General features: G+C 43.4%; 5 protein-coding genes and 1 long non-coding RNA gene across 18 annotated transcripts; 3 read left to right on the forward strand and 3 right to left on the reverse strand.

The window, feature by feature from the left end:
• Window positions 1-19,686: 19,686 nt before the first annotated feature.
• On the reverse strand, window positions 19,687-48,781 carry LOC113242607 (C4b-binding protein alpha chain). 3 transcript variants are annotated; one of them, XM_044377698.3, is made up of 13 exons: window positions 48,510-48,738; window positions 46,444-46,596; window positions 40,283-40,446; window positions 39,154-39,336; window positions 38,228-38,327; window positions 34,928-35,013; window positions 34,565-34,759; window positions 32,874-33,056; window positions 31,991-32,191; window positions 26,505-26,690; window positions 21,946-22,119; window positions 20,636-20,811; window positions 19,687-20,098 (listed from the first exon to the last, which is right to left on the reverse strand). In XM_044377698.3, exons 3-13 carry the CDS (start codon window positions 40,440-40,442, stop codon window positions 19,925-19,927), a joined length of 1,818 nt encoding a protein of 605 aa, XP_044233633.2. In that variant the 5' UTR covers window positions 40,443-40,446; window positions 46,444-46,596; window positions 48,510-48,738; the 3' UTR covers window positions 19,687-19,924. The 3 variants fall into 3 exon arrangements, with proteins under 3 accessions (XP_044233633.2, XP_044233632.2, XP_026336529.3); XM_044377697.3 differs by having other exon boundaries at window positions 46,429-46,596; XM_026480744.4 differs by lacking the exon at window positions 46,444-46,596 and having other exon boundaries at window positions 48,510-48,781.
• LOC130544211 (uncharacterized) lies at window positions 31,578-63,958 on the forward strand. 2 transcript variants are annotated; one of them, XR_008960321.1, is made up of 4 exons: window positions 31,578-31,661; window positions 59,915-59,969; window positions 62,434-62,601; window positions 63,883-63,958. It is a non-coding gene; the product is annotated as an uncharacterized LOC130544211 (long non-coding RNA). The 2 variants fall into 2 exon arrangements; XR_008960320.1 differs by lacking the exon at window positions 63,883-63,958 and having other exon boundaries at window positions 62,434-62,680.
• C4BPB (complement component 4 binding protein beta) lies at window positions 53,128-62,156 on the reverse strand. Its single transcript, XM_026480743.4, has 6 exons — window positions 61,755-62,156; window positions 60,852-61,022; window positions 59,324-59,500; window positions 55,837-55,930; window positions 53,896-54,022; window positions 53,128-53,329 (listed from the first exon to the last, which is right to left on the reverse strand). Exons 1-6 carry the CDS (start codon window positions 61,810-61,812, stop codon window positions 53,186-53,188), a joined length of 771 nt encoding a protein of 256 aa, XP_026336528.1. The 5' UTR covers window positions 61,813-62,156; the 3' UTR covers window positions 53,128-53,185.
• A 3,322-nt stretch (window positions 63,959-67,280) lies between the features above and the next one.
• Window positions 67,281-94,683, reverse strand: PFKFB2 (6-phosphofructo-2-kinase/fructose-2,6-biphosphatase 2). Of its 10 annotated transcripts, none has more exons than XR_008960351.1 (17): window positions 91,894-93,664; window positions 90,624-90,731; window positions 85,043-85,168; window positions 84,444-84,540; window positions 83,954-84,020; window positions 83,750-83,824; window positions 83,324-83,380; window positions 82,070-82,194; window positions 80,012-80,219; window positions 79,414-79,560; window positions 78,557-78,661; window positions 77,670-77,799; window positions 76,855-76,917; window positions 76,331-76,395; window positions 75,516-75,707; window positions 70,227-70,334; window positions 67,281-69,292 (listed from the first exon to the last, which is right to left on the reverse strand). XR_008960351.1 is itself a non-coding variant. In XM_057315043.1 (17 exons), exons 3-17 carry the CDS (start codon window positions 90,712-90,714, stop codon window positions 69,234-69,236), a joined length of 1,611 nt encoding a protein of 536 aa, XP_057171026.1. In that variant the 5' UTR covers window positions 90,715-90,731; window positions 91,894-91,988; window positions 94,348-94,683; the 3' UTR covers window positions 67,281-69,233. The 10 variants fall into 10 exon arrangements, 9 of the variants coding, with proteins under 9 accessions (XP_057171026.1, XP_048081124.1, XP_044233708.1 ...); XM_057315043.1 differs by lacking the exon at window positions 70,227-70,334 and adding an exon at window positions 94,348-94,683 and having other exon boundaries at window positions 67,281-69,296; window positions 91,894-91,988; XM_048225167.2 differs by lacking the exon at window positions 70,227-70,334 and having other exon boundaries at window positions 67,281-69,296; window positions 75,528-75,707.
• Window positions 93,559-100,893, forward strand: YOD1 (YOD1 deubiquitinase). Its single transcript, XM_026480742.4, has 2 exons — window positions 93,559-94,069; window positions 95,106-100,893. The coding sequence occupies exons 1-2, from the start codon at window positions 93,727-93,729 to the stop codon at window positions 95,807-95,809; spliced, it is 1,047 nt and encodes a 348-aa protein (XP_026336527.1). The 5' UTR covers window positions 93,559-93,726; the 3' UTR covers window positions 95,810-100,893.
• Window positions 100,894-112,651: 11,758 nt separating this feature from the next.
• Window positions 112,652-124,996, forward strand: CUNH1orf116 (chromosome unknown C1orf116 homolog). Its single transcript, XM_026480736.3, has 4 exons — window positions 112,652-112,801; window positions 118,050-118,236; window positions 120,635-120,812; window positions 122,272-124,996. The coding sequence occupies exons 2-4, from the start codon at window positions 118,132-118,134 to the stop codon at window positions 123,774-123,776; spliced, it is 1,788 nt and encodes a 595-aa protein (XP_026336521.1). The 5' UTR covers window positions 112,652-112,801; window positions 118,050-118,131; the 3' UTR covers window positions 123,777-124,996.
• The last annotated feature ends 18,001 nt before the right edge of the window (window positions 124,997-142,997 follow it).

Genomic DNA, 142,997 nt, shown 5'->3' on the forward strand with positions numbered 1-142,997 from the left:
TGCGTGAGGTAACCAAACAGACCGAAGGTTGACAACTGAGAGTCAAGTAACAAGCCCCAAACAGACATGATCAATTGATTTATGACAAACTGACATGCTACAGAGCAACGGGGGAAAGGAAGCTCCTTTCAATAAAAACGCCGGGTCAGGTGGCTATCAGCGTGGAAGAAAATGAATCTTGCTTCTCTACTTCACATCATGACACAATTTTGGGTGGTCACGGATATAATTGTGAAAGTAAAACCATAGTCTCCTAAAAGAAAATATGGGCAGATATATTTGTGACCTTGGGGTAGGCATAGATTTCTTTTTTTCCTTTTTTCCCCTTTATTTATTTATATATTTCTGGCGCAACAGGTTTAATCTTTAAAAGCTATATAGGTAATAAGCAAAGCAAATGTTTACTCGGATCTTAACTTCTGCCAAGTATTATCCGTTCTAAAATTGTTCCATGAAGTTCTGGTCTCTAAACACTGTAAATTCCATAATCGTCATCCTCATCAGAGTCTCTTTTCTTCTGTTGAATTTAACTATTGTTTTTCAAGCATTTCTACTAAACTTTGTTCTGATCCCTGCCCACCTAGTTGTCCATCTCTTGCCATCTGTATAAGGTCATTCTCTCTTGCTTTCCATTTTGGGGGCTTTGCAAGTGCTAAGTGTTGGGGCTGGCTGATCCAACACTTGGTTTGCTTCGGGTTCTGCTACCTCACCAGGACTGAAATAATGAAAAGCTGGGTCTCACGGAAGTCAGTGGCATAGTTTCCACTTATTACCATGTTTTGATAAGCTTCTAAAGTCATAATCTGATAGAACATTTTCAAATACAAGTAGACATGAGGGAGGAGAATCTCTGTACTATGAAACCGCATTTTACGTGGTAAGGATAATCTCTGGAAAATAAAATGTTTTCGGTATTGGGGACACTGATGATTCCAGTGGCCTTCCTTCCAGGCCATTCCACTCTATCCTTAACACGGGACTCTTCCTTTCTTTACAATAGAGTCATTATTTGAGTATTTTATCTATAGGATTAATATTTAGGCAGGGCTCCTGCCCTGGACTACCAACTTTTTTCGAGTTTGTGTCTATTCCCTGCGGTAACCTCAGCACCTGGCATATAGCAGACCCTCAAAGAATGTTGACAACTGGGGTCAGAACAACTAAATTCTAGAAAATGATTTGGCTGGAATCAATCCAGCTGGCTAGGTTGAGAAGCTAAGGATACAGTGAGACCCAAGGGGCTGAGCATTCGGCTTTGGACACCCACCTGAGCAAGGCCAGCCTCAGGGACAAGCCCACACATTGCCTAGGATGAGCCCTGTGCCTGACCATGTGGGGACCCCACTCGGTGGGCTTGGCCACATGAGCTCCAAAGCAATAGAGAGAGAGGCCGAGGCCACCAGGCAAGGGGTAAAGAGAGGAACCAAGGCCCCAGGCTAGATTTCTTAAACAGGACACAAACAAACCAAAAAACCCCCAAAACAAAACATGACACAACAACAACAACAACAACAACAACAAAAACACAAAGCAAATTTAAAAACCACTAATCAAAATGACAGAGATTTTTTTAAAATACCCAAACCAAGAACCAAAATGAAAAAACTTGCTAAATTGTACTCCCTTAAAATTAGGAATTTATGTTTACCAAAGACATCTTATGAAAGCAAAAAAAACAAACAAATAAATAAAACAAAACAAAACAAAAACCAAGCTACTGAGCAAGAAAAAGCGTTTTGCAATACATAACTCACAAAGAACGTTTTTTCCAGATTATGTTAAAAACTCTTACAAATAATTAGAACTAGCTAGACCATCCAATAGGAAAATAGACAAAAGACTTAAACCAGCACTTCACATTAAAAAATATCCACATAGTCAACAAATATACGACAAGTTATTTAACCTCACTAATCATGAGGGAAGTGCAAATTAAAAGCATGATGTGATACCACTGCATACTCAACAGAATTTCTCAGGTAAATAAATAATAGCAAGTATTGTAAAGAACTTGCATGTTCTGCTTGGATAGGGTGGGAGGATATCATCCAGCACAACCACTGTGGAAAACTGCTGAACAGTTTTCTCTTATGAGCCAGCAATTCTGTTAGGTTTTGGTTCATCAAAAAGAGATGCGCTCAAGGGAACCTGGCTGGCTCAGTCTGTAGAGCATGCAACTCCTGATCTCAGGGTTGTGAGTTCAAGCCCCACGTTGGGTGTAGAGATTACTCAAAAATAAAATCTTCAACAACAACAACAAAAAAGATGTGCTCAGCAAAACATGTGCAAAAATGTTCATGGCCAAAAACAAATTGAAAATAACACAATGTTCTTTAACAGTAGAGTGGGTAAGAGAATTGTGGTAGATTCAGACAATGGTGGAATACTTAGAAATTAAAATGAATGAATGTCGACTGTACACAACATGGATGAATCGCACAAATATAATGGTTAGCAAAAAAATTAAAAGACATGGAAGAAAGAATGCATAATGTATGATTCCATTTCTATAAAGTCAAATAACTTAAAACCATCTGTGCTGTTGAAAGTGAGGATAGTGGAATTCTTTACAGGCCGAGAGTGGTAGGTTAGTAACTAACTGGAAGGGGACACCCAAGGGCTTTTGCAATTTTGTAATGTTCTTTCCCCACCTCCCTCTGGTTTCTAGGTGCAGAGTATGATTGCTTGAAGAATTTGATGACTTTTGTGCCCCCTTCTATACATAAAAGGTAGTAGGTTTTAGATATGTTGGAATGTGGAGTAAAATCATCCAGGCAAAGATAACAGTACAAACACATTTTTAATTTCCTGCCCTACATTCTTTCTGAGGTACAAAAAAACAGAACAAGGAAGTTAATTGCAGGCATTTGTATACCTTTTTACACATTTTTATTTTTGAAACACATGAATGCATCGATCTACTCATAAAAATTGAAAATAAAAGTATTCTTTTGGGTTGCCTTATACTTATCCCTCTGAACACCTAAATTCTATAGTTGAACCAGAAAGAACATCTGCCTTCACTTCCAATTTCCCATTGGTTATGTCTCCTGGATTTCTGTATTTCTCTAGGAGGAAAATGAAAATGATGACTAGTCATTAAAATTACTTACAAAATATAGCATTGGAAGGAAAATCTGGTGGATAGTTTGAACCACTGCTTCTAGGTAAACCCAGAGATTTTTTTTTCAGTGTTTATTTCTGATCCTGACTTTGTGAATTTTACTTTGAGGAAAAATAAATGTGAACATTTATCCCATTTTTCTGATACATTTTAAGAAGAGAGAAAAAAAATGTGCTTAGATTTGTTTGCTCAATTAGATCACGGTGACAATAAAGGGTGGACCAGGTATTCTTACCAATGTATGTTCTCAAAAATGTATGCCCTTGGTCACAGGGCAACAAGAAAAGGGGAACTATATTCAATATCCTTACTGTTAGAAAATTATCTCAGTGTGAATTCCTAACTGCCTTCTTACAAACAGTATAGCTGATAATAATTTTGAACACTATTTTGATCAAAGATTTTCATTTTAAGTGAAGGATTCATTAAGTTCCTAAGAGAACTTCCCCAAATACAATGAAAGTACAGGTGAGAAAAATAAATGTTGATCCTGACACAAAAACCCTCTATAATCTGATAAGTCTCTAGCATTACAAGTCATCAACTTGAACTGATTCTACAATAGCCAGGATGGCTGGCAGGGCGGTTCCAGTTTTGAAGTCTGTCTGATACAGCTTGTTTATTGGAGAAGCAAATGGTAAATCAGGTGGAGGACCATGATTGCTTGGACACCAAAATGACAAGGAACATCAAGTTGTAGCTTGGAACACAATCATCACAATGCTTCAGCAGTAAAGTTTCTAGAACAGAGACAGACCATGATTTTCTCTTTCATCAGAACTCCTTTGTTCCACTGTTCAATGAACCCAGTGAGGGATCCGTAGCACATGTTTATTGATTGATGACAATGACAACAAAAATGAAAACAAGCCAGAAAAAATTCATCTGTTCTTTCCTGTTTATGTGATAATTAGGAATCCCGGTAATCAGTGAATGGGTTATCTATATACCCATTACACCTGCAGGCACCATACACAGCCACTCAGAGGGCTTCTCAGAACGGGGGCACCTGAGAAGGTAACAATCTCCTTATGTCTGGCTTCCTCTTTCTTGGCCCTTCCCTCTGTATCTTCATTCATCTGTGTCAAACGACACACGTAAGTAGTTGGGAAGTGTTAAACCCTGACAGTAAAGCACAATCAGAGTTAAAGGAAAATGTTGAACCGGTCATGTTCAAACAAGCTAGTGATTAAAGAACTTTAGGTTCAAAGGGCCAAATATTCTGCATTCCAGAGAAATCTCCATCAGTTTCTCCTTCTGGTGAGTATTTGCACATTGCACTTTGCTGCCACAAACTAAGTGGGTGTACATTTTTGAGTGTGGATTTACCACTTAGAGCTCTGAATTAGGACACTGAAAGGAAACATGTTGTATCTATGTATTTTTTTAAAAGCCGTCCATGAAGAAGGAGCCAGGTGTTAGCTTCCCCTGGGGGACCATGCCCATGGCGGTATCAGAAGGCTAAGTCTGTCCAGTTCGTTTCTTGTTCTTTAACAGGTTCTGTGGGGCCTCCATCATCCTGTTCAGGTTCAGGAAGCTCATTCAGTGATATTGCAACAGCCTCCGTCGGCAGGCAGCTTGTCTTCTCACCGAGCATTGTCCCTCAACTCCAAGATGCTTGCACCTCTCCGAGCCTCACTGTCGGTTCTCCTGCAGCTTTGATCTCGTCCGATCCGCCCGGGACCCAGCGCTGCACCTGCTTCTGCCTTTCATATCATATATTTTAATAAAAGCAAATGAGGTCTTTTTTCAGAATTATGTTTCTTTTCTCAACCAATAACAAATATAGAATCATCATATTTTCCATTTTTTCTTTGACTGAAAATAAACTCAAAGAAAATTACTATCTCAATCTTAATGTTAATACATTGCCTGCCACTGTCTGGCATTTTCTCTCCTATGGGTCTAACTCTGAGCAATCCTTGAGTGGTTTTGACTTTGCATTTTTAGTTTAGCAACTTTAAGTTATCATGCTGTGCCGGTTATCGATGCATGGCGTTTTAGCTCCAAATTCACCATTTATTACAGCTCTGACGTCCTGGAAATCAGAGGAATGCCCTTAAGCATTTCTCCTTTACAGTAAGCATGATTTTTTTTTTTAATCATAGAACTCTTTTATTTCCACAGGGAGATTTCCAGTAGTGGGGCCACTGGATCAAAGATATTTCTTTTTTTTATTATTTTTTATAATAATTTTTTATTATATTATGTTAGTCACCATACAGTACATCCCTGGTTTTTGATGTAAAGTTCCATGATTCATTAGTTGCGTATAACACACAGTGCACCATGCAATACATGCCCTCCTTACTACCCACCACCAGCCTATCCCATTCCCCCACCCCCCTCTCCTCTGAAGCCCTCAGTTTGTTTCTCAGAGTCCATAGTCTCTCATGCTTCATTCCCCCTTCTGATTAACCCCCCTTTCTTTATCCTTTTCTTCTCCTACCGATCTTCCTAGTTCTTATGTTCCATAGATGAGAGAAACCATATGATAATTCTTTCTCTGCTTGACTTATTTCGCTTAGCATTATCTCGTCCAGTGCTGCCCATGTTGCAGCGAATGTTGAGAAATCATTCTTTTTGATGGCTAATACTCCATTGTATATATGGACCACATCTTCTTAATCCAGTCATCTGTTGAAGGGCATCTCGGCTCCTTCCACGATTTAGCTATTGTGGACAATGCTGCTATGAACATTGGGGTGCATATGGCCCTTCTTTTCACTACGTCTGTATCTTTGGGGTAAATACCCAGTAGTGCAATTGCTGGATCATAGGGCAGCTCAATTTTTAACTTTTTAAGGGACCTCCACACTGCAGTAAGCATGATCTTAAGCTTTCTCAACAGAGGGTGCTAGAGGGACACTGCAAGAAGAAAGAACGCTCCTACCTTTTCCTGCTGCGGCAAGTAGGTTAGCCTGGTGAGGACGAGGTTATCCAGTGGCACTCTGCCCCAGTCATACGCCCATGATGCGCAGATCTATGGCAAACTTGCAGCCCTTACGTGGTCTGGCCATGCCCTTCCTGCGGTTCTCCTGACAGGGGCACTATTTCAGGCCTCTTACCACACCAGCACTCCATCTGCATGCCTGTACTCCCAGTCACCAGCTGCCACCTGCCTATGTCCCAGCTCTGCCTCGCAGGATGGCTAGTGGGCTCCCCACTGCTCAGCACACCTGTGCCCCTGGCCATCATCTGCAGTTCGTGTCACAGACAACCAGTGCCCTGCTGTCCCTTTACCAGCTGCAGGTCCATATGTGTGGACGGCAGCAGCTCATTCACGCTGGACCTGAATTCTGGAGGGTTGATTTCCGCAGACCAGCTCCGCTCCATGCTACTCATGAACTTCTCTGGCATCTAGTGGGTTGCAAGTAGAGCCTTGGGAAGTTTAATCTTCCTTAAGTACCCTCCCACAGCCCTAGGATACCAATACAGGAGTTTATATGTGTATATATGTGTATATATACATATATATATATATATGTATATATACATATATGTATATATATACACATATAAATATATATATAACTATAAATATATATATATAGTTAATCTGTTATTAAAGTTTAGTAGTTTTTTATTTCAAAAAATCGTTGTGTGGTTTCTAGCTCCCGATTGGACCCATTGATACATGGGCATTTTGATGTACCTTAAAAATAAATATAATTTAAACCTTGCAACAGTCAAACTTCTACTATGTATTGAGCTCCATAACATCTAGAGTTTCAAATGAAAAATTACATTTTAGAAATAAAACTTTCAAAATTACATAAATCCATTCAGAGTACTTAAATTTTCAAAAGATTTTTAATAGAGAGAATTCATCCTATCTTGCAAATGGCTTCTTCATCAGTGTCACAGGACTAGGAACAGTAGCTCCTGGATTCAGAGGAATTTTAGAAAATACTATGCCCCTTTTTTAGCTCCCGTTATTGTAAAATGGCAAGATGATCGATACTGTCTCTCGTTAAGATTTTTTTGTGGCAGAGCATCTGGCTTACCAATTTCTTTCTCCCTGTGGTTATTAAACCTAGGATAAAAATAAATCACTTAATTTTAATTTATATTCCTGGAGTCAGAGAATATGTGGCAGCAGGGGTTTTGTAGCTGACTTTTCTGAGGCTAAATTAAACTTCAGCACCAAATGAACATTTCACATAACTTCATACCATTTTTACGCATGTAGAATTATTCAGCACCACTGTGGGCAAACCTCTGAGGGAAGACAAATCAGTCATAATGGAAGGTAAAAATTTCACCTAAAACAAGGAGACAAATGCAAGTGATCTACCTTCTTGAGTTGGGAGTAATTATTTCAGGAAGGAATCGGTCTCTCGATGTTCATGGGGCACAAGTAACGTGGTCGTGGAAATAGGTTACGAGCGGAGGGAGAAATCAGAATTCACAGAGAATGTAGAAGGAATCATTTCCTCAGCTGACACAGTAGAAATTCAAGTTGTAAATAAGTGAGCAGAAGACCAGAGGATCTTTCTCTAGAGAAACTAGACAGCAACAGAGAGGTCACTGATAAACACTAGGAGCTGGAGGTTTCCCACCCCACACTTGTCAAGAGACAGGACGCTCAAAACCTTAGTGACTCAAACCAGGTAGAACTTGATTTGTCTTTCATGAAAGAAGAGGCATAAGAGCATTTAGGACGGTCAGCAGTTCTGCCCAATACGGTTCACCAGGGACCAGGTCCCTTCCTGCTTATTGTTTCTACATCCCTTGGGGTGCTGTCCTCCTCAACATGGCGGAAGTTGGCTCACCAGCACCCTGTCAGCATTTCAACCCTTAGCATGAGGAAACAAGAGGCAGAGAGGAAGCAGGAAAGTGACTAGGAAGTTACACCCATTAGGATGCTGCTCCAAGGGAGGCTCTGGCTGAGGAGCTACGTGTCCTGCTGATATTTAAAATGGTAGAAGTGATTCTTTCCTTAAAATAAAAAGGGGGTTATATAACAGCTGCTGTTGTAACCACGATTTAAATGCCTCACTGTACCATCACACTGCAAGTAAGCCACCGTCAGCAAAATTTATTCATATATATAGAACTTTAAATTAGAGAATTTGGGCTTTGATCTGAAAAAAAAAGAACAACTGATCAATGATCATTAACAAAGCTACAAATAACACTTTTCTATTACAAATAGCTCTTGGAGACAAGAATGAATCTAGGTAGAAAGAATTGTATGCATTTTTTTAAAAAAAAGAAAAGAATAAAAATCTTTTAGAAAGTGTCATAAAATGGTTTTTCAAGAAATTGAGAAATTCAACAAAAGGGTTGGAATATAAAGCCAAAGAAATTTTCCAAGAAATGTATGTAGGGTTGGGAGTAGGAACGAAGACAAAATGCATAACAAAGGTACATGATCAACAAGGAGATACAGTATCAGGTTAATTTGATTTCCTTTAAGAAACATTACTAACGAAACTACATAAGAAAATTTCTCAGAAGAACATGAGTTTATAGATGGAAAGGGCTCATCAAGAACTGACAAAGTAAATGAAAAGATAGAAGATAGCAAAGTGCACTGACATATTTTAAAACATCATGGGTAACAAGTGCATCCTAAAAGTTTCCAGAGAAGGGGGCAAATCAGAAGTTCGGATGTCCTCTGACTTCTCAGTAGTGGTACTGGAATTAATAATACAATGGAGAAATGCTTTTAAAATGGGAGGGAAAATTATTTTTACCCAATTTTCTATACCCAGCTGAATTCTCAATCCAGTGTGAAAATAAAGACAGTTTCAAATATGTCAGGACTCAAATTTTTATTTCTTATGTTTCATTTCTCGAGTAGTGCCTAAAGAATGTACTTCAAACCTAGAGAGAGGAAGGCATGGATCCAAGAACCAGAGAAAGTAACAAAAGTGAGCCTGCAGAAGGGAGAGCACCCCACAGTGAAGCAGACACTGTCAGACATCCTGTCCATATCACTAGGACCGTAGCACTTCCGCACAGTCTGGACAACTTCCAACTGCCTGCTCTACCTCCCTTTGCCCAGACAGTCTTCCAGAACCATTTAAAGCTACTCTGCTTTTTACCTATAAGGATAAAAGGGAGGTAATCAATACCTTCCAGAAGCAGATCTCAATTAACAACTGATGGAAACTAGTGTATCAATACCCCAACTCCCTCATCTCAGGGTGATTACTTACTCTGGGTGAGGTGTGAGTTCATCATCTTTACCAGTTTCCCTGGGATTAGGCTCTGGTCATCCTAACTGGCTTGATCACATACCCCTTACTGGTTACCTTCCCTTCCGTACCTCACAGCCCCACTCATCTCCTGGTGTTTCCTGCAACTCCCGAACAAACCACTTAACTTTAGTTCTTATTTCAGGCTGTGCATCTGGTGGAACCCAAACTAAAACCAAGTGAGAGAATGAAGTTTGGGAGAACGGTCCATGGGAACAAAAAAGGGAGCCTACAAGGCTCCATTGTCTCTGAACATTTGGACAATTTTGGTGGACTGAAAAGTCTCTCAGGGCATTTAGGAGGAATTGGAAATAGAAACAGGGTTAACTAAGCAGGCAAACAACATCACTAAAAAGAGCGCCATCAATACCAGAGTAGAATAAAAGACGGTTATAAAGTAAAGAAACATGTTCACAGAACACTGCTTGGTCCAGTGCAGTGATAATTACATGCAAACATTATATTAATGATTTAACTAAAATTGGGCAATAACCATATTGGAAAAAAGAGTGAGAAAAATCAGATGATTGAAACTTTGGTTGTAACCAACAGATTAATGGATAATTTATTTAAAAAGTAGAAAAAAATATATTCTCTAAAAACATGGTGATAAATACCAGGAAAAAGAAATGCTACAAGAGGTAACAGTGGTTCTCTGGGACTAGGGAAAAGGAATTGTGTGGGCCTGGTTAGTACCCTATTTTGTTAAATGTATATATATTTTAAATTAATTTTAAAGGTAAGCAGAGTCGATTGGTCAAGAAACAGCTGCACTTCTTGGGGTGCCTGGGTGTCGCAGTCGTTAAGCGTCTGCCTTCGGCTCAGGGCGTGATCCCGGCGTTCCAGAATCGAGTCCCACATCAGGCTCCTCCGCTGGGAGCCTACTTCTTCCTCTCCCACTCCCCTGCTGTGTTCCCTCTCTCGCTGGCTGTCTCTCTGTCACATAAATAAATAAAATCTTAAAAAAAAAAAAAGAAAAAGAAACAGCTGCACTTCTAATTCAGTTTATAATTTATAGAATTATACACAAAAATTAAAATTTTAAACATTTAATTTAAATATAAAATGGGGAGGAGGAGGAGTTAAGATGGCAGAGGAGTAGGGGACACCTTTTTCAGCCGGTCCCCCGAGTCGAGCTGGATAGGTACCAGACCAGCCTAAACAACCACGGAACCAGCCTGAGACGCAGGAAGATGCATCTGGATCTCTACAAATGAACATCTCCAGCGCTGAGTATTGAGGTACAAAGTGGGGAGCCATGAAACTGTGCACAGATATCGGAAGATAAACGGAAGGGGGAGGGAGCCGCCGCGTTCGGGCGCCAGGAAGCGGCAGCCACTTGCACGGGAGAGCGGGCGGGGCTCGCGGACGGCACCCGCAAAACAGCAGACTGAGACCGTGAGCCGGGTGCGCGCCACCAGGCATCTCGCGGAACACCGGAATCCCGGTGCGCTCACTGGATCCAGACTGAGACCGGGAGATCCGGGAGCGCGTGCGCCGGGCGGCTGGCGGCTGGCGGCATTAGAAACACAAAGGACAGAGACGCGCCGGCCCTGGAAGTGAGGGCTGGGACGCCGGGTGTGGGGCGCACATCCCGGGACGCTGCAGGGTTGAGCAGCACCAACAGTAACAGAGTTAAAGTGGCCAGAACATTAGTAGAGAACGGGCCGCAATCCCTATGTTCTGTGACAGAGGCTGAGATTCGGCCGCTGCTGCTCTGACTCTCAGAAGAGGCACAGCAAACCGCCAGGGAAAGCCGCCAGAGAACAAAAGCCTGGAAACACCGGCTCACAGTGTGCCCATCCCCATCCCCCCTCGCAGGGGACACGGAGACTCTACCCAAACAGGGTTGCCTGAGTGTCGGCGCGGTAGGCCCCTCCCCCAGAACACAGAAGGCAGGCTGAAAAATCAAGAAGCCCGCAACCCAGGCGCCTCGGTGGCGCAGTCATTGAGCGCCTGTCTTCGGCTTAGGGCGTGATCCCGGCATTCCGGAAAGGAGTCCCTCATCGGGCTCCTCCGCTGGGAGCCTGCTTCTTCCTCTCCCACTCCCCTGCTTCTGTTCCCTCTCTCGCTGGTTGGCTGCCACATAAATAAATAAATAAAATCTTTAAAGAAGAAGCCCACATCCCTAAGATCCCTATAAAACAAGGGGCACGGCCTGGGACCCAGTCAATAATTTGGGCTCTGGACAACCCCGCAACCTCTCCTCATCAGAATGACAAGAAAGAGAAGCCCCCCCCCCCAGCAAAGAAAAGACAGTGAGTCTGTGGCCTCTGCCACAGAAATAATGGATATAGATGTAACCAAAGTATCAGAAATGGAATTCAGAGTAACAATGGTCAAAATGATGAGTAGAATTGAAAAAACTATTAACGAAAAGGTTACTGAGAATATAGAATCCCTAAGGACAGAAATGAGAGCGAATCTGACAGAAATTAAAAATTCTATGAGCCAAATGCAGGCAAAACTAGAGGCTCTGACGGCCAGGGTCACAGAAGCAGAGGAACGGGTTAGTGAATTGGAGGATGGGTTAATAGAGGAAAAAATGAAAATAGAAGATGGTCTTAAAAAAATCCACACCCACGAATGTAGGTTACGGGAGATTACTGACTCAATGAAACTATCCAATGTTAGAATCATCGGCATCCCCGAGGGGATGGAGAAAAACAGAGGTCTAGAAGAGATATTTGAACAAATTGTAGCTGAAAACTTCCCTAATCTAGCAAGGGAAACAAACATTCGTGTCCAAGAGGCAGAGAGGACCCCTCCCAAGCTCAACCACGACAAACCTACGCCACGTCACGTCATAGTGCATTTCGCAAATATTAGATCCAAGGATACAGTATTGAAAGCGGCCAGGGCAAAGAAATTTCTCACGTACCAAGGCAAAGGCATCAGAATTACGTCAGACCTGTCTACACAGACCTGGAATGAGAGAAAGGGTTGGGGGAGCATATTTAAAGCTCTTTCAGAGAAAAACATGCAGCCAAGGATCCTTTATCTAGCAAGGCTGTCATTCAGAATTGATGGAGAAATAAAGACATTTCAGAATCGCCAGTCACAAACCAATTTCGTAACCATGAAACCAGCCCTACAGGAGATATTACGAGGGGTTCTATAAAAGTAAAAAGGCCCCAAGAGTGATACAGAACAGGAAGTCACAGCCAATACAAACAAAGACTTTACTGGCAACATGGCATCATTAAAATCATATCTCTCAGTACTCAGTCTTAATGTGAATGGCTTAAATGGTCCCATAAAACGCCACAGGGTTGCAGATTGGATAAAAAGAAATGACCCATCCATTTGCTGTCTACAAGAGACTCATTTCGAACCCAAAGATACATTCAGACTGAGAGTAAGGGGATGGAGTACCATCTTTCACGCAAATGGACCTCAAAAGAAAGCTGGGGTAGCAATTCTCATATCAGATAAATTGGATTTTAAACTACAGACTATAGTTAGAGACTATATTATTCTTAAGGGAAGTATTCAACAAGTGGATATGACAATTATAAATATATATGCCCCCAACAGGGGAGCAGCAAGATACACAAGCCAACTCTTAACCAGAATAAAGAGACATATAAATAAAAATACATTAATAGTAGGGGACCTCAACACTCCACTATCAGAAATAGACAGAACACCCTGGCAAAAACTAAGCAAAGAATCAAAGGCTTTGAATGCCATACTCGATGAGTTGGACCTCATAGAACCAAAGAATACTCATTCTATTCTAATGCCCATGGAACATTCTCAAGAATAGACCATGTTCTGGGACACAAAACAGGTCTCAACCGATACCAAAAGATTGAAATTATCCCCTGCATATTCTCAGACCACAACGCTCTGCAATTGGAACTCAACCACAAGGAAAAATTTGGAAGAAACTCAAACACTTGGAGAGTAAGAACCATACTGCTCAGGAATGACTCGATAAACCAGGAAATCAAAAATCAAATTAAACAATTTATGGAGACCAATGAGAATGAAAACACAACGGTCCAAAACCTATGGGATACTGCAAAGGCAGTCCTAAGGGGGAAATACAAAGCCATCCAAGCCTCACTCAAAAGAATAGAAAAATCTAAAATGCAGTTTTTATATTCTCACCTCAAGAAGCTGGAACAGCAACAGAAGGACAGGCCTAATCCACACACGAGGAAGCAGTTGACCAAAATTAGAGCTGAAATCAATCAAGCAGAAACCAGAAGTATAGTAGAGCAGATCAACAGGACTAGAAGATGGTTCTTTGAGAGAATCAATAAAATTGACAGACCACTGGCAAGACTTATCCAAAAGAAAAGAGAAAGGACCCAGATTATTAAAATTATGAATGAAAAAGGAGAGGTCACAACGAACACCATTGAAATTGGAAGGATTATTAGAAATTTTTATCAACAGCTATATGCCAATAAACTAAGCAATCTGGAAGAGATGGAATCCTTCCTGGAAACCTATAAACTACCAAGACTGAAACCGGAAGAAATTGATTCCTTAAACAGGCCAATTAATTATGAAGAAATTGAGTCAGTGATAAACAACCTTCCAAATAACAAAACTCCAGGCCCGGACGGTTTTCCTGGGGAATTCTACCAAACATTCAAAGAAGAAATAATACCTATTCTCCTAAAGCTATTTCAAAAAATAGAAACAGAAGGAAAGCTACCAAACTCATTCTATGAGGCCAATATTACCTTGATCCCCAAACCAGGCAAAGACCCCATCAAAAAGGAGAATTACAGACCGATCTCCCTAATGAATATGGATGCCAAAATCCTCAACAAGATACTTGCTAATAGAATCCAACAGTACATTAAAAGGATTATCCATCACGATCAAGTGGGATTCATACCTGGGATGCAAGCGTGGTTCAATATTCGCAAATCAATCAGTGTGATACATCATATCAACAAGAAAAGACTCAGGAACCATATGATCCTCTCAATCGATGCCAAAAAAGCATTTGACAAAATACAGCATCCTTTCCTGATTAAAAACCTTCAGAGTGTAGGAATAGAAGGTACATTTCTCAATCTCATAAAAGCCATCTATGAAAAGCCTACTGCAAATATTATTCTCAATGGGGAAAAGCTGGAAGCCTTTCCCTTAAGATCAGGAACTCGACAAGGATGCCCACTCTCGCCACTATTATTCAACATAGTACTAGAAGTCCTTGCAACAGCAATCAGACGACAAAAAGGGATCAAAGGTATTCAAATCGGCAAAGAAGAAGTCAAAATGTCTCTCTTCGCAGATGACATTATACTCTATATGGAAAACCCAAAAGAAGCCACTCCCAAACTATTAGAAGTTATAGAGCAATTCAGTAACGTGGCAGGATACAAAATCAATGCTCAGAAATCAGTTGCTTTTCTATACGTGAATAACGAGACCGAAGAAAGAGAAATTAGGGAATCCATCCCATTTACAATAGCACCAAAACCCATATGTTACCTTGGAATTAACTTAACCAGAGACTTAAAGGACATATTCTAGAAACTATAAATCACTCTTGAAAGACATTGAGGAAGACATAAAAAGATGGAAAGATATTCCATGCTCATGGATCGGAAGAATTAACATAGTTAAAATGTCCATGCTACCCAGAGCAATCTACACTTTCAATGCTATCCCGATAAAAATACCGAGGACATTTTTCAAAGAACTGGAACAAACAGTCCTTAAATTTGTATGGAAACAGAAAAGGCCCCGAATCTCCAAGGAACTGTTGAAAAGGAAAAACAAAGCTGGGGGCATCACAATGCCGGATTTCGAGCTGTACTACAAAGCTGTGATCACAAAGACAGCATGGTACTTGCACAAAAACAGACACAGAGACCAATGGAACAGAATAGAGAGCCCAGAAATGGACCCTCAGCTCTTTGGGCAACTAATATTTGATAAAGCAGGAAAAAACATCCGGTGGGAAAAAGACAGTCTCTTCAATAAATGGTGCTGGGAAAATTGGACAGCTACATGCAAAAGAATGAAACTTGACCACTATCTCACACCATACACAAAAATAAACTCCAAATGGATGAAAGACCTCGATGTGAGACAGGAATCCCTCAAAATTCTAGAGGAGAACATAGGCAACAACCTCTACGACATCGGCCAAAGCAACCTTTTTCATGACACATCCCCAAAGGCAAGAGAAACAAAAGATAAAATGAATTTATGGGACTTCATCAAGATTAAAAGTTTCTGCACAGCCAAGGAAACAGTCAGAAAAACTAAGAGGCAGCCCACGGAATGGGAGAAGATATTTGCAAATGACACTACAGATAAAGGACTGGTATCCAAGATCTACAAAGAACTTCTCAAACTCAATACACGAGAAACAAATAAACAAATCAAAAAATGGGCAGAAGATATGAACAGACACTTTTCCAATGAAGACATACAAATGGCTAACAGACACATGAAAAAATGTTCAAAATCATTAGCCATCAAGGAAATTCAAATCAAAACCACACTGAGATACCACCTTATGCCAGTTAGAATGGCAAAAATAGACAAGGCAAGAGACAACAATTGTTGGAGAGGATGTGGAGAAAGGGGATCCCTCCTACATTGTTGGTGGGAATGCAAGTTGGTACAGCCACTCTGGAAAACAGTGTGGAGGTCCCTTAAAAAGTTAAAAATTGAGCTACCCTATGATCCAGCCATTGCACTACTGGGTGTTTACCCCAAAGATACAGACGTAGTGAAGAGAAGGGCCATATGCACCCCAATGTTCATAGCAGCAATGTCCACAATAGCTAAATCGTGGAAGGAGCCGAGATGCCCTTCAACAGATGACTGGATTAAGAAGTTGTGGTCCATATATACAATGGAATATTACTCAGCTATCAGAAAGAATGAGTTCTCAACATTTGCTACAACATGGACGGCACTGGAGGAGATAATGCTAAGTGAAATAAGTCAAGCAGAGAAAGACAATTATCATATGATTTCTCTCATCTATGGAACATAAGAACTAGGATGATCAGTAGGGGAAGAAAGGGATAAAGAAAGGGGGGGTAATCAGAAGGGGGAATGAAGCATGAGAGACTATAGACTCTGAGAAACAAACTGAGGGCTACAGAGGGGAGGGGGGTGGGGGAATGGGATAGACCGGTGATGGGTAGTAAGGAGGGCACGTATTGCATGGTGCACTGGGTGTTATACACAACTAATGAATCATCGAACTTTACATGGGAAACCGGGGATGTACTGTATGGTGACTAACATAATATAATAAAAAATCATTTTAAAAAAATAAATAAATAAATATAAAATGGGAAGAGAAAAAAGGAAAAAAATGTCATGCAGTTATTTATGCTCATCTTTACTGTTTCAATATTTGTTTGCATATGCATGCATTTATTTTCAATCATTTTTAAAAGCATTTACATAAAACAATATATTAAAGAATGAAGGAATAATTCATATCTGTGTGAAAATAAGTCTCTGTGCTGCTCTGATGTGCTCACAGAATATGTCAAGGAAGGAACCATGAAGACTTGACATTTAAAAGCCTCCACTATGTCTTCTGTACAGATAAAGAATGAAGACTGAGGTAGATAATTCTTTATCTGAACACATCAATCATATGAAAATATAAGCATACTTTGTTAGCTATTCAATTATAATCCACTGATAAAATGATGTCAAACGTGACTGTTCAGATAACAGAAATATTAATTTCCCTTTTGAAATTGGGAAAAATTATTCTTTCCCAGCCCACCTGAATATCCAAACCAAGCTTTTTGTATCGGTAAAACATTCTTAAACACAGCTTCAAAAATATACCAAGGATTTCAATATATATAATGCATTTAAAGGAGCAACTACCTAATTATCTAAGCTTCAGTGGACTCGTTTGCGAGGATAAAGCACGCGGTGTGTGGGGATCCTGTACAACACCAGATACAAATTCGGTTTGACTGTATGCTGGAGAAAAGAGCTACTACGGTAAAAATAAATAAATAAATAAAAATAAAGTAAAATAATGTGATATAAATAATAATGAAATAGAAAATTAATTCAAACAGCTTGTAACAAAATAAAATAACCAAGCAAAGACATGTTTTTAAAATTATTACTTAACGAAGGAAAATTTTTCCTGAGTGAGGCTGGTGGCAAGGGACAGGGCTGGAGGCAGACACCCTTGCTGGTGAAGAAAGGGGAGCGAGAATCAGTGAGAGCTGGTGTGTGAAAACAGCCCTTGTCGGATATTTATCTGCACCTCACCCCTGGGAACCGGTCAACATCCTCTCCTCCAGTCCTGTTGCTGTTAGAGAAGTCCAGAAGCAGAGGCGCAGCAGAAAGGCGGGGACGTGAACTGGACATCTGTTCGGGTTTTCTCTGCTTGCAGTGATACTCTCCTGCTAACGCGAGACCATGCTGGCAACTCCGTTTTTTGGAAATGACACATCTGCTCCTGTCTCAGAAGGCAACGCAATTGTGTTTCCATATGTTCTAAATTTCATTTTAGATTTTTGGTATAAACTATCCAGTCTCCCTTCCTTCCTCTCTTCAAACCCCTAATGAGCAACAGACTGAGCAAATACCTCTGCTGTAAAATCTTTTGATAAGGTCGTCTTAAAGCCATCTCGGCTCGTGCATATCTCTAACAATATTTTCCACTTTCCTACATCATATTTTGGTGAATACTGTGGAAATAATAGCTATAATACACAGACATTTAAACAGCACCAGCAGATCACATTGCAATTCTATCCACAGAATGTCTGTGGGACCCCTGAGGCTCATGCCACATCTTCACGTCCCAAACCCAAAGCCGGGAAGCAATATTTGTGATACTCGATTGTTGACTTCTTGGTGAATTACACTCACTTTGAAGGCAGGGTAGGTAAATATTCGATTTGTGAGAGTTCAGATAAAAGAGAAATCTCAATGGGAGATAGAGAAATGAACAGCTCTTGTTAGAAAATCAATCAATCAATCTGTTCGGGATGATGGAAGCAAATGTTAGAGGTGTCTGATAAGGAGAAATGAGAGTTTTGCGTAGAGAGACAGAGATAGGTCAGAACAGATGTCCGAAGAGAACCACAGAGAAAAGGCAACAACAGAAGAGGCCAGCCTTGCTCTGCCCATATCCCTGTTCTGGAGACTGCTGCAGGGGCCCCCATGGTGCCCTCGGCTACCAGCTTCTCTGCGCCTGATGCTGACCCCGTCCTCGGGAGTCTGTTCAGTGGGCCCACGGTGTTGGCCGTCAAAGCTATTGGAGCAAATCATCGCCGGGGAGGGAATTAGGGGATAAATGCCACAGGTCCTCACCCCTGCAAAGACTACTCAGAATTGTGTCCCACACGCTCTCAGAGCACAGTTGGCATAACTGAGCACCTGTTAGCGACCACACTATCACCCCAATAAACTCCTTCCTTCAGCTGTCCTCCCTTTCTCATCTGATCGTTCTCACTACCCACTCGCTAAACACTGCTTTCTGGGGCCACCATCCAAGGAAACCAGTAACCCACAAATCCTTGTCTAAAGGGAAACCCAAGATAAAAATCTAACGATTTCCTATAAGCAGGAGCAGGCAAATGGTTTTAAGGACCCACCATAGTTACCTTCCATGTTAGGTCGGTTTCTCTTACAGTTCCAGCCCCTCTGTGACCTCTGAAGTTCAGCGAAAACCTATGAGACACCAGTGCCTCTGCAGAGTGTATTTGGTGAAATGAAAACAAAAGAGGCCAGCGTTCCCCCATAGAGGTATGTGAACAAAGAGAGAAGAGACAAACAAAGGGGCTGCGACATGAATGAGAGATTTCAGAGGATGTAAGCCTTGAAGGGGGTGGTGAGTAGAAGGAACAACAGTGTCCAGGATACCCTAAGATATACAGGAGATTGATGGGGGTTTCTCTTCATGTGTGGGATACTTGCTCAGGCCATTTCACTTTTCTGTTGAGGAAAATGGAGGACTTGGGAACACACAGCTGGCCGCCACGTGAACCTCATTCATCAGTCTATCAGAGTTTGTTCTCTCAAAATGGAAGAAGGAGGTCCAGACACAAACACGATCCCCTTTCCTGTCAGGCAGAAATCGGGAGGTGGCATTAGTGAGGCAGAGGGCAAGTGCATGGGGATTGGTAAAGGGCAGGACTCCCTTCAAATGGGGAGAAAGGACCAGGATTTTGGGGTGTGTTGACATTTAATCTAAATACTGCGGACCTGAGGGATTTGCACACGTGGAAGTGTGCAGTGAGGCAACCCGGGGAAATGTTTTGCTGTGAGTGACGTCCATGTCCAAGGCCCTCACAGTAAAGGAAATGAATTAACTTCAATGGGTGTGTTAAGGATCTCATGAAGGACAGAGTCCTAATGACCACAAAGACAAAATCGTTTTTGATACATACATTTTTACTTGAAAAAATGTGTGCTTTGGGTCCAGAAAAGGAAAACCATCAGCTACAAGACAATCAATAAATCTACAGTCACAAAGCCCTAATTGTGAACAAATTATCCTTTCCAGACATTTATTCCCGTGAATGATGGTGCGAAGGGGACAGTAGAGTTGGTAAGCTGAAGTGATCTGTATTGTATTGAAGGCAGCACATGTTTCTCCCTCTTTTGGGGGAAATTATCGTGGTGACTCTGCAGTATATTTCTTCGCCTTTTCTATCTGTCGTTCCAGTAGTTCAATCTCCAAAGAATATTTATACAGCTCCAGGGCTGTTTTCACATCCGCTGGGTTGGGGAGACACTGCATGATCTTTCTGCCTTTGCCGACATGTTCACAGCTTTCAGGGACCACCTGAAAGAGATGTAGATGCTGGGTGTGGTTGAGTGGCTTCTCTCCAAATCAAGAAAGAGCAGGGTTGAGGGAGGATCTCTTGACAATGACAGGATTTCAGGCTCAGAGCCAAGACCAAGCATAGGATTGCTGGTGAGCAGGAAAACCAGAAAATATCTTGGGTCCCACCACAGACCTTCCCAGAGGGATAAGGACCTGTTCTGAGACAGCTTCTCAGGGGGCCTCTGTGAGGACAGAGGCTGTTTCTGAGACCATCCAGAAATGGAACACAATGTATTATATAGTCTAGAAAAAGACCAGGTATCTGAGACCCACCTCTCCCTAAAGGGCATGGTTTTTTCTTGTTCTCCAGTGAGAAAGGAAAGCTTGTCCTACCTGGGCAGAGAGCTTCAAGAAAGAAGAGAATACCTTCAAAGGACTCCGAAATGACTCCTGACAAGTCAGATCTCACCACAGCAGGCTGGGACAGTGCTTGGGCTTGAGGCCCCATTTTTAGGGTGGCTAGCACAGGAGCTTATCTTGAATCGTGCCACTTACCCACTCGCACTTGGGCACCCCGGGGTACCAGGTTCTGTCCTCTAAGCAGGTGATACTTTGAGGACCATCCAATTCATAGCCAGAGTCACACTGGATGGTGACATTTGCAGCCTGAAGATATTGATCCTTATTCACAGACAGCTTTGCATGGGCTATTTCTGGTTTTGGACACAGAGCTACAAAGGAAACAGTTTTAAGCAATATGTAAATCTAAGGAAAAAGACATGACAACAGATCTAGGATGATAAGAATTAACTATCATGGGTGCTACCAAGTGTTCTATCTTTTCTTTTGTGTTGGTAACAATAATATTTGTTAACATTTAGGTTGACCATTGACCACAGTTATAGCTCTGACTCAGGCTAAGCATTTTATGTGATTCAGCTCTGTGAGGTAAGGACTGTTACCTCTCCCATTTTTCTAGGAGACAGTTGAGATACAGACAGGTTAAGAAACTTGTCCGAGGGGCGCCTGGGTAACACAGCGGTTGGGCGTCTGCCTTCGGCTCAGGGCGTGATCTCAGCGTTATGGGATCAAGCCCCACATCAGGCTCCTCCGCTAGGAGCCTGCTTCTTCCTCTCCCACTCCCCCTGCTTGTGTTCCCTCTCTCGCTGGCTGTCTCTATTTCTGCCGAATAAATAAATAAAATCTTTAAGAAAAAAAAAAGAAAAAGAAACTTGCCCGAGGCCTTTATAATTCTGAAGAACATGACAGGATATAAAATAGCCATGTGACCCCAGGTTCTCAGCTAACAAAGCAAGTATCCCTCATCTCTTGATCCCATCAAGACACTGGGAATGAAATGTTCCCTCCTACCAATTGGCTCCTGTGTATAATGGAGACCGTGGTGGCAAATAATCCCCAGACTTGCGGATGGTAAAATGCTATTAACCTGTTTGCCTGTAAAGGTCAGACCTAAACTTGACTTGTGCTGTCCCCACACACAGCCTGCAGCATGGGTAGGTGGTGCCTTGTGCTAGGCTGTGAGGGAAGTATTTGCCACTTAGTGATGTTTGGAATTAGCCCATGAGCGCTCACATTCATGCTAGAGCACGATTGCATGAATTGCTACAGGCCATAGATGAAATGGGCCACCTGCAGAATTTTTCTGGAACTATACAGGAAAGTGGGTATAGGGGCTGAATTTTATGACTGGGAGAAAGAGGAAGGAAGGTTGATGTTCATGTATTCCTTTTGTACTGTTTGCATCCTGAACAGAATCATGATTTCAAAGAAATCAAATTGAATCAAATGCTTCCATGCTTTTGTGACAGTTCCAGCCACCCGGCTGCAAAGGGAGCTGGAGTTACCTTTACACTGAGGTGCTGCAGGCGTCCAGTGTGAGGAACTGCAAGAGAGTTTGGCCACTCCGACCAGAGTGTATCCTTCATCGCATTTATATATCACTTCATTTTGTATGAATACACGGAACCCTGTGACTTCTTCATGACGTCCATGGGCAACCTCAGGAGGAAAATCGCAATCTTGATGGTGTGAGATAAAAGTGAGAGAGCATGAGCTTGTAGAATGTAAAAAACAACTCATCCCAGAATCCGTGTGTTTTGTAGGAGGCTCCATTCTGTCCTGTCATCTTCTCTGCCCATAGGATCCCTTAGCCAAACCCAAGACCTGGGCTGCCCTCCTGTAAGCCGCAGGCTGAGGAACCATCATGGCCCCATCATTAGACCACTTGGTGGTCATCTCTAATATCTTCCGAAGTATAATAGGAATGGATAAAATTAATACTTTGTTCAACCCCAAGTTGACTTCTCGGCCTATGGGGTGAGACCTGTCACATTCAAGAAGTCAAGTAGAAGCCACGGATCCTGCCCATTCCCATCCCCTTGAAGAAAAGACAGCATTTTAAAAAATATATCATATACCAAGGTGGCAGGGGAAATGGGGAAATTGGTGCCACTCTTAAAGGACTAAACCTCCCTCCCCATTCTATTGTCATTTACACCCTCAGTCTGTCTACAAGAAAAGTTAGGATTATGGGTAATTCCAGTCGACTCTTGAAAACTCAGCAACATTTTCGTTGTCATTTCAGATGTGTTATCTTTGCTAGAATAGATGTTTGTATCTTTGGGTAAGTGGGGGCCACTGGTTTAACACATGTCTTCTTTTCATCCTTATCAGAAAAGAGGGTCAGAAACAGTTTGCATACACACAGAAGGATCAAATCACACATTTTGTCGTTTTAGCCCTGGGGTATGATAACTCACTTGCCCCTGTCATAATAGAGTCTGATGATACTATGATTATGTGGATATCCACATTGACCCAGTATATTAATGGCATCATGCTAATTCTACTGAATGAGCAAGAAGAAACTAGCATGTTGAGATGATAGGGATAGATGATAGATAGATAGATGATAGATAGATAGATAGATAGATAGATAGATAGATAGATAATCCATGTGGGTTTCTGGCACAGACCTTCTATACCCTTGTAAATTCCTAAGTGCCTAGAACACTAAGAACATCTTTTGTTCTATTGAGGCAATATCAGTGGCTCCTGGATTAGAGCTGGCCACCAGAAAGACCAAGCCACGATGCACAGCTTAGAAGCTTAGAAATTTTCAGGCCTGCTCTCCTCTCCAAAGAGAGGAGACAAGTTGGAAACAGTGTTAATAATTGAGCATGCCTATAGTGAGCAAACCTTCATAAAATCTCAGGAGTATATTGTTCAGAGAGCTGCCAGGTGGGCAAACACATCCATGTACTAGAGGGTGATGCACCCCAACTCCACAGGGACAGAGGCTCCCGTGCTTGGGACCCTCCCAGACTTCACCTTATGTATCTCTTCATTTGTGTCCCTCATCATATCCTTTAATAAACTGGTAATTATAAGTTAGTGTTCCCCTGAGTTCTGTGAGCCACTCTAGCAAATTAATGGAACTGGACAAGGGGATCGTGGGAACCTACAATCTGCAGCCAAGTGGAACAGACTTTGGTAGTAGCCCAGGGACCTACTACCCACAATTGGCATCTAATGTGGGAGGCAGTTTCAGGAGACTGAGCATTTACCCTGTGGGATCTGCTACTCTCTGCGGTTAGATAGTGCTGGAATTGTGTTAAATTATAGGATTCCCAGCTGGTGTTGTGCAGAATTCTTTGTTGAAAAGAAAAAACAAAACAAAACAAAACTCAGACATTTGGTCACGTGACTTGTTGTGAGTGTTCTGTGTGAGTCGTAAAAGAGACACACAAGAGAATCACAGGAAGTGAAGGGGAAGACTGGGTTTTTCCAACTTCCACGCTGATGCTCCAGATTATACAAGGTAAAGATTCAAGGGTTTGCCATATCAATATAATCTTTAGAGGTCCAGGGTTCAGGGCTTGTTAGGCGATCCCATCTAAACTAATGGGATATGCGCACCACACCACAAAAAAGGTTGCGTAACACCAAGTAGAACGTTTTAGACTCTAGAGGCAGTACATTCCATACTTGGGAAAACTATTCCAGTCCATATGCTAGATGACGTAACAGATAGTTGGGTTTAGTGGGGCCCATGTTGGGAAAAGGCTCGACAGCAAGTCCAGTTGCAGTGAAATTGTCCTGTGGCTTGAAACTTATGACCCAGCAAAGCCTAGTTTATCGAAGGTGGCTATAGTCAGAAAGCATGCAAATATCAATGGGACTATCACAGGGTATACCCTTGAGATCCTGAAGCAAGGCCATGCACCGCTGCAGAGAATTATGTGCTGTTTGAGACATAACTCTTGACATGATTTTGGTCCTGATAGAAATTGTGCCTCATACTGGGTCATGAAGTGAGCATGTGCCAAAATCATGATCTTGGTCAATCAGAACCAAGGTATAAGGCCAGGCAGGCAACAAACAATTCGTTATAAAATGGATGTTGTCATCTGGGATTGAGCATGAGCAGGACCAGACGGCACAAGCAGCCTGCACAAATAGGGAGCCTAGAACCTACTGGTGCCCATCCACTGCTGCACAAGTGCCTCTTTAGCTCATGCTTATGGCCATGTGGAGTATCCATTACAACCAACTGACAGGACAGAGGGATGCCAAGCCTCATTCACAGATGTGTATTTTGGGTATGCGTGTGTAAGCTAAAATGGATGGAAGCTTCATGACAGCCTGATCAGGGAAAGAGAGTAGTAAGGAAAAATCTTAGGGGATCTAGTCATTCACTTTGTTGGACAAAGAAATGCGCTAAGGATAGATTAAAGTAGCCTGGAAAGGCCCAGAATGAATGGGTTGTTTGTCAGCGCCCTTAAGGACAAAGATTGGAAGATGATTAGGCCCAAGGAGATCTGGGGTAGGTAGAAGCAGGTGACTGGACATACGGGAACGACAGGGAGTGCAAGGTTTTGAGTTTGCATGTTAACACCCACAGAGCATCCCCAGCAGAGTAGGCATTAAAACATCAAACAGGAAACAATGTGTCAGCCAGCTGAAGTCAGCCATCTTCTGTCATTGGCCTCACCAGTGCCGTCCCAAGAGGAAGAGGAGCAGAGTGGTGGTGTGGAGGAAGAACAAGCATGGGCACGACAACATGGACTCCCACTTACCAAGGCTGTCACTGGATCTCCAAACTGCCAGCCACAAGGCTAAGTCCCTAATATGACCCCAGCCCTTGAGATAACCACAAAGCCACTTGATAGCAAGTTGACCATATTGCATCCCTTCTGTCTGGAAGGGACAAATATGTATTTTGACAGAAATACACAAGTACTCCACGTATGGGTTTGCCTTTCCTGCCTGTGGGACTTCGGTCAGCACTGTTATCTGAAGGTTATAGAGTGTTTCAATAATTGGCATAGAAGTACAGTATGTGCCACTAGAAAACCCGCTCACAGCAAAAGAGGTGTGGTACTGAGACCATGGCCATGGAATGTACTACTCCCATTAAAGACTTCATCACCCAGAACCCATAGACCTGTTTGGATATGGGTATGGCCTGATAAGACACAGTAGAAGTGTCAGTTGAGACGCAATACTGTACAGTGATGAGACTTCACAATATTACTTTACAGTATCTTCTGGAACCCAGCACTCTGAACTGCTTTAGGGCTCCTTTGGGCTCCTTCTTACACACAAGGCAAGAAGAAGCATCACTATCCGGCAGGGGTAATTGTTCTTGATATCAGTAGATGGGGCCATGGAAAAACAATGGGAGAGGTAGGATTGTGCTTAGCACTTAAGTGCTCTTGGTGAGGGAGAGGTAGGCGTTTCCCACTGAGGGAGAGTCTGGAGGAGAACTTAGAGACAGCAGAAGGAAGGAAGGGAAGGAACCTTGAGGAAGAAAGGAAGCAAGTTTCAAAAGATGGGTTCAAACAGATTTGGGTGGGTCTTGAACTGCAGATTAAGGCATATGGACAGAAAGAAGAAAAGCCAAGACAATAAATACCAAGAAACAGAAGGCAATAATTGGAAGGTTCAGCTGATGTATTAGACGTGGCCTATTTTTACTGATTCAGAAAAGTAAAACAAAGCAGGAAGGTCAAGAGAATGGGAATAAACAATGAGGAGGGAAAAGAAAGTTGGAGTAGGGGGTGGGCAATGCTTTTTAACAAATTTATCCACTCCAAAAGTCATGCAGGGTATACAAATTCTTCCTGACTTGAAACCTTCCCTTAATAATCTCCAGCACCTTGATATGAAGAAACATCGAACAAACCGAGGGTTGCTGGAGGGGAGGTTTGTGGGGGGTCGGGTAATTGGGTGATGGGCTCTAAGGAGGGGCACTTGATATTATGAGCACTGGGTGTTATATGCAACTGATGAATCATGAAATTCTACCCCAGAACTAATAATACACTATATGTTAACTAACCTGAATATAAATTTAAAAAAAGAAAAGAAAAAAAAAACATAAAATTCCATAAGCTCTTACGCTCATCACATGTTGGTGTTTTGGGATACCAAGTGCCATCTTCGCGGCATCTAGCTTCAAACTGATATTTCTTATAACACATATAATGAACCGTGTCTCTGTAGAAATAAGCACAGCTATTCACAGAGCTAGTGCTTTTTGAAATGATTTCGCCATTCTCCAGCTCTGGTATTGGGCAGCACAGCTCTAAAAAATAAAAAGTGAGGCTAATGGTTAATAAAATCACTGCAATGAACCTCCTATGGATACTAAACTCATTTCTGCTTTTCAAAGATTTCACCACTGAAGAGAGATTGGGGAAACAGAAAAGGGTACCTGAGACATTTTGGGTCTGCTCTCCCTCTCCCTGATTGCTAACGTACCCCAACCTAGTCATTTCCTTTCAACTAAATAATTTCATTAGGAGCCTGCAAAATGAGACACTGGATGAAACCTGTATGAAAATGTAAATTTTCAGAAATATTCAAAAGCAATGAGAAATAATATCCATGGCTTATGGTTTCATTAGGGTTACATCATTATTAACCTCTCTAATACCTTACACTTCCTCTGTCATAGGAGGAAAAATGTCTTAAGAGTTTATATCCAGGGGCATCTGGGTGGCTCAGTTGTTAAGCGTCTGCCTTCAGCTCTGGGCATAATCCCAAAATCCTGGGATCGAGCCCCATATTGGGCTCCTCCGCTGGGAGCCTGCTTCTTCCTCTCCCACTCCCCCTGCTTGTGTTCCCTCTCTTGCTGGCTGTCTCCTCTCTGTCAAATAAATAAAATCTTAAAAAAAAAAAAGTTTATATCTACCTGACTATTAATGCACAGAAATAAATTTAAATTACTGCATATGGCCAGGATTTTTCTTTTTGATGCCAAATTTAAGAGAAATAGTTACTCAAGTTCTTTCATTTTTAATGCAGTAAGACCTGATAAAAAGATATTTTTTATTCACTAGTAGAAATACTATTAGGTAGAACCTGATATTGCTTGGTGTAAGAGAAAATATCAGAGCAGAATAAAATGCCCTATTCTTCACATCAGGAGCTTGACTGGCACTACAACGGTCTTCTGGGCATAGTCAAACACTCTCACCACTCATTTATTTATGAATTATAATAAAAATCCCCAACATTCACGTTTTCTAAATTATAATATTAATATTTGTGTAATACTGTAGAAAATACTTTTAAATATTTAAGTCATAAGTCCAAATCCACACTGAATCAGATTTTCTGATAACTAGGATAAATATCATTTCACTCTTGCTTTTTAAATGGTTAAATATATCCTTTATTAAATAATTAAATAAATAAAACTATAGTAGGTAACATAAATATAATATTAAAGTAGGTTTTTAAATTCCCAACAAACAAAAGTCCAGGGCCAAATGGGTTCACTAATCACAGGTGAATTCTACCAAACATTTAAAGGAGAGTTAATACCTATTCCTCTCAAACTGTTCCAAAAGTAGAAGAGGAAGGAAAACTTCCAAATTCGTTCTACAAGGTCAGTACTACCTTGATACCAAAATCGGACAAAGACACCACACAAAACTGCAGATAATATTCCTGATGAACAAAGATGCAAAAATCCTCACCCAAATATTAGCTAATTGAATGCAACAATACATTAAAAGGACCATTCAATATGATCAATTGGGGTACATACCAGGGATGGAAGTATGGTTCAATATTTGCAAATCAGTGAATGTAATACATCAAATTAATAAGAGGAAAGGTTTTTAAAAACATGATAATTTCAAAAGAGTGGGAAAAGTATTTGACAAAATACAATATCCGTTCATGACAAAATCTCTCAACAAAGTGGATGTGGAGGAAATATACCTTAACATGATAAAGACCACACATGAAAAACACATAGCTAACATCACACTCAGTGGTGAAAAACTGAAATCTTTTCCTCTAAGATCAGAAACAAGACAAAGATGCCCACTCTTGCCACTTTTATTCAACATAGTACTGGAAGTCCTAGCTGTAGCAATCAGATAAAAAAAAAGAAATAGGGGCGCCTGGGTGGCACAGCGGTTAAGCGTCTGCCTTCGGCTCAGGGCATGATCCCGGCGTTATGGGATCGAGCCCCACACCAGGCTCCTCCGCTGTGAGCCTGCTTCTCCCTCTCCCACTCCCCCTGCTTGTGTTCCCTCTCTCGCTGGCTGTCTCTCTCTCTGTCAAATAAATAAAATCTTAAAAAATAAAAAAGAAAAAGAAATAAAAGGGATTCAAACTGGTAACGAATAAGTAAAACTGTCACAATTTGCAGATGACATGATACCATTTATAGAAAACCCTAAAGACTGCACCAAAAAACTATTAGAAGTAATAAATTCAAAACTGCTTCAGGATATAAAATTAGTATATAGAAATCTATTGTGTTTCTATATACTAACAATGAGGTAGCAGAAAGAGAAATTAAGAAAAGAACCCATTTACAATTGTACCAAGAAGAATAAAATACCTAGGGGGGCACCTGGGTGGTGCAGTCGTTAAGCATCTGCCTTCAGCTCAGGGCGTGATCCCGGCGTTACAGGATCGAGCCCCACATCAGGCTCTTCCGCTATGAGCCTGCTTCTTCCTCTCCCACTCCCCCTTCTTGTGTTCCCTATCTCGCTGTCTCTATCTCTGTCAAATAAATAAATAAATAAATAAATCTTTTAAAAAAAAAGAAAAGAAAAGAAAAATTATTAAAAAAATAAAAAATATACCTAGGAATAAATTTAACTAAGGAAGTGAAAGACCTCTACTCTGAAAACTATAAGATATTGATGAAAGAAATTGAAGAAGACACACACAAAAAAGGAGACATATACCATGCTCATAGATTGGAAGAATTAGTATTATTTAAATGTCTATATTACCCAAAACAATCTACACATTTAATTCAATCCCTATCAAAATACCAATAACATTTTTCACAGAACTAGAACAAATAATCCTAAAATTTATATGGAACCACAAAGACCTCTAATAGCCAAAGCAATCCTTAGAAAGAACAAAGCTGGAAGTATCACAATCCCAGATTTTAAGACATACTACAAAGCTATAGTAATTAAAACAATATGGTACTAGCACAAAAATAGACACATAGATCAATCGAACAGAATAGTGAGCCCCAAAATAAAGCCATGCTTATACAGTCAAGTAATCAATGACAAAGGAGGCAAGAATATACAATGGGGAAAACACAGTCTTTTTAATAAATGCTATTGGGAAAACTAGACAGCTATGTGCAAAAGAACGAAACCGGACCACTTTCTTACACCATCCACAAAAATAAACTCAAAACGGACTAAAAACCTGAATGTGAGACCCGAAACTATAAAACTCCTAAAAGAAAACACAGGCAGTAATCTCTCGGACATTAGCATCAGCAACATTTTTACGGATCTGTTCCCTCAGGCAAGGGAAGCAAAAGCAAAAATAAACTATTGGGATTACACCAAAATAAAACACTTTTGCACAGTGAAGAAAACCACCAACAAAACATAAAAGCAACTTACTGAATGGGAGAAGATATCTGTAAGCAATATATTCAATAAGGGGTGAATATCCAAAATATATAAAGGACATATCAAACTCAACATTGAAAAATCAAATAAGTCGATTAAAGAATGGGCAGAGAACCTGAAGAGACTTTTTTCTACAGAAAACATACCGGTGGCCAGAGACACATGAAAGGTGCTCAACATCACTCACCATCAGGGAACTGCAAATCAAAACCACAATGAGATCTCACCTCACACCTGTCAGAATGGCTAGTATCATAAAGAAGAGCAATGGCGCGTGTTGGCGAGGATGCAGTACAGAGGGAATCCTTGTGCTCTACCACTGGAAATGTAAATTGGTGCAACCAAGATATGTGGTAACCCAAGTGTCCGTCGATAGATAAATGGATAAAGAAGATGTGGTGCATGTATGTACCTATATATCGAATTGAATATTAGTCATAAAAAATTATGATCTTGCCATTTGCGACACGTGGATGGGCCAAGAAGGCCCATGATTGCTAAGTCAGAGAAAGACAAATACTATATGATTTCACTTATATGTGGAATCTAAAAACCAAACCAAACCAAACAAATAAACAAATAGACTTTTAAATGCAGAGAACAAACAGGTGGTTGCCAGAGGGGAGCAAACTGGAGGGGTAGGTGAAATAGGTGACGGGGATGAAGAGGTACAAACTCCCAGTTATAAAATAAATAAGTCATGGAGATGAAAAGTACAGCATAGGGAATAGAGTCATAATATTGCAAGAACATATGGTGGCAGATGGTGACTACACTTCTTGTGCTGAGCACTGAGTAATGCACGGAATTGTTGAATTATGTTGTATACCTGAAACTAATACAACATTGTATGTCAACTATACTTCAATAATAAGATAAAGAAGAAAAGAAAAAGATGGAGAAAAATAGAAGTAGGTTTTTAAACATGTATAAACATTTATATAGAAAAAATCAGTATGTTAATTACAAGTCACTATTTTGTATTCATTTAGGAAAATCCTCAAAGGCTTGTATTTATTAATACTTTGTTATTTAAGTGGTGGCAATCGCTGTTAAATATATCTTAATTCAGAGATTTTGTTAAAACTTTTCATTTTATTGTCCCCAAATGAGTCCAAATAACTGCAGTTGAAGTCCTAATGCGAAATGAACAATCTTCCAATGGGTTGATCTAAACTACCATTTTTCATTACTTGTTCATTTTACACAGTTTTCAAATTCCAATCTGTAGAATAAAGTTCCCTATGTCCCAGGCCTAAGTGTCTTCACTTCTAAAATGGCAAGACTCTGATGTGCAGAAGGAAGCATTTTCTCCCTCTGTTGTCAATCCCGCTGAAGCCCATAAAATTGCGTCCGCCTGTCTCTCAGCGCCTCACGTTCTCTCAAAAGACATACTGAGATTGCAGCAAGTCTCCTTTTTATCCCTCTGAGGCCAGAGTCCTGGGTCAGGGGTCAGGGTCTGTCTCCTAGAGGCAGGTCACGAAATCCAGCTCCTGCAGCCCGCAGCCCCTTGGCTCAAAGATCCGAGACACAAGTCACTTTGCAGCTGGTTGAGTTCATGACTGTTTCGCAGACCTTCCTTCCACCAGGCACGGCGAAGTCGACCGTGGGGAGGAAAGGGCTGTGACGGAGGTCTGACTCTGGTAAGTGCTGCGCCGTATTCTCCGTGCTACTTTCACCAGCGATCAAGCTAATCCTGTACCTGCCTAATGCTTCGCTTCTGTGTCCCTGCCCTGTCCGCATCTCGTTTGATTTTGAAATGGGGTAAGGAAAGTTATAGTTTCTCAGCTCCCCCGAGGCTTTCATGATCCCTTCTGACAATAATACTTCACTCTTCTGTTGAATTATTATAATCCTACATTTATCTTGAAAGATAAAATTGCATTTATTTAAAGAAGAAGAAGAAGGAAAAAAAAGCCCAGCACATGCTGGGCATCTGATATACAAAAAGATTTAAAAAGCAGAGACTCACCCTTACATCCTATGTGTGGGGTCCAAGTCAAATTTCTCTGACAAGTCACAGTCGTAGGCGCATCCGAAGCAGGTTCATAGCCGCGATGGCACTTGTACCTCAACACGGTGCCGATATTATATATTTGGTCTTTGGTTGGCACGTGGTTGTTGTATCTTTCCCAGTAGGCATTTGGGATGTTTGGTAAGTCAGTACAACTATCTGCTCATAAAGAAAGAACAAGGGGAAGAGACACTGCTACGAGGCATGCAGCAGTGATCATCAGCAAACCTGTCCTATCAAAGGATGCCCTGTGTTCACTCAGCCAGCAACTGTCTCGCCCTGGCTAATGCATCAGCCACATCAGAAAACAAGCTAGCACCAAGTTATCGTTATTACTATGAACATAATTTTTCATGATCCACATGAGTTTATAGTTTCAGAGTGTCAGAATCACAGTTAGTCTATATAATATTTTTGTGGATCTTGGAAAAAGGCATTGCCCCCCTGCCAACAGGACACTTCACTATTTATCTTTCAAACCAATTATCATAATGGGATGATTTTGTTAGAACAAAGCAAGTTTCTTACTAACTGCAAGAAAATTGTTGAAACAAATACACTAATCCACCATGTCTACAATGTTAATGTCTCCCTTTAGGGTTGAAGTGGCCACAACCTGCACAACTGTATATGGCAGTCTTTTGTGATTATATAAGACCTTGCCCAGTGTACTGTAATCTTTCTTTTTTCCAACAACTAGAAAAAAATAAAGACAATTATTGACCCAAATTTAAATTTTTACTGCGGTTCAAGGGGGTTTAGGCATACAAATATGCCCCCACCAATATTTCTGGGTAATTTAGATGCCAAACTTTGAAATCCCTCCATGGTCCATACTTACTGAGCTCACAAATGGGAGGAGGAGGATCCCAGTCATTATCTTCTCCACAGTGGATTAAACTGCTTCCTTTGAGAATAAAACCTTCCTCGCAGTCAAATATCATGGAGTTTTGGTAAGTATAGATGGTTCTAAATCCAGAGATTGCTTTTCCATTTTTAACCTCTGGCTTAGGACAGATGACTTCTAAAGAATCGCAAGAAACGATGAGTGGGTTGTAAAAGAGAAATTGCAATAAGGCTATTACTTGCTGTTGCTAATACAGTTTCAACCATGACACAAAAGCCTACTATGGTGTACGTCAAGTAGATACAAGGAAAACATTTTAAAGTGAATATAATTCTAGCTTTCAAAAGCCTCAGTAAAATGAGGTCCCATCGTATCGGTTCTGTTATGATATGATTGTGAATATCTCCCAGCTTACTCAAGAAAAACCAGCCATTTATAACGTGAAGAAACATATTCCTCAAAGTCCTCATAACCCTCCCCTTACGGTGGCCTACTTTCCTGCATGATTTCAGTGTGGGTCAGTGGCCAATGGTAATGATATGGTGGTCATGAGGAAGAGGCAGCCAGGCATCCAAGATCTGTGGTCTCACAACAAAGAACAAACCAGCCCCACCACCCAAACCCACAGCAGTCAGTCATCCTGACCCCATGTCAGTCCCGCCACCTTGATGACTCATGGCTATGGCGGAAGCGACCTTCGCCACTTGGCTGGATGGTTGCAACAGGTGCCTATGGGTTGAGTTTTGTCCCACTTCCTTTATTGTCCCTTCTGTAGACAATCTTATCTTTCTGAAATGCAACACATTCTACTTCTCTTTGAAAAGCCTTTCAAATGTTTCCCTTTCACCTTCGCTCTGAACTCCTCAGAGGGACACGTGAGGCTCTTTGTAACCTGGCTCTGCTCACGTTCCGTCCTCAGTCTCTGCCATTTCCACCTCTTGCTGTCTGGACCCTGACATTTTGAATTGCTTGCAGTATCATGCTTTTTCATCCCCTGATTTGACTGTGTTCTGTGGTGAGTCAGAATATTAAGTGATACCGTGTAGGCACTTAGTTGCAAAGGAAGGTGCCTCAGATTAACCAACTAACAACACACAGATCTTCTGATTTTTTTTTCTTTGTCCTGTAGGCACTTGTGGTGAACATTATAAGGGCTAACCAATATTTCCACTTCCTCTCCCTGAACAGACAAAAGGCAATAGTCCTCAGTTCCTTCCAGGTAGGGTCTACACATTACTAGTTTGGGACAAAAGACTGTAAAGTGACATGTGGTCACTTCAGACCAACACTCTTTTAAAGAGCCAGGGCATCCTTTACTTTTCTCTCTTCACCTACTGAACGGATTCTGAAAGCGCATTTTGATGTGGAAGTACCACAAGATCAAAGCAACCTGGATTGCTAGGCGTGTTGCTAAATTTACACCTAGACTACACCTAGCTTAGAGAGTCCCCAGGACGTGCAGCAGGCTCGGTATGAATGAAAATCAACTTTTACTTTGCAAAGCCAATGAGATATTGGTGCTGTTTGTTACTGCACACTGAGACATCGTACATAAATATCAGTTGAACCAATAAACGACTGCATCCTTGCAATGATTAGTCTTGGAATCATTCTCTTTCCCCCACCAAATTCACCTTCTTCTTTTCAACAAACCATTCAAACCAAAGTTCATCACTGTGACTTACTTTTGCAAGTAGGAGGACTTGGCCTCCAGACACCTATTGTGTTATTTTCCACTGTGCAAGAAATGGAGGCTTTGCCTATCATTGAGAAGTTGGGGTCACATCTGTAGGTGACAGAAGAGCCATATGTGTAGAAATCTTCATCTTCACCATTGTGCTTCCCATTGCTGATGTCTGGAGGAGGCTCGCATTTAGCAACTGGGGGTGAGTGAGGAAGAAGAAATAATCAGGAAATGTATCTTTGCAAACCTAGCATTCATGATGCAAATTCTAATGGACGGTACAAGAAGCAGCAAAGATGCACAAGAGTTTTCTTTTCTAACATGGCTTAGGTTTGTAGTCAAGCCAGAAAAAGTCTTTACTTACTTACACATAGTGGGAGAGGTTCACTCCAATCAACTCCTTTATCTTGGATCTCACAATAACTAGTGGCTGCGCCAATTAAAATATATCTGAATGAGATAGGATCAAAGAGTTCAATGAAATTCTTCTTACCTTAAATTAAGTCGGATAAAGGGGTCTGAACAAACAAACTGGGTACTCAATAGTAAAAATGAAGAAATAATGTTTTCCAGATAACACTTCCCATTGAGCCTTCCATTCAGTAAAACTTCATCACTGCAATGACATGTGTGTGTTTGTTCATTCGTTCTTTGATTCTGGAATCTATTATTGGGCATCAACTGTATCGGGCATGGCATTCATCCAGAGCTCAACCAGGACAATGTAGGGTAAAAGACCCTTTTGAATCTGTTCTGCAATTTTGTCTAGATGACAGTATCAGCCAGGTTACTGGCCTCAAACTCTCAGGCCCTTCTGACTTCCGGGTGCTTACCCTCTCCAATACACCATTAACTGTCCCACTCACGATCCCCATTTTTTATGGCTCTTGACAAGTTCTAAGCTTTCTTCAGTTTGTCTTGCTACCCTCTGTGTATTATGGTAACAGAAAGAAAAAGCATTGTCAGTATGTCTTAAAATGGTACTATTATCAAGGAATAAACGTACACTGTGGTTGAACACTAATGGAAATGTGACCTTTTGCAAACTAGAGCCCCTGGGACTTATTTAATTCTAACTCAAAGAAAAATTAATCTTTTAATAAGATAAAAGACAGTGAGAATTAAGCATTTCTTTCTTTTGGAATTTCTTGGAAATATAAGTTTTCTAAGCTACCCAGGAAACCAAGGGAAAAGTATGGTTTCGAGTTATTCCAGTAGGAACACTTCAGCATTCCAACAGCACTTTCCTTCTGAATCTTCTCACTTTCCCTCTCAGGAGCCATACAGGATAAGGAATAAATAAGGATACGCATGCAAAAATCAAACAAAAGGAAACAACAACATTAGAGGAAAATGTTAAACACAGGGGACAAGCAAAGGAGAATCAACACATACTTAGTTGGAGAACGTGAAGGAGGAACACAAAACAGAACAAAATAGCTATTTTAAAAATATATTTCAAGTAAGTATTGCAGAAATAAAATAATACTTAATCTACATTTTAAAAGAGCAGCACATAGCAACAAAATGTTGAAGTATATGGTCCATATCAAAATAACTAAAGATTGTTCTGAGTTAAAGTCACTTGAAATAGACAAAGGAAGGCACTCTGACTTCTCCTTTTCTTCCAGAAAGCAGGAGATAAAACTCTCGTGTGAAAAATGCTTTCCCCATAACAGGAGGGAAAGAATGATCTTGCCACGAGAGATGGGGAGGTGAAGCCAGGAGAGATCTGTACAAATTGACCTTGTCAAAAAATAACCCTTATCTTCCTACAGCTTTTCATGGATTTGTGTTGCTTTTCCACAATTGCCACTTTTTGTTCTGCCTAGTATATACAACTGAGGCCTCACCACTTTTTGAGTCTTCATTTTCCTGTGAAGTCTCCCAAGGACGTCGAAAAAATAAAATTTGTATGCTCTTCTCCTGCTAATCTGTCTTATGCCAACTTAATTCGCTAGCCCAGTCAGAGACCCTCACAGGGTAGAGGAAAAGTTTGGGGAAGAGTTTCTTCAAAAATTAAGTTAAATACTAATCCAGTACTGATTTAAAAATATGCCTAACTTTAAATTTTATATAGAAAAATGAAAAAGTATTGTCAGGAAATTTTTTTAAAAAAGCAATAAGGCAGGACTACTCAGATAGGCTATTAAAATATATTATAAAGCCTTGAGAATACATCATTGTGAAATGTGGATATGAATATGTAGGCAAAACAATGGCATTGAGCAGAAACATATGCAGATACATACAAGATACATGCGAGAATTTAATATAGTGTTAAAAAGCACTCTCAAATCAGTAAACTAAAGAGGGACTTTTGGGATAACAGGAAAGTCATATGGGAAAATATAACCTAGGATATGTATCTTGCACTGTGTATCGTATATTGTCTCCAAATGGATCAAAGCTTAAGCATTAAAAAATATGAAAACATAAAAGTAGCAGAGGAAATCTAGGCAAAGAGTTTAAAATCTTGTGTTGGAGAGGGTTTTTAATGAAGACCTAAGATCCAGAAGCCATTTTAAAAAGAAAGTTTGATAAATTTGAAGCATTAAGACAATTTTTCCTTAAGAGGAAAAAAATTGTATCAATAGCCAAGTCAAAAGGAAAATAATATACCGGGCGGGGGGGGGGAGTTGCAGCTCCTATCAGAAACAAGGTCTAAATCCTAATATGCGTAGGTTCATGTGTATATATCATGTGTGTGTGTATGTGTGTGTATGTGTGTGTATACACACACATATACATATATATATATATATGTTCATGTATGTAGGTATCCGTCCTAGAAAATAAGAATAAAAATTTCAAAAAATTAATTTAAAAAAATAGGCAAAGGATATGCCAAATAGTTCACAAATCAATACAAATCTCTCTTGAACACGTAAAAATATGCTCAATCTCACTCATAATAAGAGAAATATACATTGAAACTGTAGTAAGATTTCATTTTTACCTCTTAAATTGGAATATTTTCAAAAATTTCACAAGTTTTCAAAAGATTGACAACACAGTTGGAAAGCCTATGAAGAGACAGACATTTACATACTCTGCAAAACATTGTAACCTCTAAGGACAGCAATTAGGCAACATCTTTCAAATTTTCAAATATGTTTACTCTGACCCAGAAATCCCACTCTGGAAATTTACCCTACAGTTATGATTACATCTGTACAAAATTATGTATGTACAAAGTGATATATCAGAGCACTGTTCAGAATAGCAAAACAGTGAAAATATCCACGGATCTATCAAAGGATTGTTACTCTATGATACATCACACAATAACATTCTATGAAGTTGTAAAGGCAAATCCATGAGGAGCTTCTATGCACAAACATGGAACTATGTTCTATACATACTGATGAGTAAAAAAATAAAGCAGGATTCAAAGCTCCCTTTGCTATTGGAAAGGTGTAAAATAAAAATATATACTAATTTTCAGCTTGTATTTGTAAAAGTAAACATGAGAAAGATACATAAGAAACCAATACAAATGTGGATCCCTGTTTAAGGACACAAAAAAATAGGGTGGATGGCAAGAGGGTAGAAGTGAGAATTCTCAGTGTATGTGATTTTACATCATTTTTACTTTTGAAATAGATCAGCTATTTATTAAAATTAATGTAAAAGAACTGTTTCTAGATTGTTTCACACTCACCCTTCTGAACAAACAAATTCTATGTGTGATCCAAAGAAGTGATCTGTCTTAGCTATGACTTTCCCATTTTGTAATTCTCCTGGGTTTCTGCATCGTTTCTCTGACAGAAAAATTAAAATGATGATTAGTGATTCCGAGCACTCACAGATAAGGCATTAGAAGACTGATTGATTAGCTTTGACCTGTGCTTCCAGAAAGATCCAGAGGTTGAGATCCAAACTTATTTCTTATCCCAATTCACTAAATTTTTACTTTGGAGGATAAATGACAAAATTTGATCTCCTATTTTTCTGGTACATTTCACCAATAGAGAAAAATACTCAGGTAAATCACTATGGTTGATAGAGTCCGTGGTCCAGGATAGTTGCTGATCAGGGAGCTAGCTCCTTTCTAGATCTGTGGCACGTACTTTGTATGTAGGCCACTCAAAATGCATGTGCTTGCAATAGAGAGTGTAGATACCCTCAGTGTTGGAAGAATATTACAGAATTTATTCCCAGCTATAAGTGAATCACAGAATCTTCTTCCAAACACAGCAGGTATTTGGTTGAGGTTTCTTTGGAAACCGCATTACCTCTCTCTAGTTACATAACTTTTTATGACTTTGTAAAGAAGGAATCTGGTTTTCAAAATATTAAAATTGAATTTGTAGTTCACTTCAGAAAGAAGTGTTGACTGAATTACAGTGTAAAGGATAAGCTTATTTTTCACTGCGACTAGGCAGTTCGTAATTCCTGTTTTATTTGGTTTTTTGTTTATGCTTTTCAAAAAGTAGCAAACGCATGTACCTTGAAATCAGTGACTTGACAACTGGATGGTTTCTTAGGGACCGAAGATTCTCATTTGCACTCAGAAAACTTAATTCCTGAGACAAACTTGCAAAGAAGGGAAAAGCACAAATAAGAAAAATAAGTGTTCATACTTACTGGTACAGAATTCGTTGTATCTCCATGTGTTACGTTGACAGGTAACAAAGGTATTTAAAAAATTAACCTTACTGAAGCCAGGACGGCAGGCGTATTTCAGGACAGTTCCAGTGTTGAAGTATGTCTCATTCAACACAGTTGTTAGAGAAGCAAAGTATAAATTTGGTGGGGGACCACAACCTCCTGGACACCAAAATGACAAAGTTATAGCTTGAAACCAGCATCTTAATATTTCATTAGTCTGATTTTTGGAACAAGGACCATTCTTTTCTCTTCTAATCAAGAAAAATAATAACTCTTTTGTCCCCATTGTTCAACAAATCCAGTGAGTGATGAGTAATACACACTTGCTGATAAATGAAAATGATAGAAGGCAGAATCCTTTTCCCCTTTTCATCCCCTTTCTACTGTTTATGAGATAGTTTATCTAAAGGATGGCAGATATGATTCCATCCCCCCACCAGATTCCTCATATCTGCTGACTCAGTGATATCTGAGCAAAGCCAGCAGTTCCTACAATTTTCCTCAACAGAAACATAGTATTGCAACACTAATACCCTTATGCAAGATGGCTTTTCTCAGGAAAGGGAAGCCAGGTGGCTGGGAGATGGATAAGAACCACACTCTTAATTTGCACCTTTCTGTACCTGTCAGATTTTGAATGATGCAAAGGAAGAAGCATGGAGTCCTTGAAACATAAAAATATTAATCCTGCTTTCCTTGCAAGAATGAAATAGGGGACCAATTTACCTTTCAGGAGCCCTAGGAGAAGTCTATACCTATTTCTCCTCTCTATTCTGGATAGACCCAGAGGCAGTGAAAATTTTTCAGTCGGGCTGATAGATCACACAGACTTGTTTCAAGTCATGGTTGGGAGACAAATTGTTTTGGAAAATTCCTGGAGGAGAAATGCTAGGGGGAGGTGTCTAGAAAACAGCCTCTTCTATGGATAAAACAAATTCCCCGTAAATCCCAAATAATTCCAAATTCCAAATTCCTGGTCAAATCAACCCTTGTTGCTGAAGGTGGCTTTCTGCTAAAAGCTGAATCATCTGTTAGTGTTAAGAGCAAATGAGCGGATGATCTTGAATGTTTGTTGCCAACCTGAACTTATCTCTTTAGTACTCACCAAGAACAGTAGCCATTAGAGCAGCAACCAAGGTCATTTGGAACAGAGCTGGATGAGAGACTCCCCACAGACTAGAGAAGGGCTGGGCTGCCATTTTCTCTTTTCTATGAAGGATCCCGTTTGGAGCTCTGGGGTGCATGACCTGATGATTCTCCCACATTTTTCTGCCAAAAAAACTCAACTTAATAAGCAGTCATTGAATTCCTAGTTGTCATTAAGCACTAGGTTAAATACTATGGGGAAATTATGGCCTTCAGTAGAAGAAAACACATGCACACAAATGTTACGATATGACACAGGGAGGGTTAGCCTCCACTCAGAGGAGAGATGGGGAGGTGGTTGCTAAGAAGGGGCAGCTTATAGAAATGTCCAAGTGGGATATGAGGGTCAGGTTTAGGGATTTATAGATGCTACTCTTTAGGGAATAAAGAACCACTGTTTTTCATTTTGGATTTTGTTTCCCCTTTGTTTACTTTTAACTAAAGAGTGATTCATTCTTGTGCTTATTTATTTATTTATGTTATTTTTATGTTCTATTAGCCAACATATAGTACATCATTAGTTTTGGTATAGTGTTCAACGATTCATTAGTTGCATGTAACACCCAGTGCTTGTGCTTTTAAAAGATCACTGTGGCAGATGCGTACATGATAGACCGAAGTAAACAAAGAGAAGAAGCAGGAAGGTTGAGGAAGAAGACTATTGCAACTGGCCAGGTGAGCCACAGAAATGGTCTGACCAAGGAAATGGCAGACGAGTTGGAGAAAAGGGAACAAATGTAAGACAAAATAATACCGAAAGGCAGGAAAATGATGAGATAGAGAAAAGGAGTCAGATCTGTGTAATATTGAGAGTTCCACACGACAACTATCAACAGAGATAATAAAACATCAAGCAATTTACAATTTTAAAAGAGTGGTTTATGGGGAGATATGTTTATCTGTATATTTGGATATACATATAGCTATATAAAGAAAAATACATGGGACGAATTGTACTTTCATATTTGATCAGACTATTTGAAGACTTCTTTAAAGCAAAATCATGAAGGACACTTTTCTCTTCACCACCACTCCTGTTCCCTTTGGGAAAAACAAGATATCTTAAATCTTAAATTTATATTAGAAATAGTCCTTGTCCTCAAAGGAATATATGAAGTTAAGTCCCAAAGAAATACTGCATTTCATCTTTTATTCTGATACTTGTTAGATCCAGATGATTCTATATGCCCCAGCTGTTCATAATTCATACTATGCACTTATCTGTTGTGTGCCCTCAATATTTCCCTCAAAGATGTTTCTGTCCCACATTACAAGAGACAAGTTTATAATGACCCTTCACACTACGTGGAGAGGCCTAACTTCCTAATTGAGTAATGACTCTTTTGATCTTATCTTTCCAAAATTCAGTTATGATGAAGCCATTCTTCCAACTGGCATCAGTTGTGGTCCCCCACCTACAGACCTCCTGGCCCCTGAGCTCCAGACATGGTCACTAGGACAATTCTGCCAAAAAGTAAATTCAACGTGATGATGCACTTACCAAACATATTGGTTTACTAAAATATGTTTACAGAATTTGTACTGAATACATTGAGGTGGTCTAAAGAGGTGTGAAGGAGCCAGGACCAGCATTTGGGGCCCTTACACACCCCTTTTCTGTTTTGTTTGCCCCTCTCTCCGCTCCAGATCTCTAGACTCTCCCTCTTGCCCTAACAATTCGGATGAGACAGGAGACAGGTGGGGGTAAGGTGAGTTCCATGTAGTGAAAAGCAGTCCACTACATCATCCATGAAATTTGCAAAATATGATAAATTTCTCCCATCCAATGAAAACTGTTATGAACAGTAAAAACTATAGAAATGAGTTTCTTTAATTTTTGATGAGTTCATAGATTTGGTTGAATTTCAGTGAAATTGAAGAAAGAGGTTTGAAAATACCAATATGTATTTAAAAAAATTTTTTTTAAATAAGCTGTGAATTGTTTTCAATTTTTAAAAAATGAAGTAAAATAGGGGCGCCTGGGTCGTTAGGCGGCTGCCTTCGGCTCAGGGCGTGATCCTGGCGTTCCAGGATCAAGTCCCACATCGGGCTCCTCCGCTGGGAGCCTGCTTCTTCCTCTCCCACTCCCCCTGCCTGTGTTCCCTCTCTCACTGGCTATCTCTCTCTCTGTCAAATAAATAAATAAAATCTTTTTAAAAAATGAAGTAAAATAAAATAAAAATACAGATATATTGGCAAAATAAAATTTGACTATAAAAACTCAAGAGGATGATAGTATAAAGTGCAAATTCCCCACATGAATTGTTGAAGTTATTACGGTCACAATAAAATATATACATTGGATACACTCTGGAAAATATTCATGAATATATTTATATAAACAGAGCCTAAGATTAAATTCTTACTTTTAAGAAATTGAACAGAAATACATAAAATGCTGCTACAAAGAACGTATTCATTAGCTGTGTTCGAAAAGAGGGTATTTATAATCATTGAGTATATTCAAAATGAGTACTTAAAACGCTGTTCCATAAATCGATCATTCGACAAACTTAGCAAATTGATTTCAGCGAATTTATCCTTCAGGAATTGGCATTCACTCACTGGCTTCCGTCATTTGGTCTGAGCCCCCGAGCTTTGGTTGACTTGGACAATCTGGATCCCTGATAATCCCAAACATTTTCCTATAAGGCACCCCTGCCCATATCACTTGCCCTCTTGTCCTTCTTCCCTCTTTGATTCCTACTCATTCTGCCAGTCTTTTCTCCAATGTCCCCTCCTTCCCTCCAGGCCAGTCTCCATATTCTAATTACAACTTGTATTTATAATTTTGATTCAGATGTGGCTTGTACCTGACATCTGAAGTCTGTCTTCAACCCTAGACCACAAGGACCTTGTAGTCAGAGGTGGGTTCTTACTTGCCTCTGCCCCACCTGGTACCTAGCACTGGTACCTATGCCTCACATAGTTAAAGCACTCAATAAATGTGTGTTGAAGTCACTTTCAAAAGCACCTAGTGATAAAATGTTTTAAAGAGGAATAATACTGCTCTGCATCCTAAGAGTGTCTGTTTTGTCAAGGTCAGAGTTTAACTGATTTTAAAGTTCTTAATGAGAACAGAGCCTAGTGACTTTCTAGGCTCTTCCCCATCCTTAACATGAAGTCATCATATCCTCAGCCATTCAACAGAAGACAGTGAGGAGGGAAGGAATGAACAAAACTGGTTCTCCCTCCACGGGTTAGGACAGGAGATAAAACGCAGCCATATATACAGACCCCACACTGGGCTGAGGAATTCCTATCAGTCAGCTTCACGCTGAGGCACAGACACCGTGCTGGGGGACACAGGAGGACAGCATGTAGCCAGACCCTGGGGCATGGGCTCTGGAGTCAGATCCAGGCTATGTGGATTGAATCCTGGCTCCACCAGATGGGAACTGTGTGTCCCTGGGCAGGATACTCCACTCCTCTAAGCTTCAATTTCCTCTTTTATAAAGTAGGAATGATAACTATACACGTCCCTCAGAATTGCTGAGAGGTAGCTTGGCTTGGTGCACAGCCAGCACACAGAAAATATTTGAAAGAAATGTCAGAGAAGTGATGGGATTGGGGTTGGCATGTGACCTTGACAGGACCAGAACTCCTGGAGTCAAAACATCATCATCATAATAATGTACAATTGGGGCACCTCGGTGGCTCAGTCAGTTAAGCGACTGACTCTTGATTTTGGCTCAGGTCATGATCTTGGGGTCCTGGGATCCAGCCTCGAATTGGGCTCCGCGCTCAGTGGAGAGGCTGCTTGTCCCTCTCCTTCTGCTCCTTCCCCTGCTCTCCCCTCCTCTCTCTCATAAACAAAAATAAAATTAAAATAGTGGTGTACAAGCACAATGACATTTGGTTGCATCACCAAGGTACTTCAATTAAACCCCGGTGCAGAGGAGAACCCACTGGACTTGGTCCAGAAACCATTGGTTGGGTCTTCACTGTGGCCTTTGGTGATGGTGAGACCCAGTGCCACACCCAGAACAGACACACTGGAGCCCACAGGGGCCTGTCCTGGGTTTCACTGTCAATCAGAGGGAAACTCACCTACTCCCGTGAATTTGACCATCACCCATGAATCATTTGCAGACCTTTGGGCCCAACTGTCTCTTTGTAAAGCATGTAAAAACTTACATACTTCATAAACTCAGTTGTTAATAAAAATCTTATTCTTTCCTATTCAGTCCCATATATAAATTTTGAGTCTTTGAGCCTACCTCCTTTGCTCTTGTCACTAACTAGTGGAATTCCAGTGCTTAACCTTAAAACTGTGAACATTTCTAAAATTCAGTGAAAGAAATTTCAGCAAAATAAGGAGAAACTATTTTGTCTTCCCCTGTAGCTGCACAAAGGAAGATCTCTGCATCCTAAAGATGACCTTGCAAATGTTATTTCTGGACTTTAGAGATCATTGCTCTGCTACTTGAACAAAACCTTTGACTCTGGAAAACTCTATAAATCTAACTGGTTATGTTCACAAATTATTTTTTGTCTGGGATGATATATAAATTACATTTCTGTTTTTGAGTGTGATAAATACCTGTGAGTTTTCTTTGCAAATCCAGAAATAAATTATTACACTTTTCATTTGTAATCCTGAAAGTAAACTCAAACTTTTCACTCTGTTGGATTTCTTTCTCTCTCTTTTTTTTTAAAGATTTATTTATTTATTTATTTATTTATTTATTTATTTATTTATTTGGAGAGCGTGACCTGCCGAGCAGGAGGAGGGGCAGAGGGAGAGGGAGAAAGAGAATCTCAAACAGACTTGACTTGGGGATCGATCCCACGATGGTGAGATCATGACCTGAGCTGAAATCAAGAGTCGGATGCTTAACCAGCTAAGCCACCCAAGCACCCCTGTTAGATTTCTTTTTTTAAAATATTGGCTTTATTGAGGTGTAAGTGACTAAGTTGCAAGATATTTAAAGTGTATATCATGGTGATTTGACACAGGTACAGTTTGTGAAAGGACTGCCCCCCCCTTCCCCACTGCTGGCCACCCATCTTGTTAATGAACACATCCATCCGCTCACATATTTATCCTTTTCTTTTTGGTGAGAACATTTAAGTTTTACTCTCTTAGCAAATTTTAATTATACGAAATGGTGTTATCAAACGTAGTCACTGTGCTTTACATTAGCTCCTCGGAACTTCTTCACCTTACAGATGAAAATTCATGTCCTTCTACCAAGTGCTATTTCGGCACCCCCCTTTAGCCCCTGGCAACCGAGTGTTAGATTTCTTATTTAAGCAAAAATCCTTTTTTTTTTCAAGTTTAAGGTATAATTCCCAAGGTTCAGATAAGTTTTCCAACTGATTCCTTTTTATCTCCCAACATATGCATCCAACATATCCCAAATGAAAACCGCTATCTTCTCTCCAACACACTTGACCTCTGTGTTTTCTGTCTCAGCTAAGGCAATAATCTCCACCCAGCCTCCCAGACTAGAAACCTGAGTCTTCCTAGCCTCTTCTCTCTTGCGCCTTCCCATATTCAGTCTCCAAGCCCTGTCACGTTGGCCATAACAGCTTTATAATCTGTCACTCTCTCCTACACCCCACTTCCATAGTCCAGGTTTACGTTCTCATAATTCCCTTCACCCACCCTAGATCACCACCGCAAACGCCTCCAAACATTTGTAAGCCAGCTTCTAGGCTGACACTCTTATATTCCTAAAAAGCAATTTACTTAAAAATGTCAATGGTTCCAAATTTACTAGGTTTCCATACCTCTCCCAACCCTCCCTCTGCTTCTTCTACTCACTGAAAACATTGTGCTTCAACTTCATGAAGGTCCTTACCTTTCCCAAAATACATTCTGGATTTTTTAAAAGATTTTATTTATTTCTTTGAGAGAGAGAGAGAGAAAGAAAGAGAGAGAGCATGCACAAGTGGGAGGGAGGGGCAGAAGGAGAGGAATAAGCATACTCCCCGTAGAGCCGGAAGCCTGACATGGGGCTCGATCCCAAGACCCTGGGATCATGGCCTGAGCTGAAGGCAGACACTTAATCAACTGAGCAACCCAGGTGCCCCATCCTGGATATTTTTAAACACTTGCAAGCATTTGCGTATAATATTTCTTGTAACAGATGCTCTTACCTTCAACCTGCTCACCTCCTTAATGAAGAATTGTCCAACGCCACTGAGAATTATCAGCCTCTTCTATGCTCCCTTAGTATTTTGCTGATACCTTAATCGTAATACCACATTGCAATGTTTCTCTTCACTGTCTATTCATTTTTGCCTCCTAAAATAGGTTGTGGGTCCCTTGAAGACAAAGATGTTTATTCAACTTCCTAGTGCTGACCTGATATTGTAACTGACATGTAATAGTTATCTAATAAATGTGAAATAAATAAAACTCAATATAGTTTTATCTTCAGAGTGAGAATGACTAACTGCCTTACTGAGGACCAAATGGAATAATGTCTGTGAAATGCTTTGTAAATTTTGAAGAGATAAATGATACAGTGATCCCACTTCCCTCTCTAGTTCTCAGGGTGTGTGGTGGCTCAGTGGGCCAGGGGGGCATCTGGAGTTCACCGTCACTATGCTTTGTGGTCCCTCAGAACATGCACAGGATTCAGCAGACTACAGAGGATGGAGATGGAGGCTAAGACTTGTGCATTAAAGAGACCCAAATTTGAGCCCCATTCATATTACAGTCTCATTCTATGATCTTGAAGAAGCCATGTCAGCTCCTTGGGTATCAGTTTCTCATCTCTCAAATGATGACAGTAAACTTAGATCATCTTTCTATTCCATACAAAGTCTAGAATGCTATTAGCCGCCCACTGAAAAGCTAAGACTTCCCTAGTAAATGCCCTCATATTTCTATGATACTATCACCTTTTAAATTCCTATAGAGGTGAAACCAATTTAAGAGCTGTAGTCAACATGGCAGGTCTCTGGTGAAAAATACTGTTGGCATGCGTGGTGCATTACAATACAACCCAAGGCGCTGGGAAAATTCTCCGCCCCTAAATTTCTCCTTCCATTAGAGATTACTTTTTTTTTTAATTTTATTCATTTTTTTGAGGGAGGGTGAGCAAGAGAGAACAGGAGTGAGGAGAGTGGGGAAGAGGGAGAGGGAGAAGCAGACTCCCTGCTGAGCAAGAAGCCCAGTGCAGAGCTCAGTCCCAGGACCCTGGGATCATTACCTGAGCCGAAGGCAGACACTTAACCAACTGAACCACCAAGGTGCCCCTAGAGATTGTTTTTTAAATCCATGTACTTGTCTAAATTCTGCCCATTTAAAGCTTGCATACCTCTGGTCTAGTCTCAGCTCCTTTCTTGGGCTGCACACTCACATTGCTTTCAGATTCCAGACAGAACTTACTTCCACACTTTAACCTCCTTCCTAAAGTCTCTTTATCTATCAGCTTCTTCCTTGTGTGCTCATATTATATTCAAGTGTATCTCTACACTTAATTCAAACCTTCTCTGATGCTTCTGCCAATTCTGGATACTCTATTTTTCATTCCCTTTGTACTACTGTATTTAGGGACAGAACAGGAGTCATCAAAGAGTGGTTGAGGAGTTGAAATAAGAACAAGAATAGCACTGTGTCCCGCCCCACCAAAGGAGAAGGAAATTTCCAGAAGGAAGGGTAATCAACATTGCCAGATTCGGAAAAGTGAGGAAGAGAAAGGAGGTGAGAACAGTCAAGGCTTCTAGCTTCAGAAAGTAGCTGGAGGCTGACCAACATCCTTCTTATTATCAAATCAAGAGATCTTTGCTGTTGATGGTGGAGAAGATGTGGAGGGGTTAATAAAATCTCCAAAGGGCACTGCATCAATTTTTAGAATGTAGACTATGAAAACCAGGTCTTCTGTGAACCCCTTTGGAAAGTCTGGTTTACCTCCTGCCTCAACTCTCCTGTGTGGAGAGATGGTAAAGAATGAACTAACACCCTCGACTTTAAGATACAATAACAAGACTGACATTTTCCTTCCTTTCTGCTTCAGTTCTCTATTTGTATGCAGTATTATTTCCATTTATAATTTTAAAAATTGAGGCTCAGGGGATTAAAAGTACTTTTTCAAGTCATACAACCCCCTAATGCAGGACTCCTGAAAAGATTTCTCCTGAAAATACCCCCAAGTTTTTGTCTATCTTGCCCTCCTTAAAGGACCAAACCACCAGCCTTTTCCTCAAGGTACCCCAAATAATCCACTGACCTGCAGGTAGCTGAGGAAGCAGTAGAAGACTCTGTCGTGGTGCCTTAGGTTGGTTCTCAAGGGGAAAAACCTGCCTGGATCTCTAATAGTTTCAGTTCTTCCCCAGATCAGAGTTTACCAGAATACCCTGAAGCTAGGTAGTAATTGCACCACCAAGAAGTCCCTGAATTCCAGCCATGTGGTTGGCTGGTCAGGGATGGCTAAGTTCTAATGGATGGGCAGAAACTGTCTAGTGGCCCAGTGAATGATTAACAACGGATATAAAGCACTGGTATTTACCTAATCTCCTTCCTGGGCACTAACCCTCCTTCTTGATAACATGTTGCAATCATTTGTTCTCTCCTCTGCCAACCATTTCCCCTAAGTGGAAAGATAATACAAATGTGATGCCAGAATTCATTTTTTCTTTTCCTAAATACAAGACAGACATACAGGATGCAATCCAGCTAGCCTAGAAAACTTGGGTACTGTAGGGTTGAGATTAGGTCCATTTTGATCCACTCTCCATGATGCTAGGTCCAGCAGGCCTTCCTGGGGCTCAGTGACGGATGACTTTTCCCTGTGCTAGTCTTCATTCCATACCAAGAAAGTACAATGGTGGGAGTTTAACAAATTTACCGAATTCCTTCTTTGGGCCAAGGTGCCTGGAACACGATCCATATTCAGTACCTGTTAATTAACTACCGCCACCACCACTACTACATGCTGGACGCCAAATGACTTCCAGAAGTTGGTTTATCGTTGAGCGCTGCTCCGACAAAGGCCAAAGGGCTGGCATGTCTGTGATCACACAGATCTAGGAAGGCCCCCAAACCCTGACATTATCTAATTAAGGTATCAATCCTCAGGATCAAGATTTGTGTGCTTGGGAGATTACTATTAGAAGGCAATTTTTCCCAGAAACTTCACTTTTTCTGTCATAAACACCAAAAGTTTCATAAAGGTTGCAGAAAAGAGTGGAGTTGGAGCACCACAGAAGCTTTGACAGAAAGACGGGATTTGAGCAGGCCTTTGAAAAGTGGAAATTAGATGAAAATGAGAAGGTTATTAGACATAAAGAGAACACGGGCTAAATCACAAGGTGAGACTGATTTGCCCATTTGACAAGAATGAGTGTAGAGGAGGATTCCAGATTATGCCAAGTCTTGAGATGAAGTTGAAGGAAACACCACCTTTAAAGCTGAGTCTTTAAAATACCATTTCCCAATCTGTTGGAGTGCTTTTCTTTACTTTCCATAGTGACTGTTGCAAATTTTTCTCTTTAGGTCGCCAAATGGTCTTCCTCTCAGCAGGTGATCTTGCCTCCTACTCCACTAAACAATCATTCTACAGTAGCTTCTATTCACCTCACGTTTTCTCTCCTAGTCACTGTTTTTATTTTTTTTAAGATTTTATTTATTTGAGAGAAAAAGAGAGAGAGTGCGAATTGGGGGAGGGGCAGCAAAAGAGGGAGAAGCAGACTCCCCACTGAGAAGGACACTGGGATCATGACATGAGCCCAAGGCAGACCCTTAACTCATGGAACCACCCAGGCACCCCTCCTCTAGTCACTCTTGCTTCAGAAGAGATCTCTTTGTTTTCTTATTTTCAATGCTCTTTCACCCTGAAATTTCCCCTAAATCTTGCCAAACCCTCAAATTCCATTTTTGTACTGTCATGAGATGTTCAACTTTGGTTTCCTGTGTTTCCGGCCTACTCTTTCTCATTAATTCCTCCCAGCCCCTCCCATTGTGGTCTTTCAATCTGGCTTCTTCCCTCTCTTAGGGACACACTTCTTTCAGGCACGTCCTTATCTACAAATCCAAAATTTCTTTAACTCAACTCATGATTTCTTGGCAGCCCCTAACACTGCTGACAATCTCCTTTCTGAAACTCCTCTCCTTTGGCTTCCGTTACTCTGAACTTCTCTGATTCCCCTCTTTCACGAAATGCTCTTTCTTAATTGTTCATATCTCTTCTTGTTCTTTCTCATCTACATATAGATATGACCCAGGTTCTTCTTTTCAAAAACTTTTCTCTTCATTATCTTTACAATTATTTTACCTGCTGTCATGGTTTTAACTATTCCTTATAAGAGAACCACCCCATAACCATCTTTTTATCTCTGATTATCTCCTAAATGCAGACTTAACATTTCTGGTTGCTCTTCAAACATCTTACAAGCACTTTATGCACAGCACACCCAAAGAGGAACTTCTCGTTTCCTGCCCAGAAGCTTCACCTTCTGACCCCAGCAATAATCCAGGCTTCCAGGAATAGAATTTCAAACTCACCTTTAAACCCTTCCTCTCCCTCATCCTCCAATGTTCAATGAGTTGATAAGTTGCTTTTATTTGGTTTTCCAGTGTCTTTCATGTCTGATATTCTCTCTCTGTTTCTGCCGCCATCATCCAGTTCAGGTATCATCGTCTCCCGCATGGACTACTGCAGTAGCCCTTAAAACGGTATCTTTCTCTCTATTCTTTTCTACTGCTACCTATACTACATACCGTTGTAAGCAAAATCTGTGTTTGGTCCTCATCACTTCTCTTTTCGAAGTCTTTGATCTCTTCTCCCTGCCTACCAAATAAAGTTTAAATTCTCTAACATGCCCTTTAAAAACCTCCATCAACCGGCTTTAATATGTCTGTCCAGCCTTCTGTCTCATCACTTCCCGTGCTTTATCCAGGCCAATCCAGACCAATCCAGGCTATGTGCCATTCCCTAAACATGCTCCATCTTTCCTGCCTCTCTGCACAACATGTTTTTTAAAAACATTATTAAAAACTCAATTTTTTTTTTAAAGATTTTATTTATTTATTTGACAGAGATAGAGACAGCCAGCGAGAGAGGGAACACAAGCAGGGAGAATGGGAGAGGAAGAAGCAGGCTCATAGCAGAGGAGCCTGATGTGGGGCTCGATCCCATAATGCCGGGATCACTCCCTGAGCCGAAGGCAGACGCTCAACCGCTGTGCCACCCAGGCGCCCCTAAAAACTCAATTTAAAACATTAAAGAACTTGGGGCACCTGGGTGGCTCAGTCAGTTAAGCGTTTGCCTTCAGCTCAGGTCATGATCTCAGGGTCCTGGGATCAGCCCCGCGTTGGGCTCCCTGCTCAGCAGGGGAGTCTACTTCTCCCTGTCCCTCTGCCCCTGCTCGTGTGCTCTCTCTCCCCCCCCCCCCTCTCTCAAATAAATAAATAAAATCCTTAAAAAAAACAAAAACAAACATTGAAGAACTTTAAGAGAATAAACACATGGAATTTCACCATCCTAAGACAACTGTTTTCATCTGTGCCTATTATTGCCTGTTTTATAGAAATACAATCATGAGTCCTTATTATTGTATTCTACTTTAACTTAGGATTATATTTTTAAAATTTTCTGTTCATAATCATCACTGTAAAAAGTTGCATTACATTTGATGTGCCATAATTTACTAAAAATTTTCCTAAGATTGGATATTTCAAATGTTCACAAGGCCTCCCCAGGATAGACAATATACTCAATAATAGAATGGATAGCTTCAAATTAAAAATCATTTTGCTCAAGTGAGATAAATCTGAGGAGTGAATTTACTTGGTTCAAAAGCTTATGGCTCTTTAAGATGTTCTTACTACATTTCTCAAATCTTTTTCCACTTGTAATGTCCTCTTCCCTAATTTTTGTCTCTCAATCCTACTCACTTTTAAAGGCCCAATAACTGTGACTCCCCTTAACAATTTTCCTGCTCCTCCTCATCCCAGACAGAAGGCCTCCTCCTCAAAGCTGAGCTCCCCTAGCACGTTGTTCTTTGAAAAGTTTTTATTTCATTCTAACCGCCCTTAATTAACGATATGTGTATACCTGTCTTGTGTCTATTAATAGACTGTTGGCTACTTGAGAGTTTCTTATTCCTGTTTCTTATTCTCCTTCATAATTTCATCTAGGGACGTTCCATTATTTCAAGCTCTCTTCTGTATTTTGTTTGTATTTCATCTAGATTTGCTATGTGTTTCGGTAGAGGTCGGAGTGAGAGATAGGAGAAGTTTGTCATACCGTCTCAGCATGACATCTTGATAGGAAAATCTACCTCAGGATTCTTGCTTCTTCTGCCCTCTAAAAAGAGGAAAAGAAAATATATTCACTTATATTTCACCATCTCAAATTTACCAGGCAGGGCTGGGTTTCATCCAAAGGTGGTAACCAATATTACTGCAGAAGATTCAGAAACTGGGTTTCATAAACAGGATATAGGGGAGACTCAGAGAAAGTTTAAGTCCTAATTAAGTCGTGATTCTACTTTTGTTTCAACAGGTCATTTCAAGGATATAACCGTTCTGAACCTATTTTTTCAAAGTGAGCGGTTAATTTTTCCTTCATAAGTTTTGGTTAATTTGAGGTTATTTTTTGCCTCACCCTTCGTGTCTCATTAAAATATGACGCATATGCTTACCTTTGATCTGAGCTTCCCATTCTCCTTATAGGCAGCTAATTCTGGTCTTAAGCAGACAACCACCACACTTGGTCTTTCCACATTCTGAGAGCAACACACACACACACACACATACACACACACACACACACACAGTGCTTTATGCAACTGCAGTTGGTTACTATGAAGTTGCGTTCCAGTCTAATGAGAAAAATCCCAAACCAGTTGTAGAACCAAGAGAAAATTTATTCATAGGTGCATTTCTATTACCTAGTCTGCTCAGCTACAATGTCATTTTTGCCTCCAACTCAGCTTTCTTTATTTCCAAAGAATGTTTTAGTTCCTCCATCGTTAAGCCATTTTCCTTTAGTCTTTGCACAAAGTTCTTTATGGCTTTGCAAATTTCTTTATTCTCCTGAAAGGCAAACTGAAGAAAAGAAGAAAAAATTTTAAGTTACAACTTAAGAACTGCGATGGATTTGTATAATCCGAAGCTAATGAGTAGTGCTTAGGTCCCTGACTGGGAGCTCAGAACCAGCCAGCTTAAATACAAATCCGGGTCTTCAACATGATAAATCATTAAAATCTTCTGGCTTTTATATACTTATTATTATCCCAGCAATAAATATAAACTAAAAGAGGCATCTCAATGAAAATTGATCTAGTCAGTGGTTTTTGGAATCTAGAAGAATTTTAGAGACTTTTCACAGCAATACATACAGGTCTAAGACACGAGTTTATAAAGCTTGCTCTATAAAATCTATGAGACAATAACTCCTACCAACAGGTCCTCACGAGGGGCTTGTGATGATGGTGGCAAATGAGAACTTCCATATTATATATAAAAATGTGAGTTAAGAGTTTATGAGCCTCCTTCTAACAACCCTTCAAAAACATCCCACATTGAACAGATATTTACTGAGCGTGCTCCAGGAGTGATGCCAGGCCCTGGAGATACAACTCTGAACAAGACAGACAAAGCCTACTACTTACAAGTGCCTTCTCAAAATCACTCTGTGGAGCTGGTTTGGGAGCTTCTTGGATCAACTCGCAGACTGGAAGTGCACTGCTCCACTCCCCGTCAATGCACTGTTGGTCCTGCACGCCTACTAAGCGGTACCTGAGCAAAATCAGAATGGCAACAACACTTAGCCTTCCTACCTTCTAAACTGGGCAACTAAGGCTGGTTTTGTATCGTTGTATTTTAGTATTTCCTACTGTGATAGAATCCACCTCCTTGAGCCTTGATGCGTGCTTAAGTACTGATGAGGTTGTGGGATATAGGAGAGGTTCAGTGGGGTGGAGTTTGGAGCCAACGACCAAGAAAGAATTCTTGAGGGGTCTTTGGTGCAAAATGGTGGTTTATTAAAGCATGGGGACAGGACCCGTGGGCAGAAAGAGCTGCTGCCCCGGGTTGTGAGGGGCAGCTGATTATATACCATGGGGTTGGGGGAGGTAAGGAAAAAAAGGTAGGCTGAGAAAGTACTTTCATATGTTAAAGACTTGCAGGGTATTGGAGGCCTTGCTATTGTCAAGCCAAAGCTGTCTCTCCCTCTAATGAGGCACTAACATGAAGACAGTTGGGAGTCTCCCGGAGGAATGATCACAAGTCCTTGTCAATGGGCTTCAGGTTTAAAAGAAATTCCATTTTACTTACATTTCCTTCTGCCTCAGCTTCCCTCAATTTTATGGAGGGGATGGTAACGTTAGGGCTTCAGGAAACTGAATTATGGGTCTCTGGAAGTTAGGCTATGGATAAGAAAGCTTCTTCCTTGTAAATCACTAGGACATGTGTAAACTGAGGGAGAATTATGGATCTTGAAGGACTGTGATCTCTGTCAGTTAACCATTTGTTTTTTTCCTTTCCTTAGTTTTAGCGCAGCCAGCAGTGCCGAGGAATGTTGCATACATTGGGGGAGGGGGGATTGCAGGGTGTCAGCTTCTGCTTTGTCTTCAGCCAGCCTTCTGTTCCCTCATCAGTATTACCAAACAGTAATCAACTAAAACCACTTTCCTTGGGGGTGGAGAGGACCCAAGTGACAATTCAACCCATGAAACATGGAGAAGTGAGAAATTCTGAGTATATGTGTTTACACAGTTGTTGGGTGGGGAAGATGAGGGAAGAAGCACGTCATCATTCAGTAACTTAAAAAAGCATCTGCCATCTGCCCTCCACAAAGCAGTGGAAAGCTGAGGATAACCCTCACATAAATCTTATGAAAGAGCTACAGCTTTTCGTCAGAAAAACAAGAGTTGACTGCAAAGTCCACTGGAAGTATATAATGAGATTGAAATGCTAATGTAGAGACATGACCCTGAGCTAATAAGACTGAAGCCAAGGAAAGAGTAGGAGATCTATAAGGTGGGTGATCAGGTAGTCTAAGTTAGGTTAGACTCTAATTAGGATGTATTAAGGTTCTATAAATCATTCTCTTTCTTTTCCTTTTTTTTAAATAATATATATATATATATTCTTTAAATATACATATTTAAATTTTAAATTAAATAATATCAATTTAAATTAATATTAAATATAAATAAATGTATATTATTTAAATTTATTTATTTATTTATTTATTTATTCAAGTAACTGCAAATAGGAAACCAGATTGGGGTGGGCGGCAGGCTGGAACAATAAATCATTCTCTTTCTGCAGTTCCATCTGTTCTATATTTCTTTGAGTTTTTGTTCTGAGATTCTTTAGAAAAATATACATTTAAAATATCTTCTCTAGGATAAATAAGAGGATCAGCCTGTCTTCTAGAGAGTGGGGAGAGCTGGCAGTGGGCTGAAGCAGCTCTCAAAATCAACATGAGGTCGGATTCCTGATGCAGTAGGAAATAGGGCATAAGGTGAGATGAACTAGGTTATTCCCCAAAACAATGCTACCAGTCATGGGCAGGATCTTGCATTTGAAAGGCTGCATACACTTACCTGTCTTCACAGTGATAAGTAATGGTAGACCCTGAGTTGAAATCTGTTCCTTCAAAATAGCCATGAGCTGGATTCCCAGGAGGGCCACAGTCTCCTGGGAGACAGGAGCACAAGAGTGACAGTCATGAGTTGTAGTCAGTTAACAGCACCCCCTGAATGTAACCGGCCACATGGGATATGGGAACACATTCTCCATTCATTTCCTTCTGGTCAAATTGTATTTATCCATGGGAAAGATCCTCTCCCCCTGCTTATTCTCAGTTTCATCAGCAATTTGAGAGTGCTTTCTGATTTGCATGAGCTTGAGGAAAGGCAGTGTGAGTTGTAGAGACTGTCAGTGTACAAGAAAAAAAAAAAATTAAAACCAGAGGTAGAGGTGGGAGAAATAACTCCCTGAGACAGGAGATAAATCGTGTGAGTTCAAATGGACGCTGAAATTCTCTGTGGGACAGAATTGTGCAATATGAGAGCTTCAGAAACAGGGAGAATACAGTGGGGATCAAACAAGAGGAGTCAAAGTATTAGATGTTGTGAATTTCGGTTCTGGCTCTTCCACTAAGCACTATTTCATCCTTCTTTTCTTCCTTCCTACGCCATAAGATGAGCAGTTTAAATAATATTATCTCTAAAGTCCCTTTGAGCTCTGACACGAGTCTAAACATGCTGATCAAGATTAAAGTGTAAATTAAGAATGATTATGTAGGTGTATACTTATGGAAACATAAATGCTAATAGTTGTATTCAAATATACAAAACAAATAGTTGAGCAAAACAGCAAAGCATAAAAGAACATGTATTAGTACAGTACATAGTACATAATACTATGTATTATAATAATGCTTACAAACAAATGTAATTATAATAATAAGATATAATACTATTCTTGTAAAACACACTCATGCATAAACATATATGAACAGTTTTAAAAAGGCTGAAAATGACATATCAAAGTATTCTGTTATTTGTGGGTAGTAGGTTTGTAGGTAATTAAATGTTTTCTTTTGTTTTCTGTATTTTTTTCTACAACACAGATGTTTTCTTTGAGCAGTTAATAAATAACTTTTGAAGAGCCCAGATGTCCAATGACAGATGAATGGATAAAGATGTGGTATATATATATAATGGACAGCCATCCGAAAAAATGAAATCTTGCCATTTGCAATGACCTGGATGGAACTAGAAGGTATTATGCTAAGTGAAATAAGTCAATCAGAGAAAGACAATTTTCATATGATCCCACTGATATATGGAATCTAAGAAACAGAACAGAGGATAATAGGGGAAGAGAGGAAAAAATAAAACAAGATGAAACCAGAGAGGGAGACAAACCATAAGAGACTCTTAATCATAAGAAACAAACTGAGAGTTGCTGGAAGGGAGGGGGTAGAGGGATTGGGGTAACTGGGTTATGGACATTGGGGAGGGTATGTGTTATAATGACCAATGGGTATTATATAAGACTCACAGACCTGTACCTCCGAAACCAATAATATATTATATGTTAATTTATAAATCTTTATAAAAAGATCAAAAACCGAATTCAAAAGCTGTGTAGAGGGAAGGAAAAAGAATTTCAATGAATTGACTAAGGAACTCTAGGTTACACTGGTTCTCCTGGCAACATTTAAGAGTACAGTTTTGAACCGAAGGAAATGATATAGATCTTGGGTGTAAACAGAAAAAAAAAAATCTGCTTTACTCAGGGACCTAAGGAGCTTCCCCTAAAATTAGGCAATGAATTAACACACACACACAAAAAACAGAGATTCTGCATTTCAGCACTAGGATAGGAAGTATTGAATTAAAAGAAAAACAAAAAAGTGAAACAGAAAAGGCTGGAAGAAATAAATACTTTAAACTTGCATCAAGCTAATGATGATGGTATATGCTTGTAATTTAACTGTGTGTCATATATATGCATGTTTTAAGTAAGCACAAGCTCCCTAAAAGAGGCTAACTATAGTTTGTGCTTTTAAACTACTATATCCTGCAAAAAAATTAACTCAAAGTGGATCATAGGCTTGAATGTAAAATGCAAAACTATGCAAAACCTAGAAGATAATGTAGGAGAAACCCTAGATGACCTTGGGTATAAGGATGTATGCCTTTTTAGATACAACAGTAAAGACACCATCCATGAAATAATCAGCTGGAATTCATTAAAGTTGAAAACTTCTGTGCTGTGAAGGACATATCAAGAGAATGAGAAGACCAGCCATCGGCTGGGAGAAAATATTTGCAAAAGACAAATCTTAAAAGGACTGTTATCCAAAGTATACAAGGAACTCTTTAAACTCAACAATAAGAAAACCACCTGATTAAAAAATGGGCCAAAGACTTTAACGGACACCTCACCAAAGAAGATCTACAGATGGAAAGTGAGAGTGTGTCATCAGGAAATGCAAATTAAAACAACAACACTGTTGGTAGGAAAATAAGTTGGTACAGCAACTTTGGAAAACAGTGTGGAGGTCCCTCAAAAAGTTAAAAATTGAGCTACCCTATGATCCAGCCATTGCACTACTGGGTATTTACCCCAAAGATACAGACGTAGTGAAGAGAAGGGCCATATGCACCCCAATGTTCATAGCAGCATTGTCCACAATAGCTAAATTGTGGAAGGAGCCGAGATGCCCTTCAACAGATGACTGGATTAAGAAGATGTGGTCCATATATACAATGGAATATTACTCAGCCATCAGAAAGAACGATTACCCAACATTTGCAGCCACGTGGACAGGACTGGAGGAGATTATGCTAAGTGAAATAAGCAGAGAAAGACAACTATCATACGGTTTCACTCATTTATGGAACATAAGAAATAGGAAGATAGGTAGGAGAAGGAAGGGAAGAATGAAGGGGGGGTAAACAGAAGGGGGAATGAACCATGAGAGACTGTGGACTCTGGGAAACAAACTGAGGGCTTCAGAGGGGAGGGGGTGGGGGAATGGGATAGACTGGTGATGGGTAGTAAGGAGGGCACGTATTGCATGGTGCACTGGGTGTTATATGCAAGTAATGAATCATGGAACATTGCATCAAAAACTGGGGATGTACTGTATGGTGACAAATATAACAAAATAAAAATTATTAAAAAATAAAATATAAAAAAAAAGGATGTACTTTTCTCTCTTATTTTATGTAATTTTGCAATGGATGAGTTACGGTCCTTTTCCCCCATTTTTGCGTATTCTTCAAATAAGAACATTATCATGAAATTAAAAAAAAAAATGTCAGATGCCCCAAACTATCTCGTGTTGGACTTAGTAGAAGAGGAATCCTACTTGAAAGGGGGGGAAAAAAAAGCAAAAAGCGTTTATTGTTTGGCTGTTGTTCATTTCACAGAACACAGCATTTGAGGTGAGGCTTGGCTCTGTGAGCCCCACTTGTTTCTTGGCTGCTTCCTAGCTCCCAAAGCTTCCCAGGTACAAAACGTGAGGGATCTGATGGGTATCGTTGGATTTGCGCTTGTTCGTCTCCTACTTACTGCTTTTGCAGATGGGTAAGGGAGGCATCCAGGTGTGGTTGTCCAGGCACTCACTCCAGTTGCTGCCCTCGAGGATGTAGTGCTCATTGCACTTAAACGTGATTTTGTCACTCACATTCACAGGACCCAGGGAACTGGGTTCACCATTCACCAGCACAGGGTCAGGACAGTGGCCCACTGAAGAAGAAAACAGGAAGTGATGGGAAAGGACCCCTCTGCAAAGGCGAGACCTCCTCAGACTTCACTGAGAAATCAGAAATCAGAACTAGAACAGTGTTTTGTAATAGGGACTACGAACCGTGCTGGTACATCGTACCAAACCACATGGATGCCGGATGCCAAAAGAGTAGGCTCGCCTGAGAGTGGCAGGAAAGGTCTTGGTCATCATGCACAAGGCTGACAGATGACTTGAACTTACTAAAAGTAATGAAGCGTATAACTGGAAATGATCGATAGTGTGTTCGTCCTCCTGTTAAGCACTGCTGAAAATCTTCACCCTATGCTTGAGGCAACGGTTCCCTTCCTTCTCCTCCAGTCAAATGTACACATCACTCAACATGTTTTACTTTGTTTCATTTTGTTTTTCCCCAGGTGAAAAGAACAGAAGAGAATGCAGAGAGAGATGAATTTGGTCCTATAAATAAAGGTAAACATATTGGTGGGGAGAACAAACCCAGCTTGTCCTAAAAAGAGTAGTAATAACAGTATTGACTAGTGATTCTCTGTCTCCACGGACATCACAAATGAGTTTTGTGAACTTGAGCAAATCGCTTCGATCTCATTTGTAAGTTGAGAATATAAATTTTTCCCAGTTCAAAAGTTATATAATGGATGAAATAGAATATGACATATTTACTTCAAAGTAATAATAATACAAAACAGAATTGTAGAAGAGAAAAGATTAGTTATATGCGGATAATTGTTGAAGGTAAGTGATAAGTATGTGAGTTGATTTTACTCTTTCGTCTTTTATATATGTTTAAAATTTTTTATAACATAAAAATTTTAAGGGAGTGTGATATTAAACAAATTATAGGCCAAAGAAGGTAGTTTTAATATATGGAAGAAATTCTTTTCTTCCTGCAGGGTCGATTGTATCTATTAATTCAATCAATTAATCAATTAATGGAATCAATACCGAGCAAGAGCTGAGCATGTAGCTTCTAAGAGCAGTTCCACCCTAGAGTGCTTTAAAAATGAATTCCTAGAAATTGAGAATTTTTTTTAAAGATTTTATTTATTTATTTGACAGAGAGAGAGAGCAAGCAAGCATAAGCAGGGGGAGTAGCAGAGGGAGAGGGTCAGGGAGAAGCAGGTTTCCCACTGAGCAGGGAGCCTGATGCAGGGCTCGATCCCAGCACCCTGGGATCATGACTTGAGCCAAAGGCAGATGCTTAGCCAACTGAGCCACCCAGGCGCCCCGAGAATTTTTTTCTTATAAAGTTTGAACATGGCTGACTGGAAGTAGGATGTGAAAGAATCGAGTGGGATGACAAGATGTACAAAGAAACAGGAAGATCAAACTTACGTCGACAAGTGGGAACTGGAGCATTCCACTCCATAGAGGCATTGCAAAAACGGATTTTCTCTCCTACCAGGTGATAGCCCTTGATACAAATGGAAGTTCCCAGAACTTGTCCTTCTGCCTCCTCTATAACAATTATGCCATTTTCCACGGAGGGAGATTCTGGACAGCTCTCTGTTAGGAGGAAGAAGATAACAGATTCACTTGACATGTCATGTGCCATGAGGAAGCCCTGTTAGACTGCCATCCAGGTGTCTTTTGCTGATGTCTATGTCCATCCACTTCCTTCCCTTTCCAATAATTCCCAAACTTTTGTTTTCAAAAGGATAACTGGATTCACTCAAATTCAGCCATAAGTTATCTATCTACCCCTAAAGAAACAATCCCCTTTCCAAAGAGTGTTCCTGGAGTTGATAACAGATAAGACCTCCCAAGATTTTGAAATTGGTACCTTTTGCTCCCAGAACAGAAAGGGAAAGTAAACAGTTAACCACCCACGTCATAGAGTAGAATCATCATTAAATATTTACTAAGCCCCTGCAGCACCAGTTAAGCCTCTGCCTTCAGCTCAGGTCATGATCCTGGGGTCCTGGGATGGGGCCCCGCATTGGGCTCCCTGCTTCTCTCCCTCTCCCTCTGCTGCTTCCCCTGCTCGAGCTCTCTCTCTCTCTCTCCCTCTCTCGCTCTCTGTCCCGCTCCCTGTCAAATAAATAAATAATTTTTTTGAAAAAAATAAATATTTACTAAGCCCCTGCTGATACAGGGCATTAGGCCAAGTAATTTGAGATTTTTCAATAAAGGAAATACATTTCATTAACTTAAATTTCATTAAAACCGTAGACAGAATGCCTCATACCCCACCGAGTGATATCAAGTGCCTTATAAACCAATCTTAAGCATACGCACCATCTGAGGCAGAAATCAGCCACACAACCACAAGACAGCACACAAACCGAAAAAACATCTTGTGGTCAGTTGCTTGACCCAGGCTGGAATGAACTCAAACCAGACCACACCTGGTTTGGATCAAAGTAGATCTTCTCACACCGCTTAGGATACCAACCACCTCCCTCCTAGAGAAGAGGTTGTCTTGATTTCTCTTTCCTGGAAGAATTTAAAAAAAAAAAAAAGTAAATCCTAGAGCAGGAAATACGAACAGCTATGAGGAAATTAGTACAGGGAGGGATTCTGCAAAAACACGAAGTAGGGGGAAGGTTGATGAGCTGCCAGTTTTAAAACTCAGTTTTAGAAATCTCCAGGGTTCCGTTATGCAAATCCAGTTGACCAGTTCCTTTGAACTGCGGGCTTATCCTGCTACAACAGACCCGGACCAGAGGGTTTAGCCATGACCCTCACTTCGGTCAATATTTGCTAGTGTTTACGGTCCAGCTTCTGCAACTCCCTCCAGCTTTGCAGGCGGGGGCAGGAGGGGGGGACCGATCTCTGGTGCTTTCGCAACTGAAACCCGGCTCTGAGCACCACGTCCTTCCTGTCTCTCAAATACCAGGTGTCCTGGCAGCACCGAACACTGGAAACTGGACAGCTCAAGGAAGTAAACTAACTTACCTTGCCTCTGACCTTCCAGATCGACAGCTTCCAGCAAGGAGCTGATCCTGATGGTGTCCAAGCCTGAGAAAGACTCCAAAGTCCTACAGCAACACCCTGTCCGCATTTGCCAGGCCAGCGCCAGGGGTCCCCTTCTGTCGGCTTTGGGGGTCAGGATTTAGCCTGAGTCCAGAGAAAACCAAATGAAGTAAGAGGGACATGAAGGAAAAGCTTTGGTCTCAAGAATTAAAACATGTGAAATTGCTTTGGGGCTCCCACCTTCTTCTTCAGGATGATTACAGCAATTAGCTGGTTGTCCTGCTGCGATTATAAAATTGGGGGTAAAGCTCTTCCAAAATTTTAGGTTTTAATCAAATAATATAAAGCATCATAATAAATATAAAGCATAAGGACACGGTAAGGTCTTAATTGTTTTTCTCTTCTCCGTTCATTATCATTACTTTATGATGATTCGTTCGTGTCTTTTTCCCACACAAGACTGTTAACAACTCGAGGACAAGGATCGTGCCCCATGTGTATTTCTTTCACGGGCACTCCATAATGCAAAGCAGAATTGTCTGCTAGGTACATAAGAGCAACGCAGGACAAATAAAAAGAACACAGTCACACAGAAACTCTACCGCAGCCCCTCAAATCCATACTGATAATTTATAATTTATAATTTACTGTATACTGCCTTTATGGTTTTTCCACAACGTATGCTCCTCACTCAACAAATATGTGAGTTCCTATAGTGCAAGCACCTTTTATTTATTTTTCAAAGATTTTATTTATTTATTTGTCAGAGAGAGAGAGAGCACAAGCAGGGGGAGCGGCAGGCAGAGGGAGAAGCAGGCTCTCTGCTGAGCAGGGAGCCCGATGTGAGACTCAGTCCCAGGACCCCAGGATCATGACCTGAGCCGAAGGCAGCCGCTTAACCAACTGAGCCACCCAGGAGCCCCTGCAAGCACCTTTTAGAGTATAGTTCTCAAAAGAGTAAATAACGTGACACTCATATAAATATACAATGAGTACGTGTCAAAGATTTTATTCAACTCATTAATGGAAGAAGCGTTAAGATGCTAAAACTACTTCAAAGAATTTGAGGAACAGAGATTAATGTATTCAAGTCAAAGGCCTTCTGAAGTGACTTTTCTGATCAATGTGAAACTGGTTAATATCACACATGGCAACAAACTGTAATATTTGGAATGAGCTTTTCCTAACTGATAGAAATTAATTGAATCTCTACTGGATAAAATTCATTTGCCTCGTTATCAGGAATGTTTTCATTGTTTTCAGAAAATCATTTTTTTCTACAAATTAGCCTCTCGTCTATATAGAGTTGTAAAAAAGACTAGTTAATAGAAAGCCAATCAAAATTACACACTCCTATGAAATCAATAATCCCAGAGAGGGTCTACAAAGCAATACTCAGTAACCCATTGAAAAATTTCTCCGGTGATTTCTTTTTTGTCTCTTTCAACAGGTTTGGAGTAATTTTGCTTAACACACCACATATCCTGCTTCTTGAGGCATACAAGTTCCCCAGCATCTAATGCATGTTTGTACAATAAATGATTTTTAAAATAGTGAAAGAAATTTTTATTTATTCTTAAAATTAGGAATTTATTTATCCTTAAATGAGGAATTCCTAAATTCCTCATAAAATAGAGCATTATTACAGGAAATAATCGCAAATAAAGACTTCATCTTAATGGTTTACTTTAGATTAAGATTAGGGCTTGAGAAAGATACCATATTATTTATAAGATTGTCTTAGTTATATTTCTCTATGTAATGTAAGAATATTTACACTGAGATACACAGAGACTGTACATATCCTCACAAAGTTTAGGTCAGATTTTCCCGTCAAATAAATTGGAAGCAAACTTTGTTTTCAAAGCTTTTTGGATTTTGCGATTACAGATAAGGGATTTAGGATTACACGCTTTATTGTGAGTGTCCAAGCTTAGCAAAATTAATAAGTGAGAATTCACAAACCCTTCTAGACCTTTGGACACGAAGGGCAATTTGATCTAATCCAGACTGTTTTCTGGAGAACCGAGGTAGCGGGGGGAGTGCCGAGGTTGTGCTGACTGGTTGGCTTGCTCCGCAAAGGAATGAGCAGACAGCGATTGGTGGAAGAGAGCGGATAATGAGCAGGGAAGCAGCCGCACCTAGGTAGGGTTGTGGTGGTGTTGTGGGGAGTTAAACTGCAGCGTGTGTGTGTGTGTGTGTGTGTGTGTGTGCAAGGTTTTAAGAGAATTGGAAAAAGATGACTTTAAGTTCTCTAGTCGGTTATGATTAGACTCCCTTTGGTCTTTGTCAAGAGGATTCAGAAAAGATTTAAAATGCTTTTCCAACGATTTGTATATATGGAGTTGCTGGTTCTCGAATGCCTCACCAAGAAAAACCTGGGCCAGAAAAGTAGCCCTTATGCAGATTCCACGAGAATAAAACTAATAGAAATTTTTTAAAGCTCTAATTGTTCACAAAACATTGTAGAATGAGCTTTGTTTGTGAGTCAAGACGCACACGCACTACGGCAAGAAGTTAGTGTGGCCTTTGTGCTCCTTCCTCCGACTGCGATGTAGACAGGATTCCTATAGCTCGAGTAGCTACACTGCACTGGGGGGTATAGACTCCAACGCATTTGGAGGATGATGAGTGAACATGATAGAAGGACAGAAGGACTGCAGGACAGAAGGTCTTGAATGATTGAGGAAGCTCCGTTCCAGCCCTAGACTGCTTGTCTCCACACCTCATTTAGGGGTTTGCTGGGTTTGCTGGCACCTTCACCTTCTAATCTGAAACACTGATGAATGCAAAAAAAAAAAAAAAAAAAAAAAAAAAAAAAAGTGGTCTTCCAGGGTTTGAGTAAAATGACCCAGGAATTTAAATTGGGAAAAGAACGGTTAATAGACTTTATTAAATTGTGAAATTTACATCCATAAATTCTGAAAAGGCAACGGATAGAAGAGGAGACACTCTGGCAAATGAAAACTGGATGTAAAATAAGGTGAGAGAATCACTAAGGAAGAAAATGCAAACGGGTGAAGAAGCTGTTCTCTGAGAGTAGGCTGGATGCTTGGAGAAGGCACCACCTGTTTTGAGGTGAGGCCCTATTAGCCCTGGAACGCCGCTTCGCGAGGGCTCCTGTGCTTGTGAAATTATTTCATTTAACTGTGAGAAGCTCCTCTCTCGAATCTGACCGAGTTTTCGCGGGGAAGGTACAGCATATCACCGAGAGGGTATCTAGGTGCCCTGGGGAATCCAGAAGGGAGCTCGAAAGTGACATGTTCTGCCTGTGGTGACTGGAACAGTGTGGCACTGGCTTAATGAGAACAAAAGACACACTCGGCATCTTGAGATTAAGAAAAAGAAAATATGGGGGCGCCTGGGTGGCTCAGTCATTAAGCGTCTGCCTTCGGCCCAGGGTGTGATCCCAGGGTCCTGGGATTGAGCCCTGCATCGGGCCTGCTTCTTCCTCTCCCACTCCCCTTGTTTATGTTCCCTCTCTCGCTGGCTCTCTCTCTGTCAGATAAATAAAATCTTTTTTAAAAAAAAGAAAGAGAAAGAAAGAAGGAAAGAAGGAAAGAAGGAAAGAAAAGAAAAGAAAGAAAGAAAGAAAGAAAGAAAGAAAGAAAGAAAGAAAGAAAGAAAAAAGAAAGAAAAAAAATATATGGCCCCCCGCCCCTGCCCCTGCCGCCTTGGAGGTTAGTGACTCTGTCTTGTTACCATCTATTCAAATTCCTAAATATTCTACAATGTCCAGTTTTAAAAAGTAAGCATTTCAGAATCCCACATATCCTTTCCCTCTGCTTAAAAAAGTTAGTATCAAATAGATGGATTTTTTTTTTAATATCAAAGAAAAGAGAGACGGGGTGTGTATGTACCTTATATCTGGCTCCTTCTTTGCTACCCTGAGGTCACGACCCCCCTCCACTGCATGAGAAAGTGATACGCATCTATCTTTTGTGGGGGCGAGGGGCCTTAGCTTTTGTCAAATTCTCAAGTGCGTTCAAGACAATGAATGTAGTTTGGATGGTGTGGAATACTTCAAGACCATAAAGCATGGTGATGGGCGACTGCCGGACTGCCAGGGGAAGTGCCAGTGGGCTTGTCACCGACCAGGGCAAGCTAGTGAGGCCGGCCTCCTCACAGAGAGTCCCCAGGGAAGATCCTGGAGAGGCTGAACACATGAGGGAATAATTAAGGCTACAGAAATAAGGCAAATAATGACCGCCACCCAACACTGGGGCACTCTCTGTGGAGTCATATTCTAATTCTGGTATCTTTATGAAGTTTCTAGCTACATTTAAAAATAGCATGTTATATGTTTATTGGGCCTTCACTGTTACACCTCTTACCATTTACCTTGTTCTGAGGTATGCGCTTTGACAAAAACTCCATCAGTGTTGAGGTAAGTCACTTAATAAGGGTGTTCATTCACCTATTGGTGAAATAAGAATGATCCCAGACGTGCTTATCCCTCTACAAATGATGGCTTGATGGCCAGGTAAGATAACACTTGCAAAAGTGCTTGGAGATCTTTCCAAGGACAGGGGACAGGGACTTGGTTTTACTCATTCATGACGACCAATAGATGATCATTAAATATTTGTTAAATAAATTAGTAAAGCTCCAGAATGTCAATAATATATGGCAATAATAATGATCCCATTTTGAAATGCTAACATAATTTGATAAAGGCAGGAGTCACCAATTCAAACGCTAGCTGGAAATAGATATCTGATCTAAGAATTTGAGAATCATTTTCAAGAAGCTAGTTTCAAAGGCATTGCACAATGTTATTAACATTTTGGGTATGTATAATGCACAATGTTATCCTATTTTGTGGTGATTTCAAAAATTAATTACATCTTTAAATTAAAAATAACTTTTATTATATTTCTTATTACAAAGCAATACATATCACTGACATATTTTAGCATGATTTTATTTATCCAGGAGATAAACTTCCCTCCAGAGAAATGCATCTCTTGGTTGATACTTATGATAAAAATCAATGAGAAAAGCAAGTACTCAAAAGAAATCCACTGTGCCTTAATATAGTTATCATCCTTTTACAGAAGACAGATACCTAGATCTTGGAAATTGAATTTAAAGTGATACTATGGACATCACACTTAAAATCTCAAACTACCTAATTTCTACCAAAAAACAGACATCAATTATCTTACATTCTGCTCAAACGCATGCAAACGCTAATATGCGACTTAAAAATATCTCCCATGGATGAATAAATAACTAAATAAAAACATCATCTGATCATCAACAGACATTGCGTTTAGATGCAGAAGCCCGCAGCACAGGAACAAAGTCAGTACAGTACCGCACGCTACGAGTGGCCAGATGAAAATCCCCTGCTACGGAGCAGTCAGGAGCCTTTCTGAAGGCAGCTTTGTGCGTATAAAATAAGCTCCTGGCTGCTGAATACTGAGCTGCCCGCAGCCCAGCTCATCACATCTTAGGTAACAGAGCCCTGTATTATCCACAGTATAAAAGAACCATTTGGGAAAAGCTGCATTTCATTACTTTTCTTGTTACTTGCCCTCTTGCCCAGCAAGGGGGTATCTGCATCAAAGGGAAACATTATTTAAAAAGCTAAAAAACTTACTTAATAAAAAAAAAAAAAGAATTTTGCTTGTAAGATATTTATCCTTTGGAGCTTCCATGCCCTCCTCTGGAGTAGCGACATATTAAAATCACACTGACAAGAGAACCACATTGATCTAGAGAATTACCTGACTTAGCTTTACAAGAAGCCAAATGACAGACGCCTCAAGGACTCAGGTATCCCCCAGTGTTCTACATAAGAGACCAGGAGACCCCCATTGTGACAATTAGCTAAGAGGTAGGAGTTCTCGAAGGCACAGCCACAGCTTTCGTACAGACCACATCATAGTGATAGACCGCACAGAAAGACTTGTTCCCCTGCACCTGGTTTGAAGCAAGAACTCCCTGGTAGAGCTGATTCCCAAGGAACCCTCTTTACCTCTTCAGGTAATGTCAATGGCGCCCTACTTTTCTCTCCAGCCGTCACTCCCAACCACTGGAGAACATGTCCCTCTGCTGCCTGTGAGGGGACAGAGCATCAGGTAGGAAATACAGTAGCTACTTAGGAAAAGGGTACTTTGAACACGGGTACCCATTCTGGGGAGTCTCGAAGTCAGATCCTGCCCTTCCAGGGCCTGGAACAAGGAAAAACTTCTCTACGTGAAAAGGTGGCTGACATTGCTCTTCCATCACCGCAGAAGAGACATTTCAGGAACTGCATTTCTCAGACACCCTCCACACACCTGGTGAATTGTCTCTTTGTTTCCAACGTGACAAAAAGGGACGGCTAACGTGTATATTGTCCTCTAGCCTGCTTGGCCGGAACGGATGCAGAGACCAGCTCTTAGAGCACAGAACAGTCTTGCGGCCGCGCAGCCCTCTCACGTGGAAGCAAATCTGAAGAGGATGCGTTTGCGTTTCAGAAAAGAATAGGCAGCCAGGGATACAATCACAGGTAGGAAGTTAAAGGCCGAAACAGAACAAGACTGGCCCACTGGGGTCATACCCAGCAAAGAGATAATACAAACTGATTAGTTCAGGCTGTTAGATGTTTTGAGGCACAGGGAAGTTAAGTTTTCCCGTGTAACAGATATTCCCATTAGGCATGAGGGGAAGAAATGTAATGTTTTTCCAGGCCTCGTTTTAGTGGCCCCAAATGTCCGATCCCAGCTTAACCTCCTGATGGAGCTGCTGTGGAGCTGCCAGCCCAAGCTCTGCAGTAGATCTTGGAGAGGTCTGGCCTCAGCCTTCACATCATCAGCAAAGTGGTGTGAGGGACGCCAAAGAAGAGCGCCTGGCCACAGCCAACCCGGTCTCTGCCTATGAGCCAGACAGGAAGAGAGACAAAGCTATTATACCACCGCCAAAAGACAAATAAAAGTAACGCAGTACCCATCCCCCACCCTTCCACTGCTCCCCCACGGCCCATAGCCCCAGCTCCGCACACATGCGTAGACCCTCCGTTGTGCTGGCACACACCCCTTTACCCTTTACCAAACTCCAACAGTATAGCCATGGGCTTCTTTCCCTGAGAAACCAACCTTGTAACCATGTTGGACTGGGCACTTCTTCCAGACCTAGACTATAAAGCTATATACCCAAGATAGGAGGTAGGAGCTGCAGGAAATCCTGTGGTAAAAGGAGAGCACGTAGGCTACTATCAACCAAAAGACCATGCTGACAAAATGGCACCACAGTCAGGGGCTACTTGGCTTCTCAGGTGGGTCCCTACAGTTGTGGCTATCCCAGTCCGTTCTAAAATCTGTCCGAGCATAAACCAGCTTCTTCCCATAAACTGGGATTGAATGTTTTGTGAGGAATTCTTCCCCCTAGAGCAGTGTTTCTCAAGTGTTAATTGTGCATCTGAATCACTTGGCAATCCTATTAAGATGAAGATTCTGATTCAGTGGGCGTGTGACAGGGCCCCAGCGTCTGCATGTCTAATGAGCTCCTGCTCCTTGCTAGGCTGACGAGGAGTGAGGCATAAGGCGGTGACACGGTTCCACCTGTATTTCCTGTCCCAGAAGTTAAATGCCATTTCATTCTGTTGACTGTAAGCTCTTTGAGACAGGCAGGTCATGTTTTAGAAGGAACAGCCCACTAAATTCTAAGAGATCTCCACATTTTTTTCTTTACCATAATGAGTCACATGTGGCTAACAGGAGTCATAGTACAGTACAGGCAAAGGTAATTTTTTCTTAATTCTTGTAGAGGCGCCAAAAAGTACACACAACTTCTACTGAAGTTCACGTGCCTTCCATAATGTCCTTCCCATCTTTCCCAGAAGGTGGTGGAAGAGAGCCATGCCCACACCAAGGACTCCGGTCACGCTGCCAACTGGCTTTGGCTCCTCTGAGGCTAATCATGGAGCAGCAGGAGACAGTTTCAGAGGTGGAGGAGTGGGTGGAGAACACAACCCAAAATATAAAACAAAAAACCCAGAAGCCTTCTGATAGGTTCAAGTTATTCAACAATTTTATTTACCCATTCCACACACACACAAACACACACACACACACACACACACACACACGAAAGCACATTTCAAATACAGTTATACACACCTTATGTGGATCTGAGTGGCATATTTTGATATCAATGTCACCAGATTAAATCAGAATGCTGGTAAGGACTCACATTCCTTTTTCACCAGAGCTGTGCCCAGGAAATCCGCAGGTAACTCTAGTACGTGAGTTCCCAATTCAGTCCATTCCCTTCAACCATTTCCAAACACCTCCAAGGGGCACAGCTGGTGATGAGTCCTTTGCTTTTGCCACAGTAAAACCATTACCATATCAGAATGAGTGGATTTTGTTATTTCAACACAATAAAAAAAATGTACACAAGCAATTCAGATACAAAACCACTGAGGTGGTAAATATTGGTCCTAGATCCCCAGTGAAAGGCTGACTGGAAAGAATACCTTTGCCAACTCTTAAGATCAATCTTTAAATGCAACATTTTCTTTGCATTTTTATTGATTAGCTTATGAATAAAAGCCAAACACACGGCAGACTGCAAACGGCAGCATTACCCACTGCTATAGCCTGTGACAGGGAAGCTGAGCACACAGAAGGTTCAGAAGCAGGTGGTAAAAGGGAAGTCCTGCCTAGAAGTGGGAGAGTGGGTGGAATGAATGCAGGAAGAGGCAACAATCTCAGGCTTTGAGGAGGTATTTCCTTCACTGAGTTTACAGAATATCATACACAAGTGATGTTCAACCTTTGTTTTCTACAAAATGATGAGAATTTGGCTGCTACTCTAAAAGAAATGTCCATTAAAAATCGGAGTGTACAGAACTTGCCCCTGAAGAACAAAGGTAACGTGTTTACTTCCTTTCTTTGTAGGATACATGCAACAGGCACAAAATTACAATCATATGCATATCCTACTAACTGGTACAATCCGAAAACAGACTGTCAGATTACAAGACCCTACTGGAGTCTGTCAGTCAGGCAGTCAGCATACAGACTCTACCAGGGTCTGCCAGTCCGTAAGCACATGGATACCACTAGATACAGTCTTCTGGACACTAGGCATCCAAAGTAAATCCCTGGACATACTTCTGATGACTGTATCACCTCTCTGGGAAGTCAGAGATCCATCCTGCCAATGTCTCAACCTGGCTCAATTGTTAGATATTTTTTAAATTAAAATATTTTAAAACATGACCAAGTCAAAATACGTGCTAGAAAACCTGGGTAAATTGACCAAATTTCTTGAAAACAAACACACCATGGCTTCTGAACTCAGCAAAAACAATGGAATGTCCGTAAGACTGTATAACCCAGATATAGTTCTCTCAATCATTAGACATTCTTCCCCCTGTCTTTTGGCTACCCAAAGCATCAACGAGTTTCTCCAGAACCTAGACCTCCTACTCACAGAAAAACCATCAGATGGATTTATTTCCAAAGTTATGTCACATTTCTGAGAATGCCGGTGCCCCTGCAGATCCATTTGTGGACTGCGAAGAGGAACACTCAGATCCTCACAGGAAACACTCGTCCATTCAGCCTGGGAATACAGATGCGCTGTATTCCTAATTCTAACCTTTTGGGGGAGAAACAAACAAACAAAAAAACCCTGAGACAATAAGATAGGGCAGACCCTACACAATGCATGTTTTTAAGATTTTCTAATTCTACTCTGCAGCTGAATGGTAAAACAATCCCCTTATCAAAACAAAAACCAAAGACAATACAGATCAATAAGAACTAAATTCTAATTTGAGGATTACGAGACAAGAGAAGCTAGTTCTCTAAATCTCCTTCAGATTCCTCTTCCAAATCTGTCACGAAATTCATCATTCAGCTTCCAAGCAAGGAAATAAAATATACGGGGATATTCCTTTCCCCATTTACTAGATTAAATAATTTACTAGATTAAATGCTAAAGCCTTCACCTATTTCTCCCACAATGAAACCGAAAGCCTCAGCAAAAGGTGCTCTGGAATTCACCCTTTCTTTGTGGAATCTCTGATCTAGACATAATTATAGTAATGTGCAGATACAACCAATACACATTCCAGTAAGAAAGGAAGAGGAGGACAGAAAAGGTAGGAAGTAGAACTTCTCTAAAATTTGGAGTAAGAGCTCTATGCCATTCTGTATTCTCCTGGCTTCTTCCTGCAGAAACTTCTCTGGAGAGATCTTGCTCTAAAAACTGAAGGATGCCAAAAGCCTTGCTACAGTCAAGTTCTAATTTCTTGTGTCCCACCTGAGACTAAAAAGACCACCACAGGCTCCTCTTTTGGGGGAAGCAAACTAGCACGGGGGAGAGTGGAGGAACAAGGAGCAGGCTGAGGGTGACCTGTGGCTCACACCGGGGTTTATAACAGGGTTAACACAATGCTCGTGCGTTAGAGAATTTTCCTCTCCCTAAGAGTACGCACAGCCCCAATCTGAAGTCTGGATCCGGATGCTCCCGCTTGTCAGTCGTTAGCTCTGAATTATTCTTATTGCATAGCAGCAGGAAAAACCCAAAAACTGACTGAATAATCAATTCGGGCTAAGGATGCTGCCGGCCAAGAAGGGTTAGATGAGGCCGCCTTGTAACAGTGCCGCGCACAGCGCCTAGACCACATCTCATTCTCCCCTAGAGGGGGAGGGCTCTCGCCTGCTTCCCCCCTTTAGCCTCACAGGACAAGAGAAAAGTCAGAAGGAATCTGAACTCCACTGCAGTGTCCACACTTACAGACTCAATGTGTTGCTCTTTGGCAAATGTTCTTTATTATACATTATATACGCTGCCTCTTAAGTAACCTTCGGGGCAAGGACCTTTTCTCCCACTTCCGTGTACCCTACCACCACCAGCGCGCCCACCTAGCCCAAAGCCCGGCAAAGACATCACGTACACAGAATGGAATGGCAAAACAGGAATAGCAGGTTAGACGCAATGAGGAGCAGAAGCTAGGCAAGCAGCCTTTGGAAACACTGTGATGCCCTACTCGTGATATAAGAATAAAGGACTCAAGGTCACAAGTCAGCGGCCTGTGATGATAACCTTTATCACCCTACCGGTTTTATCCCTGTGCTTTATCCAGAGCGCTGAAAAGCCCCAGCTATTATCGGAGGACACTTACTCACACAGTGATTTGTTCCTCATCACCCTGCAGCATAAAGGATTAAAGATGGGACTAGAACCTAGATTAACCCTCTAAAACACGCAGCCTGCCTTCAAGGGGGTCACTTAGTGTAGTACTGTGATCTGCTCACACATCCATCTGCAGAGAAGCGTCCTTTCAGAGCCAAGGAATTCAGAATTCTTAGGTTGAGGCTCTGTCTGAGGAACTATTCCAGTATTTCTCCCCACAACTAAAATGGAGCTCTACCCTTGAGTATGACTCAGAATCTTCAGGGAAGTTACCTCAATGCGTACATGTCCAGACCCCAACCCCAGAGATTCTGAGCTAAAGATTAAGCCTAAATTGGACGGGGGCATGTATGTGTTTCAAAAATTCTAAAGAGGATTGTAAAGAACGCTTCTAGAACCATTACAAAAGGTCTTCTATTACCAAACAAAAAGACCCTTGGCAAACAGGTTACTTGCTCTCACTGGTTTCCTCTAAAAGACAACTGATAACTTTAAGGTGTGGACTCATTCCATCGCTTTTAAAAACCTCATGAGAAATCTGACTTCCCTCTCAGAAAACTTATTCATGTTTTATATACAGAACTGGAGGGGCCACCAAGGAGCTAAGAATCCCCTGCTCTAAACGTTTACTGTTTAACCCTACAGAGAAAATAAAATAACATAAATGAATAGGCAATTCCAGAAAATTAAGAGCTAGACCCTTCAGGGTCCAAAGATTCCTGGACACCAAGATGAGATTAAATTCATGGCCAGGCCTTTCCACATTGAGGCAAAAACAAAAACAAAAACAACACAAAACCACTGCTCATGTAAAATTTTTTTAACGTTAAGAGGAGAGTGTGTTGAAAATTACAAGAAAATAAGCAGCCCTAGTGAACTCTTCTCTGCCGTCTGCCTTGGGCAATTCCAGTGTCAGTGGTGACTCTTTAATCTAACTCTGTCCTTCTAAACAGTCTCAGAGGTCACTGGCCTCAGCAGGAATGTTGCTGTGGTTGGCAAAGCTGGGAGGCACTGAAAAAAGACATTGCTGCCCTGCAAGAGCCCTGTGAGAGCTAGAGAACGTCCTAGTCTCCTAAACCTCATTCCACAGCTGCCAAAAAGACCCATGCCTGGCTCTTGAAGTGACAAATACCAACCAAGATAGTTCACACATACTCAGAGCCAACTCCCCCAGAGCCTCGCAGACTTGGGACCGGCTCTCGGGGCAGGGGCTCGAACTCTCACCCTATGTCCACTTGCAGGCTCCAGAGCATCTGCAGATGTTCTGCTGCCTGGACTGACCCTTTCACCACCTGGCTTGAGAGGAAAGGAGAGGGGGGAGAAAAAAGCTCCCCCAGTCTGGATCCATTGAGGCCCCCTGCAGAGAGCATCAACAGAGCCAAGACTTCTCTCTCGCCAACCACCCCTTCCCGCCTTGACAGACACCACGATGACAACGCCATGCATCACACTGGACAATCCAAAGGGGAGGTGAGCAAGGGGGGAACAAAGCAGGCAAGTAAGGACTGTGAGTAAAGCACACCTTGAAGAGACAAAGGTGAAGGAAAAACGGGCTTCTGTGTCCCCCTCCGCCCCGCCCCCCACTGTACCAACACAAGGACATGAGGGGTTTAGACACCAGGCACAAGAACCAAGTCTATGGGGCAGGCTTAACCTCAGACCCAGCTATGCTAAGCACCCAGGGGAGTGTATCCTTCTTCCTCCTCCTCCAGACCATCCCAACCGAGGATGTGTCCTAAAACACCCGCTGGTCAAATTGTCCCTGGGAGGGGAGATGTTTCACACTGGAGAACAGCTAAGATTGGTCTGGAAACACATGAGCTCACGTTCTGTGTTAAGATCCATGGAGGGTATTGGGGGTGGGGGCTGGAAGTTAAATGACTCCTTGGTGCTTAGTGACAAGGGCAGGAGGCCAAGCCTGGAGGGGACACACGGTTACACCACCGGAATGCTGACTTGGGTCTTCGGCTGGTCGGCCCCTTCTTGCGTGTCCAGGGCACGTAGAGGGCTGAGGGGCTTGAGGGGCCGGCTCCCAACACTGTAATTTCTTGGACGCCTTATTGTATTCGAACTGGACAGAGGCGTAAAGCTGTTCCTTCTCATCCTTACAGGGGTTTGGTTCTTGGGGAAGTTGTTCTGATTGGAAATGGAGGGACACCACACAAATGAAAGCCAAGCCAAAAGCTCACTCATAAAGGTTAAATAATGCTTGTAACCACAACAGTTTCCTCCACTCCTGCTCCTCTGCACATAGAGTCTCTCACAAGACATGGGCCACAGCCTTGGTCCTAGTCCCAGGAAGCTAAAGGACTGCAGAAGGAGAAGCTCCTTGAGCAACATACTCCAAGGAAGGGAGGGCCCACGGAAGGAAGGGGATTATTTAAAACCACACAGATTATCAGGACAGACCTAGGAACGAACCCTATACCTCTTGATCCCACCTTATAGGCTCCTCTGGGTCCTACTTTCTAAAGGGAGCATTCCCCGGGGGAAGAAAATCTGTATTTGACTTTGGCCAAACACTTCCCGTATTTAACTGGATTTCCAGGAGCCAACTTCCAAGGTTAAGACTCATGAAAGAGGTACTAATTTTAAAAAGTAATAATTCCAACATCTCTTCCTTTTGGAAGTACATAGGACATGAGTTCTGGATGTGTTTCCCTTTCGTACATAAACAAAACCCCAGTCTCGTGATGTCAAAGGTTCAAAGACTCAAGATGGCAGGGAGCCTGCATGTTCATCTGTGGGAAAATACTTACGGTTGGCTTGTCACGGTGAGTGTTCACAGCCTCCACATTGAGTTTAATTGTTTCCACTTTGCATCCTAAGGAAACAGAGGAAAGAGAAAAGGTCTTCAGGAAAAAAGTTCCCCCAAAATTCCTTAGATTCAATATGGGAAACATACCATAAAAGAATGTATATATTCTTTTATATATATCCTTTTTTTAAAAGATTTTATTCATTTATTGGGGGGGGAGTGGGCAGAGCATGAGCAAGAGGAGGGGCAGAGGAGAGGGACAGGGAGAAGCAGTCGCCCTGCTCCTGCTCCCGAACTCGATGTGGGGCTCGATCCCAGGACCCAGAGATCATGACGTGAGCTGATCATGACCAGATGCTTAACCAACTGAGCCACCCAGGTGCCCCACACATCCTTTTAAAAATGGAAGGCACAGATGGAATTTCCCTGGTATACAGGGGTGATAAAGTTGAACTTCAGAGAAGATTCAAATAGCCTGTCTTCAATCCCCACCTCCTGCCCAGCTGCTAATAAGCTCATAGTTACCGTAGGCCACAGGAGTAAGTTTGAAGATGGTATGGAGAGGGCACCTCAAGTACGGTAGCTCATCTGAAAGCAGAAAGACCAGGTGAGACAAGTCTCTTAGTACTATGTAGTAAGGTCACGTTAGTGGGAAAGTCGAAGGAGCTCATGAGTTTTCTTTGCCCTGACCTAGAGTTGTACAATTCCTCCCCTAAACCCCAATTGTCAGGATGGCCACCAAAGAAGCTGCCCAAACCACTGAGAGGCTAAGGAAGGAAAGCAATCCATTTTAGATCCTTCCATGCAGGCAAAACAGGAGTAAGGGAGTAGCCAGGACCCAGTGGAGGGGAAGATCGTGGCCCACCTGGGTGTACCAAAGGCCAATCTGTAGGCTGCCCAGAGAGAGATCAGGAAGGGAAGGGAGGGGTCAGAAAAGCTAGCAACTTTCTTACGGCTCTACCCAGAAACTGTCCTATGCTGAATCCAATGAATGAAGATGCTTCAAAGACACCACCCTCCTTGTAGCCAAATAACAAGCCGGGAACGTTCAACCACTCTTCTGATTCTGCCAGGAGTGTCAGCTCGACACTGGCCCTTTAGCCAAGCAGGATCACAGAGCTCCAGCAGCGGCCACTCTCCACTGGGGGCTTTTGTACCAGAGGAGTAACTTCAGCAAGTAGTTGGCCTTGTGGCTGCTGGGAGCCCCACACTGCTGCCGGAAGAATGCACTCCAATTTGAGTGGAAGAGGGGGAGGTTCTGTTGCCTGGGATCCTAGTGCCACCCCGAGTAAAGCCCCCTCCCCATGAATGCGTCCTCTGGCTCTTCCCTCCAATGTCACCTGCACCCTTATCCAAGAAGTAGGCCAGCAGGCAGCGCATGACAGCCTGGTGGGAGATGACGAGGACGTTGCCCTGACGCTCCAGCTCCATGATGACGGGCTCCAGCCGCTGCACCAGGTCCTGGTACGACTATGGGGGAAGTGAGGCAGACTGGTAGGAGGCCAGGCACAGGCTGGCAGCCAAGTCAGTGGCTGGCTCCAGAGTCAGGAGGCCACTTCTTCTTCCCCAGCTGGCTTTCCTCCTGGAGGTTCAGCGACTTCATGTCGCCTGCTAACTCCCCCCAGCCCTGGGATCTCTTGAGAATCCTCAGGCCGTTCAAGAGCAACATTCAGATCAAGAAAACGACAGGTCAAAAAGAGGAAATGTGAATTCAGCCTGCGACTTTTTTCCTTCCCACGGACGAACAGGCAGCACGGGAGGCAACGAGAGGCTCCTACGGGTTTCCTGGACCTCTGCCGTTGGCTTTATTTACCCGTGCCTCCCATGGCTCTACACTAGGAAGGCCCTCAGGCCAGCAAACAGCCTCAAACATGCAAAATGAGAAGGGAAATCATTCGTAATGCATATATTGACTCGGGGCCTATACCTGCTTGCGTGGGGGTAGGACTGAGGGAGGGGAACAAAAACAAGAAGTGAAAAAGAAGATGCTGATTCTACAATTAACACACAAGACATCCAGTCACCCTTTTCCCCAGAGATCCTAATGAGACGTTCGATGGTCTAAGCTGAATGAAACACACTGTGACCCAAACTCAGAGGACAAGACTACATGATGCCTTGACTACCCTTTCTAGACCCTTCACATCCCATTCAATCCTTCCCCCAAATTAAAGCTAAACCCCCAACGGAGGGCTGAGCAGTCGCCCCACGTGAGAGGAAATCTCACCTCCCCACCAGGGTACCGATACAGGTATTTCTCTTGATCTCGAAGCGCGAACTCATCCGGGTACTGCTTCTCAATCTGCGCGTAGGTCATCTCCTCGCACACGCCCTGCAGGGAGCACACTGGCTGCGGGAGGGAGGCCGACCCACGTGGCCCACCCAAACGAGGGAGGCGACAGTGAGGGATCTGGGCTTCTCTACTATGCACCAGGCATTGTGCCGGGTCCTTGCCTGTCCGGCCACTGATGGGCCCAGGTGGCTGGGACTGGCGGGGGGAGGGTCACTGCACAGAGGCTGTGGCTTCTTGAGCTTAAGCTGCCACTTGCTCTGACTACTTCAGAGAAGTTAAAGGTCCAAGAAAAGTCAGCAGGATAAAGGGAAGAGGAAGGAGGAGAAACTGAAGGGACTAGAGAATTCTTCCGGAAGGCATAAAAAGGTACAGAGGAAGAAAAGAAAAAGAAGTGCTTGCTTTTGCGCTCAAGGACAGAGAAAGCCAAGAAAAAATTTGGAAAGGACTTTTCCAGAAGAGCTGACCAAATGGTCTAAGCAGAAATTAAAGAAGTGAGTTGTTAGCCATTTCTTTTTCCCAGGAGAAAAATATACAAGGGAACAAAATGGAGCCGCACTGTCCCCAGATGCCAGAGGGGCTAGGCCACAGATTGGTCTGGGCCCACACTCGCACAGGTGCTCCAACAGGCAGGAAGCCCTGACTGGGGTACAACTGTTCCCACTTCCTCTCCTAGTGCTACTACCTGGTGGTTCTAGTTTTCTAGATAAAACTGCCCATATTGTGACTTCTGAGAGTTCCTGCCTGAATACAAGACTCTTACTGGCTTTGTAGCCATCAGAATTCCTACTCACAGCATCGATCTCATTCAGAATCTTCCACTGCTCATAGGTCACACCCAGGGATTCAGCGGTCTGGATAGTCCTCTTTAGCTGGCTCGTCCACACTTTGAGGTCTGCTATCTCCTGTTCCTCCAGAAACTTCCTTAGAGCCTGGGCAAACTGGGGTTCGAGATAAAAATTTTAAAAGCAGAGAAATCTGCGTGCACATGCACTTACAGACACACATGCACACAACTGCTAACTTGGCCTATAAAGGACAACGTGTAGGACCACGGTCAAAATCCAAAAGGTGCTACACAGTTATGACAAACTCAAGAGGAAATGAACTTCCCCTGGAGCATCCTGTCCTGCGCTGAGCACACAAGTGGCGCCCAATAAACATCTGACAGTTGAATTAACAGCAGAAGTGGTTCCCAGTTACCACATCACAACCCAGCCAGAATCTGTGGACAAGAAGAGGTCCTCAGCGTTTGCTTGAGTATCTGAAACCACAGCCTCGGCCCCAGTGGGATTAAGGAAGAAGTAAGGGGATAAGGGAGATGACCTCCACTGTGCCCCTCCTCCCACTCTAAGCCTGGGAAACCCAGCCTGCTGCTGAGCACCTCCTCACCTGTTTTCCCCGCACTGAGAGGCCAGAGTCACCCCCGATCTTCCCCAAGAGGTTGAATTCGCTCTCTCCGTGTCGGCAAAGGTAAATGGTGCGAGGCTGCACGTGGATATTCATGAGGTAGTAGACTATCTTGCTCTGGATGTAGTCCTGGACTCTGTTCACTAAAAATCGCTGGCCCACATTTATTACCTTGATGAAGGAAAGATCCCTGGGACAGAGCAGGAGAAAAGAGAATCCCTGAGAATGAAAATCTGAGGATAACAGCGGGAAGTGAAGGATTCACATAATTACTTGTGGGCTTGAGGCAGCTCTTCCTCCTCTCCTGTCAGAGCCAACCCACATTTAAGGAACCCACTGGAAGAGACGGATTACACCTCAGACCCAAGATGAAGTAAGATGGCCCCAACTTCTGGCCAGTCTACCATTTCTTCAGTGCCTATACTGTGCTGTGGAATGTAGATAAGTAGGATACAAAGAATCCAGGCTTTCCCTCAAGGGTCAGACTAGGTGACCTGACAATTCTGCTAACCCTCAAGTTTGGTGAGAAGCACAACCCCATCTGAGGCGGTCAAGACCTGGCCAGGGGATGGCATTGCCGGCGAGGAGGGCAGCAGGCAGCCGAATCTTAGAGATCCCTACACGTCCCCTGGATCGACCTAACCAAGCCTCTCTCAGAGGTACTTCACAGCCATTGCCTCATCAGAGAATTTTTCTCGTTGTAAAAATCATAAATGCTAACTGATTAAATTTTTTAAAAAATGATAAATGCTTATTCCAAAAAACTTTTCAAAAAAAGGTAGAATGATGCAAATAAAAATCACCCAAACCCTACCATCGGAAATACTGATGTACACACACACACACACATACACACACACACTGTTCTAGAATGTTTTTCTATATAGAACTTCTATGTAGAAAAATACACTATTACACCATTTCCAGAGCAGTGGTTTTCAACCTCTATATTAAGGAACACCTCCAAATACTAACATTCTGGGCAATCTACTCAAAGGAACTTAAAGACTCAAAACATTAAGCAGACTGCTAACACACAGAACAGCGAGCTTCGCACACTTATCTCGCCATCTGCTTGGCCGCGGGGCCATATCTTACTCAAACACAGCTGTTAACTCTGTGGCTACATTCTCCAGGTTTCTGTGTATATGCATCTTTCTTCAACATGGACTTGACATTTTACTATGGCTCTCATACCTCATGCACATTAAGTTAACCCATATTGCACAGCACACTGCCAACAGACACTAAAACAGTAATAAAGGCTAGCAGCAATCAGACATTTCTGATGAGCCAGGCATGGTCTTAAGGACTTTACATGCTATACACACACACACACACACACACACACACACACACTTTACATATATTTATATGTTTGTTACACGTTTTTATTTACGTCTATTCGTATTGTATGTATTTATAAATATCATTTATACATTACATGTATTTGTACATGTACATTATATTTTACGTAAACGTACATATATTTCTATATTATGTTACTCTTACATGTGTAATATACGTATACTTATACACTAATATAGGTGTGTTACAGAATAGATACATACACCAACAAAAATTGATCAAAAGCTGATGACACATCTCTGAGGGGTGTCCTACAACACCCTAGATCAGAACCACTTGATTTTGCTCCTCAGAGACACCTGGCAATGTCTGAAAACATTCTGGCTTGTCGCAGGTTAGGAGTATTACTGGTATCTAGTGAGTGGACACCAGGGACAGCCCCCTACCACTGTAATAAAGAATTAGTCAGCACAACATGTCAGCAACGTGGAGACTGAGAAATCTTGCTTTAGACAACAGAGAGGAAGAAATGATGATAAAAAAAACTTCACTGTTCAAGTGTAAGATGCAACCTACATAAGAAGCCACAAATCCATACCTTGTTTCTCTGGAATGATGTAAACACTATAGGTCTGGATGGTCAGAAGAAAGTTTGAGGACAGAGGGAGAAAGGCTCTTTTCTGAAATGAGACCCCTGCCCCAGGCCCTTCAAACCACGGCCTTAAACCTTACTTGTCATAGTTGTCTGGGTCAAGGGGTCGATAGGTGACTTTGTAGCATTCAATTCTCTTTAGGAAGTCCTCCATCACATTCTCCCTATTTCTTTCAGGGTAGTCAGGGCTCGACACCTTTACCTCCTGGAATAATATGGAGAGTAGGGTCTGGTCAGAGGTGTGCCCTTAACAGCCCTCCTGCAAACAGCCAATGCTAAATAAAGAGAAGGAAGTCCGTAGAAGGGCCCTTTCACTGGAGCATTGGCAATCCCCGTTCTCTGAGCACCCCCTCCCTGTCCTGTGACCCTGGCAACCAAGAAAGGAAAGACAACTGGGGAGTCATGTGCCTGCCCTTGGCTGAAGGACTGAGGCAGTCACACAGCTCAAACTTCTCCTGGGCCCCAATCCCTTTATGTGCCCTGCGGGGAACACAGAATGGGCTTCAATTTCTCCGTACGACCACTCAGAATAGGGTGCTGGATCTGATGCATGCCTGACTTGGATCAGATGCCTCTTCTTAGATGCTTCCAAGTTCCCACACTGCTAGGAGAGCACCGCCATGATACCATGTCTACACAGCACAGTACAACCCATCAGACGGGCATTGGTTCCTGCCGCTATCATACAGGGCATGAGGCGCTCAGTGCATAGATCGCGGACCTGAATGTTAGACAGTTAGTTGGCAGATGACCTTCCTCCGTGGTGGCCCTGACAGACAGCGAAGAGGCTGATCTACTCTGAGGACATCCCTAGGTCTCAGCATTCAGCTGATACCCAGAACACAGGGCCAAAACTCCTACGGTCTAAGTCTTGGCTTCCATTCAACAGCTCATTCTTACTTCATTCCTCAGAGCCTCCATTTCTTCTCCCAAGGGAAGAATGCGGAAGTATAAAATGGTGCTCTGGGGGCACCTGGGTGGCACAGCGGTTAAGCGCCTGCCTTCAGCTCAGGGCGTGATCCTGGCGTTATGGGATCGAGCCCCACATCAGGCTTCTCTGCTGTGAGCCTGCTTCTTCCTCTCCCACTCCCCCTGCTTGTGTTCCCTCTCTCGCTGGCTGTCTCTCTCTCTATCAAACAAATAAATAAAATCTTAAAAAAAAAAAAAAAAAAAAAAATGGTGCTCTGGCAGATCAAAAAGATCGCCCTGCACTGTTAAACGTGTCTATTTCTTTCTTTCATTGCCCAGTTGACAATCCCCCCTCACCCACTAACACACATATAACACAAGGCCGAAAGGACAGGGAGGTGGTGGCATGCAAGGCTGTCACCCACCAGGATGTTGGCAGCAATGACATCAGGATCATCGCAGACAGATTCCACAAAGAATACCTGGCCAGGGAGGGAAGGCAGTGATAAATGAGTCAAAAGTGCCCAGGCTGTTCATTAACAGCCCGTGCTCACAACTGTCCCACCATGGCCACCACATCCCCCAGGACTTTCTGTCATGAAAGTGGCCTTCAAGGCGTCTTCGTTTAAAAATAACTCTTACCACATCCCCAGGGCCTCAGACATACAGGCTATGGGGCTGAGAAAGGACCTGAAAAAAAAAAAACACTCAAGGATTGGGGGTATTCCCCAAGAAAAGAAAAGTGGATAGCCAACCTTGCCCTCACCCACTGGAGTCAAAGAGATCCTCACGTCCCTCCTGATTCCTCACCTCCACTCATCCCTTTGCCTCAGCATGGAGCTGAATCCTACCTTGAAGGAATTCTCCTTGGCAAAGTTCAAAATCATGTCCCTCCTCTCCCTAGTGGTATTGGTGGCATCAAACACCTGGGGAGAGAGGTCACAAAGTAGATGAGTGGGCAAAGAGAACTGGAATCCCACCAAAGCAGACCCAATGTGAGGCTTCACCGTCTCTTGGGTGGAGATCAAGATGGAGAAGAGGCAAGAAAGGCTTACCGCGATCTGCCCGCTCTCCTCAGTAAGATACACCTTCACATCTTCCAGCGCCACCAGAGCACACTGTCTGCCATGACAATAGAGGACATGAGCAAGAGTAGTGCCAGACCAAGTTCAGGCATAGGCAGGGACATGAACAACTAGTTTGCTAGAAGAGTCACATCCCTTCCCGCTTAGTTTTCCCAGTGGTCAAAATATTCCCCTAACTAGACTTTTCAACTTCCTCATTGAGGTTTTTAGACTGTCCTATACCTTTCCCTTTCCCCTGCCCCATGCATATAAAGTATCCCCTCTATAGGTTTACCTGACAAACATACATGCATCTCTCTGAGCCTGTTCTAACTACCCAAGCCCAACATGACCTGTCCACCAAATAATCTCCAGTTAAAATCCCCACAGGATTACTAAAAGGAAAACCGAGCCCTGCCACATCTAGTCTTGTGATGGCAGAGAAAGAGCTGGCTGGGAGGTCAGGCCTAAGGAGACTCACTTGCGGATCTTCATGGCCTCCTCATTGTCGTGCCGGAAGAAGTCGTAGGACTTATAGGACTTGACTGCTTCACGCCGATATACCCCAAGATTAAACACTGCAGATGATACCAACAGCCTTCAGCAGTGAAACAATACAATGGCCCCACCGAAGGGGACTTCTTGGTCTAATGTCAGAGTAGCCAAGGAAATGAAAAAAAGCACCATGGTATGTTGGGAACAATACTAGATTAAGAGTCAAGTTAGATTCAAGTTCAGACATACTCGTCCTTGAACAAGTCTTAAACTGTCTGAGTTTCAATTTCCTCAGCCACTTTGGGATTTCACAGGAGTACTGCTAGGATTAAACAAGATGACCTATATGGAGGTAAAGCCCTATACCATCAAAGGCATGCCCTTAAATCTAGGCCAAGCCACCCAGGCCAAGAGGAAACAAGTCTATAAACAGGGAATAATAAATCCAGTAAATCAGGAATCAACCACTATTTCTGATAGAAGCACCCTGTAATCTTGACGCCAAGGAGAATAGGTCTCCCAGAGGCCTGGGAGGCCCAAGAACCAAACATTTCCCATCCCAAGGAATGAATGATCCGCACCTACCTTTTGTGGGCACCCCAATCCAGTTGAGGTAGCGTGTGAGTTTCTTGGACACGTAGGTTTTGCCCCGGGCTGGCAAGCCAATCATAACGATGAGAGTTGGGGAGTTGGTCATATAAGATGCCCACGCTGGAGGGGAAAGAGAACAGATCTGAACGGCTAGGGGCTGTGGAAGGTTCATGCCCTGGGCTAGGTACTTCACAGCCATAACCTCATTTAACCTTTATACACCTCAGCAAAGCCAGGGGAAGACTGGGATGGCAACGAGAGGAGCTCTCAGTCCAACCTCCTAAAAGGAACTCAAAGGTCATGTAAATTTCCAAGAAGTACGCAAACCAAGACATGTCTTCCTCACACATGCAAAGTCTCCACAGAGGTACCTAAGGTGGAAAGAGAGGCAAAAGTGGCAAGGATTAGAAAGATAAGAACATGGCACCTTCCTTAACATAACAATGTCTACTAACACAAGAACGATACAGCTGTGGAGGCACACCTTGTGCCTGGATAGTCAGAGTCCTACAAAAGGTCCAACACAGTTTCTATCCTGAGGATCCCACCCATCCCCCAGAGCCATGGACAAGAACTAGCTTGCCCACTGTAAAAAGAGCCTGGTCTCAAACAGTTTTGGCTTTTGTGCTCAGGACATAAGCTTAAGCCCAAATTTCTAAAGCACAGTGAGATTTAGACTATGGCAAAGCCTACTTGACACAAGTTCTGACAAGACCCCTCAGGAAGCTTCATGCTAAAGCCAGCCTGCAAGGGCATCATGGCCAGCCGGCCTCAACGGCCCTGTGAAAGCAAGAAGTTTAGAAGCAGAAACAGTCACTGGTCCATCCTTCCTTAGGAAACTTATTTCAGGAATGCTTATGTATGGAGTTAGGGCTCAGTGGACAGGTGGAGCAAACTAGACGGTCCAAGGCCAGGTGACTTGCCTAAGGATGCAGGGTGAGTCATGGACGAGCCGGCACTAGAATTCACCGCTTGTGCTGCCTCCGCACTTTGCTCACAGGGGCGGGCTCCTCCCTGCCCATCTTGCCACAGAGGAGCAGTGGGAGAGGGGCCTCCATGGCTGCCGGCCACTTCCCTGGGGCCCGGACCCAAACTGAGGCAAGGTAGGAGGACTCAGGCTCTGCAGGCTCCTGGGAGGGGAAGCCCTGCGCAGGGATGAGAGAAGGAAAGAATTGCCTTCGCTTTCCACTTCCCCGCACTGCTCTCTGGAAGGAGCCCTGCCGGGTGCTGCTGCTTCTCTGCTCTGGGACAAGGTGGGCCCGTAAGGCTAAGAAACAATTCAGTAAAACTGAGGTAGTCGCACGGATCTCACTGGAGAAGTGGGCAGAAGGGCCTGGGTAGAGGACAGACCTCAGAAGGAAGAGAGTTTCCTAGGGGTGTTGGGCAAGAACTACCCAGAAACCAAAGAGTAGCCCCAAGTGGTGAGGGAGGAGTGGCTGCCCAGACTCGGGGTCAGAGGACTTGGACTTCAGTCCTTCACCCGCTGTGCACATGGACAATTCCTGGGCCTGGGCAGAGACTCCTCCAAAGTAGGCAACGAGCAACCTGAGTGATTTTCATCTGTGTCTAAATAGGAAGCACAAGGGCAGGCAAATGCCACCCTGCAGCCTCAGCTGATGTGAATCCCTGATCTCTGACCCCTGACAGGTCGGCCTGGGTACAGCTTTCTCGCCTTTCAGTAGTAAAATCCTCCTGAGTCTTCACTTTCTCCAGCTCACACCACACTCTGCTCAATCCCCCATGATTTGCCTCATTACCGGCACTCCTGGGCCTGCTCTGTCCACAACTTCCAGCCCATTAGGCACTTCCCCCAAAGGTCCTCTTAGCCTCCCTAAAGCTAAAAATGAACTGATGCTTGGGAACTGCTCTGAAGCTAAACAGGAGACCAGCTGCTGCATGTTTACCCAACTGGACAGAGAATCCTAAGAGCAGAAGAAAACAGGGGTCTCCAAGGACACCCAAGTCACCACACCTCCCACCTCTGGGCTTCTCATTTTCCATAGTACAAAACTAAAACACACCTCCTATCTCAAACTGCCACGTTGACAAAATTAGGAACATTCTGTCCTGCCTGTTACAAAACAAAACCACTACCACCTTAATTTGAATAGTAGATAGTTCAAGCTGATTAATTTCAGAGACAATGTAACATACTCCTTAGCATATGATGGAAAGCTGTTTCAATCCTGAAATTCTTTCCTACCTTCCTTAAACAAGGTTTAACTCACTTTCTCAATCTTTAATTTACTCTCCCTCATGAACATACTTAGAGGAACTGAGGGCTTGATAACTTCCCTCCTACAAACAGAAACACTCAAACCCAGGGAAGTAAAGAGGTTGGCCCACAATTCCACAGTAGAAAGTCAAGGTCAGGGCTCTGACAGGACTCCTGGTTTCATGACTGCCCCACCAGTCCCAGCCACCAGCTCTTGTCAGCACCTGGCCAAGGGAGCCACGTGGTATGCACGACTAAGTTCTCTAATCTAATCCTGAAGGGTGGTCTAGCAGGTCAGTGGTTCCCCACCTTTTTGTGAACAAGGCCTTCTTCCACTATTTGTTCTAAATAGGCCCAATATTTTTGAAATTTTCAGCCTATTAAAATGGGTTTCATTTGTATTTTTTTCATTCATGAGAAATCATAAAACTGCTAATTATCACCTTCTATTTGACTGATAGGCATGAAATAGCCAAGTTCTGCGGCTAAACACTGAGAAAGTGAATGTGTTAGTGAACCAATGCAGCTACAGTTGACAATGCCCAATTTCCATACACGCACTTTGAAATATTAAAAATAGCTAACAATACAGAACTTCTTTAGGGGAATAAATCAGTAATGCTGATCAGCATTTCAAATGTGTCTTTCCTTCTATTACTTCTGTAGGAAAAGCTGCTAGCACAAACCTGCTAAGGTGTATGGGCAGAGGCGTCCCTGCAGCATTGCTTGTGATGGTGGAAAACCAAACACAGGGCGAATGTCCATCAGGGGGAGACTGGCATAGCCACAGAATGCAATACTATGCAGAAAGAGGTAAATCTGGATTTGCAGACACACACACACACACACACACACACAACCCTCCACAATATAGTAAGTTTAAAAAAAAAAAAGGAAAATAGCAGAATAGAATATTTAAAGTGTGAACCTATTTTCATTAACAGAATACACCAGAAGATGTTGGGAAGAATCAAACTTAACAGGGACAGGAAAGATTGTGAGAGATTTTTAACTTCTCACTTTCTGTTTTGTTTGAATTTTTCACGAACACATATTGCTTTTGTAATTGGGGAAAGGTACACATGGGAACTTGTTGGTTTCAGACCTACTCAAAATCTCGAAGAATAAAAGAATAAAGAAAAGCATGTACACACTCACCCCTGTCCCCACCTGCCTAATTCCTGAGGTGCCTTTAAGATGCCCTGAAACCAGTCATCTGGGCACCTTACACGCATCTCGGCCCGCAACCACCCATCACCCCCATCCCTGGAGCAGCTGAAGTTCCAGCAATGCTCCTTTGGAAGTTTTGGCTCCCTGAAGTCCTTCTCCAATCCTCCAGCTCAGGCACTTTCCAGAGTGAAGTCAGCCAACACAGGTGTAATTGGCAGCAAGGGGATAATGGCTGAGCTATTAATAAAGCAACTGCTGGGTGTGAGCACTGAGCAGCCAGGGGAGCCTGCTCCAACACACAGGCAAGCAATGGAGAGAAAGAAGTAATATAACAGGGATTTTCATGACTGTATTTCTCCTTTGACTATTAGGGCTGCAGCAGTCTCCCAGCCCAACCCATGAGGGAAGAAGAGAAGGGGGTAAATGAATGATGGTGGAGTCCGATGCTCCTACTGGGAGAGAAGAGGGTGGAGCTTGGAAAGGAGAAATCAGAGCACAGAGCAAGAATTAAGAGTCTAGAGGATAGAAAGGAGACCTGGGATTACTGCCTCCTTAACTATCAAGAGCCCTCAAGGCAGAAGAGTTTAAATGGCACAGAGCAGGTTTCTGTGGCGAATACAGCTGACACTGGGCACTGGGCAGACTGTGTCACCACCTGCTCTCTCTACCCTTTTGGATCAAGTGTCCCAATAACATGAATGTACCTCTCTTTAGTGCTCCCAAATCTGGGTTACGATATTGTTAAGCAAGAGGAGAAAAGTCTTTACTGAAAATCTAATTCTTCACAGGGCTCTTATAAATAGTGAGCTCCCAGCACAGCACTTACAGCACAATTCAATTTATATGCAATGAAAAGTGAAAAATAATACACTTTAGCTCTATAAACCTTCTTCTAAGTGCTTTCCTATATTTACTCATTTAATTCTCACATTGCTCTAGGGGGAGATATTATTAATATCTCCATTTTATAAATAAGCAACCTAACGCACAGAGAGGATAAGCAACTTGTTCAAGGGCACACAGCTAGGAAGAAGTAAAACCAGGATTCAAACCCGGGCAGTCTGACTCCAAGTGCTGCACTCAAACATCATGCTATACTAGTTATCTCCCACAGGGTACTTGCCCTCAGTACCTGGCTTCCTGCCCTGGCAGAGAAAGGAGACCCTAATCATACAGGTGTGCCAACCCCAGTATCACATCCAAAAAGCTGCTTCTGTTGCACTGCAAAGGCCAGCAACCTTCATCAGTGCTGGATGAAAAGAGTATCATCATGAATCATGAGACTGACACGGACACGACATCAAGGTCGAGACTCTGGGGAAAGCTTTGAACAGGACATGATCCCATGTCTCATGCTGGTTGGCTGCTTCTACCTCCTATATACATGATCACTGAAGTGAGAACTGACTGACAGGGTTCCAAAGAAAAGGTGCATCTGGAAGCAAGGGAAAGGGTTAGCATTCCTTGAGGTTCCCCAAATATTGCAGGGGCCAGTTGCCCAGGACCTTTTGCCCATACAGGCTACAATGAGGGTTAGGAATGCAGATGCAAGGGAGGAAGAAATGATGCTTCATTTCTCTGCAAACCCACCTGCTATCTCTGTCTAAAGAACTGGCATGGAAACGCTCTAGTGAAATCTGTCCCCAGAGAAATGAACCTGTAGGAAAAACAGTCTGCAAAGTGCAAAGGCTAACCCTGTGGGAAAGCAGGGTGCCAAAGTCAGAGTGAGAGGTCAGATGTCAGACCTGACTCCCCCTGCGGCCTGTTGAAATGAACTACTACGGGCTCTTACCTGCAATTTCTGCAGTGAGCAGCAACTTACAAAACGTAGCCCCCAAAATAAAGGGAAACTGTTCACAGTATCAGCCCTAAGTAATCCCTGCACCTGCCACTCTGCCTAAATCACTGTGTGGGTAACTTTCAACATCAATTGAGCATGCAGATCCCCCCATGAGACAGTCAAAGAAAGAAGTAAGAAAATGTGGGGATATACCAGCAGTGTAGCCCCAATGACAGACATTTCATTGGGCTTACTTGTTTCACACAAATTCCCCTCGTAGACTTGGTTTTAAAATCCCATGTCAAAGAATTCTCTCTCACTCCCACCAAGCATCAAAGACTAGCGTTACAACTATATTCCTAAGATAAAATCCTGGGAGGGAGCAGCCCCTCCTCTTTCCCCAGACTCACAACATTTCTTCTCTGACATTCGAAGATTGCAGGCTTTGGTTTCACAGCTGTTGTTGTTCTGTTCTGTCGAAGATGCAGTATTCCCAGACATGGCAGCTCTTCAGATGTCTGAAAGGGGCAAAAGGAACGTAAGGAAGGAGACATCCCTCAAAACACCCAGTGAAGAGGACAAGTGGAGTAGAAGTGAAAGAATCCTGGGCCAAAAATCAAGTCCAGCCCTCTTGCTCCAGATTAATAGCTACAGGCCCTTTGACAAGTCCTTCCTAGCCCTGTTTCCTCATCTATAGACTCAGCTGCACTAGAATCTGGTCTTTTTAATGCTGACTTAGGAGGTACATTCACATAAATTAGCTCCTTCAGTCCTCCTAATAATCCTTCGATAAGGCATGTTTTGCTACCATTGTTACTTTCTCCTAATTTACAAGTTGAAAAGCTGCGTTTAATCAAATGAGGTGGCTTCTCCAAGTTCCTTCCTGACCTCAGATTCTAGTTTAAAAAGCTGGGGAGAGTAATGGCAGAAGTCGAGGGTGAGATGGGTTGCGAATAGATCAAGTTCATTATCATAAAGTCACTGCAGTCCAATGGCAGGATTCAGTGGGACATCTCGATCATGTTCCCTAAGGAAAAACTGTAACTGGACCCCGTGACGACCCTAGCGCGTCACCATCTCTCCTCAGGTGTTCCCATTCTCAAGCCCTTGCTCTGCACCCTCTTCCCATCTATCCCGTGGTTTGCACACTATAAGGAACACTGGGGCGCTAAGAGGTGGTAAATGACTTCGCCAAGGTCACTTGCTGAATAATAAGTCCTGACTCGAACCAGGGTGGGATAGCCTCCTGCTCACGCACCACACCCAGACAAGGGGCTCCTGAGGACCGAAGGTCTTACTGCTTCAAGGACCTTGCACTGTTCTTCCACTGCCCAGACAGATCCTCCAAGCCGAACACCAGCCGCCGCTCCCGGTCCCCGAACGCCCGCACTCCCAGCAATGCCGGCACTTCCCAGAAAACGGCAAGGCATCACCGTCCCGCACCTCATCCGGGTGCACGCAGCCCGCCTCCTCCCACCCGCCCCGGCCCGGCCCTTCCAGGCGCCATACAGCCACCGCTCACCCTATGATCCCTCCTAAGCTCCCTCCCGGCAGTGGCCCCGGCACTTGTCCCGTTAGGCTGCGGACGGGAGCTGACACACTGTGGCCCGGGCCGGCACCCTCGTAGCCGGCAAATCACGTGCCCCTGTCAGGCTCCGCCACCCTGGCGTCTGTCCTCACCTGGAGAGAATCATCGGCCAATCCAGCGGCCGCAGGCTCCCTGGGGCGGGGCTCCAATCGGAATCGCTGACGCTGGCTCCCGAAGGTGGAAGAAACTGTGAAGCCGAAAGATCGTAAGCTTCCAAGTTTCCTCGCACTTTGGAGGTTGGTTGCATCGTTGCTAGGCAACTCATAGGGCTGGAGGCGGGGCTAATAAAACGCAAGGCGTCTATTCATACTCTCGCGAGAGGGGACGAAACAGACATCTAGAGAGGATGTGACTTTTTGCGACGGGAAAACGCTGTGGAAGTTAACGCTTTCCTCCCTGAATCCCAGAGGGATCTTGTTAGATCCGTAAATTGAAACGTAAACTTTAGAAGGTGGTGCTTTGCTAAAGTAAGCTACCACCGTACTTGAGCTCTTTACACCTTAGGGTGTTTGCATATCCTTCCCATTGGCCAGACACCGTAACCTAAGAAAATCAACTATTCTCACTGCTGAACTGGGAACTTCCCTTGGCCCATCCACGTACTCCAGTAGGTCTTCTAATCGTCGCCTTTATTCTCCCTCCCACGCTATACCATCTGTTTTGGTCTTCTTGAAGGACCAAAAAGGAAAATTGCTTCAGCAAAAAAAATTGGGTCACAAAAGCGGTCAAAAGAGGCAAAGCTTCCATATAACTTAGAGGTAGAGAGAGGCTTTTATAGTAGAGGTGAGTTTGCATATTTCCAGCGAACTTTTTACAGCTGCCCCCAGGCCCTTCTGATGATGCTTGATTCTGTGGATAAATCCACGCAACGCAGGTGTGCTTCTTCGGATCCAGGATGGGAAAAGAACAATGTGGATTTCTTGGAAAAGGGAAATTCAGAGATGTCTTTATTCCTCGTTCACCTGGGGATTCATCCTTCAAAACAGCTCAACTAGTATCTCCTTTTTGAAGCTTTTTACAGCTCTCTGTGTTATGTTATGGTTGCCTCATCCGCACCAGTACAACTGCCTTTATCCATTCATCAGGTATTTATTGAGCACTTATTTGTGAAGCACAGCCCTTGGTTCTAGGGATACAGGGTTGGAAAAGGTCACATAATCTAGCATTATCACGTGGCTGTGAAATTCAGTAGTTATGTACCTTTTACACCCCACCCTCTCTCCCCATGACAGTACTTGTAATACTGAAGGCAGGAATGGAGTCGTCTTATCTGTAAACCCAGGGCCTGAACTGGAATCCGACTGATACATGTTAGTCCTCTTCTCTCCTCCTCCTTATACTGCTACCACCCAAATGTAGCAATTGCCGTAGGCCCAGATGCTGACCTCATACTGCGCTTTCTGATGTGGCAAATGGACGTTTTCAAGTTACTGCATCAAGGTGGCAAGGCCAGTCGTCCGGCTTCCTTCACCTCAATGAATCAATGTTTGCTGCAGTCATGAGCCTCGTCACGAGTGTCTGATTATTTTTGACAGGTCTTTTGACTCGCTGACCATTCTTGGCATTCGTTTGCGTTCTGAACTATGACTCTTATTTCTCCTGGTGCAGTTTGGAAGCCCCATTGAGTAATTTCCGACCTCATTAAGTGCAAGGTTACATTCCAATGTACCCGATTCAGGAACTCCTTCCTCCACCCCCTTTCCTTGAGTATATATGCTGCCAAAGCACAGGGCACCTCACTCGCTGTACATGTAGCAAAGCCACTTGTACTTTAGGAATACGAATAAATCTTCAGGCTTTGACTCCCGTAGGGTTGGCCGCAGTAAGTTAGTTATCACTTTAAGAGAGTTCGCGCTTCTTAAAGTGCTAGGGCTTACGCTGCAAGAAAGTATCGCGAGATCTGTGGCCACCAGGGATTTCTCGCGATGTTTGGCCCGGCAAAGGGTGGCCATTTTGGAGTCCATCCGGCGGCCGGTTGCCCCGGCGGCGTCTGCCAACCTGCTGCCGGGACCAAAGCTGGCACCACGGGTGTCTGGCCTGTGGGCAGCTGGACCGACACGATGTGGCGGCTCCGCTGCAAGGCCAAGGATGGCACCCATGTTTTGCAGGGGTTGTCTAGCCGGACCCAGGTGCGGGAACTCCAGGACCAAATTGCCGCCATCACCGGGATCGCCCCCGGCTGTCAGCGAATCCTCGTCGGATACCCGCCTGAATGCCTGGATCTTAGCAACGAGGATACCATTCTTGGGGATTTGCCCATCCAGTCAGGTAAGGGAATTGAGCCCGGGCCAGGGAAAGCCCTGGGAGGACGGAGAGGGGCGTGGGGAAAAACAGAAAACTAGTCTGTGGGTTAGTTGGGGGGTTTGAGAACAGGGATAAGGATAGGTTAAAGAACGAAGAACTCTGACGGAGGCCGGGGCAAGTGGTTAGCAACTCCTCGACTTTATATATGGTTGAAAGAGAGAGGGAGGGCCCAACCTATATGAGAAGCCCAAAGCCTGGGAGTCCCCCCCCCCCCCGCCTCCTCAGTCTGCTTTCTAGCTTACCTTGAAACACGGTCTCGTTTTGTTTTCCTTCTGCATCCACAAAAGTCTAAAAAAATAAGATCTATTTTCTCTGTCCTGATGGCTCTTTCCCCTGTAACCTGAAAGAAGATAGCAGGTCTGAAGGATTCAGGACACTTTTCTTTTTTGCTTCCCCTGTTGGTTTTTTTCAATCACCTTCGTAAATACTTAGATAAATAGGTATACTCATTTTAGAGTGTGGTTTTACACATCCACTGGAGGCCCTTTCAGATTCTAAACAGTGGCAGTTGTTTCTGTCCAGTATTAAAACTCGAACAGCAATATTGATCATTAAAAGCTTCCAGCTGTTGTATCAAGGATCCTGTCAACACTAAACAGGATGGCTTTGTTAAGTTTCGGAAGATCGAGAACCCCCTAGTGGCCTAGTCTAGGGTAAACACTTTTTGGAAGAGTGGGCTTTTAAAATGCAGAGAGAGGAAGCCTTAAGGAAATTTTGTTCTTGAAATATATCTGTTTAAGTAAGTATAAAGGTGTGTAAGCAGGGCTCCTTCACTGAATTGGAATGCAGCCTAAAATGTTTTTCTTTGTTCTGTTTTCATCTTTATGGAGATTGAGTGAACAAGAAGTATTACTGGTTGCCTGTTTGTAAAACTGTATTCTCCCTAGTAACCCAGTTTATACTTCAACTCCTTCTGTTTGTAATTTACAGACTTGGCTAGTGAACAACCAGTTTCATCTGTAATTTCTCTGCAGTTCTGGATTTGTTTTATTTTTAACAGGCGACATGCTGATCGTTGAAGAAGACCAAACCAGGCCCAAAACTTCACCTGCATTTACAAAACATGGTGCTCCTAGTTACGTCAGGGAAACTTTGCCTGTGCTTGGCAGAACTGTGGTCCCAGCAGACAACTCTTGCCTCTTTACCAGTGTATACTATGTTGTAGAAGGAGGAGTCCTGAATCCAGCTTGTGCCCCTGAGATGAGACGCCTCATAGCACAGATTGTAGCAAGTGATCCAGACTTCTATAGTGAGGCAATCCTGGGAAAAACAAATCAAGAGTACTGTGACTGGATCAAAAGGGATGATACTTGGGGAGGAGCTATTGAGATATCAATTTTGTCTAAATTTTATCAGTGTGAAATATGTGTAGTGGATACACAGACAGTAAGAATTGATCGTTTTGGGGAAGATGCAGGATATACCAAAAGGGTCCTGCTTATATATGATGGCATCCACTATGATCCGCTTCAGCGTAACTTCCCTGACCCAGACACCCCACCTCTGACCATTTTCTCCTCGAATGATGATATTGTTCTTGTACAAGCACTGGAATTAGCAGATGAAGCCAGAAGAAAAAGACAGTTTACTGATGTAAACCGCTTCACCCTGAGATGTATGGTATGTCAGAAGGGATTAACTGGACAAGCAGAAGCAAGGGACCATGCCAAGGAGACAGGCCATACCAACTTCGGAGAAGTGTGATCTATGCATGATGAGGATTGCCGCCTACTACCTCACAGATCCAGAAGGCTCTGGGTTTTCCAATAAGCTATTCATTACCTTAAAGAACAAAAGGACACAATGCTTGAACCATCCTTTTAACTTAAAACCACTAAGACACTGAAATTCCTTGTTAAGATTAAAATTAGTGTGCAAGTTTACAGATTTGTGTCTACAGTGGTGATACATACCCTTTCTCTGCTGGGGTGACAGAACAGGTGGTCCTTGCCACCTACTGACACTAACCCGAAGATTTGAATTTTAGTACTATAAACTAGCACCCAGCAGCATTAACCTATAGAAGAAAACAACTTCATATTTTGAGTAATGCGGAAGGCCTCCCTAGAGGCCACTGGACATAAACCACAATGTCTCCATAATTGAGTCCTTTTAAAAACTCTGATTGAGTTAATAGTTTCTAAATTATGAATTGATTCCTCAAATGAAGATACTCAGAATTGTCAAAACCGATTTTATATTACAATTTGGTAGACTTTATAAATGTGTACTTAACCAGTTATAAGTACATTATAAGCAATTTTTACAGGAATGAGTGTGTTCCTTGAGAATGACCTAAGGAACTGATAGTGCCCAATTTAGGATTTCTAGTGTATAAAAGTAGAATGTATGAGGGAAAAGGTGCCTGAGCAGCTTACTAAAGCTTTAAAAGACCGTTGGCCTCGTGTTTTAACACAACTCATTTATTGATGTTTGTTACGTTAGATAAAAACTTTAAGCAGGGTATTTATTTTTTAATTGAAGTTTCTTGAAATTTGCTTGATTTTTGGTTTTTTACATAAAGATTTGTCTGGAGGAATTAACTTTCCTCAGCTTTTTCTCTAATTCCTAAAAAACAGCCTTTGTCTAAAGTGATAATGCTGTGCTTTGATTTGGTTTTTGTGAGATCTTTTGCTTAACTAAGCAGTATTTTTTTCCATGCTAGCCTTATGTGGCCACTAATGCTCTTTTGAATAATTTCACATTTCTGCAAATTAGCACTTTTGCTTATTTACAATCTTTGACTTTTGAAGAATTTTAAAGTAGTTGGGATAATAACATTGACTGAATTTGTTTCACTTCCAAAATACGACAGTTTTTAAATCCTTGCCTTATTCAGCTTTTTTGGAATTCTGCTTCTTCCTAATATTAGCCATGTAGTCATTTGCTTGGTGGGCCAAACTGCAAGGCACACCCTCTAAAATTAGCTTCATTATGAGATCTTCCAGATAAAAGTTTTCTACCTCTTTTCTTAATTCTTCTGAAGATCAGGGATGCTAAATTATAATTTGTTACGTATTATTGCACAAAATGTGAAGAGGCTTACTGTTGTGCAGTTTTGTTCTCTTGGTCTCATTTTCTGGTGAAGTATCTCACTTACAAAACCAATGGTATACTTTAAAGCACTTCTGTCTCTTTCAGCATATCTTCTTGACAAATGTTTTAAAATTGAGATTTACTTTTAGCACTTTCACTTGGTGGAGGTGGCCATCTAAAATTAAGGAGCATGTAAACAATTTATTGGACAAGTTCTTTTAAGGAAGAATTCACAAAGTATGTTTGAAATCATTAGGTGACATTTCTCGAGTACCTATTTTGTGAATAGCTGCTTTAGGCATTATAAGTTATGGTTTAAGTGTAACTTAAAAGTGTTTAATTTTCTATTTTACTGAGCCTTAAAAATAGCACTTGTGAGCTTGCGATACTTAATGTTTGGCAATCATAATATGTACAAACAAATATGTTTGAAGATCTCTTTGTACCTGGCTGTCATTTTGGTCAGAAGATTTTTGTATCTCTTAGTTCCCCCAGAAAAAAACTACATTTAAAACTAGCAGTTAAGAGTATATCACTGGGTAACACCCATCAAACTTGAGCTTTACACGTCATCATTCATAAAGCTTGCCTTCCTGTGGTAGGTACTTCAGGAGCCAAACTTGACATTTGCTTACTGGAATTTTAGAGAAGTTTATTCATGTAACACATATTTATTGGGTAATTTATAATGTACCAAGCATATATTGGTATGTTTTCCAACCTAATTTTCTGTCACTTTAAAATTGAGTATATTTTATCTACATTGGATTAATTTAACAAATAGAAATAGAACCTGATATTTTATCAAATTAAACCCCTTCATTTTAAGTGTTTTTGTTTTCATATTTAAGCTTATACTTCTATAGCAAGTGTCAAGTATTTATTCCGGGGATCTTACTCTATTTTACCTGTTACCTAGATTGTCCATTCACCGACTGGACACCAGTAACTCATTCAAATGGCTCTCAATAATGAGTTATAAATTAATTAGTTGCTGAAATTCAGCATTAGGACTTGAATGTTCTGATCATGGAAAATCCAAGGTGATGCATTATTTGCAGACAGTTTGATTTAGTTATTGAGGATTCAGAACCTAAACTTGTGCTCTTTCTAAACTCAAGCTTGTAAACCTCACAGAATCTAAAGATTTTTTTTTTACTGCACTTACTAAAGTCTTGAAATTAGTTTATTAATGTGTGTAAATTCTAGTCTTCAGAATTTTGAAAACTATGGATTTAGTACTTGCAGCAGGATCAAAAGAAACTTTTTCTTAAATTTGCACTTGAGCAGAATGAAACCCTTCTTCCTATTTATTTCTTTTTTGAGTGCCATATAAGAATATTTTTTTAATTCAAATGAGGATAGTTTACACTAGTGGCTGAATGAATGAAGATTGCGCTTTCCTGTCCCCCACTCCTCTTTTCTCTTATTCTTCTTTCCCTTACTCCTCTGGATTTAGAGATCCGGTGTAGGGTGGTGAAGATGCGCTTCTAGGTAGAATGTTTTCAGGGGTTAAAATTATTATTCCTGGGAATTTTGTGATGTGATAGCCATATAAGGACATTAGTGTGGTACATCTTTTGTTAATCATTCCTAGTTGATTTCTTAATTATTTCCCATAAAGTAATATTATTATTATTTCCATGAAAATGAGCGTAGTCGAGGGGTACCCTTGAAAGTTTGGCTGCTGGTCAGCTTGACCCTGTTGGCAAAAACTAATATAATCATGCCAGTTGATTATTCCTTGAAGTTCAAGCCCCAGCAAAGTCATAATCAGGAATGCATTAATGTGTTATCTCTTTATAAATGCCCCTAAGTGCCCACGCCCAACTTGCTTATCTAGCATATGCTTTCTGTCCTGTGTAGGCATTAAAACATATATGTTGCAAGTTGCCCTAGCTAAACATAGTTTTCTATGTCTTTTTTGAAAAAGTTAGAATAAGGAGTATGTAAAATTAGCAGAATAATTGTTTTATGGATCAGGTGGCCTTCTTAAACTTTCATTATGTTAAGATTTATGTTCTTTCATGTGTTGAGACACACATTTGTTATTATTTGCAGCACTTTAAAAAAATATGAAGTAAAAGTTTACATGTTAGCCCTCTCCAGGGGTCTTGTTAAAGGCATTAAAATATAATTCTTGAGCTGCTAACAATCAGCTCTTCTAAATCAACAATTACCATCAATGTATAGTGTATCCAGTGGTACAACATTCTGGTTTTTGATAACAGTGGAACTTGATTTCAGTAACAGGAGCATGCTCTGTGCCCTAGCATTCAAAAAGTTACCTGTTTCTATAATGTGGTTGTTCTTTCTCATTCATTGTACAGTGCAGTATTCAAATTTGTCCTTGTAGCACAAAGATGACTATAACAACTTGGAAAAGATTAGATTCTCAAAACTCTTCATTTGTTGTTTCTAAGCAAACTTACTTTAAGGGAGCTGATTTTTTAGCCTTAAAAGTGTCATTCTTAAGTCTAAAGTGAAACACTTGATTTGAATAAGCTGGTTCATTAAAAATGTTTTCTTACTAAGAGTTACAATATTTCAACACATTAAATTCAGTTTAGAAAGACTATAAAACATGCCTGATTGTGGGAGAGGGTTTTATTTATTTTTTTGTTTTCTAAAAATAAGCTGGCATTTTGTTTACAGTGCTTTGAATATTTGATTTTGAAGAAATTGTTACCTTGATACTGAGTTGTGGGGTGCTGATTTAGGTCTTGGTCCATATGAATTTAAAGGAGATTGCTATTTTAAATTAAAGAGAAAGGGGGATAAAGTACCACTTAAACAGAAGAGATCCTCAAATGGATACATTCCTTAGTCATGAATAACGCTTTTTGAAAAATGTTTCAAGCAATGGATTGTGTCCTCCTAACTCTCCTCACCCGTTTCTTGGCATGGACTGTAGCAGGGCCATAACTGAGAAGCATGTCATTAATGTATAAACCATGAATAGAAGCGTTTTGCTCTGATGCCTTTTTATACTTCTCTTTTAAAAATACCCACATCTAGGAGCTTAGGGATGTGAAGATGTGATTTGGTTAAGTTGTAGGTAAGAGGTTAACCTAAGAAAGGTTTAGAATTTCTGCTAAGATTACATGAGCCTGATCTTAAACCTGGTATAGGATATGCAGTAAGTTGTAGCCCATAAGTTACTTAAAAGGACCAGGGCACCTAATTCTTGTCAGGTTTCCAGTTCACCTTGGTGTCATTCATGACTCAGGCTGCTTACAGGAAATATAATTTCCTTAGCAAAGAGTAATTTTTCCCTTTAAAGTAGTATTGAATTCCGCTTAAAATGCAGAATAAATATGTATAAGTTTGTTAAAAGGGATAGAGAGTGACAGTCCTCTATTTCTTTTATTGGTGGATTGGAGGCGAGGTGGAGATTCCTGGGGCAAGAAGGAAACCACGAATTGTCAAATTTAGAGCTTAGAACATGACTTGAAAAAGTAGTAGGTAAGGGCAAAACAGAAGGGAGTTCTGTTTCTTGGCATATTTTTCTTCATTAAGATGGACAGTGTTTTTTTTGTTTTAAAAGTGTTCTGTTGTCTATTTGCCAGCATTTTTTTCAAAGTTAATGCACTACTGCTGCGTGGGAGATGTCTTACTTCATTTTGTACGACTCTAATGTGATTTTGCCATTGTCAGTAAGATGAATGTATTTTATTTAAGAGGTCTGTGATTTTAAATACCTAATGCTGTATGAAGTGACTTGTTTTGAAGGAATAAATGAAGTGAAAATATTGTTGTCTGAGCATATTTTGGGGTGAGGACAGAGGACCAGTGAACAGCTGCCACACTCAAGTTACGTGTTTATTACAAAAGCTAATGGACCACTGCTTTGACGAGGGTATCAGCACCTGCCATATCTCACTCTGTAGGTGGAATCTTAATGACTTTGACAGGAGAAACTGAATTGTTTCTTTTTGACACCACAGGGCATTTGAAATTTTCCTTCCTTGGCTCCAAATTTTCTGGTACGCGGTCAGCTCCCGAAAGGTATAAAGTCATGTCTGTTGCTGAGTAATTGTGGGAAGGCTAAATGGTACCTTTCCGTTTATAATAGACTAAGATCTACGTGAACTTAGATCTGTTTGGATACTGCAACATCTCTGTGGGAGAACTCTAATCTTATTTGAAACAACACTGGAGTTACCAGAATTGACCAGAGTTTAAAGTCTTAACTTGAACTACTTATCCTTTCCTTCTCATTGAAGCTTAAAAATTCTGGAAGTGGAACCATGATGTAATCTAATCAGTTTGTGCACAAAACACACTGGGGGGGGGGGGTGTGGTCAGCATAAATCCAACCTAAGAATAAGTCAAGCCAAAAACCTCATTAAAAGGTCTGTGTGGAATCTCATGGGCTGTGTGATGGCAGCTTGTTGAACAATTAACAGTACCCGTAAAGTAATGCTTCTTAAAATGTGCTCATCATATTACCTAGGAACTTGTTAGAAATGCAAATTCTCAGAAATCTGAAATAAATGAGGCCAACAATCTGTTCTGATTCTGATGCATGATAAAGTTTGAGAACAACCGTTATAACCACAGTTGTTTAAGTGAGTCCATATCAACTTCCAGAGACTACTGATGACTTAGGTCAGTCCTATGTCCTTGGGCTCATGCAATCCCTTTTCATCCACTACTTAAAGACTGTTATTAAATTGACAGATAATATAAATCCAGAAGAGGGGTGCTTGGATGGCTCAGTTGGCTAAACGTCTTCCTTAGGCTCAGCCCATGATCCCAGGGTCCTGGGATGGAGCCCACGTGGGACTCTGCTCAGCAGGGAGCTTGCTTCTCCCTCTCCCTGCCACTCCCCCCTGCTCATGCTCTCTCTCTCTCTCCCATAAATAAAATCGTGTGTGTGTGTGTGTGTATCCAGAAGAGATTGATAGTACAATGAATGACAATTCAAAACTAAACAGGCTGAAAAATTGCAGGATTGAGTATTCATAAATGTGAAGCCCTGCCCTGAAGTTCTAAAACAGTCTGTTACGTGAGTCCAGCACAGGTAAAACCTGGCTCTGAAGTTGATGTGAAAGAAATAGCAATAATATTTTAACTCGAAGTCTATCCCAACAGAGTGATGTGACTTGGGCCACAGAAACAGTTGCATTTTAATAGTTAAAAGATCTAGAAAAAAAGGAAGCAATAGTATTAATGTATACTACCTTAGTCACGTTGCATTGGGGGTTTGGATAAGGGTTTTACATGTAAAACGTAATGAAAAACTTGTGAGACAGCCTCCTGCGTTGTGAGAAATAGAGCTAAGAGTCATTAGGTCCCCGATATCTTGAAAATTTTGTTGCAAGGGCTAGTTATGAAATACATAGAAAGTTACAAAAAGAACTTCTTCCCTAGGGGAAAAACAATTTTTCTCTGTTTTGTTTTTTCCTCTTTACCGTCCCATTAGTGTTTAGAAAGGAGGGACTTGTACTGTTATTTAGTAACCCAACAGAGGCTGCAGAGCAGGACCCCCCTGCTTGGCAGTAGTATATACTGTGCTTATCTTACTCTATCTCTAAGCCGAAAATGAGAGGTTCAAAAATGGAAACGTAAGCATCTCAAATACTTTTCCTATTTAAAAAATTTGTTCTAACATGGATTGCCTTTGTCTCTGTTGTATTTATAGATAATTTTGAGGGTATTTATCTGATGGAATCAAGTGCCAGGGTATCATGAACATATTTCCCTAAGCTCACTAAAGTTATGATTTCCCTATGTGTGAGTTAAAAAAAAAAGTCAAGAATTCGTGAGCAACAAGCCTAGAACAAATCCTTTCTCTGCTTTTGTGACTGCCTCTCTCTTAACTGCTTCTCTGCCTTTCTGTCCTCTAAAATTCCTTCTACACCAAGAAGAGTTTTCTGATCTTACTTGATGGCATTTCTCTGCATTCAACTGATGGGCTTCATTAGTGAATCTTAGGACCTTAGAGCAGGTGCCACAGTGACTCGGCCATGTTCTAAAACCCTGCAACTGAAGAATTGCAGTGGGTTGAAAGCTGTGAATTTGAAGTCTGAAGCTTACTGAGGCTTACTTCAGTCAATGCTGAAGTTAAATACAAAGTATGGACAAAATTATTCCCGATAATCCCTTAACTGGCTCATAAAGTAGAGCATAGAGACATCAGCACAACAGTAAGTCCAGCAGAGCTAGTGTCGAAAGAGTTCATGCTCACTCCTCCAGGGCAGCTCTCTGAGTTCCCAACGTACAGCAAGGTTGGTTCACTACATCCCACCCCTTGGTGGATCCCAGATTCCAATCCCTGATCCCCTGCTTATGGGAAGCTGTGAAAAGCACCGCTGAGGATCTCAGCCACTCATTCTGGAATAGAGAAATATCTCCAGGGGGAAAGTTGTCCCAAATGTTGTGTGCCTCATACCTGACTTCTATCCTCATCCTGTTCCCAGCCTGGCAATTCTTCAAATTCTTCACTATATTTTAAATCCCCACAGCTTCAGCAAGGGCAGTTTGTCTAAATTACCTAGTCCAATGTTACAGGGTATGGAAGTCCTCAGCAACACCTTTCACATGATAATCAAGAAACAGCTGCCATAAAATCTGTATTTTAAAAAAGGGGAAGGAGGAGGGGAAATCTTGGAAATATCAGGTATGAAGAAAATGATGTAATAATACAATTTTTCTGTCATCAATGGTGGGGGGATGTAATAAGAATTTGTCAGTGTTTATTTTAAATAGTCCAGAAGGAAGAAGGACTTTTTCAAGTAACCATGATTACTTCTGGCGCAATTTGTTTCAATTCTGTTGGATATTTATATTGAATTAAGTAGAAAATGTGTCCCTTATGGAATAAGAATAATTGTCTCTAGCCATACCACCCTGAACGTGCCCAATCTCATCTGGAATAAGAGTAATTTTTTAGAGTCTATTATATAGGATATTTCACAAAATTACTCATCCTGGGGCGCCTGGGTGGCTCAGTCGTTAAGTGTCTGCCTTTGGCTCAGGGCGTGATCCCAGCGTTCTGGGATCGAGCCCCACGTCGGGCTCCTACGCTGGGAGCCTGCTTCTTCTTCTCCCACTCCCCCTGCTTATGTTTCCTCTCTCGCTGGCTGTCTCTCTGTCAAATAAATAAAAATAAAATCTTAAAAAAATTTCTCATCCTAATTGTACATGGGACATTACACCTATTAGAATTCCAAACTTTCTTCTATTACGACCCAACTCTCTTGCATTGGAATTGATAAGTCTTTCTCTTAGGAATTTTATTGGCTTGAATTACTTCTCTTGGAGCTTGAATATTATGGAGTAAACTGATCAAGGTTTTAAACCAACAAAACTATGGAACACATTCTGAATTATGTTGACCTTCTGCCAAAGTGACCCTTCCCATTAGATCCAGACTTTATGATCCAGCCTTATTTTTCTTACTTTTAATCTCTAACAATGAAGACTGAGAAAATGATCTTGGATTTGGCTAGAAGCAGCTAAAGTCATAATTTATCTGTGATAAATTGCTAAGCGGTTTAATTTAACAAGCCCTATTGAGCTCTTTCTTGTGTGCTGTCAAATGCCTTAGGATTTGACAAGGATCGTCATTCATTCAATAAGCATATTTGAATGCTAAGTTTCAGGAACTGCCCTAGGTGCTGGGTATACATGGGTTGGGGGGACACAAACAATGCTAGTAAGAATTAGAAATACAGGTGTTATGAGGAGAATAATGGGGGGGGAGAGTCTAATTAAAAGTGCTGAATCTGGAAGGTCTTTTTGAGAAAGTGACTAAGTTGAAACCTGAAGCATGAATAGGAGTTAGTCATTTGAAGAGTAAGAGGAGCATTTCAAGTAAGGGGTACAGCATTTGCAAACCCTATATTGCAGGAGGAAATGAAACATTTTCCAGGCCAGTCTGGCCATAATGTGATAAACAGGACAAGAGGGACATTAGATGAAGTTTTTAGAAGTGAGCAAGGATCCAGATTTGCATCATCGATAAGCTATATTAAGCACTTACCTGAATACATACTCACCATGTTTTATTTGCCTTCATTTTGTATGTGTCCCCAAATAGTTTGTCCATGAGGGCAGGGACCGTTCTCCCTTATTACCATTGTATTCTCAGCACCTAACAAAGTACTGGAAACATAGTGGATATTCGTTACATATTTGGATGAATGAACATATGAATGAATGGAATCAATATGTAACTTAAGAATAAAGTTATCCTTGGGAGCCTGGGTGGCTCAGTTGTTTAAGTATCCAACTCTTGATTGTGGCTCAGGTCATGATCTCTGGGTTGTGAGATCGAGCCCTATGTCAGCCACTGTGCTGTACATAGAGTCAGCTTTCTCTCCCCACAACTCACACTTTCTCTCTCTCTCTAAAAAATAAAAAATTAAATAAAAATTAAAAATAAAGTTATCCTAAGGTAACTGGGAGGACATTATAGCATATTAAGGAAAGCATCAGGTTTATGTTTCTCTCAAGTTCTTTCAACTGCTCTGTGGAGAATGGATTGAAGGGGGCAAGAATGGAAGTGGAGGACCAGTTAGCAGGAAGCTGCTGCAGTAACCTATTGAAGTGATGACGGCAATAATCATAATAGCATTTGTTGAGTGCTTACAATGTTGTGAGGATTTTTCACATATTATCTCATGTAATCTTCACAGTAACTCTATGAGATTTATTGAAAGGCATAAACTCAAAAGACAAAGAGATGGTGGTATAAAAAATAGCAACAACATTTTGGAAGCTAGCCAGAAATTGGATGAATATTAACTGACCTAGCAGATTTGAAAAAGCTGATCCTGGGGCACCTGGGTGGCTCAGTCATTAAGTGTCTGCTTTCGGCCCAGGGCGTGATCCCAGAGTCCTGGGATCGAGCCCCACATCAGGCTCCCTGCTCTGCTGGGAAGTCTGCTTCTTCCTCTCCCACTCCCCCTGCTTGTGTTCCCTCTCTCGCTGGCTGTCCCTCTCTCTGTCAAATAAATAAATAAAATCTTAAAAAAAAAAAAAAGGAAAAAAAAAGAAAAAGCTGATCCTAAGCCAGCAACCCTACTTATTCCATGGAGATCCCCATAAAAAATTTAAGAATTGGTGGCATTAGTACCCCCGAAACAGGTGGGAAAAAAATCAGGAAGATGGGTGAAGAGTCTGGGTAAGAAACAGTAAGACCTCTCAGATCTTCTCTCCCACTCAGAGCAATTAAGAGCTTGCTTGCTATATCCCCTCTCCGGGTAAATAGCATCTCTGTACTAAAGCTAAGGGGATGGAGTGATGTTTTTATACACTAGATGCTGAGAGCAATAACCTTCCTGTGCCACTGGGCCCCAAGAATGCCAGCTGCCAGAATTATGCCCTCCAGGAAGGAACTTGGAAAACTCCTCTCTGAGGATTCCAAACGGACCATTTTGATACTAAAGATCCTGGCGTCAAAGATTTTCCAACCAAATGGTCCTATGAGATCACTCTGTAGCAAAGTCTACAGTCAACCAGTCCCAGCAGTGCCTCAAAATTTAATTAGCTTTTTGTTGACAAATTCTTAAATATGAGTGACTAGCCAAGAATCATCAGACATCTGATAATATTCTTTAATAAGAAATACATAAGCCAAAACAAACAGGAAAAGAAAAGTAACTTGGAGAAAATAGACTATAGAGGCAGAGAAACACTAACATTATATTTACATATCTATTCTTAAAGTAATAAGAAGATTTTGCATCAATGAAACTGGAGAAAATGTCATAAAAATTCAGAGAACAAACGATAATTCTTGGAAATTGAAAATGCAATAGAAAGTTGTAGATAAATGTTAAGAAATCTCAGCAAAACAAAGAGGTTGAGGTCCAGGAGGTTGTCCAGTAACATTCAAATAACAGAAGTTCCCAAAGAAACAATGACAAAGAGAGAGAGAGAGGAAATGGATAGTAGGAATTCATCGAAGAAAATAATTCAAGAAAATACCCCAGAACTGAATGTCATGAGTTTCCAGACTGGATTTACTGAGTACCTAGAATATACACTCACTCGAAAACACATCATTATGAAAACTCAGAATACGGAAAACAAAGAGAAAGCCTTAAATTTAGAATCACAGATGCTTTGGGCTTTGCAATAGCAACACTGAAAGCTAGCAGACATTAATCTAAAATTCTATACCCTGACAAACTATCAATCAAATGTGTGACTAGAATATTGACACTTCAGAAATGTATGATCTTATGCTCTTTCTCAGGAAACTACTGGAAAACATGTTCTACCAAAGTGAGAGAGAGCTAACTCAGGAAAGAGGAAGATATGAGATCCAGTTAATCCAACAAAAGAAAGAGGTGGAAGGATTTTTCCCAGTAGGATGATGAAGACAGATACGAAAATGACAGCCATGCAACAGGCTAGAGATAAACCTATCCAGATGGAAGTAAATCAGAATGCTCTGGAAAATGTTTCTTCACGATGAAACTCATGGTATACTACTATATTTGAAAGTATTGAGAGGAGACCTACACAGTGGGCAAGAATGGAAGGACAAAAAAGATAAGTCGAAAAGGAAAAGTAAACAGTATATCTCAGAGCCCACCTGTCAAAAGCATTTATTAACATGAAGAAGCAGAGAATCAAACCAGACAGTTTGGCTCCAGAAACACTACATTTAAGTGTTGTATATTCAAATGCTGATGAGCATTTTTATTTTTGTAACTTTTTAAAAAGATTTTATTTATTTGATAGAGAACGAGAGAAAGAGCACAAGCAGGGGGGAGGAGCAGAGGGAGAGGGAAAAGCAGACTTCCTACTGAGCAGGGAGCCCAGCACGGGGCTCCATGATCCCAGGTCCCTGAGATCATGACCTGAGCCGAAGGCAGACGCTTAACCAACTGAGTCACCTAGGAACCCCCCGATGGGCATTACTTTAGTAGAAAGGTTAAAAAGATGATGTAAGAGGGGCGCCTGGGTGGTGCAGTTGTTAAGCGTCTGCCTTCAGCTCAGGGCGTGATCCCGGTGCTCTGGGATCGAGCCCCACATCAGGCTCCTCCGCCGGGAGCCTGCTTCTTCCTCTCCCACTCCCCCTGCTTGTGTTCCCTCTCTCACTGGCTGTCTCTCTGTCACATAAATAAATAAATTCTTAAAAAAAAAAAAAGATGATGTAAGAGAGAGGAATGCAAGGATAGAGTTTGTGAGATGAGATCCAGAGCACACACGGATGATGGGGCTTTATCAGAAAAACATCTTCTTTGTTATACCAAAAGAGAAGAAGAAAATGGGTACAAAGGAAAGCAGGTTTGTAAATGTGATGGGAATGGGAAGACACAGGGTAATAGTATGTCAAAAGACAAGATATGGAAAAAATAATAAGCAAAATTGTGGCAGTAACTGACTTGTCTACCAAAACGATCTCCAAAAATGAAGTTTTTAGGGCAATTTTCTTTAGTAAAGGACTTCAGCTGCCAAAAACTTCATCATCAGTTTTGGCATTACTGTATAACACCTATAATACAACAGAGGAGTTCTATTCAGAAATATCTGATGTTCTTCATGAATTCAAATTTTACAGGGAGAAAAAAAGGACAGTTACATCCTAGTGGATTAAATTCGGAGATGTATATGCTGTATTAGGACTACAGTGAAGCAGCACCTACCATTCCATTCCAAAAGAAGGAGGTACTTGAGTTGAAACTTGAAAGAAGGATAAGACTAAGCCAGGAGGCCATCATAGGAATGGGTGCAAGCAGAGGGTATGGCATGTGCAAAGGCCCAGAAACATGAAAGCATGGCAGTTTCAGAAACATCAGATGTGACTGTAATAAATAATATGGATGAATATGTGAGAGGAGAAACATGTAGAGCCTTCTTATGAAGGTCTTTCTATGTCACGTGGGGACTTTGAATTTAATCCTGAATGCTATGAAAATGCATCAAAGTACTGAGAGGATCAACAACTCAGATAATCTATAAATCCATCTATAAGATGAAAGATGTGAAACAAGACCTTCCTGTAGTTTCTTCACATCTTCAATGGTCCACGATCCCATAACTAGTGGAGTCCTGAAGCAGAATACAGAGGAGGAAGAGCTGGAATAATCTCACAGGAGATAGGGGAGGATTGCTATGAAGCACGGAGTCTGGGTGAGACTATGGCGATGCAATTAGCTGGCATGGGGAAAGGGAAATGGGGACATGTTTGGGGTGGGCGGGACAAGATGAGCTCAATTTTGAACATGTTAGGATTTGGCATTACTTACAAAACTCTCTGATCCTAATAGGTGGTCTCAGATCTCAAATTTTCATTAGCACTAGAAGGCAAAGGACTGCTGAATCCTTCAAATTTCCATGGTAGGTGGGCCAAAGAGACACTGATCTCAGGAAAGAAAGAAAAAAAATCTACTACCAAAAACTACTTAATGACTAATTTCAGAATTTCTTCATCCAAACCCACTTAATTACACCCTTTAGTTCCCCTCTAATCATTTTAGGTTTAACCCTTGTACCACTTTGGTGAGAACTTGGTGGTCTCTTTGATGTCTTAATATGGCCTATCAATTCCATGGTTATAGCCAAATTATCATCACCCTCATCTGAATCCTTCCCTTCCCTAGCTGTTCTCTCTTCAAAGCAAGCTCTTGCTACCAGTTGAGGAATAAAACCTCCCCTTCCCCTGAAGTGTTGGACAAACACTCGGACCCAGCATATAAGATCATGCTCGATACCGTGAACATAGCGGGAACCCCTTGTTTCTTAAGGTTGGCGACAACATATGTTCAAAGTCCCTTTATCTTTCCTTTGGAGAGGAAAAGGAAAAGAAAGACACCGGATGTGACTATAATATGAATGAATAAGTATCATGAATCGTTAGAATGGAGGTCTACAGCTATTTTATAGAGAGCTCAACTTTATAAGGGACCAAAAGATGAAAGATTAACCAATGATAGTGGTACATTTTGGTTTTGAAGTAGTGTGTGTGTGTGTGTGTGTGTGTGTGTGTGTGTGTGTGTGTAGGAAAAATGCTCTTGGGCCGGGGAATAAGATGCCTCAGTAGGAGGTTGTCCTGTCCTGAGGAAGGAAATCATACACTAGCCTCTGTCAGTCAAGGAGAGGACTTTACCACAACAGCATACAGGATGGAGAAGGAGGGAGGCCATAGATGAGTCCGGTGAACTGGACTGTAATTAGTTTTCACAGTCAGGTCATCAAGCAGGAATGCATATACAAAAGGCAAGGACACTTTCCTCCTCGTATGATGACCTACATCCACTGTGGAGCCTTAGTCTTCCAAGTGTTTCTGATTTTGGAAGGCCTGTCTTTCCCCTCGTCCACGCCTCCTTTCCAATTCTCTTGGAACCTTTAGGAACTTGTTTTTCCAAGCAAAAACAAAAAAAGCAAAGCAAAAAAGATCCCAGGGTAAAACATTTAAAGATATGGGGAATGAAGAACATCAAATTCAGGATAGTGGTTCCTTTCAGCGGGGGTGTATGTGTGTGTTTTGAGGAGGTAGGAGGGAAGGGAGGGGAAAAGCTTGTAAGTAACTTCAACTGTGATGTTTCATTTCTTCAACTGGGTGTTGTACATTGGTGTTTGTTATGCCAGGGTATCTGAGATATTTCGTCATTTTCAACAAGAGATGGATGTCTTAAAGGATAGAGAGGGACAGAACAATCATTTTGTCTATGTCCCTAGTTCTGCCTGTGAAAAGATAGGAGCCCTTCCTGATTATACTGATTTTATTATAAACTGAAAAACTGTTGCTTGTTCACAAACAAGACTGTGCCCACTATCATCTTTGAAGTTAATGCTCATAAGTCAGATTCATTTTTCCAGCAAATGTTCAAATCTACACCTACAAAGCTGGATCAACTGCAGTGATTCCATCCACAGGTGTAACTCCAGCTGCACTGAACTCCTGCTGATGTGGCTGGAGTTTCTGTTTTGTTACAACTATGACATCAAACATCTTTGAGTGACACACCACCAAGAGAGGTCACCACCCTTCAATGCTCAGTCAGCTTATTACCCGTATGCTGCTGATAGGGTACTTGGTTATCCCAGGCTTCCTCCTTCCTCCTCACGAGTCCTGCCCCATTTCTTCTCTGTCTTGGCTCCAGGATCACTGCACTTCGTATTTCCTACCCAACCGTGATCACAGGAAGAGAAAAGATGAAAAGCATGTGTCATCTTGTTAATTGAGATATGAATAGCTACAAGACGGAAATGAGATGGGAAAGGATTAATCTAATTGTTAGACCTGCAAATTACCTGTGTATTTCACATTTCCGACTTGGGAATTTCTCCAAAACAGAGGCGATCTGGCATCATACTGAGCATGGCAAGCTTGACGTCATACTGCTCTGCTACCTCCTAGCTAGTGATCTTGTCCAAGTTATTTCACCTCCCTCTAAAATTTGTATATTAATAGTGCCTGCCTTTTAAAGTTGAAATAAAGATTAAATGAAATGATGCATAAAAATGCTTAGCACAGCGTAATGCCTAGTACACAGCAAGAGCTCAATAAATGTTGGCGATTATTATGTGCTTTGATTTTAGTTTTTCTTCCTGCCCTTTCAGGTCTCAAGGATAACCTCTACCCGGGACAACCCAGCTTCCAGGCAAAAGTCCTATCTGGTAAAAGTGGCCTCCATACCTGGAGAGCGGTTTTTTCCTGAAAGCAATGATTTCTTCCACCTACTCCCTTCTCTCTACTCCCTTCTGGTTGTTTTAACAGCAGATGCAAAAAGCCTGCCTATGGAAGGAGACAGGTTGCTACACTGGTTGGGAGCTTATTTTGTTTTTATGTCTTCGTATTCATTGCTATCTTCCAGGCACAGCTAAAAGAGACCAGAGACCCAAATGACAGCATGCATGTTCCCTCCTTTGAGGCTGTCCAGTCACTTTTTCATCAGCTTGGGGGCCTCTTGGGGAAGAAAATGGTTTCATGCCCCCCAGAAATAAATGAGGTTAAGAAGGTCATCACCAAGCAGTGGGGCAAGGGTGTCTCAGCTCCGGCGGGCGTGGACACCTTTTCCAGCAGTCCTGAGCAGAGCTGCTAGTATTAAGAGCTGCGAGTAAAAGGCTTGATGACGAAAGTGCTTCTGAACAGCTAGAAAAGCTACTAACAAAACTGGCCACAGTGGATCTTAACTTAGAGAATTCAGGGGAATACTTACTTCAAGTAAAGGAAAGCAGCTCTAGATAGAAAATCAAGTTTCAAACAGACACAAAGAAAAGCATACTGCCTGTCTGTGTTTCTTCATACTGAAAATTTTAAATAATATCTTTTGCCTACTCCCTTCCTGCCAACTCTCCTCTTCCAGTCTGAGCCCAAATGTGTCTCTTCTCCTTCCAGCCTTCCTATTTCTCTCTTTTTTATTTTCTTTATTGGCTGTAACCAGGGGAAGAGGGGGGCAAGAGATGATTGGCTACGTGAGACCAGCCCCGCCCTGCCCACTCCCCCACCCCCCACCCTCCCTGCAGAAACAGCTGGAATGAGAAGTAGGGAGGGAAGGCTGGGATTGGCTGTGAGTCAGTGGCAGGGTGGGGTGGGGCCGCACAGATGAAGCATTTACCTGTCCAGGTAAGTCTGGAGGAGGTCAAAAGAAGAAAACAGTGGAAGGCAGGGGAAGGAGTCTCTGTCTCCGTCTCTGCCCTTTGAAATAAAAGGGTATTTCTTTCCTCTCTTCAGCCCCTCATCCAGGGAAGGTGAGTTAATGACTTACCAACTATTGCTTATTCTGCATCAAGAAGGGGTGCTTCGTGGGAAGTCAGAGCCACAGGGTTGTGGGGAGCCCTGTACACCCCAGCCAGGAGGCTTTCCTTTCTGTTCCTCAGCTCTGTGAACCCAGTCTGGGGTCAGAGCAGGCTGATGGCTTCTTAAGATTGGAATGTTTTTGTGGAGACCAGGGCTGGGATGCACATTTGTTTCATCTGCCTATTTCGGTTGGGTAAGCGTATCTTACAGACAAGAAGAAAATAACGTAGTTTTGTTCTGGAAATTTCCATCTCTGAGCAATTGAAATTGAGTTGTGATTTTGGAAAGGAATTGTTAGAGTACAGGGAGTCAAAATGGGGGATCACCCAGGGGAGAAAAGTGCCTTAGTTTCTCCATTGCATTTCTAACAGGAAATTTTCCCCTGGCCTTATCAACTCAGTGTCTATCTTTATTTAAATAAAGGGTGCAGTGTGTGTGTGTGTGTGTGTTCAGTAATGGTAGCGTGATAATGAGCTCTCTGTGGACAAGCATGGAGGGTATGAGCTGTGCTGGGTTGTTTGTAAGGGGATGTGAGGCTCAGAAAACTCCAACTCAGACTGCCAGTTCATCTTTGGAAAACCCACGGATAATCTAGTTGCAAAGTTGAGTTTATTTGGCTTCAACTCAGTTAATGTTCTGACTTAGCCTGCTGTTAGACACAGAGATTGGCAAACAGCCACTCACTGGGCTGTGCCAGGACCCAACCCACATTAGGATTTCACGGTCATACCTCGAAACTGGTAGGAGTTCTCAGTGGGCTCTGGCCAAAGTAGGGTGGCAGAGTCCACAGAAGAACCAGACCACTGTGGTGGCTTGGCTCTGTTTTCCTCCAGGTGTTCCCAGCTGAGAGTATGCATGGCCGGTTACCTGCCCAAGGGAGCTGGATGTCGAAGTCAATTCAGAGTAGCAAGTCGGGGGCGCCTGGGTGGCTCAGTGGGTTAAGCAGCTGCCTTCAGCCGAGGTCAGAGTAGCAAGTCGGGGGCGCCTGGGTGGCTCAGTGGGTTAAGCAGCTGCCTTCAGCCGAGGTCAGAGTAGCAAGTCAGCCCTCCATTATCCACTTTGGGCAGGGGGGTGTTAAGTTAGGTGGTCCCTAACTTCACCTCTTTTCCTCTTGCCACAGGAAAAAGCGAAGTGGGAAGACCCCCATGCCAGGCTCCCAGGGTCTGGCACCCGCCAGCCCTGAGCAAATGTGCTGGGTCTCCAGTCCCGGCAACTGCATTTCTCAGTTTTAGCTGAGCCCACACCACTGAACCAGCCCACCAGCCTCACTGACTGAGGGCTGCCATCCATGGTGAACTTGTCAGTGATAAGATAACCCGCAGTGTCCAGCAAAGCTCTTCTGTGCAGAAGAGAGGTCGATGCACCCTTTGCCTCAAACCTGTGCAACAGATTATAACGTTGACTAAACACACTCAGAAACCTGGCCACGTGCTCATGGAGAAGCCTGTACGCACAGTGCAACTTTTAGTCCTCCCGGCAGTTTTCTTAGGATGTTCCCCAGCCCGAGGCATATTTCTGGATAGTCAGCAAAGAAAGACACATGGTCTGAGAGAAATAGGAAATCTCTTCGACTAGTGGGGAGAGAAGGTGAACTCTTGAAAGCTATGGGGGTGGGCTCATGGGAGGAGGGCGACAAGGGGGCCTTGGGCCTGCTTAGAAGGTACGGAGAGGCCAAACAGGAACGGGCCTGGAGCCCTGCGCGCCCCTCCCCCCACCCACGCCAGAGCTCCACATGCTCTCTATTTACTCTCCTCTAAGAGTTGGCTGGTTTCAGTGGCGTAGTTAATGTTTAATGTGCTTTTGCACGGGTGGCCCTGACTATAGGCTGCGCATATTTCATAACCCATTTCCGTCTCCCCTCCAATCCCCCCAAAGAGGTCAAGGGTTAAAAGATACCAAACTCTCACCTTGAGTGTTTTGCTTGTTTCTCAGGCTTCTTATCAGGTAGGAATACCTCAGGTTTCGATGGCTGCCCTGAAAGAGTCCCCAAGTTTCAAGATTGTAAAGTTGGTAAGGAAATGCAGCATCCAGGTCAGGCTGAAGTGACGAGGGAGAGTGGAAGGGCGGGGCGAAGAGGATCTCTCAAGGTTCCGACTCTTTGGGTCAGAAAATGAGGCCTGGAGATAAGATGCAAAGGCCCGAGGGCTCATTCGGCCTTGGTTTCGGGTTCAGATTCCACTCTGCAGGGACCCCATCGTGCCTGATGACATGATCTTCAGTGGCAGTGGCGTTTGGTGTCATTTGTTTATTCTGGAAATATCGGTCATGGGGGCAAGAAGCTGGCCTGGAAGCCTAAAGCAGAATAGATGATTTTGAGGGTTTAAGGTGTGAAGTAGAAGGAGAAGGGTGATGTTAGGGCTTTTAGTGTTTAGTCAGGGGTGCCCAGTGAGCCTTCTTTAGGTCCATGGCCCTCTTGCATCCCTGGAGGGGCCGGGATCCACAGGCGGCCCTGCCTGTGCCGTTATAGGTCACCCCCTGCTTCCCTTTGGAAGGGGAAGTGGAAGGAGCCCCGGATTTCTCATCTGTCAGAGAAGAAAATACCGCACCTTGCCTTAATTATCAGGCTATTTTGAAGATCTCATTAGCATATCTGAAAGCACTGTATTTTTTAAAAATATTGTATTTATTCATTTGACAGAGAGCACAGGCATGGGTAGGGGCAGGGGCAGAGGGAGAGGGAGAAGGAGACTCCCCACTGAGCAGGGAGCCCCATGCGGGGTTCGATCCCAGGACCCTGGGATCATGACTTGAGCCAAAGGCAGACGATTAACCAACTGAGCCAAGTGCCCCTGAGAGCACTTTATAAGCAATACGTGGGATGTGTTTTTGAAGCAGTGCTGTTCATATTGTTTCTCTCTCTTCCAGCTACTTCAGTTACTTCCAGCTACTTAGTTCCAAAATGTGAGTGTGATAGGTTCCAGGGAGGAAGAAGAGGCTAGCAAGCTGCTATACAGTCTGAAGGGTACTTAGAAGAACAAGGGTAGTAATTGTCTTTGAAAAGAAGAGGCAACATCTGGTCACCCATTCACAGAGAATATTATATTACCTACAGTGATTAGTACAGTGTTAATAATTAATAATAACAATTTTACAGAAATTTTTTAAGAAAACTAGAGCCAAAAACTAGACCCTTGGATTTACACTGACTGCTTGGAAACAATGCCTTTGTCTTATAAGTTTTGCTTGCCCCATGCTTCTTAGGTGCTCATAAATGTTAGTTTAACTGAAGCATTGTCCCAATTCCATTGAGCCATATATCCTCAGGGAAACAAAATACATAAGAGTTTATAGTAATAGGGTAAAAGCCAAAAAAAAAAAAAAAAAAAAAGAGAGACCTTCAGACAGCTTAACTCAATAGTTACTAGAACAGATGACAAGTTTATTTGTCCAGCATTTTTTGAGTGCCTTCTGTGTGCCTAGGCTTATGAGAAATGGATCTCTTTGGCTGTAATGGCCTCAGCCCTACAGAATGTTAAGAATGAGTTAGTACATTCTGGATCTAGACAGTCATGAATGGAGCAGATAGCTGAGGTGACTGAACTCCAACCACATGATTTCTCATGTTTCTGTTTCTTTGGAGTTCTGGGGATTGGGAAAGTAACCTCATGAAGAAACCTGAAGGACTACCTTGCCCAATGTTGAGGCTGGGCTTCTTTGGCGTTTCTGTCCCCTCTGGTCCCATCTCTAGCTCCTGAGAGGGTCTGGACTCTTACGAACTCCATGTGCCTGGCTCACTGGGATTTTTTCCTCTTCTTTCCCCATTGTCCTGCCCCTCCCTACCTGTCCCGCTTGCAAGCCTCCCCCGGAGCAGGAGAGGAGCTCCACGAGGCCACGTGCTTATCGGCTCTACAGGTTGGCAGGCTGACTCACCCAGCACAGCCCAAACCTGACTTGGCACTGGAAGCAGTTATTGGCAGAGGCCAAAGGGACAACCTCTCTGGGATCCAAACCCCAGGTCCTAGGACATTTTACCTGGTATTGGGAGGGTAGGAAAGGTGGTTACAAATTCAGCATGGTGTCACAGGAAAAATACAGACTCAGAACCAGGCAAACTGGATTCCGACGCTAGCTCTCCCCAAACTCTCAATGTGACCTTGCAACTGTCTTTTATACTTAATTCCTCCAGGATTTCATTTTAACATAGGAGAGTCGCCTCTGGCCTTTCCAGACCTTGAGATTTTCAGAAGGAAGATGGTACTGCCTTCCTTTGCTGTTACTATTGGTACAGTGAATTTGAAACGTTTTTTCCCCCTGCGAGCTGGAGTCAGGAGGAAGCTACGCAGGTCATTTCTCTTGTTCATTTGACAAAGGTTAGGAAACCTCACGGGAAATAAGCGCAACATCAGAGGGGTGGTGCGCAAGAGGGAAACTGGGTTTGTGTCGGCCTCTGGGCTCCCGTGTGGGCCTCCCAGACCAGGGAGGTGATTGATGGTGGCTGTTGCGGGGGGAGGGTGTTGGGTCACAGTTACTGCACAGTGTGTTTTATGTGGAGTATATCAGTATATATTCGTGACAACCCTATGTGGTTGGTATTTATTGAGGGCCCTGTTCCTTCTCTTCCATTGAACCCAAAACCTTTTCTAAACTCTTGTTGCCTAACTTCAATTTATTTTGATCCTAGATGAATCTTGTCTTTTTCTTATTACAAGAGCACCGTTAGTTCTTATCTTATTCACTGAGTATTTACTACCAACTAAGCTGTGCTAACTGCTGTCATTTAACCCTACATTCGCCCGCTTTAATGAGAAAAACCGAGTCAAGGAGTAATTTGCCTCAGGTCACATAACCGGAAATGGTGGAAGTGGGATTTGAATCCAGATCTGACTACCTCCAGAACCCATGCTATTGGCCCCTTACTATTTATTATTGTTCGTAATAATGGAAATGTAGGGTAAGCCCCCTGATTCAGAGAAAGAAGGCCACTAGGAGACGTGATGGAATCTCCCTTCCGACTAGACTGCTCCCCCCGCCCCGCCCCGCCCTCCCCACCTCCGCGAAGTCCACCCTCCTGCACGTGTCCGAGCCCGCTTCTGTGTCCTTCCACGCAGGCTGGGAGGTTTGCGGGACGGCTGTCCACGGCCCCTTCCAGCTCTCTGCTTGCTTGGCGACCCTGCCGCCACGCTGCTCCAGGGCCCGGGCAGAGCCTTGCCAGAGAGCCTCATCTCGGCTCACACGTGGCTTCGATTCTTCTCTTTTCAGGCCCGGCTTGGGACATTCTCCACTTCCCTTCGCTTCCCCTCTGGGAGCCCCTTTCACCGCCCCCCGCACCTTGCTTCGGGCGATGCCCCAGAGCGAGCTGTGGCCAGCGGGGCCCGGCTCGGAACCCGCGACCCGCATCGGCAGCTGTGACAGCATCATGAGCGCCGCGTCCACCCGCTCTGGATCTGTACGTACTCTCAGCGCTGCGGCCTGGCCCGCTCTCTGCACGCCTGCCCCTCCCCACCCTGCCCTGCCCACCGCCCGGCCTCACTGCCCCTCCGCTTTCGTCTGCCTCGTCAGGGAGTGAATCACACCAGTTGGCATTTCTGCCTCTGAGTCACCCTACTTTTCTAGAGGATGGGGTGGGACCGCGCCAAAGAGCAGGAGGACAGATGAGACTTGCTCCCAGTTTTCATTCATTGGGGGCTAAGCCGAGGTGAGAGCCAGGGCCGGGGATCTGAGGTCCTGGCGGAAAGGACGGACGGTTGATCCCGGGAGCACTGGTATCCCCGAAGTCCCCTGGTATCCCCGAAGTCCCCTGGTATCCCCGAAGTCCCCTGCAGCAGGCTGCATTCCTTTCACAAAGATCAAAGAGAACAATTAGGAGCCTGGGTTCTGGAGCCAAGCAGGTCTGAATTCTCCACCAATAAGCCAAATGGCCTTGGGCAAATTACTTAATTTCTGTAAGCTTCAGTCTCCTCGGTTTTAGGGTGGGGCTAATGTAGGAATTCGTGGGGTTCTCGGGGAGAGTACACGACCTGCACATAAAGCACTTCGCACACGCGTCTGTGTAGAAAAGGAATAGCCTATCTCTCTGAGCAGAGATTCAGAATCTTCCAAAGTCACTGTGCTTCACAGTGAGTGCCGTGTGGTAAATTGTAATTTTTCTGGGAATGAATTTATATGTCAGTTGCTGTAAGGCCGGTGTGAAAGAGCGTAGTCCCCCATCCCTCCCAGTGTAAGCGTTCCTTTGCTCTTGGTGTTCGCCACATACATAATGACCCTTGAGAATTTATACTTTATTGCTTTACAGCCTATACAGGTACTTGAAAATTTAAGGATTATAAAGATCTCTACCAAATGTCAAGGATGTTTAATATAGCCCGTGAGTTTTGATATGTAAAAATTGAGTAGAGAAAGCAGCACACACACACACACACACACACACACACACTCCAAAGTGCAGACAATTTGTATATCATTTCTTTTTTACCTGAGATGATGGGACCCCAGAGACATCTTTCTGTTTCTGTTAGGCTGAGGCCAACATGAGCAGTTATGGACACAGAACGTGGCAGAGATTAAAGTGTATCATCCACAAAGGAGAAGTTCAGAGTTGGCTTCTCTTTGGCAAGGCTATTTTAGGAAGTAAAGGGCAGTAAAGAAGATTTTGTTCAGGGAGCCCCTGGAATCGACCTCAGGGCTTCCAAGGGCTATAGGCGGGGCCTCCTTTGACATGTAAGCCTCCCTTTTGTGCCAGGGAACTGATAGGGTTATTCCAACAACCAACTCCCAGGGTATATTTAGAGCTGTCTCAAAATCTTCCCCAGCCATCTAAATGGGTCTGGGGAATATATAACTCTGAAGTATCTCAAGTATTAGGAAGAGAGTTGAGATACATGCCAGGAAGGGACTCAAGCCAAATTTCTTACATTTTCATTTGCCCTTTTGGTTTTCCCTTCAACCTTCAACTTTAGAGAGCGGCTATTCTCTGGATCTTGCCAGCCTTGGAGAACACAAGCAATAACCATTTAAAATGGCCATAACACTTTTTTCCAAATATCTCATGTGCTTTTTCATCATGACAATTATTTACTTCAATATCTACTTGATATTTCACACTAAGTTGCTTTCTCTTCCTCCCATACTCATCCAGTCTCTCCCCCCTCCCCCCTTCAAGTTAATATTTGCTTAAGAAACACACACTTATTTGAATGTTAGCCAGAACCAAATGCCATCAAGAAAGTAAATACACAAAGGAAAAAATCCTGTATGGAATGCATTTCAAAGTCAAGTGTAAATTATTTAGTAAATGTATCTGTGGCTTGTCATACCACTGTTCTCATTGGCCTGACAGCCAGTGGTTGGCTGCGGTTTCTTGTTTGTCCTCGTACTGTCCTTGACATACCAGATCAAATAGGCAAAAGTCCTTTGAAAAGTTAAAAACAATACCATTCAAGTTTAAGGTCAAATCATTTTGTTGTCCATATAATTTAGGACTAAATCGGAGACACACAAAGTGAAAATGCTTGACACAGGCCACACAGAGGAATTGGAATTAGAACCTGGGACTGCTTCTGATCCTGTCCCCCTCATCCTTCCACCCAGGACTGGGCCAAAAAGGTCATTGCCATCTAGCTGCCCAGCCCTGGGTGCTTGCGGGCCAACAGCTCGGCAGCCTCTGCCCTGTCCATGCCTGCAATTTCAGGAGGCAATTCCTGCACGTTTGCAGAGAAGCCTCTCGGAAGGGTTTCCAGCTCTTCAGCATTCCTTCAGGACACAGGGTGGTTCTCAGCCCCACCAGTTTCTGTGGAGCTCCCTCTCACAGCTCCCTCTCCTTCTCTGTCCTCCACGCCTCATTCCAGAGTGACAGCAGCTACGACTTCCTGTCCGCTGAAGAGAAAGAGTGTCTGCTTTTCCTGGAGGAGACCATCGGCTCACTGGACACTGAGGCTGACAGTGGACTGTCTACTGACGAGTCTGAGCAAGACGCAGCTCCCCAAGGTCTCCGAGCACTGCCCATAACCCAGCCTGCTCCCCAGGGTAAGAGAGACCGTCTGGGGCGGCACGTCTCGCAAACCCAGAAAACCAGGACATCTTTATGGCTGCTCTGCACCTTGTTTGCCCTCTGCTCTAAGGGTCACAGGCAGAAGGAACAACAGCCCTCCTCTCCGTGCTCCTGGCTACAATTAAGGTCTTGTCCTGGAGAGGAGAAGGGACTGCTGACAAGCCAACTTCCTCTGTCTTTCTATGAAGTATCAGAGGCCTGGGAGGGAAAAGAGTTTGACCAGCTCCCATTCTCTCACACTGAAATATTGAAGAGACATGACCGCAGAAGTGGGGGAGGGACTCGGGGAGTCGTGTGTGGTTGCTCTGGGGACACTAAGTGAGTCTGGAGAGCTAATCTGGATGATCCAGGAGGCTCAGGTTGCAAGAGATAAGAGGGAAGGGCTCCCTTAGCTTCAGTGGCTGGCACCTCGAGGCTCTCGTGAGAGAGTGTGGAAAGCCAGCGATATTGAGGCTCCGGAGAAGGGGAACAGGATGACACACAGTGTGGCCATATATCCCAGAGCGAGGGGGGTACTTCACTCCTGAGGACAGCCCCACTGGTATCGGGACTGCAACCACGTACTCTTTCATTTAGCAAATATTGATTGAAAGTGTATTAGACCCTCTGTGGAGATAGAGCAGTAGATGGGGGCAAGGACTTCACTGCTCCCTGAGACTGATTCCCTGGCGCAGTGGGCCTGGTGCACCTGCCCAGCTTGCTGGAAGGAAGAGCCCATGTCACCCTCGGGTGTGGGGACAGCTGCGGCATCACAGAAGCATTCAGGTGCTTATAGAAAGTGAAGGTGGGGGCACGTGGGGGGCTCAGTCAGTTAACATCTGCCTTCTGCTCAGGTCAGGATCCCAGGGTCCTGGCTCAAGACCCGTGTCTGGCTTCCTGCTCAATGGGGAGTCTGTTTCTCCCTCTCCTTCTGCCTCTCCCCCTGGCTCATGCTCTCCCCCTCCTCTCAAATAAATAAATAAAGTCTTAGAAAAGAAAAAGAAAAAAGAAAGTGAAGGTGGAGGAAGGCAGAAGTGTGGTCAAATCAAGAGCACATCGGCTGTCAATGCTGTTCATGTTCAGGGCTTCCCCTGGACTCCGTAGCTGGGCGCCCCGGGGTAGCCAGAGGGGCTGTCCTGAATCTTCCCCCACCCTGGTGTTTCTAAGGACGGTTAGGAAGAGCTCGAGGCAAGGACATGGAGTTGTGTGAGGCTGCTATTTCCCCAACCATCATGAAAAATTAATCCTTGGTTGTAGGGAATCTGCTTAGTGTCTATCTGTCGGTGTAAATGATATCCAGGCAGCCATATGGTCCCTTTAAGAGCAAAGAATCAACAAAAAACAAAACCCATTGCTAAGTGGAGATCGGAGTTCAGGAAGTATTTGCTTTGCCCTGGGCAGCAGGGTTCTCACCTCTGTCTACTCTTCTTTGCCTGTTCTCCTGGACCCTCACAGGATATCCAGGGGAGAAGATCGTTCAACAAGCACCAGAGCCAAGGAGAGGGACTCAGCCCAGCTCAACCCATCTGCCTGAGCCCCAAGGCCTGGGCCTCAGGTCTGGCTCCTATAGCCTCCCCAGAAATATCCACATCGGCAGCAACCAGAACCTCAGCAAAGGCACCACTCAGACTAAAAGCCACAGCCCGGGGGAACCAGAGCGGCTTGTCCCAGAGCCTAAGAAAGAGCTGGTTGGCCAAAGCAGTGAGCCCAGCCAGGCTCGGGCCGGCCCCCAGCCGCCTGCCCTGGACTTGGCCGCAGTGCCCATCCCGCCGCCCCAGCCAGAGCCCCGCGAGCGAGGCCGCCTGCCCCTGGGGCCCGGGCAGCAGAGCCACCCATCGCTCAGCCCCCAGGAGAGAAAGGAGACTGCCTCAGGGGCCATGTCCCAAAACGCCAACGAGAAAGGCTCGACGGGGGGACCAGGGCAGCCTCGGCCTCCTCCTGCCACGTCTCAGAATGTGAGAGCTGAAGACACTCCCGTCCCATCAGGGGGGGACCCCAGTGCCCAGCTGGCCCCCCTCACAGCCTCCAAGCCCCGGAAGCTGCCACCCAACATCGTTCTGAAGAGCAGTCGGAGCAGTTTCCACAGCGAGCCCCAGAACTGGCTGGCCCGCCACTCAGAGGCCGGCCCCGGGGACCCCAGCCCAGCCTCGTCCTCGCTGCAGGAGCAGAAGAAAGCACGCCGAGAAGCCCTGGAGAAGCTGGGGCTACCCCAGGACCAGGATGAGCCCAGCCCCCACTTCAGCAAACGCACCAGCTCCACCCGCCCCCCGGCCCCCCTCCGGGATCCACCTGCCGCCCCTGCGCAGGGCACGGCCGCCCTGCCTGCGGGAGGAAAGGCTCCCGGCCCGGCCCCGGTGCGGGGACCTTCTCCAGGGAAGGCTCCGACTCCCACTTCAGCTCAGGGGTCTCCCCCAGGCAAGGTTTTGATTCCTGCCCAGGAACCCACTCCAGGGAAGGTTCCAGCTGCCAAGTCCATGCCAGTTCCTATCCCTCAGGTCCCCGGGGTAAGTAGGCCCCTGACTCGGCCAAAGCCAGACTCGGGGCTGACTCTCCAGGAGAGCAACATCCCCGGCCTGAGACAGATGAACTTCAAGTCCAACACTCTGGAGCGCTCAGGCGTGGGGCTAAGCAGCTACCTCTCGGCTGAGAGAGACCCCAGCCCCAAAACCAGCACCTCTCTGGGCAAAGCCTCCCTCTTGGACAAGATGTCTCCTAATGTCTTGCGTAACTCGCGGCCCCGCCCTGCCTCCCTGGGCACCGGGAAGGACTTCGCAGGCATCCAGGTGGGCAAGTTGGCCGACCTGGAGCAGGAGCAGAGCACCAAGCACCTGTCCTACCAAGGACAGAGCCGCGACAAGCTGCCTCGACCCGCCTACGTCAGCGTCAAGATCTCCCCAAAAGGCGTCCCTGATGAGCACCGAAGGGAAGCTCTGAAGAAGCTGGGACTGTTGAAGGAGTAGTCACTGGCCGCCAGCAGGGCCCCACAGCCCCCGCCTCAGCCCCTGCCTTACAAGAGGAGGCTCGGAGCCTTTCCACCCAACAGCTCAGGGCTCGGGCACCAGTAGGCTTCTTCCCAGGGCGCTCCTCTCTCTGAGGCGAAGGGGAGGGAGAGTTGGGATTCCAGGCATACGCATACGTTTATGATCAGAGTGGTTGTGTCAGTGAGTGCCTGCCCAGGTCATCCTGAAGATGATTTCCACAAGACAGTGTGTGCGTGTGTGTGTGTGTGTGTGTGTGTGTGTGTACTATAGGCTGTATATATCACTGAAGCTATTTATATGACACAAGGAGTCATTGCTCAGAGTTCTGCTTGTGTTGGAGATTTTCTTACACTGGGTAGGGTTCAGCCCGGCCAGAACTGAGGGGACAGGGACATTAGGCAAATGCGGGGTCGTTTGAAATGCGGGTTGCCCAGAATCCCCGCATGGGAGGAGACTGGCTCCTACCTTGCAGGTTCCCTCTCTCGGTTCTGAACTTCTGGATGGGGGCCAGGAGTAGCTTTGTCACCTCCTCCCCCACAGCCTTCGCACTGTCCCCAGTCCCGAGGACAGGACACATCCCTGTAACTAAAACTCTCAGGTAACTGGGAGCCCGAGAGCTCTGGCTGGCCTGAGAAGGCAGGGTAAGTGACCACCCAGCACGCCTCCCCGGGAGAGGATCCTCGTCGTGGGCCTGGCGAATTTATAGTCGTAAACCGTGCAGTGGTCCCTGACTCTGCTATTCCTAATCTCCTGCTCCCTACCTCGGCTGGCACATGACTGACCCCAGAGCTGGGCCAACGCGGAGATGGGAGTCTAAGTCCTGAGGCTTTATAAATACCAAAGACCTATTTGAGGCCCTTGTCTCCGCTACTGGCCACTGCTTGCAGTTTTGTCCGTTTCTGTGGGAAGGAAACTCAGTCCATTCTCTGCTAGTTATTCACAGAATATCAGAGCTGGAGGGAATCTTAGAGCGAAACTCTCGTGTCCCACACTGCTGGGGAAGGGAAGCGACTCCTCCGTGGTCACTCTGCCATCCGGTAACAGAGCGGGGACCCTGGCTTCTCATCCCAGGCTGCGTGCCGCCGGCCTCACACGGCGCCCTCAGGATCAGCAGTCATCGTCAAAGGCTCAACCCTCAGGCCCTTCAAGATCCTGAAGTGTCTTCTGAAACATCAGAGATTAAACGTTGTTCAAGACCATATTGAGTGTTGTTTTCTCTACTATGTCTTTGGAAAGTAGCGCTCTAATAACTCATTATGAACCCAATTCCCTGACCACGTTGTGCAATTTGACAAACCGCCAAGAGAGGGTAATAGGAGTGGGTGGTATAGGCTTGTGGAGACAAGCTTGGAAATCAGGCACAGCTAGACATGACCTTTGCTTCCCCTAAGGAAATAAATATTATTCATGGCTGTGGTTGGATCCCCAGATGTGAGGGGCAGATAAGGGGAACTGTTGTTGGAAAGGTGCCCTTTAGGTAGGCTGAGCATTTCTGGGCTGCGTCCTTAGGGACCCAGCACTGTCAAAGCATAGTATTTCTGAAAATGATGAAAAGATTAAGGTACGGACAACAAATGGCTCCACCCTGTCATGGTATGTGGGGTATGGGCGTGACAGTTTCTGTATACGCTCTCACACACACCCAAAATCCTGCGGCCTGCCTGGCCCTGGGTCAGGACCGGGTCTGTCAGAGCTGATAGGGACTCGCACAACTGGCCAAGCCCTTTCTCATTACAGACTCCCCCAGGGGGGTAGCTTAGTTGGCTCAGTGGGTTAAAGCCTCTGCCTGCTGCTTGGGCCACGACATACAGACTCCCCCAAAGAGAGAAGGCCCCCTTCTGGAGGACAGGTTTGACACTGTGTTTGGTGGAATTGCTTCATGTGTGTATTTCAAGAGAACCTAGGAAGGATCACTTTATTTCTTTTAATTGCCCTGATTAATAGGAAAACTCGGTGCTACCCATAAAGTAAGACTTGATAGGAAACCAGGGCCCTCGCATCAACACAGGTGTGTGAACCTCCTCCTAAATCCTCACTCCCAGGTGAAGGTAATGTCTCTCCACCAAAACATACTCACCCGCAGCTTGTCTTCCCGCTCTGCATCCTCAGCTGGTGACATGCCCGCTCCCCCCAGCAGCTCCCTTCCTGCTTCCCCAGGTCCTTGCCCTTCAGAGGGCTTGTCTTACTCTTAGGATGGTCTTTGGGAGTCAAGAATAGGATCATAAACCCAAACCCAGCTGTCCTCATTTTGAAGAGGGACAAGGGAACCCACCTAGGGACCTCTGCCATCCTGAAGGTGATGCTAGACCCACAGAAGGAGTTTTCTCTATCCTCTTTTATCTGTATAAGATTGTTCTTCATTCAGCTTGGACAGATTGGGTGGAGACAAGAGTGGGGTCACTGTTGTGTTTGTCCCTTTCTGAAAGATTTGGATGGAATTTGTAAAGACTATTCATCTGATTTTAAAAACCCATGTTATGACTCTACTTCCACTTGGCCTTGACCCTGTGCTCTAGCCTGGGGCAGTCTTGCTGTTATTGAGAATGGTCTATCTGCCAAATAGAGGAGCTGGCTTCTCCCCAGCTTGGCATGGTGGGATCTGTGCCCTTAAGTGTGTTCACAGCTGCTCCTCTGAATCACCCCTCATGTGCAGTCTGTACCCCGACTTGGTGTGGCAGGACCAAGTGCTATCCTACACAGAAGTCGGGATGGGCCCAGTCATGTGCCTCCCTGCATCGTGGGCAGTATGGTCTGGCGGAGGCCAGCCTGAACCTGGCTTTGCACAGGTGTGCAAAAGTAGGTATTGATTCCATGGAAGAAAGGGCAGATGAAGGAGTGGAGAGCAGTCCCTGCTTGATGTTATGGCTTAAGCTGGAGGCGAAGATTTGAGTCTACAACATGTATGAGCGTGTGAGATGAACCACTCCATCCCTGATCCATGATCATATGTGTAGGAAGAGGAGGGTCGTACTGTCAGAACGTGAAGTTGATAGACTAGAGAAGGTGGAAACCAGTGGGATGGGCAGAAGAAATCATGTTCATCTCAGAATCTAGGGAGGAATGGGGCTGTAATGCTCCCATGATCTTTTCCTCATGTGAGTGGCTTTAGAGCATACAGAGCTGGGCTCAATTCGACCTCCGTCACTTACCGACATGGGAACCCTGGGGCTGTCACTCTAACTTTCTGGACCTTGGAGTTCTTATCTCTAAAATGGGGATAATAATACCATCCTTTCAATATCATTGAGGTCAACAAGTGATATAAAAAATGTAAAACTCGGTGCTTGACATAGTGTAGATACTCAATAAATGATAGTATTATTTCTGCATCTTATTTCCTCCTTCTCAAAGGGACCAAATGGAGACAGGCTTGGAAGCCAAGAGCTCACCCAATTCAGCTCTGAGAGGAAATGGGAGAGATCTTGCTGCAAGTAAAAGTCCAAAGTACCAACTAGGCATTGGCACACCCTCCAGGTGACTCAACCTCACCCACGCCAGGATTCCTGGAATTGGAAAAGAAAGGGATCAGTGTGAATATGGTGTTTGTGTCTCAGGGAAGCCAGCTCCTCTCTTTCCAAACCCAGCTTTTGATTTATCATCAATGTCTTGTTGCCTGAGACCATGTAATTTACTTTTTTTTGCTTCCCTCGACTCCCTTTTGCTGTGTGGTTCAGCGACCTATATGCTGTTCTATAGTTATTCATTTCTAAAATGGAGAGAAAGAACAAACACACGTAACAGGAGGGAACAATGGCTCAAATCAGGAGACTAGAAAAGGTTTCAAGCTTCCTGGGGCATTTTCTAAAGAAGGTAGGCATCTTTCAGGAATGAATCAGGCATTAGTTGGCAGGAAGCAAGAAGGTGTGTTGGATGACTCCCCACATCTCTTGGGATATAAGGGCCCGGTGAATTGCAGGAGACATTGCCATCATCACCATTGCCACCACCATCACCATGACTGTCATCATTGACCCTTGGCATATAAGTGAGGTAGAAACAGGTGATGTTCTAATTCTAGGCTGCCATTCCCTCTTGCTCATGGCCTATCTGGATCATTGTCCTAAATTCAGCACTTGCCATGTATCCAGGGTTCCAAAATAATCTGAAGCAGAACGGTACCCCAGCAAAGCTCTAGACAAGATGAGCTTTAGTGAGTCACTTCATCTCACTCATAAAATGGGGAACTTGGACTGGATTATCTCCTACATCCTTGCCAGCTCTGAAACATATGTTAAAATGGGTCCAAGCAGGGGCACCTGGGTAGCGCAGTCGTTAAGCGTCTGCCTTCGGCTCAGGGCATGGTCCCGGCGTTCAGGGATCGAGCCCCACATCGAGCTCCTCCGCTGGGAGCCTGCTTCTTCCTCTCCCATGCCCCCTGCTTGTGTTCCCTCTCTCGCTGGCTGTCTCTCTGTCACATAAACAAATAAAATCTTTAAAAAAAAAAATGGGTCCAAGCAACTTAATTAGACAGAGAAACACTCTGCCAAAAATAATCACAATTTAGTCTAAGTTAAAATATACTTCATAGAACCTAAGACCTGGAAGAAAAATTTTACATTATCTAATCCAACCTTCCACTCAAAAAAGAATTACGTCTATAAGTAGATAAGGATATAGTCAGAAAGATGTATGTCTGAATGGATGAGTGGAAGGATGGATGGGTGGAAGGATAGGTGGATGGTGGATGGGTGGAAGGATAGGTGGGTAGGTGGGTGGGTAGATGTGAGAGAATAGGGGAGAGGATTGAGAACATATAGTGGCCAAGAGTGCAAGCTTAGGAGTCAGGCTGCCAAGTACTCTGCACCTCAGTTTCCTTTTCAGTTTATTTTTGATTTCTTTAACTTTCTTGGAAAGTTCAGGGAAATATATGCTATTCTACAGATATTTTGTTTGAACATTGAGTGTAAAAAAAAAAAAGAACTTATATTAGGAATGAACCCTGTAGAAGCAGTAATAATACCTGTTGTGGTGGTTATGAAAATAGAATCCAAAGGAGATAATACGTATGAAAAACATTTAACACATTCCTCAATAAATGGAATCTACTGGGTGCCTGGGTGGCTTAGGTGTCTAACTTTGGCTCAGGTAATGATCCCAGAGTACTGGAATTGAGTTCCGCATCGGACTCCCTGCTCATCAGGGAGTCTGCTTCTCCCTCTACCCCTCCCCACTGCTCGTGATCTCTCTCTCAAATAAATAAATAAAACATTTAAAAAATAAAATAAATGGAATCTATTAATATTAGTATTGTATACATATGTAACCCAGACGCCAATGGATGCCCTCGAGGACTGGATTAATATTAGCCTGCCCTTGAATTCCTCAGCCTGAAACAGTCAAAAACCCTCCTCTGGTTTCCAGAACCTGCAGCCAACCTCCTCACGATCCTGTGTTCTCTGGGTCTGGGTGTGCTGGGCTGGGGCCTCCCCACACTGCCTGCCCTCCCACTTGATGCCCTGCTGCCCCATTTCACTCTCACTGTCCCCACTCCCAGCAAGTTCATCAGACCTACCGGGCCAGACTCAAACCCCAGGCCTTTCATTGATTGGCATGGGAAATCAAATTACTTTAAGGGTGTTTATTTTTTTCTGAGTTTTTCACTGGAGACTGGGGTAGGAGATAAAAAGAGAACTAACGCAAGGCACACACCAGCCACCAACTCCCATGCCACCCTTTCTGTCTTCTTTTTCCCTCCTGCTGTGCTCTCGGTCAGCCAGGAAGTTCTCCCTGTCACCCACTCACACTCAGAGCCCCTCATCATCTGAGCATCTGCACTAGAGACTTCTCAAATAATTTCTTAACCATGAATGGGGTTATTTCCTTGAAATGAGCTCTGGAATGTTCTCTACCTCCTTACCGTCAGGCCTGAAAACAGGGAGAAAGGAACAACAGAAGATGACTTTTGGCATCTACACCTCCAACTGATACCAACCCCCACTACACTCTTCCTAAGGAACTCAAAGGATCTCTTTTCCATTGCTCCCTGCTGTGTCCATCTGCTTGGATATGGGGAGAGTTTTGGTCCCTTCTCCCAGTGACTCCCTCAACCCCTCAGCAGGGGCCCTATAATAGCCAAGGTCCCATGTAGGTCTTGTGAGCTGTGGGGATACGGGTTAGGGAAGTTAGTTCAAATATAGCATCATTAGCATTTTAGGGTGACTTGAAATCAGGCAAAATTGCAGCCCCGATCTTCTGTCATCCACCTCCACCTAGAGGGGCAGGGACTGCCCTGTGCCTCTGACCTCACCCCCTGGGAAGGCACAGTCTTCTGGTAGGCACGCTGCCCGAGCAGCCAGCCTCCTGCAAGAAGAGGTTGGGGTGACTACCAAGGTTTTGGTTTTGGGTCTGGTTTTGTTCTTCTGCATGGGACTGGAATATCTTCCTGCAATATTTTGATTTGTAATTAGAAATTCGCATTTGGTCTTTGATCCAGTCCCTGTTTCAGGCTCTGAGCTCTTAAAAACCCTCCGGATTTCCTGTGTTGAGAGAGATAAGGGTATCTTTTGTTATGTTAATGAGGCGACTTTGGGAAAGCCCCTAGAGAGGCACCTGAGTGGCTCAGTCCTTAAGCATCTGCCTTCAGCTCAGGTCACGATCCCAGGGTTCCCTGCTAGCGGGCTCCCTGCCTCAGTGCCTCCTCCCTCTCCTTCTGCCCCTCTCTGCGCCCATGGCCCTCTCTCTCGATCCCTCTCTCTCTTTCACCCGTGCTCTCTCTCTCTCACTCATTCTCGTTCTATCACAAATAAATAAATAAAACCTTAAAGAAAAATGGAAAACCCCTAGATCACCTAACGTGGGGGCTGGTTCCCAGGGGAACCAATCCAGAGATCAGAGGTTGGAACTTTCAGTACCACCACCCCCCCCCAGCTCTGGGGAGGGGAGAGGAACTAGAGGTTAAGTTTAATTGCCATTGGCCAATGATTTACTCCATCATACCTATGTAATGAAACCACCTTAAAATTCCAAAGGACAGGGTTTGGAAAGCATCCAGGTGGGCGAACCAGAGCACATCCACCACAAGGATAAAGCCTCTTTGTTTGGGACCTTGTCCTGTGTATCTCTTCATCTAGTTGCTGATTAGTATCCTTTAATATCTTTTGTAATAAACTGGTAATCTCGGGAGTAAAAGGGCTTCCTGAGTTCTGCGAGCCGCTCTGGCAAATTAGTCAGACCCAAGGAGGGGTCGTGGAAGCCTCTGACGTACAGCCAGCTGGTCAGGAGCACAGAGGATGAGCTGAACTTGACACTGATGTCTGCGGTGAGGAGCCGTCTTGTGGGACTGGGCCCTCCGCCTGTGGAGTCAGATGGTGTCTCTGGGAAGTAGTGTCAGAGTGCAGTTGAATTACAGGACACCCAGCTGATGTCGCAGATTTGCTTGGCGGTGTGGGGACCACCCCCCGCCCCCCGCCACCATTGGGCGCAGATCATATTCGCTCCGCTGCTGCACTCTCATTTTCTGACCTAAGTGTCCGGAAAACCGGGGCAGAATTTGCACAGCTTGAGACATCTCTCTTCAGACCTCCCCTCTGTGCTGCATGCCTCAAGTGCCCAACTCTGTCTCCTCTTCACATTCCACGCGTCCAAACAGACCCACGTGGAGCACCCCTCCACCCGAATCTGATCCTTTGACGGTGTCCTATATCTCAGCGAGCAACACTAGCCTCCATCCCATCTGTAAAGCCAGAAACCAAGACCTCATCTGACAGGGCCCTCTCCTTGACCCTCAGTAATCAGGAATCAAATCAGGGCAATGTCACCTCCAGGCACTCAAACCTGCCCTCCTTTCTTCTTTTCTGCTACCACCACCGCTCACTGGGGCCCCAGCATCTCTCTCTTGGATTTGGGTGGCGGCTTTCTAGTTGTTCCCTTTACATTCACTCAAGTGCCCTCCAGCCCCCTCTCCACCCAGGAGCCAGACTCACCTTTTCATCAGTCGTGCACTACTTCTTGTTTAAAGAATAAAGTTCTAAGAAAATACGCATGTATCTGCACATTCGTGAGAGAAGAAATACAGCACAGATAAACCAAAAACTAACGGGATTGATTACCTGCGGGGAGAGGATGGGAAAACTGTGGAAAAGGGGAACGGGAACAGGATAGGAGGGCGGGGAAGGATGGTCCTTCTCTGAGTATACCTTTTTGCATAACTCAGATTTTAGAACTGTGGTAATATTTCACATACCCAGGAGATAAATATGTAAATGATAAATACATAAGCAGGGTGTGTATGTGTTTGGAGGAGGAGGGTGGAAGGATCCCACATGAAATACAAACAACATCAAATAAGCCTAATGATATTAAAGATGAATGTCCCACCACACTAAAGGGAACGAGGAAGAAAAGAACTAGTCTAACTCGAAAAAAATGGACTTTGACTATGTGATTGCTGCATGAAAAGGAGGTGCATTCAAAACCACCTCCAAAGGCCAAAGGAGCTCTAAGACCCGCTGACACATTCAGGTTGACGAGAAGTGGTTTAGTAAGGGGACTGAGGGACAGAAGCCTGCCTTGGGCGGCTGCAAGACCCACGACATGTAGGTCTCTGCAACCTGGGCTCCGTAAGACCTGCTTTTATTGCTCTCGAGGCGGGGGAGTACGTGCTGGTAGACCACCAGGGAGGAAATGTTGTATCTTCAGAGCAGATCAAGGATATTATGCCCCAAGGGTGCCCTGAAGGGTATGGTTAGACAAAAAGGAAGAATGTGGAAGGGAAGGCTGCACTGGAGAAGGCTTCAGGTCACAAAGCGGTCATCATGGCACATTTGTCCCAGATGGTGTGTGTCCGGTTCACACGATGATGTCAAAGGCTGAAGACAGATTCTAGTTGATGAAGGTGTGCTTCACATTTATGGGTTAGCATTCTGAATTTACTTTACATGTATTGCAAGATGGGGCAAATAAGTAACTTTATTATGGATGAAAGCACTAGGTTTCTTACTGTCGGAGAAGAGAGTTATAAATAAGAAAACGAGGAAGACTAGAACAAACCCTGTGATTTTAGATTAGATTTGGAGGTATCAATATGAACTCATAATTGTTAATATATATATGGACAGGAGCTCCTGGGTGGTACAGGTGGTTAAGCATCCAACGCTTAGTTTTGGCTCAGGTCTTGCTCTTGGGGTCATGGATAGAGCCTCAGGACGGGCTCCCCACTCAGCATGGAGTCTGCTTGGGACTCTCCCTCCCTCTTTCTCTGCCCCCACTTCCCCCACCCCTGCACACACTCTCTCTCTCTAAAATAAATAAATCTTCAAAATATATATATACACACAGACAGGTAAGTAAGTATAGACAAAAATATAGGTGTGTGTGTATATTCTTACATATATTTCCTAGTTCGGTACATTGATAGGGCCTAGAAGCAATGACACCCCAGTTGCAATGAACATGTCTAGCACCCTGACCTTGGCTTCCTCATATAATTCCAGGAAAGGATCCAGAGGTCCTTAAAAAACTCCAGGGTGAGAACAGAGAAAGAATGAGAGGTGCCCCAACCATCTTGTGATGTCAAAAGTAATGAGGTACTCAAAAAATGGTGGGAGCTTGTCAGGACAGAATAGCCAATGTAAAGGGCCTCTCTGTAGCCAAATATGGAATAAGTTGAGCAAGAAAATAAATGATAATCATGGGCTATAACTCATAGACTAAAATAAATATACACGATTTCATACTGATATAAATAAATCTAAATAAATAATTGGATAAATAATTAAATGGGGGTTAAGAAGCAACTCTTTATCACAGTCGATTTTCAACCAATAAATGTTGAAGAAATGATGGAAAGAGAAAAATTACAATTTGGCAGACACCATAGTAATGATTGTTGAAGGCAAAGTCATTTATATATGCTAAAATTAGTTGAAGAAAGTATGATGGGAAATAGGATTTTTGTGTAGTCTCAGGGTATCCTCGGGCAATGTATGTATTCATTGAAAAGGGAAAAACAGTAACTTTGCAATGAAAACACTTGGCAGACGCAAGTTGGATCGGTGACCAAAGCTAACATCACCAATTATGATTTGTATCGCGATCAAGTGCCTCCTGTTACACTGCACGGAGAAGGACACAATGTCACGGTGTCCCTGCCAGCAACGCACAACCTGAACTTACACATGAGAAACCATCAAATGCCAATTGAGAGACATTCTACAAAAATAATCCGCCAGGATTCTTGAGAAGCACCTTGATGTTGAAAGACAGACTGGGGAACTGTCCCACATTGGAGAAGACAAAGAGATACGACAAATACATGCCGTCTAAGATTCTGGGTTAGATATTGCATTAGAAAAGGACATTCTGATTTGGTTTTAATAAGTGTACTTACATAAGACGCTCACATTTGGGGACGCTGGGCAAACACTATGTGGGAACTCTTCGAACTATTTTTTGAACTTTTTTAAAGTTTGAAAGTATTTAAAATTAAAAAGTTTTAAGAAAGATTTTTTTAAAAACGAAAACCTGAAGCAGTCATGACCTGGCTTCCCCACTGCTTTAGGACACAGTCCAAAATTGTAAACATGGACTCCAGCCCCAGGCCATCCCTCCAGCCTCCCCCTTCCCCTCTCTGAGTTCCAGTCACTCCTGTAGTTCATGGAAATAGTCATTTTCTTCCCCAAAGAGACTTTGCTCATAACTGTTTCATTAATGTCTGCTCCTTCATTAGACTAAGCCCCATAAGACCAAAGACCACTTCTGGTTTTGGTCATCATATGCCCAGCACACAGTAGCACTCAATGAATATTTTTCAAATGGATAAAGGAATACATGGTGGAATTGGGTGCAGGGTGCCACAAAGGCACATCATTCCTACAGGTTAAAGCAAAGATGGGACAATTCTGATTTACTACATCTCAGGTGAACCATTGAAATTTTTCCAGCTATGCCCCATTCGTATTGGGACTTGTAGGGTGGTAGGTAACCAGGTGTTTGGTCCTCTTGGTAGTCAAGCTTGAGAAGCAAATGTGTGGACGTTGTCTCCACTCAGGGCCTGGGACTTTACTGAAGAACCCCCTAACCAAAGACGTTAGGAACTTCATCCTAACTCCCCAGGAACACACTCATGTCCCTGAAAGGTAGTAGAGAACAAGGTAAAAGGGTAGACTCTGGAGTCAGATCCGAGAGCTCATCTTGAGAATTGTAATGATCGGCAACTTCTACTGAAGTTAAATATATACAAGACACAGAAGAAGGCGCTCCACCCGCACTACCCTGTTCAATCCTTACAACAGCTTGAGTAGTGGGGGAAAGTGGGGCATAAACAGGTTAAGAGACTTGCCCCAAGTCGCACAACTAACAAGTGGTGTCAGGCCTTGAACTCTGGCTGTGATACAAACTTCCTAAAATCGTCCTTTCCTTGTCATCTTCTCAAGGAAGTGAAACTGTCCAACCTCAGATGTTCCAGTGGGAAAGATCCCTTAAGAGCCCACTCCTGTGGCCTCTCTGCTCTGCTTGCTTGTCACATCAGTAAGGATTATGCCCTTTTAACAGAATCTGGAGGCATCATCTCCACTGTTGAACTTAACTGGTGAGTGATTACACGGCAGGATTTGGGCCCCGGAAGACTGGGCACACGGTCAAGAGCGAACCTTCTGGGTGGGCACCTGAGTTGCATGGGAGGCAGACAGTCCACCCCATCTCTGGGTGCAGTTCCTTTCCTGGGGTTCATCTCAAAGAAGTGACTGTCAGCTTATAGGAGGTGTGGGGCTGGTTTCGGCTTCCTGCTCACCCACGTTAGTGATCCTTTTCATGAGCCTCCAGTGAACTGTCTCTCCCCCCTCATCCCTCTTCTCATGCTCTTGGTAGCATAGGTTGACCATGAGCAAGGCTTCCTCATTACTCAGGAGCTCAAACTGATTTCTTCTCCTTCAGTCTTGGAAGAGAGGAAGCAGGGAAGGGCTCTAGCATATGGAGTTGTAAGACCTAATTCTTCCATTACGTGGCTGCTGTGTGCTCTTGAGCAAGTCAGGTCGCATCTTCCCTACCTTCTTGATTCACAGAGTTGTTGTGAGACTTAACACGAGTTACATATTAGGGAAACGCCGGGAGGTCTTTTCAGTGCTGTGCAGATGTTAGTAACTCTCCTTACTCCTCCATGCTGGGATGGAGACCTAGAGTACTTCTGCATGGAGTTGCTGGCATAGCACTACAGACTGCACAGTGAGAGGAAGCAGAGTTCTGTGGCTTCTGCTGCCCAGCAGCATTTGGACTACAGCTCTTTTCCAGGCACCAGGCATCCCTGGTGGGATCCCACCGAAGCTGAAGACCTCCTCCCCTCCCTTCCACTTCAACTAACATTTCTTGAGCCCCTGTTATGAGTCAGAAGTTCTCACCTCCAGGGCCGGCTGGGTGGCTCAGTCGTTAAGCGTCTGCCCTCGGCTCAGGTCATGATTGCAGGGTCCTGGGATTGAGCCCCGCATCTGCCTCCCTGCTCAGCGGGAATCCTGCTTCTCCCTCTCCCACTCCCCCTGCTGGTGTTCCCTCTCTCGCTGTGTCTCTCTCTGTCCAATAAACAAATAAAATCTTAAAAAAAAAAAAAGAAAGAAAGAAATTCTCACCTCCAATATCTCAATTTAATTCTCGCAACAGCCCCACACATTTATATACAACTTCCCATTAGGAAACTGAGGCTCAGAGAGTTTCCTTACCTTGCCCAAACTCGTAAGTTAGTAATTAGTACAACCATGGATTTGAACTTGCGTCTGCCTGTCAGCAAGGCTAGTTCTGGCTCTGCCATGACAGAGGCGCCACAAACAAATGATTTCGTCTAACACCAGACAGCCCTATGATCTATGTAAAGATAGAATTATTACACTTGCTTTACATAGGAAGAAAATGAGTTCCAGAGAGCTCTTGAGGTTATAAAAAATAGAACTGGGGTAGAATCAAGGTCTCTGGTTTCAGTACACTCATTCCTTCCTTCCTTCATTCATTTTACAGTTTCCTAAGTTCCAGCCTCCTACCCAATATTGAGAAAACAAATCCAGATTAGAAAGAAGCTAATATTCTAGAGAGAGGAAAAGACAATAAAATGGGATTATAATCTTTCTGCTTTTCCTCTGGAAATGCTTCTTGTAGTAATTCTGAATTCTCCTTTCTCACCCACACTCACTCCTCCACCCTCTTTATTTTTTTTTTAATATTTTTTTATTATATTATGTTAGTCACCATACAGTACATCCCTGGTTTTTGATCTAAAGTTCGATGATTCATTAGTTGCGTATCCACCCTCTTTAAAGAAGCACCTGTCTCCTCCATGCCGCCAAAACTGCTCTTGTCAACATCACCAGTGATGCCCGTGTTGGCAGAGCTAACGGTCCTCCTTGCCTTCATTCTACTCTATCACTCAGCGGTATTTCACACAGCTGACAACTCCTGTTTTCTGGGTGCTATCTGCTTCTAAGTCTTTGTCGGCTCATCCTTTGGGCCCCAGGGATCTATGTAGAACGTGCTTGCATGTTCTTCAAACACATCAAGTTTGACCCAGCTCTGAACTCTGCATTGGCTGTTCCTTCTGCTAGAATTCTCTTCTCCTCGTCTTTTGGTGGCTGGTTCCTTCTTACCCTTCGTGTCTCTGATTAAATTTCAGATCTTCAGAGAGGCCTTTGCTGTTCCATCTAAAGATGACCCTCAATCTTGTCCTTCGTCATACCACACTTCAGTGCTCTGCCTAGTATGCCCCACTTTTCCTATTTTCTTGTTTATTTGCTTATTTTATTTGCTTTCTCTTTCCCTCACCCTCAACCAAAATTAAACTCTGTGAAAGTAGGGGCTTTGCCCATCTTGTAGAAGGATTCTTGGCCTATAATAAGCATTTGACAAATATTTGTTTAATAAACCCATGAAAGATGTTCTCTGAAAGACAGGAGAGAGAGAGGGACAGAGAGAGAGAGAGAGATTCTGGAAGCTAAAAAAAAAAAGAGTTTTTAGAAGGAGACATGGTCAAAAGTATCAAATGCCCCAGATATATCAAATATGACAATAACTAAAACATTTCCTTTGGATTTGGAAATTTGGAGGTCACCAACAATCTCAGCAAAAGCAATTCTGGTGGAGAATAAGTGTGAAAAGCTAACTTGAGAGTTGAGTAAATGGGAATGAGACAGCAAGCGTAGATTTAAGCTTAGCTATAAAGGTGAAGGAAGCTAGGGAAATTGATAGGTCATCAGGGTCAAGGAGAGTTGTTTGTTTTGTTTTGCTTTGTTTTGCTTTTGCTTTGAGATGGAATAAATTGAGCATGATCATATGCGAGGAGGAAAGAGTCAACAGAGGAAAAAATTCACTATGTAGGAAAGGTGATCATTACAGAACAAGGTTCTTGAAAGAAAGGAGGGATGAAATCTAGTGAAAAAGAATGAATTTCTCTTGGGAAAAGAGTCAGCACCTTCTCTTCCTGGTCAGGGGAGGAGAAGGAAAACATGGAGGGATGTAAAAAAAACTGCCCAACTTTATGGGCAGAGGCTGAGAAATGGAAGGAGTTCCGTGTTCATGATTATATTTTCCCTTTCAATGTCAACTCATGATAGTAAGAGAAGTAGGGGAAGGGGAAGGCACAGGATAAGAGAAAAGGTATAAAATGGCCAATGTAGGTAGGGATAAGCTCTACAGTTCATTTGGAACAAAGACAAGAATGTGTGGTGACACTGAGGTCTCAAATGAGGTCAGAGACTACCCATATACTCTTAAGGAAAGTGTTGAGTGTGCAGAGAAAAGAAGGTGGTATGGGGTCAATCCAGGCTGGAGGGAATGCGTGGTTGTCCTCACCCCTGGTGCTTTGACCGAGGCCCCCTCCCTCAGCATTACACAGTTACCACGGAAAAATCACCTAGTGGAACACAGTTGTTGTGCAGAGACAACTTCGCCAGTTTCCCACGTGATTAAGCTACGTCCCCAGCTCTGGCTGCCACCCTTGCTCATTCCCAGAACCTGCGAGGGCCACTCCAGCCCCCGACACCTGAAGTTGCCACGGGTACCAGCAGGCTGCTGATGGGGAACTTTAAGATACACTCTCAAAGCACTGAGGAATGGTACTGTACTTCAGAGGGCAGAGAAGGCACATTCTGGATATGGTCTGGGGTAAGCAGAACACTAACGCCGCCTTCCAGGGTCAACCCGGCCCCTTGACATAGTGGGGGAGGGATGGAAGGTGAGGAAGAGTGTTTCAATTGGGGCAGGAAGTAGGAGTGCTCTGTGAAATACTGAGGCTCTGTGAGAGTTTTACCTCTCGTAGAAGATGCCAGGCATGGATCAAGGAACTGACTGGAATGCTCGCGTCCAGGGCTTCTGTTTGGGCAGAGGCTGAGGTCCTTCCTAGGTGGTGTCCATGTTCAAGGAGTCTGGAGTCTGCACAGCAGAACACAGGATGGGAGGAAATTCTTCCCTCTGAAGTTTTCACTTCTCATTCGGGGTGGAGAGGTGATTAACTTCTTCCAGAGACATGCAATTTCCTTCTAGGCTTGGAGGAATCTAAATAAACTCGTTTTGTATCATTTACTATAGTCAATGCCATAACTTGTTGATGGGTGGATGGTCGATCTACATGAAATAAGATGCAGCTTATGTCCACACCTAAGAGAGAGAGAGACAGACAGACAGAGAGACTTTCCACACAGACCTTTCAAACACTGTCCATGGGAGAGCTGAGGCTAGAATCAGTATTTCACAAACATCTAAAGAATGTGACTTCTCATATTCAGGCTTTGAGTTGCAAAGAAAGAAGTTCCCAGTCCAATGGGGGAGACATAAATTGTGCTCTCAGAAAGCATTCCAATGTGAGAGCGGCATGCAGATGAAAAGCCCCACAGAAGAGGGCAAATGAGCACCATTCGGGTGAGGTAAGTAAGCCCTGCTGGGATGGGGAAGAATGTTGCTGGATCAAAGGGAGCTAACTGGAAGCAAAGGATGCTGAGCTCCATCTTGAAAGGATAAAGTGCTTCAACTGAGAAGCAAGCAGAAAAGAATTCTTTAGAGGGCTTGGGTTTAGAAGGCAGGAAGGAAAAGATGTAAGAATCCCTTATCCTGAAGAAAGGTGACCGTGTGCAGTCATTCAGCTGAATCCCTGTCGGTCAGCTGGACAGGAAGCCCTGAGCAAAGACGTCATCCCATCAGCCCATCCCCTGTCCCAGGGTGTTCCCCCTCCCAGAGCAGGGCCGCTCTCTTTCTCCTTTACCATTGCATTCAGAGCCACAGGCAGACCGGAGGCTCTGGGCCGCCTCCCACCTCCGGAAGGGGCCAGGAAGAAAGGTAACAATGAGCCAATGTTTAGCTCAGGAGACAAAAGGCCCTTTGTAAGACCCTGGCCTTGGCAGACTCCTCAGCTCTGCAGATAAGCTTGGACTGAGTTCGAGAAAAGCAGGAGCTGGAAGCCATGGTCAGTGAGCAGCCCCCTGTCCCCTCAGGTGCTGTGGCTGTGGTATGGACCCTGCAGTTTCGACCCTGGCCTGGTGGTCCTCCTCTTCATCCCCCCTGATAAGACCCTCCTCACACCCAGGAATTCTGTACTTACTCTGATAAAGATGGGAGTGGGGCCAGGTAGCCATGTGGAGAAAACTAGGACTTGCATCCATTCTGGGTGGCCTGAAGCTCAGGTCAGGATCAGGACCTGTCCTCGGTTAGTCCCTGAGCCTGCATTCCCAGAGGGCCATCTCCTAGGCGAATCTGGTATTTCAGCTAATCACCTTTCCAAGGCAAAACGTGGAAGAGAAAACTAAGCAGATGTGCGGCCCTGCAGGGAAACAGGGGTCCTGAGCAGGCGCAATTGGCTTGAGAGGTGGGGCCCAGTGTGGTGGGGGCCATAAGGAGCCATTCAGGGGGGCTGTTGGGAAGGGAAGCTGGGCAAGGGCTCTTGGCCCCGCCCCCGGGAGTGGTGCTAGCTACACCCGCCTCACTATTCCCCAGTCACCCTTCCTAACACATGCTTTCAAGTCCCTCTTCAAGCTATGAAATGACCTTCCCTTTCTGTCTCCCCATGTTGCTCATCCTTCCAGACTTTTCTTGGGATAAATAGAAGACCCTTTCCCAGATTGGGCCATTTTATCACAAGGAGTGCATTGTGGAATAAAATCTTCCAGCACACCATTGGCATAAGCCTTTCTTCCCTTCTAAGTTGGGAGGGGGAGTGGAATGTTTTATAAGGCTTTAGCAGGAGAGAGGAGACCCGAAGTTCAGCTACTGTCTGGAATAGTTGGTCAGGAATGGACTGTGCTTACATATTAGCAGCCATTGTTTGGGCCATTTGGGTTTTTTCAAGGACATGGAGAGAAAGAGCTAAGGGCTTGTGAAATTGTGATATAGGATAAAAAATATATATTTGGTCTTCACACAGAGCTCCTAAAATGCTTGGAATTTCCTAAATGGTGAGAATAATAAAAGGGTTTTGTTATGTTAGTGAGGTGACTTTTGGAATGCTCCTAGGTCACCTAAGGATGGGTGCTGTTTCCAGGGTACCCAACCTCATTCAATCCCACCCCCAGCTCCAGGGAGAAGCGGGGCTGGAGGTTGAGTTCAGTCACCCAGGCCAATGAATGAATCAACCGAGACTATGTAATGAAGCCTCCATAAAAAATGCAAGAAAGGATGGGGTTTGGAGAGCCAATGGGTTGGTGAACGTGGGGAGATTAGGGGACTGTGGCATGCTCAGGGAGGACAAGGAAGCTCCGTGCGCTTCCCCATACATTGCCTTCCACGTCTCTTCCGCCAGACTGCCCCTGAGTTATAGCCTTTGTTAATAAACTGGTAATCTTGGAAGTAAAATGCTCCTCTGAGTTCTGTGGGCTGTTCTAGATATTCATGGAACCCAAAGAGGGGATTGTCAGAACCTCTGATTCACAGTTGATTGGTCAGAAGTGAGCCCTTAACCTGTGGGATCTGATGCTATGGATGTAGAAATGTTGGGGTTCAGAGCCGACAGCCAAGAAAATTCTTGGGACGTCTTTGGTGCAAAAGGTGGTTTTATTAAGCACAGAGACAGGACCTGTAGGCAGAAAGAGCTGCACTGGGGTTGTGAGGAGTGGCTGATAGTACACTTTCAACTTGGGAGGGGGTTAGGGATAGCGTAAGTCTCTAAGGAATTTTGGAAGCAAGGTTTGCAGGACCTTGAGGGGCTAGCTGTTAGGAAAAAGTCATTTACTACTGTCTAGTAAAACCCGAGTCATGAGACCCTTCAGATGTATATCGGTGGGTCATATGCTTGGAGGATGATTGCTAACATGTATCTTGGGGGGTAGAGATAAAAGAAATTTCCAAAGGAATTTTTATATGTCAAAGAAGACTTACAGGATCCTGGAGGTCAGGATAACGTCAAGCTAAGGTTGCCTTTTGCCCTTAGCAAAGTATTAACATCAAGGCATCTGAGTTCCTAAAAGGAAGGTCACCATGCCTATTTCAAGAACTTGTCAATAGGCTCTAGACAGTAAGGAAATACGATGTTTTTCTTTTGCCCTTGTTTCCCACCTCACTATCTCCAGGGAGACAGCATCAGAATTGAGTTGAATTGTAGGACAGCCAGCTGGTGTCCAAAAAATTGCTTGGTAGTGGGAGACCTTGCGCCCTTCCTCCCCCCCCACCCCGTTGGAAGTGGATATAGAAAAACAGGGTTAAAGTCATGTGTGTGCAGGAGGGGCTGGGGAGGACTAGCCGCTGGGGACAAGGACAGGAGAGAGCCAGCATGGAAAACTCAGTCTGCTAAAAGCGAAGTCCTATGGGAACAAATAAATGCATGCCCCTCTCCGCCCTTTAGCATCAGTGCCAGCCCCCTTTGCTCCAGCCTGCCCCATGCACCCACCCCTCTGCACTCCCCCCTCACCCCCCCACCTGCCCAACACACACACAGAGGAATCAGGGATTAATGAGACCTGGGCTCTGGGGAGGGGAGAAGAAAGTAGAGAAACCGGCTTAACAAGGACAAAGCATTCTTGCCCCTATCTTCCCAGGCTGAGGGGGGAAAGGAGTAGGGGAGGAAGTGAGGTGAGCCTGTGGAGGGAGAAGGCGGGGCCTCCAAAGGCTGGGTGCTCTCCCATCAAGAACAGAAATGGGTGCTGTGTTGTCTCCTCCATGCTTGCAGCGGGATCTGCAGAAGGCAGACTGCTGACGGGCCCGTCGTGCAGGTCCGTGCAGGAGGAGAGGGCATGGTCAGTTGCCTGAAGGAGGATGGAATTTGTTGGGCAGGAGAGAAAAAGCAGGGCAGTAGACAGAGTGAACTGG

Source organism: Ursus arctos, unplaced genomic scaffold (assembly GCF_023065955.2).
Source record: "Ursus arctos isolate Adak ecotype North America unplaced genomic scaffold, UrsArc2.0 scaffold_2, whole genome shotgun sequence".
NCBI classification, from domain to species: Eukaryota; Metazoa; Chordata; class Mammalia; order Carnivora; family Ursidae; genus Ursus; species Ursus arctos.

Coding starts and splice junctions, on each gene's coding strand:
- C4BPB (XM_026480743.4), bottom strand. CDS start 61,812: ATGTTTTTTCGGTTTGTGTGCTGTCTTGTGGTTGTGTGGCTGATTTCT. Junction 59,501..60,851: donor TCCAGTTCCCACTTGTCGAC/GTAAGTTTGATC, acceptor TTTCTTCTTCAG/TGGGCCACTGTCCTGACCCT. Junction 54,023..55,836: donor ACTTATCACTGTGAAGACAG/GTAAGTGTATGC, acceptor GATTTTGCTCAG/GTACCGCTTAGTAGGCGTGC.
- YOD1 (XM_026480742.4), top strand. CDS start 93,727: ATGTTTGGCCCGGCAAAGGGTGGCCATTTTGGAGTCCATCCGGCGGCC. Junction 94,070..95,105: donor GGATTTGCCCATCCAGTCAG/GTAAGGGAATTG, acceptor TATTTTTAACAG/GCGACATGCTGATCGTTGAA.
- LOC113242607 (XM_026480744.4), bottom strand. CDS start 40,442: ATGTGGGAGAATCATCAGGTCATGCACCCCAGAGCTCCAAACGGGATC. Junction 34,760..34,927: donor ACCTCTCCCACTATGTGTAA/GTAAGTAAAGAC, acceptor ACTCACCCCCAG/TTGCTAAATGCGAGCCTCCT. Junction 32,192..32,873: donor TCCTCCCATTTGTGAGCTCA/GTAAGTATGGAC, acceptor CTTTATGAGCAG/ATAGTTGTACTGACTTACCA.
- PFKFB2 (XM_057315043.1), bottom strand. CDS start 90,714: ATGTCTGGGAATACTGCATCTTCGACAGAACAGAACAACAACAGCTGT. Junction 84,541..85,042: donor GATTGGGGTGCCCACAAAAG/GTAGGTGCGGAT, acceptor TATCATCTGCAG/TGTTTAATCTTGGGGTATAT. Junction 76,396..76,854: donor ACTTACTCCTGTGGCCTACG/GTAACTATGAGC, acceptor CTGTTTCCTTAG/GATGCAAAGTGGAAACAATT.
- CUNH1orf116 (XM_026480736.3), top strand. CDS start 118,132: ATGCCCCAGAGCGAGCTGTGGCCAGCGGGGCCCGGCTCGGAACCCGCG. Junction 118,237..120,634: donor CGTCCACCCGCTCTGGATCT/GTACGTACTCTC, acceptor GCCTCATTCCAG/AGTGACAGCAGCTACGACTT. Junction 120,813..122,271: donor AACCCAGCCTGCTCCCCAGG/GTAAGAGAGACC, acceptor GGACCCTCACAG/GATATCCAGGGGAGAAGATC.